General features: G+C 35.7%; 2 protein-coding genes and 1 pseudogene across 3 annotated transcripts; 2 read left to right on the forward strand and 1 right to left on the reverse strand.

The window, feature by feature from the left end:
• Positions 1 to 2,071: 2,071 nt before the first annotated feature.
• Positions 2,072 to 73,657, reverse strand: LOC149794992 (heparanase-like). The gene is made up of 10 exons (XM_089964655.1): positions 73,364 to 73,657; positions 64,970 to 65,166; positions 62,884 to 63,060; positions 49,179 to 49,329; positions 43,756 to 43,806; positions 36,688 to 36,882; positions 34,522 to 34,636; positions 30,308 to 30,423; positions 22,768 to 22,914; positions 2,072 to 12,976 (listed from the first exon to the last, which is right to left on the reverse strand). The coding sequence occupies exons 1-10, from the start codon at positions 73,534 to 73,536 to the stop codon at positions 12,823 to 12,825; spliced, it is 1,476 nt and encodes a 491-aa protein (XP_089820781.1). The 5' UTR covers positions 73,537 to 73,657; the 3' UTR covers positions 2,072 to 12,822.
• On the forward strand, positions 17,259 to 17,813 carry LOC149794993 (uncharacterized; annotated as a pseudogene).
• A 9,328-nt stretch (positions 73,658 to 82,985) lies between the features above and the next one.
• Positions 82,986 to 130,512, forward strand: LOC149794994 (uncharacterized protein C2orf42-like). Of its 2 annotated transcripts, none has more exons than XM_089964656.1 (9): positions 82,986 to 83,071; positions 92,148 to 92,870; positions 103,087 to 103,219; positions 106,400 to 106,552; positions 108,089 to 108,208; positions 111,260 to 111,361; positions 113,985 to 114,193; positions 115,019 to 115,178; positions 129,049 to 130,512. In XM_089964656.1, the coding sequence occupies exons 2-9, from the start codon at positions 92,181 to 92,183 to the stop codon at positions 129,243 to 129,245; spliced, it is 1,764 nt and encodes a 587-aa protein (XP_089820782.1). In that variant the 5' UTR covers positions 82,986 to 83,071; positions 92,148 to 92,180; the 3' UTR covers positions 129,246 to 130,512. The 2 variants fall into 2 exon arrangements, with proteins under 2 accessions (XP_089820782.1, XP_089820783.1); XM_089964657.1 differs by having other exon boundaries at positions 82,987 to 83,046.
• The last annotated feature ends 13,667 nt before the right edge of the window (positions 130,513 to 144,179 follow it).

The following is a 144,179-nucleotide window of genomic DNA, read 5'->3' on the forward strand; positions in this document are numbered from 1 at the left end:
GACAAATGTGTTGAATAACGAATGCAAATTTCACTGTTCTGACAAATGACAGGAGAATTTTTTATACATGTCCATACACAGCACCAGTTCTTTCAGCTCCAAATTTCAGTCAGTTAAGATGTCTGTTGATGCAAGTGATGTAGGGATTGGTGGAATATTGATTCAAGATGACAAAAATGGTGTGGATTATTCAATGTGCTATTTTTTTTAAAAACTAAACAAGCACCAAAGAAAGTATTCCACAACTGAGAAGGAATGTTTGGCTTTGATATTGGCTTTACAACACAAACTGAAGTGTATATTAGTTCAGCTAATTCTCTGATTATTGTATTCAGTGATCACATTCCCTTACGCACATGGACGCCTTGACTGAGACGACTGGTCTGTAATGACTAGACTGAGATAAGAAAAGTAAGGTTAGCAAAACAGCTAAATTTCTCTGTTGCATGGGTGAGAAAATACAACATTAGGCACATCAAGGGAAAAGATAAACTGGCTGCAGATGTACTATCACATTTATATTAGTACTATCGGTATATTGCATTATGTATATTTTGTGTCAATCAAATGATATCTATGTAATTTTAATTATTCTACTATCATATGTATATTTGGCTAGCATGTAAAAGAAAGCTTTACCATACAAACCTTTCTTATTTCAATGAGGGGAGGTGTTATGTATATTTATTTTGTGTATAAGGTTAAGGTAAACAAAGTTGTTTCATTGCCTCTTTCACTTCAGTCTGTGGAATCAATGTTGTTTTCAGAAGTAATTTGAGAGGAATCATTTATTTAAATTATTCATTGGAATTACAAAGTGCTCATTGACATTTTGGTCAAAAACAATACTTTGTGATTATTGTGAATTCATTGAAAGACTTTCTGGATTATATCATTGTGATACATCAAGACTGTTGGTACATCAGCTCATTCAAGATTATTGGTACAATCAGTATATTCAATATTGGAATTTGTTCAGAACACTATACTTTTGGATCTGTGACTGAACTTTAAAGATTTTTTCGGATTTAATTCACAATACTGTATGTTCCTCTTAAATGTTTACTTTGTAACTTCAAGAAATAAATTTACTGGTTTTGCTTCTTTCTGTTTCTTAGTTTAGGCCATAGAGTCATAACAAAAGAATTAAATTCTGGGTTGAATTTTACTTAAATTGTTGGTTTCACTGCTTTCTGTTGCATATTTTAAGACCATAGACTCCTAACACTGACATATGGAGGCAAGTTAACAGTCTTGAATTACCGGGTGTCCCTATACACTACCTCAATATTCTGCTATGTAAGTCTATATTTTTTTTAAATTTTGGTACATGACTATACCTACATTGTGTGTAATTTTTGTTCATGACTGTAAATTGTAGTGGTCTTCTATAAACAAATTAATATGAAGTTCAGTTTTTGTCCACGGGTATAGATTCTATTTTTATACATATTAAGCTATAAATAGATGTTGAGAATTTAAATTCAACCTATATAATGAACCTGTTTACAAGTTTGGAGTATAGTCGTAATAGATCCTTGAAGGTGTATAATAAGGAGAGAACTGAGCAATCAAATTAATTCCTATTTTGAATTCACTCCTACTTTGGATTATTATTTCATATCAGTCTGCAGATGTGTTAAATATTGTCTTTAGATAATTTCAGACTAGAACTTTGTTAGAATTATTCATTGGAATTACAAAGTGCTCATTGGACTAGAACATTATTCTAGGACTATTGTGGATTAATCAAATGAGTTCTGGACAATGCCATTGTGATACATACATTCAAGGAGCTAAAATTCATTCAGAACATTAGATTCCTTTGGACTTGAACATATTTTGTTTGGATTATTTTGGATAAATTTCACAATACTGTATGTTCCTCCTACATTTTCATTTATAACTTTGATAATAAAATTATTTGTGAAGTTTCACAAAACTTGTTGGTTTTGCTTCTTTCTGTTACTTGGTTTATGTCCATAGAGGTGTAACAATTCTAATACTAATATCTCAGAACAAAGTCAGGGATGATGGAGTGTGCCACATGAAAATAAAACTAACAATTAAGGACTTATTTCATTCTTTATTTGGAGAAAACCATAAATAAGATTAAAGTTGTAAAGGAAAGTTTAGCATACACTCTTCTAAATATACTGTAAAACATTAAACAGTTTATTTTCACTTCAGTAATTTTCTGAACCTAATAGAATCGTGAAAGCATAAAAATCAAAGTACAATTACAATTTAGTTCCTTGTATACATATAAATATTCTGTATTACCTAGCATACTGAATATCTGACAGAGAGATCACTTGTATAACTTTTAAACATCAAATCCAGTTGATGAATTACATTTCTCTCTGGCAAATTTGATAACTGCTAACAAGTAGTCTCGGAAACCATTATTGGATAGATGGATACATGGCAGATTATCAGTGAAAAGATGGTTAAACAAAAAACTATTAACATTTTTCAAATATATAAAAAATATAACATAGACATTTATTACATAAACCTTTTAGTGTAAATTAAATCCCCTTGAATTAGAGCTTCTTTTTTAAGAAACACATGATGAGCTATCAATGAACATAATAGCATGACCCACGATAAGAATGCTGTAAGCCATTGCCCCATGGGGCAACCTGGGGCATAATCTAAGGGCAGGAATGCTACAAGGCATAACCCATGACCCCAACCTGGGGCATAACCCAAAGACAGGAATGTTACATGGTATAACCCAATGACTCCAACTTCGAGTACAACCCAAAGACAAGAATGCTACATGGACTAAGGAAATTAAATGATGTTATATTACAAATATAGTGACCACTGGGTGATGACTACTGAAATATATGAAAACTAACAAACCAAAATGTATCATACTTCTTCCCCAATAAAGGACATAACCAAAGCACTGGGATGGTACCAAAAAAATGAGTGAGTAAAAGGACCTTCATTATAATATATTTCCGTTACAAGTCCGGTATGCTCATAGATCCTTTATTATTAAATGGTAGTAATATTGTGTGAATCATGTACTTCATTACAAGGCAGACTTACTAGAAGGCAAAATCTATATATCTCCTGTGGACAACTTTATGATGGAGGAGTACTAATAGTCAAAAAGGAGTACTAATAGTCAAAAATGAGTAATAATAGTAAAAAGAGTACTAACAGTCAAAAATAGTACTAATAGTCAAAAAAGAGTACTAACAGTCAAAAAGAAGTACTAGTAGTCAAAAAGAAGTTCTAATAGTCAAAAAGGAGTACTAATAGTCAAAAAGAATTACTAATAGTCACAAAGGAGTACTAATAGTCACAAAGGAGTACTATTTGTCACAAAGGAGTACTAATAGTCAAAAAGGAGTACTGATAGTCACAAATGAGTACTGATAGGCAAAAAGGACTACTAATAGTCAAAGAGGAGTACTAATAGTCAAAAAGGAGTACTAATAGACAAGAAAGAGTACTAATAGTCGAAAAGGAGTACTAATAGACAAAAAGGTGTACTGATAATCACGAAGGAGTACCAAAAGTCAAAACAGAGTATTAATAGTCAACAAGGAGTACTAATAGTCAAGAAAGAGTACTGATGGTCAAAAAGGAGTACTAATAGTCAAAAAGAAAATGTATAAGAAATCAGGGTCTGTAGGATGTAGACTTTTTATTCTAATGCTGTTGACTGCATATGTTGTGAAAACAACTGTTTCAAGGTTTCTCCTGTTTCACATCTTCGTTTAGCTTGATACAGCACCAGCATAATAGGTCCAAGATTGAAAAGTCCTTATGGCAGAATATTTTCTGACAAAGCTGGTTGGTCAAGTTCTGTTTAGCATTTTTTAAAAGATAAAATTGTATAAATATTTTTCTACTCAAGTCATTGCAGCCATATTTGATGGTGAACTGACATAGTACAAATGTGAAAAGTCTTCAAGTTAGATTTCTTTCTGTCAAATTTGATAATGATAACAATGATGACAGATTGGTATCATTTGTATAAATATCAAAGTACTTTCTGTCAAATTTAGTGTGATGTTTTTTTAGAAGTCATTTAAAGGATTTTCCTTTCGGATAATGGCAGCCATACTTGATGGTAAATTGGCATAGTTTGTATAAATCTGATAACACTTCCTTGCAAAATGTTTTCTCTCAAATATGGCAAAATTATGTTGAATGATATCTATAAAGAAGCCATTAAAAGTTGTTTTTCTTCTAATGTTGTCTGTTAAATATGGTAAAATTCTGTTTAGTAAGGGTTTTGTAATTGTCATTTATAGAGTCTTCCTTGTTTTGTAATGGCAGCCATTGTCAACTGCAGATCAACATCATCTGTGAAAAACTCAAAGCCCCTTTCACAGGATGCTTCATGTCAAATTTGGTCAAATTCAGATTACAGTTTTAGAAAATTTGTTTAAATATTTTTCTTTTATTTATGTGACCATATCTGATGGTGAAGCAACATTTGTTGGGGCAAATTTTGAGCGGTCTTTGCCAAATAATGTTCTGTCAAATTTCACCAAATCTTAATTAGCAGTTTTTTTTAAAAATGTTCCATAATTTTTCTACTTTTGCAACAGCAACCTGAACTTGTGGCAGAGATTCTCCCAGCTTCTGGTAGAGGACGAGATCAAGAAGAGAAGGTGGGGTTGGACTGGACACACCCTGCATAAGCTGCCAACCAGCATTATCAGACAGGTATTGTGGTAGAACCATCAAGGCAAGCGGAGAATGGGCTGACCAAGAAACACTTGGCGACGTGACCCTGAGGCAGACATCACTAAGCTGGGTCACACCTGGAGTCAGCTCGAGGGGATGGCACAGGATAGAAGTCTCTGGTGATCTTTTGTGGATGACCTATACCCCAACAGGGTTGATACACAAAACTGAACTGAACTATCTAGCAGTTGTTTTTTTAAATTCCAGGATTTTACTATTTTCAGTAATTGTGGTCATTTTCACTGCAGATTGGCATCTTACATTTACAAATTTCAAAGTCATCTGTGCCCAACTGCTGTTTGCCAAACTTTGTCAAATGTTGCTACACAGTTTTTGAGAAGAAGGGGTGTCAAGGTTGGTCTATTTTTTATAACGGTGACCATGATTATCTCATGTTGGCTTGGAATTTAATGAACAAATCTGATACTTGTAACATGTCCAAATTTGGTAAAGCATTTTGTAAAAGTAAATAACAATTTTGAACAGACAACATGAGAAGAACATACCCTAACCTTACCTGGCCTTACAGCAGGAACAGCTCAAGTGTTGTTAATGTACTTCATGTCAGTAACGGGCTCAAATTCTTTTCCTACTTTTTCTTTTTAGACGTGGAGAAAATATCAACTTAAAAATTAATTTTTTTATTAAACCAAATATATTTATTAATCTAAACAATATGCATGGGTCTGGGAGTAAACGGGAACTTCAATAATGTTCTATCAATGTCAAATGCAATTTTTATTACCATCCAAATTAAAAACTTTTCTTGTTTTTAACTGGAGTCAGATGCTTAATGAGAACTCGGTACATGATTCCACCTAAAATGCAATCAAGTTCAAATGAAGAAAAAAATTTCTCACACAATAAGTAAGTCATATTCATTGAAATGATCGTCTTTAGAAAATCACAACCAAACAAAATGTAGGCATCCTAAATACCAGTAAAACCTTCACAGCCATCAAAGCCAACTAATTTTAGACCTCTTGAGACATAACCTATCATGTAGCCAACAAAATGTGAGAGAATTAAATTTTAATAATTTAGATGAATCTATTTTCGAATATGACTACAGTTTTGGACCCCCACAAACCAAGTATTATTTGATTAAAGCCAGATTTGTTACATCCAATTATGATGACACATCAGAAAATTTGACCTCAATATTCAAAAAGTTGTCTCGAAAGCCTCTAAGTACTATAAACTGGGAAACAATATATTGATTAAAAGGACATCAATAGAAAGCAAAACTGCTATGGATTACTGAGCTACTAGTGCTGGAAAAACATTTAATCAAAGCTATTGATAGATACATCTCTGCAGAGACAAACACCCTGCATCCATATGGACAACTGAAACACTATATGTACCCATCTCAAGGGCATACAATAAATAAGTAATATTTACTGGGTACCCATTTTAATAGATTTAGTGGTTGCTATTAACCTAACATTACAAGAAGCAAACAATTAACTGCCTTCCATGGAAACAATTGGATGACTTGTCCAATTCATGAATTTAAGAACTGAATAAAATTACATTTTTCACAAAACTATATTTGATAACCACAACAATCAATGAATTTACTGTAATTAAAATTGTGCAGGGCTTCTATAGAAGTGGATTTAACATTTAGAACATTTAGTATTATATATTAAATAGACAAAATTAAAGTATCTATCATTAAATATTCTAAACAACATGACGTTTCAATGGATTTCAACAAATTATTAAAATGTCATCATGTTTAGCAAACTTGTATCAGAAATAAAAAAATTTCTCCGAGTATTATGTGAAATGAGTAAAGATTATTCTTTCTTTTCTATTACATGCACATACATGTTTCATCCCACTACAACAATGTATAATTTGGATGCTTTTTGTAGTAGAAATAAAACAATATTGTTGATGAAGTAACAAATATCATAACACATTTGTTTACTCCACTGTAAAAAGACTAACCTAAAAATGATCAAACTTTCCCAGCTCTTTTTGGGGATAGGTGCTGCCACCCTATACATTAAAATTTGCAGATTTTTCTCTAACTTAATTTAGAAACATTCATCATCTTGTTCCTAAATTATATTGTATAATCTTTATACAAGTATAATACAACTATATTTTTAGAGAAAAACCTATAATCAATGGGGCAAAAATTTATTTCAATCTAAAGGTACTGTTCTACAATTAGTATGTACTTTTGAGGAAGGGACCAATATAAAGTGAAATTATTTGCATTGGTAACATGCTTAGTGGAGAGAATGTTGGCATACCAGTAATGTGACCATCATTTCTTCATATGTGGTCCTTATGGAAATTATGCACTCTCTAAAGTAGACAGTTGATAAAATGGCTACTCCATGTGCTTGAAAAATGAGTCCAAAGTATACCAAATTTTGAAGTTATTAAAATAGGAAAAATGAATTTTGCAGATTAGACAATACCAGCTGCTGAGAGTGCAATGAATGAATCATTAAATATATTATAAGTTATTAAAAAAAAGGTTATAATCTCTTTTTCCCCCAATTTACCTTTCAAGTCCAGGAAGTGAAAATAATCAGACAGTATTTTGATTGGTTCACATCTTAAGTAAGGCCAAGCTGTAAACTCTATAATCCAAATTATACCCACCAATTATGCACCAAAATAAAGGGAATTAAAAGTTATTTGAATAATACCTAAGCTATACAAGGTCTATTTTAAATAACCAGGATAACCAGTGATGAAAACTTTGGAAATTCTTTTTCTTTAAAAATCAAACTCTATGCAAAGTATGAAACTGTAAAGCACAACCAAAATAAGATTGAATATTTCCTTTTACCCTTTATCTGACTGATATGTACCATAATACAGGACTTGTCCTTCTTCTGAAAGTTAAGAAAATTTCATTTATCTTTTAAAAATGCATTTTAATTTGCGTCATTTTGGAGTTAACAAATATAAGACTAAGTCCATTATGCTGGGTTAGATATTTACAATTCGTAGCCAAGGTTACATAAGTATAAAAAACTAAACAGTGGAGAAATTTCCAAATACATTATATTAAGCAGATCCATGTAAGTGTAACTTCATTCTAACCATGTAACATACGCATGGTCATGAAGAATAACATAAAATATCAAAGAGAAAATATCATATGTACTTTGCACAACTGCCTGTGATATCTCAAAGTGTATGAAGAATGTTTGACCATTAGCAGTCTCTCTCCATGAGAACAATTTTCATACCAAAAATATTTTTTGTGCTAAACCTTTCCTCTGGTGATTTTGTGAACCAAATGAACAAATGTTGCAAATATTTTCAGAATTAGTCACATGTTTGAGTAAACTTGTAGATGGAATAACACAAGACTCAGTTAGTATCATGTGCATATTTCGTACAATCTGCAACTAATTACCATAAGGGCTGTTCCAGTAAAACATATATCCCCCCCAGGGGGAAGGCACTTTCAAATTCAACCAACCCACAACAGAAGCAATTTAAAAAAAAAAATGGCAGAGTGGTATAAGATGCATGTCTTGTGATACAGATCTGAGGGACTTCCATGGCAGAGTGGTATAAGATGATTGTCTTGTGATACACATCTGAGGGGCTTCCATGGCAGAGTGGTATAAAGATGATTGTCTTGTGATACACATCTGAGGGGCTTCCATGGCAGTGGTACAAGATGCTTGTCATGTGATTACTTGCCTCCAATGTGTAAATGAGAAAGCTGCCAGTTACTTGTGGAAGGTCACTGGTGTCTCAAAAGTACTTGGAATTTCTTTAGGCTGCCAGATATAGATTCTCTTCATCTGAAAATGGTGTAAATGCCATAATGATCAACCGAAACCTGAGGTCTCATGTCTAAATGACTTCGGCTGCTGGAGATAAACATCAGCTCAACAGAGGCTCCATGTGCCAAAGTGTACTAAGATGCTTGCTTTTACAGATCACTTGCACATCTCACTGAGTGAGTTTTTGTCACAGATCAACCAGTTTGGGTTGGTGGAATTTTTTAGGTTTACCTCCACCTAATATAATGGCTGCTGTGTACAGCCTATCATGCACTAAAACATGGCATTAAACCCCCCCAAAAAACAAACCTAACCAAACTAAATCAACCAACTAATCAACTGTGGCATCAGCAGCAAAGGCAAAGGTACTAGTCCATTTTTGCCATGGCTGTATGAGTTTATAAATTTTGACTCTAGTAATTTTTGTAGACCTTCGAATATCATCAATTATGCCTTTTGAACAGTTACCAAAATGTCATCATCAGTTTGTACAAATGGATTTTTCATGGTGATCATATGAGATGGAGAAGCCTTCAGAAATCCTGCCAAAAAGTTTAGATTTTAGCTCACTTAAAGTTTCTCTAACAATGTCCATTGTTCCAACCAGAACTGTTGTAACTTATTCAGCTATGTTCACCAGTATCTGGAGAACGCATCTGTAATAAATATTTTGAACAAAGTATGAGAATGCATCAATGTTTTTCAATGATGCATTTGAATTGAGCAATTGTTTGTGAATATGCATATCAGTGTGAAATGTAATGGGAGACTAAATCCAAGATGGAAAACCTGTACATTTCTGGATGTATTCTGCTTAGATTCCATGTTTCTGCACAAAACTCAAGAGTTCAGGACTCGCTGTACTAATTCAGTTCCCATTGTAAACCTGTGCAAACACCATGATATTAAAATTCAATAGCTTAAAATTTTGAGTGCTCATGATCAAATTGATATTAGTATAGACACATGTATGACGACAGCTTTTGCGAAAAGAAAACCATAACAGCTGCACCATTTTTTGGATCAACACAAATCTGAAATGTGTGCTTTCAATACTACATAAGAGTCAGGTGCTGATTTCATTAACGAGTCTTCCAAACTCAGGTCTGTAAAGGGATGGAAATTATGTTAATAAAAAAATGTCCCTGACTTTTTCAGTTACAAGTAGGACAAGCTCTCAAAAGATTCTTTTTACTAAAATCTTACTTTCATTATCAACCAATCAGGAACAGTCAAATCCATATATACTCTATTTTATCTTCAATGATTTATAATATGGTTCTCATTCTTTCATATCCATGTAATGTGAGTCCATCAACAATGGTTGACCATGCTGAGTGGACACACTGTAAGATAATGTTCAAGTAACAGAAATACCATGGGATAACCAGAGACCAATAAAATCAAATAAAATGGTCAAGTTATCTCCCCTGCATGGATGCTGCCAGGATTTCAGGATCTAACTTTTGTGTGGGTGTGATCTCCAAATAGGAAGTGGTGGCGAGAGGAATGGCCATTATTAAATATCTCCGTAAGACTTGAATATCTGTCACTCTTTCTTACTGTTCCACTCTGTTAAGGCTCTACTGAAATGAAAATACTCAAAGAGATGTCATCTTTAGTTGTACAGCAATTATTACTGTGATGTCATTGGGCTTGGTCACATGGTTGTCGTGGACTCTTTGTTGCAATGGCAGAAAGACCATAGGCTTACTCCACATTTGACAGCTAATAACGATGTTGTCAAAAGAGTTAAAAAATTTCTAACAATTCATTTGGACTTGGATTATATACTTGATTCAAAGTCAATGAACAGGTTAATAATAATAATAACAATAAAAATAATAATGACTTTATTTAAAGAGGGTAACACAATTAGCTAAGAACTAATCTACCTTGATGCCCTCATATAAAGAAATTTATTTATTTTAGCTGCATCTCTGTATCCACTGGATATATTGGGTTTGGAAGAAGGAAAAAGAGTGGACATTTCTAATCTCAACTGGAATACTAGTTTTAAAATTGATGTGTTTATTTTGGAGCCGTGTTCCTGCATCCCATTCAAGATTTGAATAAACCAAAGATGAAATTAGCACAGCTGTATCCTAAATTACAATCATAGCTACTTCAAATGTTATTTAATGTGAGACTTTAATACCAAAACTCATAGCTTCAGTGATTTTGGGGTTTAAAAAAATGAATTTCTTCTCAAACAACTCAATTTGGTGCAGATTACATTGTTTTTAATGATACTGTGAGAATTCTTGATATGTAAAAATTGCACAAGAAACGAACAACATCAGATCAGGAAATTATTACCACTGGCTTATTATAGCTTGGAACTAAGTGCCAAAAGGTCTGCAGAAAATATCACCATGCTCCAAATATACATAGGAATAACCAAACACAAACAGGACAAATTTTATCCATCTTGCTTTGAGTTTACACAGTTCACTCAGTCTCTCATGTTTAATGTCATTTAATTTTTGCACATAGAGAGCATGTACTTCATTTGGTAATACATCTGCATGATATGAAAGTTAGTCTCATTTTTCTTTTGTTACCATAGTGGTTCTGCCAACTAGAGATCTACATACACTTAATTATCTTGTATGGGGATTTTCTGATGAATCCTGTGAGCATTAATCTGTTGTTTCTGAATTTAATATAATCCTCCTCCTCTGTGTACAAACATTATTCGGTGCTGGGAACTCCTTTCATTGTCTGCTGTCTGAAATGCATATGCATAACTAGCTTGAACAAGTTACTGTTCTTTATGGTTGTACAATTTTCAACATCTCACATGTATGGCCCATGGGTATTCTCTCTTGGATATCTCTGTTCCAAAAAGAGAAGTTTTCACTAACATGAACTCTGCAAAAGTTTCACTCCCTTGAATTAGTGCTTTGCTGTCTTTTATGCCAGCTTTTTTCTCTTCCATAATGCTGTATTAGGGTTTTAAGTCCAACATTCCCACAGTCTGCTTGTTCAGACATGGTTATCTTGAATAAATATAACTGGCATCCTGTCCATCCAACAAGTACAGCAGGCTTGCACTCAATATCAATTTTGGGCTCGAAATCACACACTGGTATTTCCAGTGACATTTTCCCAATGTCCAACAGACTGATATACGTGACATTCATTGTCATCTTAGCTATCACCAGACAGTATTTGCCAACTGAAAACGTCCTCTGACAACAAACCCTGTTGTGATTCAACCATTTTGGTTTCCTTTGTGGCCCTTATTTGAAACAAACATTTGTAAAACTTCCATGATGAAGTAAGGTTAAAACTACCATAACATGCTTGTTCCTGGGCCCAATAAACCAATCAAATTTAGTTTAACAGCTACTCATGTCGAACTGAAGTATCCAGCTTGTCTTCCTGAATCTGGATGTCGCATCAAGTGCTGCAAGACCGCTACTGGCAGCCTGAATTACATCGCGAAATGCACTTATAAAGAAGTGGAATAAAAATTGCATTCTGCACAACGCACGTTTTATATCCACGATGTTGATGTAATTTGTGGAACACACACACTGCTTTAAAGGTACACGAATTTGTACAAATTAGGCATATTCATGTATACATGTTACAGGTTAGACCCCTCCATCCCTTGATTCATGAACGGATACTCCTAATTTTCTTTGTAATGAACCCCTGATCTCACATGTACTGGCATCATTTTCTGACTCAATATTTTATTCATGTTAGACCGCTAGGAGGGAGTTAGATGCGATTTAAAATATATATTCGGTTTTTTCTTCTGAAAACCCAATCAGTGATTTCTCATTTTGTTAACACAGTCCACAACAGAAGTGATTTTCCAAACCAACCTTCCACTGTCAGAATCAAAATAGTTTGAAACACAACCTTATACAGAAGTTTCTTTGAAGTGCTGTCCACAGGGAGATACATGTTTTACTGGAACAGCCCTAAGATAAAACTGAACCCATGAGATAAACTGTTTGCCTTCAGAATGATTCACAAGGATGACCTCTGAGGTAAAAAAAAACCAAAAAAACAATCTCACTAAATTTAGTCAAATTTCACATATTTATTAAAATCTCAGTTTGGTACTCAGAAAGCATCACAGTATGTGTGCACAAAAAGTCAGAACTAGTTATAATTCAGCAACCTATATATATACATACACACACACACAATTTAAAGTATACTTTTCGTAATGAAAATAGCAAAATATAAAACTTATAAAATTTGGGAATAATAGAAAAAAGGTATTATATATTTAGATTCCTCTGAGTTAGAAAGTGTGGAATGAGATTTTCTAGGTCACTCACAGAAGATTCCAGCAAGACCTTTTAAGTTAATAACACAATGTGACATTGGCTGTGGGCAAGACAATAAATGCCATAGTCAAGGGAGGCAACGCAATATATCCAGTCTGTCTTTGTGGTTTTAGGTCTGGTAGATGTTCTTCATCCTGCATAACCAAAGTTACTCCATTTAAACTAACATCTCTGAAAAGAGTCAAAAAATATATGTACTTTAATGAATATTTAAAAAAAAGTTGTTATCTTTTGCTTGGTCAAACATTTACACACACATGAGAATGGAGTTTGAGCTCTAGTACAAAGCTAGAGCTTGGTTATTCACCCATGTTCCAGCCTGAATATGATGAGATTTTGAGCTTAGAACAAAGCTTGAGGTTCTAGTCTTCCAAAAGATCAAGCTTAACATAACAAAGCATTATTTCTTACGACTACAAACTAAAAAAGCTTCACCTGCAAAACACAGTTCAAAACCTTGTCTCAAAGAACACTATCCGTTCTGATAGTGAAGTACAGCAGGCATCACAAAACTGCACTCATCAAACTGTCCAGAGCTGACCTGATGACATGATGATGTAAAAATTAAAAGTAACGTCGTCTTATGATTCAAAAACCTGTGAAACCCTGTCTTAATGAACACTTCTATCTAAGGCAAACTACATGATGGACACTTCTATCTAAGGCACACTACATAATGGACACTTCTATTTAAGTCACACTACATAATGGACACTTCTATCTAAGGCACACTACACAATGGACACTTCTATCTAAGGCACACTACATGATGGACACTTCTATCAAGGGCACACTACATGATGGACACTTCTATCTAAGGCACACTACATCATGGACACTTCTATCTAAGGCACACTACACAATGGACACTTCTATCTAAGGCACACTACATGATGGACACTTCTATCAAAGGCACACTACATAATGGACATTTCTGTCAAAGGCACACTACATGATGGACACTTCTATCTAAGGCACACTACATGAAGGACACTTCTATCAAAGACACAATACATGATGGACACTTCTATCTAAGGCACACCACACGATGGACACTTCTATCAAAGGCATACTACATGATGGACACTTCTATCTAAGGCACACTACATGATGGACACTTCTATCAAGGGCACACTACATGATGGACACTTCTATCAAGGGCACACTACATGATGGACACTTCTATCAAAGGCACACTACATGATGGACACTTCTATCAAAGGCACACTACATGATGGACACTTCTATCAAAGGCACACTACATGATGGACACTTCTATCAAAGGCACACTACATGATGGACACTTTCTATCTAAGGCACACTACATAATGGACACTTCTATCAAAGGCACACTACATGATGGACACTTCTATCTAAGGCACACTACATGAAGGACACTTCTATCAAAGGCACACTACATGATGGACACTTCTATCTAAGGCACACTACATGATGGACACTTCTATCTAAGGCACACCACACGATGGACACTTCTATCAAAGGCACACTACATGATGGACACTTCTATCTAAGGCACACTACATGATGGACACTTCTATCAAGGGCACATTACATGATGGACACTTCTATCAAGGGCACACTACATGATGGACACTTCTATCTAAGGCACACTACATGATGGACACTTCTATCTAAGGCACACTACATGAAGGACACTTCTATCAAAGGCACACTACATGATGGACACTTCTATCTAAGGCACACCACACGATGGACACTTCTATCAAAGGCATACTACATGATGGACACTTCTATCTAAGGCACACTACATGATGGACACTTCTATCAAGGGCACACTACATGATGGACACTTCTATCAAGGGCACACTACATGATGGACACTTATATCAAAGGCACACTACATGATGGACACTTCTATCAAAGGCACACTACATGATGGACACTTCTATCTAAGGCACACTACATGATGGACACTTCTATCAAGGGCACATTACATGATGGACACTTCTATCAAGGGCACACTACATGATGGACACTTCTATCTAAGGCACACTACATGATGGACACTTCTATCAAAGGCACACTACATGATGGACACTTCTATCAAAGGCACACTACATGATGGACACTTCTATCAAAGGCACACTACATGATGGACACTTCTATCAAAGGCACACTACATGATGGACACTTCTATCAAGGGCACACTACATGATGGACACTTCTATCTAAAGCACACTACATGATGGACACTTCTATCTAAGGCACACCACACGATGGACACTTCTATCAAAGGCACACTACATGATGGAGACTTCTATCTAAGGCACACTACATGATGGACACTTCTATCAAAGGCACACTACATGATGGACAGTTCTATCAAGGGCACACTACATGATGGACACTTCTATCTAAGGCACACTACATGATGGACACTTCTATCTAAGGCACACTACACAATAGACACTTCTATCTAAGGCACACTACATGATGGACACTTCTATCTAAGGCACACTACATAATGGACACTTCTATCAAAGGCACACTACATGATAGACACTTCTATCTAAGGCACACTACATAAAGGACACTTCTATCAAAGGCACACTACATGATGGACACATCTATCTAAGGCACACTACATGATGGACACTTCTATCTAAGGCACACCACACGATGGACACTTCTATCAAAGGCACACTACATGATGGACACTTCTATCTAAGGCACACTACATGATGGACACTTCTATCAAGGGCACACTACATGATGGACACTTCTATCAAAGGCAAACTACATGATGGACACTTCTATCTAAGGCACATGACATGATGGACACTTCTATCAAAGGCACACTACATGATGGACACTTCTATCAAAGGCACACTACATGATGGACACTTCTATCTAAAGCACACTACATGAAGGACACTTCAATCTAAGGCACACTACATGATGGACACTTCTATCTAAGGCACACTATATGAAGGACACTTCTATCAAAGGCACACTACATGATGGACACTTCTATCTAAGGCACACTACATGAAGGACACTTCTATCTAAGGCACACCACACAATGGACACTTCAATCTAAGGCACACTATAATGATGGACACTTCTATCTAAGGCACACTACACAATGGACACTTCTATCTAAGGCACACTATAATGATGGACACTTCTATCTAAGGCACACTACATGATGGATACTTCTATCTAAGGCACACTACATGAAGGACACTTCTATCAAAGGCACACTACATGATGGACACTTCTATCTAAGGCACACTACATGATGGACACTTCTATCAAGGGCACACTACATGATGGACACTTCTATCTAAGGCACACTACATAATGGACACTTCTATCAAGGGCACACTACATGATGGACACTTCTATCAAAGGCACACTACATGATGGACACTTCTATGTAAGGCACACTACATGATGGACACTTCTATCAAAGGCACACTACATGATGGACACTTCTATCTAAGGCACACTACATAATGGACACTTCTATCTAAGGCACACTACATAATGGACACTTCTATCTAAGGCACACTACATGATGGACACTTCTATCTAAGGCACACTACATGAAGGACACTTCTATCAAAGGCACACTACATAATGGACACTTCTATCTAAGGCACACTACACAATGGACACTTCTATCTAGGGCACACTATAAAGATGGACACTTCTATCTAAGGCACACTACATGATGGACACTTCTAAGGCACACTACATGAAGGACACTTCTGTCAAAGGCACACTACATGATGGACACTTCTATGTAAGGCACACTACATGATGGACACTTCTATCAAAGGCACACTACATGATGGACACTTCTATCTAAGGCACACTACATGATGGATACTTCTATCTAAGGCACACTACATGAAGGACACTTCTATCAAAGGCACACTACATGATGGACACTTCTATGTAAGGCACACTACATGATGGACACTTCTATCAAAGGCACACTACATGATGGACACTTCTATCAAAGGCACACTACATAGTGGACGCTTCTATCTAAGGCACACTAGATGATGGACCCTTTTAACCAAGATATGCTTCTTCTTAATAAACAGCATTTGTAAAACGCATTTCTTAATTCTACCAGCATATTAATAACAAATCTCTGTAAAGAAAACTATTGTCATCATGCATCATGAATAAACTGCATATATGTCTCTACAAACTATACATGGAAAGAAGACTTTTAGTGAAAACACCATGAAGATATGACTATCCATTCTGAAGAAGCAGCAAAACAAGATTTTCAAGCTAGCTGCTATGGTAGCCATAATGGACATACAAACAGCACTATTTTCATCTAGGACCAACAAGACCATGGGATGAATGTGTGTGTAAAGTTTCATGGCAATCCTCCAAGTAGTCTAGGAGAAGCAGCAATAGCAAACTTATGGTAACAGATAGATGAATGATGGACAACAGACCACTGCTTAAAAGAACAGACAGATGAATGATCGACAACAGACCATTGCTTAAAAGAACAGACAGATGAATGATCGACAACAGACCATTGCTTAAAAGAACAGACAGATGAATGATCGACAACAGACCATTGCTTAAAAGAACAGACAGATGAATGATAGATGACAGACCACTGCTTAAAAGAACAGACAGATGAATGATGGACAACAGACCATTGCTTAAAAGAACAGACAGATGAATGATGGACAACAGACCATTGCTTAAAAGAATAGACAGATGAATGATGGACAACAGACCATTGCTTAAAAGAACAGACAGATGAATGATGGACAACAGACCATTGCTTAAAAGAATAGACAGATGAATGATGGACAACAGACCATTGCTTAAAAGAACAGACAGATGAATGATGGACAACAGACCATTGCTTAAAAGAATAGACAGATGAATGATAGACAACAGACCATTGCTTAAAAGAACAGAAAAGGTCAAGCTCAGTGTGAATCCCATAATAATGCTACCTAGGATAAATGAGAGAAATTAAATAAATGAGACATACCTTTGCAAATTTTGCTTAATTGTGTTCAAGACAACTTCCATTGGGACAGGCTGCATAGTTTATTCAATCAAGTTTCAAGAGATGCTATAAAATTGGTCAACAAGGTCTCAAAAATTGAATACAAGAGACAAAAGCACTAAATGTCTCAAAAATTGAATACAAGAGACAAAAACACTAAATGTCACATTTACATCTGGAAGACGGTGTTCATACCGAATACCATAAATGGTTGCTAAGCTATACTGATTACAAGAAACTACTATAGTGAAGATCCGAGTATCTCTGTGCTTTTCTCGACTTGTTGCTGAAAGGAATGGAATTTATGAAGCAGGAAACTAAAACTACCCCACTTGTTATGGCACCTTATATCACTGAGATGCTGAGCTAAGCTAACTCCACTATACTGTGCTTTGCCTCCAGTGGACACATTTGGGGGGGGGGGGTGTATAATCTTAATAATGTAACAGCTGTTGCTATTGCACAGATTATTGTCTGGCATTGATCACCCTCATACACAAGATAAGAATTCATCCTCCCAAAGAGTGGCTTCCAAAAGTCTGTGGAAGTCCACCTTGCATCACTGACCAATGTGCAGTCATCCTGATTTATTCCAAGGATGCAGACTACTAATGCAAGATCAGGGGGCAGATCTGACAATAACAACAAGTAAGTATTATATCATTAAAATTTGTTTTACCTCCCAACTCTACATTTTAATGTAAGCCATATGTCACCTGTTATTATTGCATAACTGAACTGCCTAATTTGGTGTTATGCTGATACCCCCTAAAACTGATAAAAAAAAAAAACAGGGAAATATTCACACTTATGGTATTAGGGTCTATTACTATAAGACGGTATCCACTTCTGCCACTTTTTGTGCCATGACTGTGGGACCTACAGAAAATATGCTTTCATTTTGGTGCAGTGCACCAAAGAATGAAAGGAGCTTAAAGTAGTGTGAAATAACCAAATGTGACTTTCATCACATGCTGAAAAGAGAAATGAGTTAGATGAGACAGAAATGGCTGGAACTTAATGGGATTTTAATCTCCATGAATCAAATGTCCATCTTGATAAGTGACCAATAAGCTCTCCTGATTGTGATTACAATCCACCTCAAAACAAAGGAGGCCAAACTGTCAGTGGAGCTCTTCAGAAGAAGGAAAAGATGTTTCCCACACTTTCTTCTCCATTTATAGAGTGCTAAATAGAAAATCTAAATCCCCAACTATGCAAAAAAGTCAATCTTAATCATCCCTAGCACATACTGGGAATCTGTAAAGGGAGTGGAGCTACTGATGTAAGCTGGTTTTCTGCTTAAAATCCTGGCTGGCAATGGAATGAAACCAATGCATAATTGCCACTAAACCTGAGACAGACTAGTTCTATGGATATGACAAAAAGCTTGCTACTTCACTTTGTTGACACTATGGATAGCTAGAAAACAGTCTTGAGCGTAAGATTCTTGAAAGAGGCATCACTCAAAGATTCAAAACAGTTTTCATTAAAACTCTCAAGGGACTATCTTGGCATTAGAGAGCAAGACGCTGGTTTCTGCAGCTCAAAACATCTGATGAGGCTGGGAATATGTGAATTTAAACCAATGTCTTTTGAAACTTTGAATGTGATGGATTGGGGTGCACTACTGCCCTTCAATATAGAAACTAAGCATAGTCTCTCTTCGAAAAGGAAGAGAGGAAAGTCGTTTTGCTCACTGCACTAATTGCAATTGCAGGCTAGGAGATGCTCCATGATCATGGAACATCTCCTGGCCTGAATGATGCATGAAGGTGGATAGTTCACATGAGATGAGCAAGCATGAGAGTGGAGAATCTGTCAGCCATTTTGTACAAGACAGCCCCTGTACTATGAATTAAGGCGCCTCCTCTGAAGCAATGTTCTGGGCTGGTCTACCAGCAGGTCGGGAATATCATTGAAACACAATGAGCTGAGTAGTGGAGGTCCTTATTTGAAGGATCATTCTAACAGGTGGTAAGGTGCAAGCAAATAGATGATCCCACTTGAGGTTAAAAGCATCCAGGAAAATCCAGGAGAAGAATGGTAAGGATTGGTTGCTCTACTGCATGGGGGTTCTTGTCAGAGAAGTTCTCAGAACTGAAGGAGGTATCCTACATTTATGATTCCAAAGACCCACCTGTCATTTGTTATGCTTAAGACAGACAATCTGCCACCTATGGGAATTGATGGGTCCACAAACCTCTTTCCTTGGCCTCTACTGCAACCCATTCCAGGACCCTACAGCTGTTGGGGAGATCTCATCTGGAGTTGATTTTTTAACTGGATCTGTATGGTTTTACAGACAGCCCCTGGGGACAGTCAGGGTAACCCTGCTTCTTGGTTGCTTTTGACGGACCTTAAACAAATGTGAGGGACTAGTACTGCTGGTACCTGGGTCCTGTAAAGTCATGAAGGGAATGAGATTACCAAGGAGGGTCTCTGCCTTCAGGAAACAGCCCACAGAAGGTTCTTACTATGCTCCTGTAAGAATTTGGAGGTGTCTAAAGTATGATCCCTGTGGAGGTGGAGATGCTACACTGATAATGCCATGGACATGGGCAAGGCATACTGAGATGTCTTGGTCACTGTCTGAAGCAAGTTTTTAACTGTTTCTAGTGACAGAAAGTTCTCTTCTTCACAGATGAAAGATTGTCATGTGAGGCTAAAGACTAGTAACCTAGCCTTAAGCTCAAAGACCTCCAGTGTTTTCAATTGAAGGTAGGCCATGGTCCCCATGGAAATACCCACTTGTGATGCCCTGGCATTGAAAAGTGGGGGGCTCATGGGGCTAGGCTGGAATGTGATCATTATAGCCCAATAAAAGAGACCAGAAATCTCAACATAGGGGTGGGGGACTGACCTCATGTTGCTTGGCAAAATCCTGGCTTTTACTAAATATTTTCAGCAGTAATAATACACCTGCCTAGAAAGCTCATATTAATATTAATTAAAACAACAACAACACTGAGGTTTCAATCACATTAACATCAACAATACTTAATTCTGAGAAATGGAGACAAAAAATATTAAAACAACTAGCATGGTAAAATGAAATAATAAAAAGGAATACTATTCTTTACTGACTATAATAATACAAGAGGTGTGCATACCACAAAGCAAAATGGTGTGCATACCACTAAACAAACAAAATGGTGCATACCATTAAACACGCAAAATGAATATGAATAATGGTCAACTCTACATAAAACAACAGTATAATTCAACTTCCTGATGTATACTCTATAGAATTAGTGACAGGGAGATCACAAACCAATCCAGCAATACTAAGGAAACTTAAGATACCCACCTTAAGTCCTGAATAAATGAACAAAATAATTATTCTCAATAAAATGTTACCCTAATGCCTCTGTGGATGTGCCAGGAAGGGATGGGGACCTAAAGGGTAAAGTTATGAATAAAAAGAACCTAAAAAAACTCTCTCCACACTTAGACTGCATTTGCTAAGTTTCTGGACAATGCAACAAAAGCCATGGGATTTTACACATACAAGAATTATCATATATAGTGCAGTTAACATGAAAAAAGGTCAAATCCCTGGATGAAACCACTGGTGCACAAAAAAAAATCTACATGTACATGTCCTATCCATAATGTCTGCCATGTTTCCAAGTAATTCATCACAAGGGGTGCAACTAGTTGTGCACACAAGAATAATTATATATAAAAGAAACACTCAACACAAAAAAGGTAAAATAACTCTGCAAAAAGCACATCAGAGCAATGGGCAAAACTACATGCACATGTTCTTGTCATGTCAATAATGTCTTCAAAGTTTCTACACAATCCATGCAAAGATACAGGAGTAGTTTTTCACACAAAAATAATTACATATCTACTGGGAATAATGCACAGCTGAACTGGGGTTCCAATCGGGGACATCTGTAATTCTAGACAGGTGCTCTACCACTTGTGCTATCCAAACCAATGTTTTTCACACAAAAATAATTACATATCTACTGGGAATAATGCACAGCTGAACTGGGGTTCCAATCGGGGACATCTGTAATTCTAGACAGGTGCTCTACCACTTGTGCTATCCAAACCAATGTTTTTCACACAAAAATAATTACATATCTACTGGGAATAATGCACAGCTGAACTGGGGTTCCAATTGGGGACATCTGTAATTCTAGACAGGTGCTCTACCACTTGAGCTATCCAAACCAATGCAATCTGTCCTACTAATTAAACTTTCTCTGTGACTTTGGAGGCACTTCCATGTATCTCAATGTCCAACTTCCACTAACTGCATCCTTCTTGGATGGAAGTGCTGATATAGAAACCTGCTCACAGTACCAAACATAACAGGGACAAATGCACAGCCAGACTGGAGCTCAAACCCTAAATGTCTCAAACTATATATGGGTGCTCTACCACTTCAGGTATCTGAGCCAATGTACCCAGTCCTACCTGCCAAACATTTATGTATGCTGAACACAACAAAGGGATTGTACTCTGAAGAAGAAAAAAACAATTCTGAGCAGGAGAACAAAAGCACACACACATGTTCTTGTCATGTTAATAATGACTGCCAAGCAGAGGCGTAGCTATGATATTTTGCGCCCGGGGACGAACTATAAAATTGGCGCCCCAGCCCCCTCCCTGTTTAATCACATTTTTGAATATTACCCTTGTTTACTTATTATAATGTAACATTGTAAGCCTCATTTTGGTGCCCCTGTACCTTGGCGCCCGGGGACATATATACCCCCCTGCCCCCCCCGCCAGCTATGCCTCTGCTGCCAAGTGTTAATACTGTACATGGATGGAATGCAGCCAAAGTAATTGCACACTCAAGAAATTTTAGATGTAAGTACTTACAGGATGAATAGAAAATCCTAAGGCTATGTGCCTAGCCACATTTAAATTACTTTCGTCAACATAAGACTTTGTGTACCTGGAAAAGACTGCTCCTGCTGGTACTGATTCCAGCAAGTATACATCAAACTCATCTTGGCCAGCCTGTGGAAGATACAGCTCTATCGCCTGCAGGTTGAGATTCATTATATACACTGTCACAGTGCCTGGCTTGTACTGGGGAGACCTGAAGAGATACGAATAGAAAGACTATTACCAGGTTAAAGATTTTTTTTTACATCAGTGTTATATTTAATTACTGATTAGCATCCATTAATTACATGTAATGCAGTGCTGTACTGATTAGTATCTTTTATTCATTAATTACATGTAATGCAGTGTTGTACTGATGTACTGATGTGATGTACTGATTAGCATCTATCATTCACTAATTACATGTAATGCAGTGTTGTACTGATGTGATTTACTGATTAGTATCTTTTATTCATTAATTACATGTAATGCAGTGCTGTACTGATGTGCTGTACTGATTAGTATCTTTTATTCATTAATTACATGTAATGCAGTTTTGTACTGATGTGATGTACTGATCAGTAACTTTTATTCATTAATTACATGTAATGTAGTGTCGAACTGATGTACTGATGTGATGTACTGACTAGTATCTTTTATTCATTAATTACATGTAATGCAGTGTTGTACTGATGTACTGATGTGATGTACTGATTAGCATCTATCATTCATTAATTACATGTAATGCAGTGTTGTACTGATGTGATGTACTGATTAGTATCTTTTATTCATTAATTACATGTAATGCAGTGCTGTACTGATGTGCTGTACTGATTAGTATCTTTTATTCATTAATTACATGTAATGCAGTTTTGTACTGATGTGATGTACTGATCAGTATCTTTTATTCATTAATTACATGTAATGTAGTGTCGAACTGATGTACTGATGTGATGTACTGACTAGTATCTATTATTCATTAATTACATGTGATGTAGTGTTGTACTGATGTGATGTACTGATTAGTATCTTTTATTCATTAATTACACGTAATGCAGTGTTGTACTAATGTGATGTACTGATTAGAATCTTTTATTCATTAATTACATGTAATGCAGTGTTGTACTGATGTACTGATGCGATGTACTGATTAGCATCTATTATTCATTAATTACATGTAATGCAGTGCTGATTCTTATGGATCATCTTTTTCAAATTTAAGAATGGACAAGAATTCTAAACCTTTGTAACCTCCAAAAAGCAAGGCATAATGAATACTAATATTTTCAGAGGCAATGCCCAGCTGTTTCACAAGTAACAATTTCTCTAAGAAAAGAAATAATAGAACACAGAAGATTTTCATCATTTTACTTTAGAGTCAAGCACCAAAGATTCATAGGATTATAAATATCACCTATTTTTCAAAAAAATTTAATAAATAAAACTCCCCTTCCTGAATGCACGAAATTGTTTAAGAATACCTGTATCTGCCCAAAGTCTACCCACAAACAGTTTTCTTTTCAGCATTACGTCAATACCTGGTTCAACAAATCTTCTTCTGAAAATTTAACTACTAATTCAGAACTAATATCTGTGTACATGAAAAATATTGTAATAAAATCAAAATTTAACGCTGAAAAACATAAATTAATGCCATTATTTATGATAAATATAACATCTCACACTGACACAACATCTAGCAACAATCTATATCATATAATATTATACCAGTATTTACTTGTATACAACACCTACCCAAGAGCAAACAGTATATTCTTAAACATATTAGCACATAATGCCAGCCTATTAAGATCCAAGGTCTTTGTATGCCCTACAGTAGATGATTTCTGAAATACCTAGAGCTGATTCTCCTATCCATTTCTTTTGTTAGCTCTGGTTACATTTTATATGCCATCAAATGGCATATGGTCTCTTGATTAATAATTTTAAAAATTACTTCTTTTCCAATAACATTTATAATTTTTTCTCTAGGACCATCTGCAGCTTGTAACCCTATTTAGATCTGACTAAACAATACTGCTAAAATGATGTTAATCCTATGCTATTCCAGAAAATGTTGACATGTCTTTTTGGTGATGATTCATCCAAATGAATGCAGGGGTGTTGGATGAGTCTATATTTCAGAAAATGTTTGCATACCTTTTTGGTGATGATTCATCTAAATGAATGCAGGGGTGTTGGATGAGTCTATATTTCAGAAGGAATGTATACTACAGGATAGACAGTTTTGTACATGGCATAAGCATAATTGTTGCTAATAAAATTGGCAAAAGCAAATTTGTAAGCAAATTATGTTTCTTCAAGAATAATAACCCAATTACATTAAGTTAGGACTATTTGCCTTGATAACTCACGAATATAGCCCTACTAAAACAGGAAAATCATCTTTTTCTAGTTCAACAAAGAGCAATCACTCTTGCCGATTACCTCCCCTTGGCACTGTCAGGTGTTGCTAGTTTTTAGAGAAGATACTAACGAGGACGCATCCTTGGTGGGGTGGATGGGAGGCTTTTAGAGTAATGTGATTACATAAATATTCTTGGAGAAACATAATTTACTGTAAAATTGACTTTCTCCTTTAAATACATTCCCCAATCGCATTATATTAAAGAATAATAGGAGGAGGAGATGCTGAGCATTCTACCTCTACCTTGGGTATCCTTCAAGAGAAGAAAAACTAGATTCTCCAGGTAAAAGATAACCGGTTATCCTAATTATGTAAGCAACACAGCCTGGGGTCACTTGATCTGTGACCCTACCATAAGAAGCTGAATACTGAAATCTTCATACCTAAAAAATTTCACAGGCGAATCCAGACTACCTAACAGGCCATGTTGATTGATCTAGTTAGGTCTGGTAGCCATCTGTGCTACTGCCACTAGACCTAACAAATTCAGGTTTGCCTCTCAACATTAAATCTCTGAGATAAAGGCTCAAGAAGGTTGACTCTGCATGTGAGCCAACAGCTTCTATTATATCTCAGATTGAAATGTTGCGTTCGAACGTGAGGCTTGCAGAGATGGCTTGAAGCTTCTAACCAGAAATCTTCATGAGGTGACTGATCTGGTGAGACATCAGAGTACATCGAGCATACAACACACTTCAGCCACAAAGCAAGGGCTTGAGGAGTGATAGCCTGTGTTCTGGCTTACACAGGAACTGGAGGGACAAAGGTGGGTAGCTTATGATTCCACCTTGATGCAAAGAGGTCAATCATCTGACACCCCCATAGTGTGCAAATCCATGTAATGACTGATCGAATGACCATTCCATGTGAAGGACTTTTGACCTCTTCTGGATAGAGTGTCAGCCAAGAAACTGACTCTGCCAGGAATGTGTCTGATTTGTATGTTGATATGGAGATTGTTGCACCTATGTAGAAACTGCCAAAACAGAACAAACAGGTTGGGTGATTTGGTGGCTCCCTGTTTGAGGAGATAGGTTACCACTCCAGAGTTGTCAGACCAAACAAGGATCTTCTTTTCTTCCTCAGAGCTGATCTTTTCAGAATTGAAAGGCATTGATGAAAGCCTTAATTTCTAGGATGCTGACATGTAGTGGCCATTCCCGCAGCTCCCACATGTCACTGACAGTAGGTCGGCTACAGATGGGCACCCCACCCATGTGCACTGGTGTCATTACCTATCGTTATTTCCATTTGGGGTTTCTCCAGTGGGATTCCCAGGGTCAGCCAGCCTGGGCTACACCAACGATGCAGGACTGATCGAATCTTGGGCATAATCATTACTGATCGAAGCAACCTGAAAAGGGTTGCCATTGTGCTCTTAATGTCATTAGCTCTCCCTTGCTAACGAGCAGCAAACATACATGATTCAAGCATTGCCCACTGGTTTGACCACCGAATGGTTGGCATGTGAGCTACCAGTATAAAAGATCGTCCAGCTATTGCTGGTACCGGCTGCTCCAAGGGCTTGGTTGGACAGACAGATTTCTCTATGAAATCTCCTTCATAGAAATAGCATGTTACTGATGGTACAGTTAGATGGATCTGTTGCTAAGATCCCTGTAAATCATGGTTTGCTGGACCAATTCAGTTAAATGGTCCAGCCAACTATGTGTGGGTGACTTATACCCACTGAGCTTCCTAAAATTGGGGAACACAGTCCCAAGGAGTCAGATTTGGCGGGGCCATCTTCTCAAAAGGTCTCCCATCCTGGACAGTCGGTGATGGCTCTACAGTTGGTGATGACTGATGATGGCTGGAAGGCCGGTAATGATGCAATAGTATAAGGAGGTGGATCCAACTATGAACCCATTGTGTCCTGACTTAAAGGCCTGAAAAATGAAAAACAAAGCATAAATTAGCAATGCAGCATGTTAACCCTTTAACTCATGCAAGCGCCTTTGGATGCCTCTACTCCATTCACATGGAAGCGCCTTTGGACACCTCTACCCGATTCGCATACAAACGCCTTTTGACACCTCTACACCATTCTTTTGGAAGCGCCTTTTGATGCCTGCTGCAAACATCAGCCATTTTGTGTGGGCTTTCATTGTGCCACCTTCGGGGAACCCCCTATTAGATACTACATTCATTGCTGTGAATGACCATTATGTCAGATCGCGTGGTCACTGTTTATGCTCTGGTCAAAATCTGCTATTTAAAGTAACTGGATCGTATTCTCCAGTCTCCAAAATGGAGGTTGTGGATTTCATTCAGTACTTACTCGAGTTTTCACAGTTAGAATTACAACTATGAATGCTTCAAAAACATAGGTAAAGGCTCTGTTACTGATGTAGGCAGCATTTAGTTTTTATAAATTAGCAAATTCAGATGATTTAGTGATGTAGACGTAGACAAAGAACGTGTAAATTTTGAGTATGAGAAATGGCAGTTACGGTTGGTCAAGCGGCTTCACTGACTTGACGGTGAACAAGTTCTGTCAAGATATTAAAGCACATAAAAAAAATTCCGTGAAAAATAATTATACAGTTATAACAATCGAATTTTACTCTTAAATCTTTCTATACATAATATATGTGTACCAAAAATGTAAAACGGTTAAAATTGCTGTTAAACGTAACATACATTACACTGCTTAACAGTTAACAGACAGGCCTATGCATATGGAGTCGAATAGGTAACAGGTGTTCTATTTATAGCACACTGACTAGGTAACTTTGCTACATGTATATCGAAGGTCTAAAAAGCCATACACTTTATGAGGTAAAGAGTTATAAATTCACTAAAACCAACTCTGTTACAAACAGAGCAAGCGAAAAAAAGTTAAAGCTGTACTAACTCATAGGGACCATGCAGAGGTCAAGGATAGTCTGGTGTTACATGGTCTTAAAAGGACAAATTCCCTAAAGGTGCCAATATTACTAAAATTTGACAGAAAATGGAAAAATGGAGAAAAAAATGTATACAACCTGCAGCAGAATGATTAATCCACACAATAAATCTGTAAGAAACCTTGGATGAGTTTATTAGGCTTAAATTGTTGGAGGATAAACTGGATGATATTATTCAGTAAAGCAGCTAAGCTAAAAACTAGCGACACCTAAAGGTGCCAAGGGGAGGTAATAGGCAAGAGTTATTGCCCTTTTTTCAACTGAAATCGAAAAAGATGATTTTCATCTTTAATAGGGCTGGATTCACAAGGTAACAGGTTAATATTCCTAACCTAATGTGATTGAGGAACAAATTCAAAGGAGAAAAAGCATAATCTGAGCATAAAAAATGTAATCTACAGATTACAATCCATAACTACAGTACACTGCAGAAAAAATGTACATATATTTTTATAACTAACCTGGATCTGAAATTCAAAATACTTGGCAAAACTTGGAAAATATCCAAATGGACTGGAACCAGAAAACAAACACAAAACATACAGAAAAATTATTTTATATTTAACACTCACTTCAACTAGTCTACTATCTAACCATTGCTGAGACGTCCATGATCTGAGTGCTGTACCGCATAACTCATATTTTCCTGTACAAATTTGTAACGTGGTGTTTATTTGTCCTTTTTCTGATTGGATATATTTTGAAGTTTAAAAAGACCCATCTGCTCAAAGAAATTTCATTCACAAGTCAAACAATAAAAGCCTGTTTCACTTAATATCTGGTGCCATTTTCTTTAAAAGTACAGACTGGTCTGCTAACTTTATAATGAATCTTGATCTGCCAACACCATCTGTTATGTCAGGTCTAGGTCTATGATGTTATGTCAGGTCTAGGTCTATGATGTTATGTCAGGTATAGGTCTATGATGTCATGTCAGGTCTAGGTCTATGCTGTTATGTCAGGTCTAGGTCTACGCTGTTATGTCAGGTCTAGGTCTATGATGTTATGTCAGGTCTAGGTCTACGATGTCATGTCAGGTCTAGGTCTACGATGTCATGTCAGGTCTAGGTCTACGATGTTATGTCAGGTCTAGGTCTACGCTGTTATGTCAGGTCTAGGTCTATGATGTTATGTCAGGTCTAGGTCTACGATGTCATGTCAGGTCTAGGTCTACGCTGTTATGTCAGGTCTAGGTCTATGATGTTATGTCAGGTCTAGGTCTACGCTGTTATGTCAGGTCTAGGTCTATGCTGTTATGTCAGGTCTAGGTCTATGATGTTATGTCAGGTCCAGGTCTATGATATTATGTCAGGTCTAGGTCTACGCTGTTATGTCAGGTCTAGGTCTACGCTGTTATGTCAGGTCTAGGTCTATGATGTTATGTCAGGTCTAGGTCTATGATGTTATGTCAGGTCTAGGTCTACGCTGTTATGTCAGGTCTAGGTCTACGCTGTTATGTCAGGTCTAGGTCTACGCTGTTATGTCAGGTCTAGGTCTATGATGTTATGTCAGGTCTAGGTCTATGATGTTATGTCAGGTCTAGGTCTATGCTGTTATGTCAGGTCTAGGTCTATGCTGTTATGTCAGGTCTAGGTCTACGCTGTTATGTCAGGTCTAGGTCTATGATGTTATGTCAGGTCTAGGTCTATGATGTTATGTCAGGTCTAGGTCTATGATGTCATGTCAGGTCTAGGTCTATGATGTTATGTCAGGTCAAGGTCTATGATGTCATGTCAGGTCTAGGTCTATGATGTCATGTCAGGTCTAGGTCTATGATGTCATGTCAGGTCAAGGTCTATGATGTCATGTCAGGTCTAGGTCTATGATGTCATGTCAGGTCTAGGTCTATGATGTTATGTCAGGTCTAGGTCTATGCTGTTATGTCAGGTCTAGGTATACGCTGTTATGTCAGGTCTAGGTCTATGATGTCATGTCAGGTCTAGGTCTATGATGTTATGTCAGGTCTAGGTCTACGCTGTTATGTCAGGTCTAGGTCTACGCTGTTATGTCAGGTCTAGGTCTATGATGTCATGTCAGGTCTAGGTCTACGCTGTTATGTCAGGTCTAGGTCTATGATGTCATGTCAGGTCTAGGTCTATGATGTTATGTCAGGTCTAGGTATACGATGTTCACAGCTGAGGACACATTATATGGCTAAATGCTGTTGATTTGTTAATCTGTTTCATAAATTTTACATCCAATGAACATTCATCTAAGGTTCTTTATTCATTCTCCTCAGTAAGCTGACTATCCAATCACTGTAAACTTACCTGACATGGTTTGTACAATGAGCATACACTCTCACTTTCCCTGTGGAGTCGTCTGTAGTTGCACTGAGCACCTTACCACCCACCAGGTTTTTGTACAACAGTGTCAGCCAGTAGTCCTGCAAATAGGAACTTGAGGTAGTCAAAATACTGTCAAACTATACAAGAATAATTGTAATTATGAAGTGGTGTATAAAATGCATGAAAACTTTGGATGATTAATGTATTATTAGGATTTTATACTTAACCCTTTACCTCATAGAGTTTATGTCTTTTCAGCCCTCCGATACACATGTAGCTAAGTTACTCAGTGCAGTGCGCTATAAATAGAACACCTGTTACCTATTTGACTCCATACACATAGGCCTGCCGGTTAACTGTTAAGCAATGTAGTGTATGTTATGTTTAACAGCAATTTTAACCATTTTACATTTTTGGTACACATCTATTATGTGTGGTAAAATTTAAGAGTAAAGTCCGATCGTTATAGCTGTGTAATTATTTTTCACGGAAGAATTTTTTATGTGCTTTAAAATCTTGAGAGAACTTGTTCACCGTCAAGTCAATGAAGCCACACGACCAACCGTAGCTGCCATTTCTCAAAGTCGAAATTTACAAGTTCTTTGTCTGTGTCTACATCACTAATTCATCTGAATTTGATAATTTATAAAAACTAATTGCTACCTACTTCAATATCAGAGCCTTTACCTAAGTTATTGAATCTTTCATAGTTGTGATTCTAATTGTAAGTACTGAACAAAATCTGCAACCTCCATTTTGGAGAGTGGAGAATACGACCCAATTACTTTAAATAGCAGATTTCGACCAAAGCATAAACAGCGACCACGTGATCTGACGTAAAGGTCATTCACAGCAATGAATGAGGTATCTAATAGGGAGTTTTCCCCAAAGGTGGCGATACGAAAACCTGCTAAAAATGGCCGATGTTTACAGCAGGCGTCAAAAGGTGCTTCCATGCAAATGGATTAGAGGTATCAAAAGGCGCTTCCATGCGAATGGAGTAAAGGCATCTAAAGGCGCTTCCATGTGAATGGAGTAGAGGCGTCCAAAGGCGCTTGCATGAGGTAAAGGGTTAACACACTACTCCCTTGTTATAGCTAGCCCAGACAACTTGTGAATCCACTTAAAACATGGAGGAAGGTGTAGATCCTATTTTTTCTTATGGAGAATACCAAAATAGTAGGTCCACATTTGCCGAACATTGCAATTAAAACTGGCAATTGAAACCTTGATATACTGCTCATTTTACTGTCGAAAGCAGCAGTAAATGCTCAGAAATTTGAAATCACCACTACTTTTAATATGGAGTAATATGTTTTGTTAAATTTCATTTAAAACAATTTTCAATGCACTGTAAAAATCAATATGCAATGAAATATCAGTGAATGAAAATATTGGTAATGCCTGCTGGTTGTAACACTTCAAGAAATAACTATCAATTCAATAAGTCTTGCCAAGTGAAATTCGTGATATAGCTGTATCTTTTGATTTGTTCTCATTTTCTTGTATTCAAATGTGAAAAGTGTTAAACCATCAATGCAGTACCTGTGAGTGTTACCATGTGAAAAGTGTTAAACCATCAATGCAGTGCCTGTGAGTGTTACCATGTGAAAAGTGTTAAACCATCAATACAGTACCTGTGAGTGTTACCATGTGAAAAGTGTTAAACCAACAATGCAGTACCTGTGAGTGTTACCATGTGAAAAGTGTTAAACCAACAATGCAGTACCTGTGAGTGTTACCATGTGAAAAGTGTTAAACCATCAATGCAGTACCTGTGAGTGTTACCATGTGAAAAGTGTTAAACCATCAATGCAGTACCTGTGAGTGTTACCATGTGAAAAGTGTTAAACCATCAATGCAGAACCTGTGAGTGTTGCCATGTGAAAAGTGTTAAACCATCAATGCAGCACCTGTGAGTGTTACCATGTGAAAAGTGTTAAACCATCAATGCAGTACCTGTGAGTGTCACCATGTGAAAAGTGTTAAACCATCAATGCAGAACCTGTGAGTGTTGCCATGTGAAAAGTGTTAAACCATCAATGCAGTACCTGTGAGTGTTACCATGTGAAAAGTGTTAAACCATCAATGCAGTGCCTGTGAGTGTTGCCATGTGAAAAGTGTTAAACCATCAATGCAGTACCTGTGAGTGTTACCATGTGAAAAGTGTTAAACCATCAATGCAAAGCCTGTGAGTGTTGCCATGTGAAAAGTGTTAAACCATCAATGCAGAACCTGTGAGTCTTACCATGTGAAAAGTGTTAAACCATCAATGCAGAACCTGTGAGTGTCACCATGTAAAAAGTGTTAAACCATCAATGCAGTACCTGTGAGTGTTACCATGTGAAAAGTGTTAAACCATCAATGCAGTACCTGTGAGTCTTACCATGTGAAAAGTGTTAAACCATCAATGCAGAACCTGTGAGTGTTGCCATGTGAAAAGTGTTAAACCATCAATGCAGCACCTGTGAGTGTTACCATGTGAAAAGTGTTAAACCATCAATGCAGTACCTGTGAGTGTCACCATGTGAAAAGTGTTAAACCATCAATGCAGAACCTGTGAGTGTTGCCATGTGAAAAGTGTTAAACCATCAATGCAGCACCTGTGAGTGTTACCATGTGAAAAGTGTTAAACCATCAATGCAGTACCTGTGAGTGTTACCATGTGAAAAGTGTTAAACCATCAATGCAGAGCCTGTGAGTGTTGCCATGTGAAAAGTGTTAAACCATCAATGCAGTACCTGTGAGTGTTACCATGTGAAAAGTGTTAAACCATCAATGCAGAACCTGTGAGTGTTGCCATGTGAAAAGTGTTAAACCATCAATGCAGCACCTGTGAGTGTTACCATGTGAAAAGTGTTAAACCATCAATGCAGTACCTGTGAGTGTCACCATGTAAAAAATGTTAAACCATCAATGCAGAGCCTGTGAGTGTTGCCATGTGAAAAGTGTTAAACCATCAATGCAGTACCTGTGAGTGTTACCATGTGAAAAGTGTTAAACCATCAATGCAGTGCCTGTGAGTGTTGCCATGTGAAAAGTGTTAAACCATCAATGCAGTACCTGTGAGTGTTGCCATGTGAAAAGTGTTAAACCATCAATGCAGTACCTGTGAGTGTTACCATGTGAAAAGTGTTAAACCATCAATGCAGAACCTGTGAGTGTTGCCATGTGAAAAGTGTTAAACCATCAATGCAGCACCTGTGAGTGTTACCATGTGAAAAGTGTTAAACCATCAATGCAGTACCTGTGAGTGTCACCATGTGAAAAGTGTTAAACCATCAATGCAGCACCTGTGAGTGTTACCATGTGAAAAGTGTTAAACCATCAATGCAGTACCTGTGAGTGTTGCCATGTGAAAAGTGTTAAACCATCAATGCAGTACCTGTGAGTGTTACCATGTGAAAAGTGTTAAACCATCAATGCAGTACCTGTGAGTGTTACCATGTGAAAAGTGTTAAACCATCAATGCAGTACCTGTGAGTGTTACCATGTGAAAAGTGTTAAACCATCAATGCAGTACCTGTGAGTGTTACCATGTGAAAAGTGTTAAACCATCAATGCAGTACCTGTGAGTATTACCATGTGAAAAGTGTTAAACCATCAATGCAGTACCTGTGAGTCTTACCATGTGAAAAGTGTTAAACCATCAATGCAGAACCTGTGAGTGTTGCCATGTGAATCTTATTAGTGGTGAGTGAGTTTTAATGTTACTTTTAGTTGCACTGTTATAATCAATTTAAAGTAGATGGGATTTGTACTATCACATTAATTATATTTCTTGTATCAAATCAATTTATGAACAACAAAAAATACTTAATTGTACAGGAAAGATTTAATACATGCCCTGTAAGAAAATACAGGATACATGAGTATATGCATTCATTCATTCTCTCTGTCACTCACTCACTCTTCCTTTCTCTCAAACAAGCCACTATTCATTATTACCAACATTCTACAACATCAAAATCATAACCAAAATAACATCAATACTTAATTAAAAATATTTAAAAAATATTTGGCTCTGTTAAAAAAAAGACCTAGAATGTAAAATCGAAGCAACTCATACAGCATCCACTATTCATGCATTATGAACCTGTAAAACCAGTACATCTAAAAAAAAGTATCTATAATAAAACTCCAATTATACCAATACATTTCAATGTTAGAACCAATATGAACATTGTTCAACTTACAGGATTGGGTTTTAAATCCTCATGGTTTATCAAACTAAAATGAAATCCATAAAAGCACTGTCTCAAAACCACATCCAGACCATATTTAGCTGACAGACCTAGTTTGTCCAACCATCTGAAATTTAAATGCTTTATTACATCATTTTTACAAATTTACAAAAACAGCAAACACATTCAAGACAATATATTTTCATAAATACAGACTAACATCTGTACTGAAAACCATATCAAGGATGAACATTAAATTGTTATGTAAAAAAATCTGATATTGCAATTCATTCTAAACTTAATCCAATGATCAATTTAATATGACACCATATTAAAAATATTACTGAAGGTCATGGGATGAACTTTGTAAATTGATTGAAAAGTGGGGATGGGTTTATCAAGGGAAAATTATTTTATTAAATTAAAATCAACTCCAATTTTGTAATAGTCAGGGTGGATCTAGAATCAAATACTGCTTGTCAACATGAAAATATGGAATACTGGGATGATTACTGTTCCAGTTGTAATTATGGATTCTAGTATTCGTACCAACGGAATTCAAGACCAGAATACATAGGACAAGTCTGTATGCTATGTGTACTTTCGATGAAACCACAGGACCTGACTCCATGGTCCAGGACACTGCCCAGTTCCATGTAAGCAGAGGAATGGTCCAACAGCTAAGTCTGACCTGCAAAGTTTTACTACACTGCATATGGATAAAATAACAAATTTAATGAAAACTAAAAATTCAGACAAGTACTTTATGCTTATGCAATCGTACAAATATTTTACTAACTGTAATATTTTAAAATCTTCAAATCACATGATTGTACCTTCTATTGTTGGATCCTCTTTGAATGTCAGTGTTGTAGTAAACTAAAACTAGAACTAAAAGTTATCCAAAAATATCAAACACCGAAATAAAATAAAACACATCTGCCATTCAAACTCATTCATTGAAACAGATGGGAAAAACCAGCAAAGCCAGTCAGAAGCCCTATAAGTAACTATTCACTTGGCAGATAGCCAGAGTTCCCTCTGACCTTTGCCACCCAAATTTTTTATAGATATTTTGAGATTTTTGTTGTCAAAATATTTAAAGTGGGGTGGGAAAAGTCAGAAAAAACTCAGACTATCTGACAGATCTCAACCTCAGATGAACTTTGAACTCGAAGTGTATGTATCAAATGATGTGCTTCCTCAGTACTGGTCTGATCAGGACAAAAATCAACTTGTTCTGGTCACTCTGACATAGTAAATAACTGGTTATGCACTCAGCCTTATAAATATTCAGGGAATCAGGATCTTTACGATTGAGAGGGGCATGTTTATTTACTATATAAATAATATTTCTTGTCAACATATTCAACTCATGGCCAAGCATATTTCCAATGATCCTATGAAGTCCAAATATGTTTATTTTTGTCATAATTTCCGGCCTTTGTGGACCTGGGTTTCTGATGCTCTGCAGTGCAAACATCTTGTAGCAGACAAATTCTCTGTGGTTAATTCAGGACTTCTGCCAGTAAATCCATAGTTAAACAAACCCTTAGCATTCAGAACATACAGTAATCTGATACAATTGATGCTTAGTTTTAGCTATGGTGTTTGATAAGGAACAATCTCAGCATCTTGTGCACTTAATTTGCAGATTTCCAGTGACATTTTATAATACCCGCTTCTCACTATAGCTCAACTTTTTTGATATTTTTAGGAATAAAAAGCACAGTTTCTTCAATTAGGAACAAAAAAAGAAATTTGAAAAACTCAGTCCTGGACCTCGGACTAGCATAATTTTCAGGTCCTGAACCACAATGTCCAACAAGTACAAACCCTGTAATTTCTTTTTTATAATTCCCAAATTATATAAATAATAAATTGTATTATTTTTTCAAAACAAATAATAAGAACACAACTGTTCTCAAAAGAACTTTGTTTTTATTCTGAAAATTGCAACCATTTTTAATAACTTAGTCACACACTTTCAACCATGGTTTTTAAGTACTGTTGTGTCAAAGTAAATTTTATATTACATCACATTACTTTCCAACAAATTTGCTGGATCCTGCATGTTCTTACCAGCACCCAATAAGTGTTGAGAGTGTCCATTATCAAGAAAATATTGCATAAAATCACACAATGCATTATGGGTATATAGTAATTATCTGTACATACAGAAAGCCAGCTATGTATCTATCTGTCCAGCCTGCCTGTCCACCTGTCCAATCTGTGCTGGTTTCTGCAAGCCAAACTGCTGCCTCAGATGCCAGTACATTTGCAGTTAACTTGAATTCAGCGATGCGTTCAATCAAACTGTCCATCATATCAGGGCTAATAAATTCATCAACGTTGGGTGTTCCAAAGTAATAACTGAAATTGAAAACCAAATCTTTTAAATTTTATTCTTAGATAAACGTGTGTGCACACTGTTTTTGGATAGGATGTATGAATATGGCTATCTCCATGCATCAGACTGCTATTAATGACTCAAGTTTTTTTTAAATATATTTTATAAATATATTCTTTTCCATTACAGCATCTTAATAAATCAGCGAATTCTGTATCTGGTGTGTAATGACTGACAGCATATCATCTTTCGATTCCAATAAGTCTTAAAACTCAAAATCTTAAAACAACAGAACAAAAGAAGTTATTTTTATCCTAATCCATCCCATTTACTTAAAGCACCAGAAAATGTGACACCTTCAAAAGAAAAATTTCAACTACTCCATAGCTAAACAGCTGTGCATTCCCTAATGTGTATGAATAAAAATACCATTTAGAATCTGTACAAATTTGCTAAATTACAAACAAAATATTACAAATATGCTTTAGAAACAACAAACAATATGCTAAATGACTTCTTCAAGAGGGTTATCTCTCTAATGATCAAAAAGATCAATCATAAGTGATGTTCTGGTACATCAGCATCCATTATGTTAGATCTTCTGAACATTCTTGGAACCAGCCCTCTATGAAAAAGAATAGTGTTATGTAAATCTATATTTGTGTACTTAATTTTTATCCATGACTGAGGGTTGTGAAGTTGATGTCTTGTCTACCTGACTTTTGTCATAATTCTAAGAAGTAAACAAGATGTTTCCTTGAATTTGAATTCAAGACCTGACCTTGTTGATGAGTTAGTGGGGTTTTCCATAGCATATCTATTAAGTAATATTTGTAGTAAATAAGGGATCTGGAAAACAATTGTTTTATAATCAGTCTGTGGAATCACTTATAGTTGTGTCCTGATATAATCTGACAGGAATTATTTCTTTAAATATTTCACTGGAACACAGCGTGCTCATAGACTTTTTGGACCAAAATTTTTGGACTAAAAATCTACTATGGAATTACTGAGGATTCATTCAAAGGCATTTTGGATTATATCATTGTGTTACATCAGGACATTCAAGACTAATGAAATTCATTTGGAGCATTTTATACTTTTGGACTTGTGATAGAACTCTGAGGATTGTCTGAAATTTAATTTGCAATACTGTGTCCTTTGAATTTTCACTTTGTATTCAGGAGAAATAAATTATTTGTTGAATATTACTGAAGTTGTTGGTTTCACTTCCTTTCTGTTACACAGTTTAAGACCACAGAGGCACAAAAACAGGTACCATATATACTTGTGTTTAAGTCAAGTCCAACTGCAAACAACAGACCTTACTTTGCTGTTGCTTAATGCAATGGCAGATCAGGGACCATGTTGTCTGTTCTACTAAATACCCCTAACAAATTGTACAGGTCCAGATCTACCAGCACAATATGTGTTTGCATTTGTGTTTGCAAAAAATGTATATTCCCATGCAGACCTCAAAAACAGTCCAGAAACTCAAAACTTAATAACAATTCAGAAGCACTGCTATAATGGCATTAAAATCTAATCAAACCACATCATGTAGAACCTTTTTTTAGCCAAAATATTTGAACTTGTGCTCAAATTTTAAAAAATTTCATCCAGTTTAATAATCAGGGGCCCCGAGTGGACAAGTGGTCTAAAGCGTTCACCATTTTGGATCACTGCCATCTCACCTCTGTCAACGTGGGTTTGAGTCTCGGATTAGCCAATGTGGGTATGTGAAAAAGCTTGCCAGTAGCTTCTATTGGGTCGGTGGTTCTTTCTGGTGTTTTCCTGGGTTTATCTTCCACCATTTACACTGGCCGCCATTTATAGCCTATCTTGTGCTGAAAAATGTCGTTAAACCCTACAGCAACAACAAGTTTAATAACCACTCTTGGTGAGATCAAATCAACACAAATTTCAGCATTATTTCATTTTTTTTTTAAACTATACATATGCAACATGTCACCGAGTCTAAGCTCTATATTTTAAACTACACATATGCAAAATTTCACAGAGTCTAAGCTCTATATTTTGAGTTTAAGTACAATTAGTTTGCTTAGTCAGTTCTGTGAATATATGGCAGAGTCATGCAACCATCCTTACAGTGGGTTACCTCCCTTTACAAGGATAACACAACAGCCACAATGTTGTGAATTTGGTGTTACAATACTCCATTTTCTGTGATTTTTGTCTCTACAATGGTATATGTGCCAAATGTGATGATTCTGACAAGCAAGCAAGAAGAAAAAGTCAGAATTCTTTACTTGCAATAATGGACATAGGGCTCATGACATGGGCATATGGCAGATGTCACAATGTACATATAATGCCAAAATGAGTCCATTTTTTTATTCCTCAGTTTTTATTTGATTTCAAGCAGTGATTCAAGAAATAAGGATGGTTCCAGTACATGTACTCAGTTAATAATGCACAGAGGCAACAGACTAAGGTTTAGATGGTGGCAGTGATATATTCTGAAATAGTCTGTGCTATGAGAGGCATTACATACAACATATATACCATACGTGTAATGCAAGTAGGTTTTGTGTAATTGTACTAACAAGCTTTCCATTTAAAAGTCTATCCAAAGTAAAATGTGTAAAAGAATACAAAAATTACTGCAATGACCTGAAAATCTAACTGGGTTGTCTACAAATAAATACAAATATGCTACTAAATTTCATTAGTCTACCTCAAAAGGCTTATGCTTCATCACGCTAACAAAGATTTGTCAAATAGATTTGTGTTTGTTACTGCAGAGCCCCAAAAAATCAAGAAGGTGTAAACAAATCCTAAAATGCCTAAAAAATCAAGAAGGTGTAAACAAATAAAAATGCAGCCATGTCCTGAAAATCTAATCAATTCATCCAAATATAAACGATATTAGTGAATTTGATTTGTCTACTTCATGTACGTTTTAACTGTAATTCATTTAGCTCAGCATTGCAAATTATATCCACATCTGCAGCTCAATGAATTTTCACTCAAACATCTTTAAATGTAGCTAAAATTAGAGAATCAGTTTTGCACACAAATAATTTCAACACTATTCGTACTGACATACACTGCAATACCATTAATTTGGTACACAGTGAAGAAGACTGGTATGTGTATATGTAATCTGATTGGTTCTAGAATATTGGAAGAGTCCATTTTTTAAACAGGACTGAGTGGTTATACAGGACCTGTCACATTCCACAGGTAAACAAACAGTCTGTATCATATAGTTTTCTTTAAAACTATTTCCAGTTTCTACTTAATGTCTGTTTATGATATGATTTGTCATATGAATAATAAAATTTATACTTTGATTAAAAAACAATAGAACTGACCTACAAAAGTATATTGTTTGATATGGTTAAGGACATGCATTACGATGCAACTCCCTACTAAATCTTAAAGCAGACAAACTACACTATCATACGAGCCAACTCCCCGAGAGATGTAAGTGTAATTATTGCTTTTATAAGTGGCAAAAAAGTGTAATTTGGGCCTAAAAAATGTAACCTATATTTTACATGCCAGAATTTCAGCAAGTATGAAAAAGCCACATTTTTATCACTAACCTGGTTCTGCAGCTGGTCAAAATTCTTGTCACAAAGGGCAAACTCCATATCAATTTTTAACCAGAATACAAATACAAAATATACTGAAAAATTATTTATATTCAGCACTCACTTCAACTAGTCTACATGTGTAACTTTCACTGAATGGTCATGAATGGGAATTCTGTAATGATCACGGTCAGGTGCTCAGAGTGATGTATTACATTATTCTCATATTCTTCTTTTAAAGTTTTGTAAAGTGGTATTGATTTGTCACTTTTTCTGATCTGACATGTTTAGAAATTTGAAAAGATCCATCTGCTCTAACATTTCCATCATATAACATCCAAAACTCTGACCATAAAATGTTTCACCCTAACATCTGGCACCATTTTCTTTAAAAACATAGACTGGTTCAATAACTAACTATATCATCAATAAAATGAATCTGTTAGGCAAATCACCTCTGAAGAAACCAGTCTGTTTTCTTTTAAATGGGTCATATACAGTTGTCGTAAATAGCAAATAAGCAAATAAGGGACTAGGTTGTTTGTTCTACTGGATATTCTTAACATAAACCCAGACCTGACAGAACATCGTTTATCAGATCTGGGTCTAAGAAGATTACACCTGGTTCTGACTTGTACACAAGTATAGGCTGTATGCTCCAAAGTTTTTGTCCATAAAATCTAACTCAACATATAAAAGCTCAATAAAAGTTTTTCATTTTTTTAAACAGCTTTAACGGCTTGAAAATGTAATTAGGTTATTCTATTTATGACCACAATGAGGTGTTCTAATTAGGCCATCACCTTAAGACCATAATAAAATGTAATTAGGTTATTCTATTTATGACCATAATGAGGTGTATCTAATTAGGCCATCACCTTAAGACCATAATAAAATGTAATTAGGTTATTCTGTTTATGACCACAATGAGGTGTATCTAATTAGGCCATCACCTTAAGACCATAATAAAATGTATATAGTTAGGTCATCTACTTGTGACCATAGTAAAGTGTATCTACTTAGGTCATCTAATTGCTACCATATAACCTAAATAGTTTTTTGGTCATTTTACCAATATTTTTTTGGGACAAACCTGTATGGATATTGATGTGTGGATAGATAGCAACAAACAGTGTGCATCAGTTAATCGTCATTAGACTTTTCAGAGTTTAACTAAAAGTTTACATCAAAAAGGAAAGATAAATGTCAGACTGACGGGCAGACAGAATGACATCATAAATACTGCATCTTACTCTCTACAACATAAAGTATGCTGCAGGAAAGAAAATGAGTACTAATGTGTAATTTTATCTGTGCAAAAACCTGACACATTCCAGATTCTGAGATGTGATTATAACTTTTGACAATACAAATACAGTGCAACCATGCTATAATGCGCCCAGCTATAACGTGAATTCGGATATAACGTGGTTGTGGCATGGGTCCCGAAATTTTGCATATTCATTCGCACATGAAAAAATATTTTTTCTTCTTCAAAGTACATGAAATAGTGTATAAAAATGTATTATCATTAAGGGGAAGAGATTGTGTATGAATTCAAAATTTAATATGATCGTGTCATGGTTCCTGAAATTTTCAATACATGTGTATTTTTCTCGTACCGGGAAAGAACTTTTTATTTTAAGTACAAAAAATAGTGTGCAAAACGTTTAATATCTTTTTGGGGAAGAGTTCGCATATGAATGTAAATATAATATGATGGTGGCATGTCTTCTGAAATTTAACAATATCACCAGGTTCTTGAAGTGTTACACCAAAAAAAACATTACCCGGAAAAATACTTTGTTTAAAGTACAAGAAATAATATGTAAAATGTTTATTATCATTTTGGGGAAGAGTTTGCGTACAAATTCGAATCTAATATGATTGTGGCTTCGCTTCTGAAATTTAACAATTTCACCAGGTTCTTAAGTGTTATGCCAAAATAAACATTATCGGAAATGTTACTTATTACTGATCCATTAGTAAAGCCAGTAAGTCATCTTTGTGATTGTCTTCAATTAATTCTGTATACAATCATTGCTCAAACAATAGCCAACATGTGTTTCTTCTTTAACTCCATACACAACCAAGCAGCAGACAATGCGGTGGTTTATAAAAGATTCTCATGATTTAATAAAAAAAACAAAAGCCGCCAAGATGCTTGCTGGGCTTGGCGGTGTTATTAGACATGATCAGTTGACCAGTAAATAATGTTGTCTTTATTAGCTGGAAATTGAAAGGGTATGAAATTGTACATGCATTCAGCTTAAAAAATTTATAAACGTGACTCGTGACCATTGCAGGCCTACTACACTTAGTTCTCTGGTTTTACATGGGTATGGTGTTTGTTTATGAACTCGTTATTAATTTCCTATTTTTTATAAAAATATTTTATTGTTATGGAAAAGGAAGTTCACAAATGCAAGACATTCTCTGCATTTGCGCAGTGATTAGTATAGTAGTTTTCATGTTTTTCGATATTCACAAAATCTGAAGTAAAAGTTAAATGCATGCTGAAAGCATGTGTTGACTGCTAATTATTCTTGCTGTAGTCATTCAAACGAATAGGCATACAAGTGTTAATTATTGGAAATTTGCAATGGATAAATGTACACGGAAAAACATATGAGAAATTTAAGCAATATGAAATTTGTACAGACACTGTTCATAGACCCTGGAACGTAATGAACCGTATATGTCCTTCGTCTTTCTTAACCTAATTTTGTTGTTAATTTTTCCCATTGAATTCAGAAACATAATGATGTGTGGCAAAATTATTGAACAGTTTAAATATGTAAGCAATTTTGCCAATGGAATTACATATATTATGGATTAATTGCAAGCCCTGATGGTACGATATTGGACGGCAAGTAAACGGTGTTGATACTCTGTTCATGCTGTATATTAGACGTTGAATTCAGACACAATGATCAGGGAATTTTTTATATTAAATCTTGTAAATATGTGTGTAATTTTTCAATGGAATTACATGCATTATAGATGAACTACGTGCCACGACGGCACGATAGTAAACGGTGTTGATACCCTATTCACCATACACATTAGACATGAATACATGTATATGTGCCAATGAGTTGTAATCTTAAAAAAGTAAAATACTGTAAAACCCTGCATTAACGCGACCCCGATCTTAACGCGATCCAATTTTTTGGACACCAATTATCGCGTTATAATGGGGTTCCACTGTATATGGGTAACAGAAATACACTTATTTAAAGCAGACATTTAAAAAATATTGTGTCCTGGTAACCAAACAATAGCAATATAAACATGAAATACACAAACAATCCAGAAAACTGTCCAGAGACGTACTGATGAAATGAAGCTGTAGTTACAACCTTTCCAGCTCCTGCCTCAAAAAATCTGTAAGAAAAAAAAGTGAGGCTATGCTTAAAAGTATGCATATAATATATAAATCAAAAGAAATCAATCTAAATATAACCCATAATAGTCAACCTTGATTTTAAGAAAAAGGGTTTAGAAATCTTCAAATACAACTAAGTGCTTTCATTTCCAATATGTATGCTCCAACAAAACAGTCTTAAAAAATTGCAAATAAAAGTCCTATTTTAATGAAACTGCTTTTCTCACAATGGTATAGTATAATCTAGCCAATTAAGAGTAAAAACATACCCTCATATGTCGACACTAACATATATGTTGCAAGCATAATGCATCCCTAATTTTACTAACAATGTAAAATGCTAATTATACAGAATCCACTTCTATAAATGTTTTGATCATACTGACCAACAAAGATTATCTGTCCGAATTATAGTCATTGAGTTAAACACTCATGATATCAATGGATTATAGTCAACTGAGTGTTTAAAAACTGAACAAATATCAAGACATATCAGTGTTCAAAATGATATATGCCCACTAACCAAAAGCCAGTGACTTTTCTATTGGGCTGGCTACTTTTTCAAGTCTATATCCCAGTGGTGGGGAGAGAGAGGAAGGGAACTCTGGCAAAAGTTTCACCATATTTTCCATCCAGTCTGTATACATTACAATTTTGTGCTTATTTGTTACACAGCAATGAAAGCAGCAGCATAATGAATCTAATAATGAGGTACCAAATAATGTTTTCTGAAGTTATGTTCAACTGAACTTCCTGCATGGTTATATGCAAGATGGTTAACACAAAAATAAATACTAGCATTTTTAAAGTTCAGTTCAACATGATCCGTTCAATCTGCCTCATATTGGCTCATTCATACTGAATAAAAATGTATCCTTCATAAAATTACAACAACATAACAAAATCATAATTCTTTATTAAAAATGTGTTTCTTTCTGAGCATATTTTAGTAAATGTATCACATGGAAGATGGCATAGAGAATTTTGAGATGGATCAGTAACTTTTGTGAGTACCTGGGCCACCTGGATAGCAGAATTTCAACAAATAGTTTTTAACATTTAAATTATAATTAAGCAAACTTTCATAATCTCAGCATGAAAATATTTTAATGGCATTTAAATCAGTCACTATTTTTTTTTTAATTCTGCAAAACAAACCTACATAAGCAGGTAATAATAATGGCAATAATAATAATAATAATAGCAATAATTTTAATAATAATAATAATAGCAATAATAATAATAATAATGGCAATAATAATAATAATAATAAACATAGGCTGGCATAATAAAGTTGCAAAGAGTATTTGCTTGCTTAATGATAGTTCTTAAGAAGCCAATGAAAATACATTAACCTTTTTTCCATAACAAAGTTAAGATTGCTATTAAAAAATTCTGAGCTTTTGGAACGCTTTATGAATGCTCAGTACTGTGGCATCTACTTGCAATATAAAATGCATCATCATCATCATCAGTCTCATGACCTAGTGTGGTTGTTGAGGCACTGTGCTGCTGAACATCTGACCAGTTCCCTCCACTTGTCTCGATCATGTGCCAATGCCTGTGTCCCCACAAAACTTTTCCTTGTCCATTCTGTGATGTTGTCAGTCCAATTTTTTCTCTGTCTACCTCTCCTTCTGCCACCATGGATGCTGCCCTGCAGGACTGTTGTGGATAGACTGTTGGCTCTAGTGACATGGCCATACCATCTCAGCTTTCTCTTTTTGACGGTGGTGAGGAGGTCCTCATATTGGCCTACTTCGTGCCTGATGGTGTTACGCACTTCTTCGTTTGTGATGTGGTCTATGTAAGAGATGTCAAGGATGGTTCTGTAGCATCTCATTTCAAGTGACTGGATTCTTCATTGTAATTCTGCTGTCAGGGTCCATGCCTCACATGAGTACAAAAAGACTGAGATGACTAGAGCTCGCAATAGTCTGATTTTAGTTTTCAGACAGATATTCTTGTCTCTCCAGATGGGTCTTAGCTTTGACATAGCTGTTATTGTTTGTGCTGCTCTTAACAAAATTTCTGCTCTTGATCCCTCTTCAGTGATTATGGAACCAAGATATTTGAACTGGCTCACTGTTTCCAGTTCATGTCCTCTGACTTTAATCTTGGCTGAGATTTGTTTGCCACTATTTGTCATCAGTTTTGTCTTCTCAGCGCTTATCTCCATGTCAAATCTGGAAGATGTTTCATCTAGGTTCTTCACTAAGGTGGCTAGCTCATCTTCACTGCCTGCCAGCCCATCAATGTCGTCTGCAAAGCGGAGGTTGGTGATGTTACGCCCTCCAATGCTGACTGTCCCACAGTGGTTTTCCAGGGCTTCGCTCACGATGTGCTCTAAGTAGATGTTGAAAAGCGTGGGTGACAGGAGACAGCCTTGACGCACTCCCACTGTTGTCTGGAACCAGTCCCCCACAGCACCTTGGGCAATTACTGCACTAGTAGCCTTGGCGTACAGCTGCTTGATGGTATTGGTTAACTTTTGACCCATGTTATACTTCTTCATTGTGGCCCACAATGCCTCATGCCACACTCGGTCAAAGGCCTTTTTGAAATCTATGAACACATGATAGATGTCTTGTTGGTGTTGTGAGTACTTTTCGCACAGAACCCTGAGATTGAATATTTGTTCTGTTGTGCTTCTTCCACTCCGGAACCCGGCCTGTTCTTCAGCGATTATTTCTTCTGCTTGTGGTTTCAGTCTGTTCAAGATGATCTTCAGCATTACATTACCAGCATGGCTGATCAAACTTGTAGTTCTGTAATTTTGGCACAGCTGGAGATTGCCTTTTTTGGGAAGTGTTATAATCAGTGACTGGGTCCATGGTGTTGGCCATTCACCTGTCTGCCAGATCTTGTTGCAGATCTTTGTTAGTAGCTCTTTCACCAATTCTCTCCCATTCTTGATAAGTTCAGCTGGGATGTTGTCTACTCCAGCTGCCTTCCCATTCTTCAGTGCTCTTATTGCTGACTCCACCTCTTCTTTGAGAATGGGGAAGTCATCATCATTTGCGGAGTTTGGAACTTCAAGCACCTCTGGGTTTTCTGAGGACTGATGGTTATAAAATGCACCTTTTAGTAAACAATCTGAAATTCACTGATACATGCTCTGCCGGACATTGTGAGAAAAACAGAAGAATTTTCGAAAGTAATACCTGTCATGAGCGACCTCTGCTATGAGCGACCACCTGTCATTTCCGACCACAATCGTAATGCACGGATCGATTTTACTATATAAACGCTCTGTTATGAACGACCACCTGCTGAACGCGACCAGCGACCGCGATTTCTTGGCAAAATATGCATTTTGACACTGCTATGAACGACCGCATCGCCAAAAAATCAAAACAGATTGACACCACTGACTTTAACTTAATCCTTTGTAAACACTAGAGCTCGGGATAAATGTAGTAAGCAAACAAAGTGCACATTAAATAACACTGTAGTTGAACAACCATATATCGGGATAAACACCTCTAACCATCATTTAATCCTTTGTAACAAAGACTGCATAAATAGCAAAGATTGCTCTAATAAAGTATTTAAAAATAATTTGTCTTGCTACAGTACCAGTTTTGTGAAATTTACAACTCCAGCGTACGGTGTCATTTGTAAACTGCAGTAAACCAGACTAAAGTACATGTCACTAACCGCCATTGTAGTGCCGCAGTCATGTGAATAGCCAGTAAGAGTAACATCAAAGGGAGTAATGATGGATATACGCAGTCAATTTAGAGGTTTGTATTTTTCTTTATCTTTATGAAAACTCACAAAACGCCGGTAGTCCTTATGTCCAAGTGAGAAATCGTTTGAAAGGGCTTCAGTGTTGGTTTGAGTACGTCGTTTGCTTTCCAGTTAATCCATAATGCCTGGAGGGTGAATGAGCTCATTGTCTTTAATACTAGTAAGTGAGAATCATTTCCAGATTTTTTTAAATTTATTTTTTATTTCTTTTGTTAGTGTTTCACCAAGCCACAATCTGTTTACGTGGGTGCAGATGGTCGGAACATTTGTTTATCGAGCTATAATGCTGTTGATTTAAACTTCGTCTCAGAATAAATGTATTGTTTCTTGATGAGTTAATAATGTCTTTTGGTTTCATTCATTGGTACATAATATATATTTATTCCACAATTCCCCAAAACCTGATCAAAACCGATAGTCTTTGTAACGTCAACACTAATAACAACGGCAGAATCTCCGCTGAAAAAAAGAAACATTTTAACGCTGGAAGAAAGGATTAATGTCATTGAACGAAATGAAAAAGGTGAGACCACTCGCAAAATAGCAGTCAGCTTAAGCGTCGGTAAAACGCAAGTTCAGAATGTAATCAAAGACAAGAAGTCCATTAGAAATGAATGGCAGAAAGGTGCACAAGCACAGAGGAAATATGCCACGGCACGACGGACAGTTTACGGAGATCTGAACGAGCGAGTATGGGAGTGGTTTTGTGTTGCAAGGAGTAAAAACATACCAGTAAGTGGAAAGTTGATTCCGGAAAAGGCAATAATTGAGATACATGTTCAGACCAAATAGCTGAGTAAAACATGTCAACAAAAAAGTATAATGGATTTCTTTTAAAAAAACAAGTGAATAAGTGTATAAAATAAGATATATACATCATATCTAACTGTTCATTTTTTGTACATATTAATGTGATGTTGAAATATAAATTTTATTCTCGTTGTTTGATAGATGTATATCTTTATTATATAAAGATATTTTGAGAGGAATGCATGCAATATTTAACAAGATTCATGAATAAAGGATATGATGCATGTACAGTGAGTATGGGTATTATTTATTTTTCAACAATGCTAACTATTGACCCTGAAAACCAGTCCATTTTCACACACCTCTTATGAGAGACCACCTGTCTTGAGAGACCACTTTTGGTTGGCAGAAGGGGCGGTCTCTCATAACAGGTTTTACTGTACCATCTTATGGTGAGGCTGTATTATAATAATGAAGTACATTATACAGTACTCCCTCATTATAATATTGCTAACAGAAGTCATAAAGTATACTGTCTTACTGTCAGACTGACTTTTAATGAAGAATATTATAATTTTACTACATCATAATATAATGCGTTCCCTGACTATGCCTGTCATGCAACACAAAGCATGTTATAATGAAGAGCCCTTGAGTGTGGAAATGCTGTACCAACCCCGTTTACATTTTGTCAACTGATACAAACTACAAATAAAATTTAATTAAAATTTTCCACCTTTGAAGAAACTACTGGACCTTCCCTGCAACAGCAAAATATCCATAAATTTACATGTAGGCATTAATGAACACAACATTTTTACAAAACCACACAAACTAAAACCAAATAATATGAGTGAATACACTGTACCTTTTGAAATAGCTGATTCCCCCGGCAACAGAGGGTCCCATGATGATGCAGTTTTGAAACTGGGGGTAATTTGAAAGAATCTGCACCAGGTGACGAAAGTCTGCCGCCATTTGCTCAGGTGACACTTTTATTCCACCATAAAGGTCTGGTTCTACAACAGACAACTATTTCCTCAAAATTTTGTCAACAAACCATTTTAATTTTAATAAAATACGAAACTAATATTGTAATATTTTCATGATGACTTTTATTTCAATCAAACACTAAAATGCATGTCAAGTCAAGAGTTTTATCTAACCAAAATTGTGTATCCTGTTTTTAGTGAGACCTCCAGTTTTATCTCTCTTTACTCAGTTGCAAGATGCAGCTAAATTAAAGCAAGTAACCTTGCTGGCTCTTCTATGCAAATGTATGATGCATATCAATGCCCATGAAAATAGCTTTATGTAGGAATGATGCATAACAATGCCCATGAAAACAGCTTTATGTAGGTATGATGCATATCAATGCCCATGAAAATTGCTTTATGTAGGAATGATGCATAACAATGCCCATGAAAACAGCTTTATGTAGAAATGATGCATAACAATGCCCATGAAAACAGCTTTATGTATGTATCATGCATATCAACGCCCATGAAAATACCTTTATGTAGGTATGATGCATATCGACCCCCATGAAAAAAGCTTTATGTAGGTATGATGCATATCAACACCCATGAAAATAGCTTTATGCATGTATGATGCATATCAACACCCATGAAAATAGCTTTATGAAGGTACTGATGCATTTCAAACCCCCATGAAAACATCTTTATGTAGGTATGATGCATATCAATGCCCATGAAAATAGCTTCATGTAGGTATGATGCATATCAACGCCAATGAAAATACCTTTATGTAGGTATGATGCATATCAACGCCTATGAAAACAGCTTTATGCATGTATGATGCATATCAATGCCCATGAAAACAGCTTTATGTATGTATGATGCATATCAACGCCCATGAAAATAGCTTTGTGTAGCTATGAAGCATATCAACACCCATGAAAACAGCTTTATGTATGTATGATGCATATCAACGCCCATGAAAATAGCTTCATGTAGGTATGATGCATATCAACGCCCATGAAAATACCTTTATATAGGTATGATGCATATCAACCCCCATGAAAATAGCTTTATGTAGGTATGATGCATATCAACACCCATGAAAATAGCTTTATGCATGTATGATGCATATCAATGCCCATGAAAACAGCTTTATGTATGTATGATGCATATCAACCCCCATGAAAATAGCTTTATGTAGGTATGATGCATATCAACACCCATGAAAATAGCTTTATGCATGTATGATGCATATCAATGCCCATGAAAACAGCTTTATGCATGTATGATGCATATCAACCCCCATGAAAATACCTTTATGTAGGTATGATGCATATCAACGCCCATGAAAACAGCTTTATGCATGTATGATGCATATCAATGCCTATGAAAACAGCTTTATGTATGTATGATGCATATCAACGCCCATGAAAACAGCTTTATGTATGTATGATGCATATCAACGCCCATGAAAATAGCTTTATGTAGGTATGAAGCATATCAACACCCATGAAAACAGCTTTATGCATGTATGATGCATATCACCGCCCATGAAAACAGCTTTATGTATGTATGATGCATATCAACGCCCATGAAAACAGCTTTATGTACGTATGATGCATATCAACGCCCATGAAAACAGCTTTATGCATGTATGATGCATATCAATGCCCATGAAAACAGCTTTATGTATGTATGATGCATATCAATGCCCATGAAAACAGCTTTATGTATGTATGATGCATATCAACGCCCATGAAAATAGCTTTATGTAGGTATGAAGCATATCAACACCCATGAAAACAGCTTTATGTATGTATGATGCATATCAACGCCCATGAAAATACCTTTATGTAGGTATGATGCATATCAACGCCCATGAAAACAGCTTTATGCATGTATGATGCATATCAATGCCCATGAAAACAGCTTTATGTATGTATGATGCATATCAACGCCCATGAAAACAGCTTTATGTAGGTATGAAGCATATCAACACCCATGAAAACAGCTTTATGCATGTATCATGCATATCAACACCCATGAAAATAGCTTCATGTAGGTATGATGCATATCAACGCCCATGAAAATAGCTTTATGTATCTATGATGCATATCAACACCCATGAAAATAGCTTTATGAATGTATGATGCATATCAACATCCATGAAAATAGCTTTATGAAGGTACGGATGCATTTCAAACCCCCATGAAAACATCTTTATGTAGGTTTTGATGCATATCAATCCCCATGAAAATAGCTCTATGTAGGTATGATGCATATCAATACCCATGAAAATAGCTTTATGCATGTTGTATGATGCATATCAACACCCATGAAAATAGCTTTACGTAGGTATGATGCATATCAACGCCCATGAAAATAGCTTTCCGTAGGTATGATGCATATCAACGCCCATCAAAATATCTATGTAGGTATGATGCATATCAACGCCCATGAAAACAGCTTTATGCATGTTGTATGATGCATATCAACACCCATGAAAATAGCCTTACGTAGGTATGATGCATATCAATGCCCATGAAAATATCTTTATGTATGTATGATGCATATCAACCCCCATGAAAATATCTTTATGTAGGTATGATGCATAACAATGCCCATGAAAACAGCTTTACGTATGTATGATCCATAACAATGCCCATGAAAACAGCTTTATGTATGTATGATGCATATCAACGCCCATGAAAATATCTTTATGTAGGTATGATGCATATCAACACACATGAAAATAGCTTTATGTATGTTGTATGATGCATATCAATGCCCATGAAAATAGCTTTATGTAGGTATGAAGCACATCAACACCCATGAAAATATCTTTATGTAGGTATGATACATATCAACCCCCATGAAAACAGCTTTACGTATGTATGATGCATATCAACCCCCATGAAAATAGCTTTATGTATGTATGATGCATATCAACGCCCATGAAAACAGCTTTATGTAGGTATGATGCATATCAATGCCCATGAAAATAGCTTTATGTATGTATGATGCATATCAACCCCCATGAAAATATCTTTATGTAGGTATGATGCATAACAATGCCCATGAAAACAGCTTTACGTATGTATGATGCATAAGAATGCCCATGAAAACAGCTTTATGTATGTATGATGCATAACAATGCCCATGAAAACAGCTTTGTGTATGTATGATGCATATCAGTGCCCATGAAAACAGCTTTATATATGTATGATGCATATCAACCCATGAAAATAGCTTTATGTACGTATGATGCATATCAATGTCCATGAAAATAGCTTTATGTAGGTATGATGCATATCAACCCCCATGAAAATAGCTTCATGCATGTATGATGCATATCAACACCCATGAAAATATCTTTATGTAGGTATGATGCATATCAATGCCCATGAAAATAGCTTTATGTAGGTATGATGCATATCAACACCTATGAAAATAGCTTTATGTAGGTATGATGCATATCAGCGCCTATGAAAATAGCTCTATGCATGTATGATGCATATCAACGCCCATGAAAATAGCTTTATGTAGGTATGATGCATATCAATGCCCATGAAAACAGCTTTATGTATGTATGATGCATATCAAAACCGATGAAAATAGCTTTATATATGTATCATGCATATCAATGCAGATGAAAACAGGTTATGTAGGTATGATGCATATCAACACCCATGAAAATAGCTTTATGTATCTATGATGCATATCAACACCCATGAAAATATCTTTATGTAGGTATGATGCATATCAATGCCCATGAAAACAACCTTATGTATGTATGATGCATACCAATGCCCCTGAAAATATCTTTATGTATGTATGATGCATAACAATGCCCATGAAAATATCTTTATGTAGGTATGATGCATATCAATGCCCACGAAAACAGCTTTATGTAGGTATGATGCATATCAACACACAAGAAAATAGCTTTATGCATGTATGATGCATAACAATGCCCATGAAAACAGCTTTATGTATGTATGATGCATATCAATGCCCATGAAAACATCTTTATGTAGGTATGTTGCAAAATAATGCTTATGAAAACAGCTTTATGTATGTAGCATGATGCATATCAATGCCCATGAAAATAGCTTTATGTAGGTATGATGCATATCAACACCCATGAAAATAGCTTTATGTATGTATGATGCATATCAACACCCATGAAAATATCTTTATGTAGGTATGATGCATATCAACCCCCATGAAAATATCTTTATGTATGTATGATGCATATCAACACCCATGAAAATAGCTTTATGTATGTTGTATGATGCATATGAATGCCCATGAAAATAGCTTTATGTAGGTATGATGCATATCAACACCCATGAAAACAGTTTTATGTATGTATGATGCATATCAACGCCCATGAAAATAGCTTCATGTAGGTATGATGCATATCAACGCCCATGAAAATACCTTTATGTAGGCATGATGCATATCAACCCCCATGAAAATAGCTTTATGTAGGTATGATGCATATCAACACCCATGAAAATAGCTTTATGCATGTATGATGCATATCAATGCCCATGAAAACAGCGTTATGTATGTATGATGCATATCAACCCCCATGAAAATAGCTTTATGTAGGTATGATGCATATCAACACCCATGAAAATATCTTTATGTAGGTATGATGCATATCAATGCCCATGAAAACAACCTTATGTATGTATGATGCATATCAATGCCCATGAAAATATCTTTATGTATGTATGATGCATAACAATGCCCATGAAAATATCTTTATGTAGGTATGATGCATATCTATGCCCATGAAAATATCTTTATGTAGGTATGATGCATATCTATGCCCATGAAAATAGCTTTATATATGTATCATGCATATCAATGCCCATGAAAATAGGTTATGTAGGTATGATGCATATCAACACCCATGAAAATAGCTTTATGTATCTATGATGCATATCAACACCCATGAAAATATCTTTATGTAGGTATGATGCATATCAATGCCCATGAAAACAACCTTATGTATGTATGATGCATACCAATGCCCCTGAAAATATCTTTATGTATGTATGATGCATAACAATGCCCATGAAAATATCTTTATGTAGGTATGATGCATATCAATGCCCACGAAAACAGCTTTATGTAGGTATGATGCATATCAACACACAAGAAAATAGCTTTATGCATGTATGATGCATAACAATGCCCATGAAAACAGCTTTATGTATGTATGATGCATATCAATGCCCATGAAAATACCTTTATGTAGGTATGATGCATATCAACGCCCATGAAAACAGCTTTATGTATGTATGATGCATATCAATACCGATGAAAACAGCTTTATGTATGTATGATGCATATCAACCCCCATGAAAATACCTTTATGTAGGTATGATGCATATCAACGCCCATGAAAACAGCTTTATGCATGTACGATGCATATCAATGCCCATGAAAACAGCTTTATGTATGTATGATGCATATCAACACCCATGAAAACAGCTTTATGTAGGTATGAAGCATATCAACACCCATGAAAACAGCTTTATGCATGTATGATGCATAACAATGCCCATGAAAATAGCTTCATGTAGGTATGATGCATATCAACGCCCATGAAAATACCTTTATGTAGGTATGATGCATATCAACCCCCATGAAAATAGCTTTATGTAGGCATGATGCATATCAACACCCATGAAAATAGCTTTATGCATGTATGATGCATATCAACACCCATGAAAATAGCTTTATGAAGGTACTGATGCATTTCAAACCCCCATGAAAACATCTTTATGTAGTTATGATGCATATCAATGCCCATGAAAATAGCTTTATGTATGTATCATGCATATCAACACCCATGAAAATAGTTTCATGTAGGTATGATGCATATCAACGCTAAGAGAAAATAGCTTTATGTATGTATGATGCATATCAACACCCATGATAATAGCTTTATGCATGTATGATGCATATCAACATCCATGAAAATAGCTTTATGAAGGTACTGATGCATTTCAAACCCCCATGAAAACATCTTTATGTAGGTTTTGATGCATATCAATCCCCATGAAAATAGCTTTATGTAGGTATGATGCATATCAACGCCCATGAAAATAGCTTTATGTAGGTATGATGCATATCAATGCCCATGAAAACAGCTTTATGTATGTATGATGCATATCAATACCCATGAAAATAGCTTTATGCATGTTGTATGATGCATATCAACACCCATGAAAATAGCTTTACGTAGGTATGATGCATATCAACGCCCATGAAAATAGCTTTACGTAGGTATGATGCATATCAACGCCCATGAAAATATCTATGTAGGTATGATGCATATCAACACCCATGAAAACAGCTTTATACATGTTGTATGATGCATATCAACACCCATGAAAATAGCTTTACGTAGGTATGATGCATATCAATGCCCATGAAAATATCTTTATGTATGTATGATGCATATCAACCCCCATGAAAATATCTTTATGTAGGTATGATGCATAACAATGCCCATGAAAACAGCTTTACGTATGTATGATGCATAACAATGCCCATGAAAACAGCTTTATGTATGTATGATGCATATCAACGCCCATGAAAATATCTTTATGTAGGTATGATGCATATCAACACACATGAAAATAGCTTTATGTATGTTGTATGATGCATATCAATGCCCATGAAAATAGCTTTATGTAGGTATGAAGCATATCAACACCCATGAAAATATCTTTATGTAGGTATGATGCATATCAACCCCCATGAAAACAGCTTTACGTATGTATGATGCATAACAATGCCCATGAAAACAGCTTTATGTATGTATGATGCATATCAATGCCCATGAAAACAGCTTTATGTAGGTATGATGCATATCAATGCCCATGAAAATAGCTTTATGTATGTATGATGCATATCAACCCCCATGAAAATATCTTTATGTAGGTATGATGCATAACAATGCCCATGAAAACAGCTTTACGTATGTATGATGCATAAGAATGCCCATGAAAACAGCTTTATGTATGTATGATGCATAACAATACCCATGAAAACAGCTTTGTGTATGTATGATGCATATCAGTGCCCATGAAAACAGCTTTATATATGTATGATGCATATCAACCCATGAAAATAGCTTTATGTACGTATGATGCATATCAATGCCCATGAAAATAGCTTTATGTAGGTATGATGCATATCAACCCCCATGAAAATAGCTTCATGCATGTATGATGCATATCAACACCCATGAAAATATCTTTATGTAGGTATGATGCATATCAATGCCCATGAAAATAGCTTTATGTAGGTATGATGCATATCAACACCTATGAAAATAGCTTTCTGTAGGTATGATGCATATCAGCGCCTATGAAAATAGCTCTATGCATGTATGATGCATATCAACGCCCATGAAAATAGCTTTATGTAGGTATGATGCATATCAATGCCCATGAAAACAGCTTGATGTATGTATGATGCATATCAACACCGATGAAAATAGCTTTATGCATGTATGATGCATAACAATGCCCATGAAAACAGCTTTATGTATGTATGATGCATATCAATGCCCATGAAAACAGCTTTATGTAGGTATGATGCATATCAATGCCCATGAAAACAGCTTTATGTATGTATGATGCATATCAACACCGATGAAAATAGCTTTATGCATGTATGATGCATAACAATGCCCATGAAAACAGCTTTATGCATGTATGATGCATATCAATGCCCAGGAAAACAGCTTTATGTAGGTATGATTTATATCAACACCCATAAAAATAGCTCTATGCATGTATGATGCATAACAATGCCCATGAAAACAGCTTTATGCATGTATGATGCATATCAATGCCCATGAAAACAGCTTTATGTAGGTATGATGCATATCAACACCCATGAAAATATCTTTATGTAGGTATGATGCATATCAATGTCCATGAAAATAGCTTTATGTAGGTATGATGCATATCAGTGCCCATGAAAATAGGTTATGTAGGTATGATGTATATCAACACCCATGAAAATAGCTTTATGTATGTATGATGCATATCAGTGCCCATGAAAATATCTTTATGTAGGTATGATGCATATCAACACCCATGAAAATATCTTTATGTAGGTATGATGCATATCAATGCCCATGAAAACAACCTTATGTATGTATGATGCATATCAATGCCCATGAAAATATCTTTATGTATGTATGATGCATAACAATGCCCATGAAAATATCTTTATGTAGGTATGATGCATATCAATGCCCATGAAAATAGCTTTATATATGTATCATGCATATCAATGCCCATGAAAATAGGTTATGTAAGTATGATGCATATCAACACCCATGAAAATAGCTTTATGTATGTATGATGCATATCAGTGCCCATGAAAATATCTTTATGTAGGTATGATGCATATCAACACCCATGAAAATATCTTTATGTAGGTATGATGCATATCAATGCCCATGAAAACAACCTTATGTATGTATGATGCATATCAATGCCCATGAAAATATCTTTATGTATGTATGATGCATAACAATGCCCATGAAAATATCTTTATGTAGGTATGATGCATATCAATGCCCACGAAAACAGCTTTATGTAGGTATGATGCATATCAACACCCATGAAAATAGCTTTATGTAGGTATGAAGCATATCAATGCCAATGAAAACAGCTTTATGTAGGCATGATGCATATCAACACACATGAAAATAGCTTTATGTATGTTGTATGATGCATATCAATGCCCATGAAAATAGCTTTATGTAGGTATGATGCATATCAACACCCATGAAAATATCTTTATGTATGTATGATGCATATCAACACCCATGAAAATATCTTTATGTAGGTATGATGCATATCAACACCCATGAAAATAGCTTTATGTATGTTGTATGATGCATATCAATGCCCATGAAAATAGCTTTATGTAGGTATGATGCATATCAACACCCATGAAAATAGCTTTATGTAGGTATGAAGCATATCAATGCCCATGAAAACAGCTTTATATGTGCATCATGCATATCAACCCCCATGAAAATAGCTTTATGTATGTATGATGCATATCAACACCCATGAAAACAGCTTTATGTATGTATGAAGCATATCAACACCCATGAAAATAGCTTTATGTATGTATGATGCATATCAACACCCATGAAAATAGCTTTATGTATGTTGTATGATGCGTATCAATGCCCATGAAAACAGCTTTATGTAGGTATGATGCATATCAACACCCATGAAAACAGCTTTATGTAGGTATGAAGCATATCAATGCCCATGAAAACAGCTTTATATATGTATCATGCATATCAACCCCCATGAAAATAGCTTTATGTATGTATGATGCATATCAATGCCCATGAAAATAGCTTTATGTAGGTATGAAGCATATCAACACCCATGAAAATAGCTTTATGTATGTTGTATGATGCATATCAACACACATGAAAATAGCTTTATGTATGTTGTATGATGCATATCAATGCACATGAAAATAGCTTTATGTAGGTATGATGCATATCAATGCCCATGAAAATATCTATGTAGGTATGAAGCATATCAACCCCCATGAAAATAGCTTTATGTATGTATGATGCATATCAACACCCATGAAAATAGCTTTATGTCGGTATGATGCATATCAATGCCCATGAAAATATCTATGTAGGTATGAAGCATATCAACCCCCATGAAAATAGCTTTATGTAGGTATGAAGCATATCAATGCCCATGAAAACAGCTTTATGTAGGTATGATGCATATCAATGCCCATGAAAATATCTATGTAGGTATGAAGCATATCAACCCCCATGAAAATAGCTTTATGTAGGTATGAAGCATATCAATGCCCATGAAAATAGCTTTATGTAGGTATGAAGCATATCAACGCCCATGAAAACAGCTTTATGTAGGTATGATGCATATCAATGCCCATGAAAACAGCTTTATATATGTATCATGCATATCAACCCCCATGAAAATAGCTTTATGTAGGTATGAAGCATATCAACCCCCATGAAAATAGCTTTATGTAGGTATGAAGCATATCAACGCCCATGAAAACAGCTTTATGTAGGTATGATGCATATCAATGGCCATGAAAATAGCTTTAGGCAGGTATGAAGCATATCAACCCCCATGAAAATAGCTTTATGTAGGTATGATGCATATCAACACCCATGAAAATAGCTTTATGTATGTTGTATGATGCATATCAATGCACATGAAAATAGCTTTATGTAGGTATGAAGCATATCAACACCCATGAAAATAGCTTTATGTAGGTATGAAGCATATCAATGCCCATGAAAACAGCTTTATATATGTATCATGCATATCAACCCCCATGAAAATAGCTTTATGTATGTATGATGCATATCAACCCCCATGAAAATAGCTTTATATATGTATCATGCATATCAACCCCCATGAAAATAGCTTTATGTATGTATGATGCATATCAACACCCATGAAAATAGCTTTATGTATGTATGAAGCATATCAATGCCCATGAAAACAGCTTTATGTAGGTATGATGCATATCAATGCCCATGAAAACAGCTTTATGTAGGTATGAAGCATATCAACGCCCATGAAAACAGCTTTAGGCAGGTATGAAGCATATCAACCCCCATGAAAATAGCTTTATGTATGTTGTATGATGCATATCAATGCACATGAAAATAGCTTTATGTAGGTATGATGCATATCAACCCCCATGAAAATAGCTTTATGTATGTTGTATGATGCATATCAATGCACATGAAAATAGCTTTATGTAGGTATGATGCATATCAACACCCATGAAAATAGCTTTATGTATGTATGAAGCATATCAATGCCCATGAAAACAGCTTTATATATGTATCATGCATATCACCCCCCATGAAAATAGCTTTATGTATGTATGATGCATATCAACCCCCATGAAAATAGCTTTATATATGTATCATGCATATCAACCCCCATGAAAATAGCTTTATATATGTATGATGCATATCAATGCCCATGAAAATAGCTTTAGGTAGGTATGAAGCATATCAACCCCCATGAAAATAGCTTTATGTAGGTATGAAGCATATCAATGCCCATGAAAACAGCTTTATGTAGGTATGATGCATATGAATGCCCATGAAAATAGCTTTATGTAGGTATGATGCATATGAATGCCCATGAAAACAGCTTTATGTAGGTAGGAAGCATATCAACCCCCATGAAAACAGCTTTATGCATGTATGATGCATATCAATGCCCATGAAAATAGCTTTATGTAGGTATGATGCATATGAATGCCCATGAAAATAGCTTTATGTAGGTATGAAGCATATCAACCCCCATGAAAATAGCTTTATGTAGGTAGGAAGCATATCAAGCCCCATGAAAACAGCTTTATGTATGTATGATGCATATCAATGCCCATGAAAATAGCTTTATGTAGGTATGAAGCATATGAATGCCCATGAAAACAGCTTTATGTAGGTATGATGCATATGAATGCCCATGAAAATAGCTTTATGTAGGTATGAAGCATATCAACCCCCATGAAAATAGCTTTATGTAGGTATGAAGCATATCAATGCCCATGAAAACAGCTTTATATATGTATCATGCATATCAACCCCCATGAAAACAGCTTTATGTATGTATGATGCATATCAATGCCCATGAAAATAGCTTTATGTAGGTATGAAGCATATCAACCCCCATGAAAATGTAAAACCCAGCATTAACATAACCCTGCTATTAATGTGATCCAATTTTTTTTAACCCAATTATCACGTTATAGCAGGGTTCTAATGTATATATATACACTCACAATTTTCTACAAGTCAAGCATGTTGTTCCTTGAATATTTCTGTCAATGTATCAGACTTTCTGCAAGGCATAAACCACAGTAAATAACATCATGCCAGGTTTTTTTGTATCACTGCTTTTGGTGCTATGTTCAGTTAGCAGCAAATCATCAGACATTTCATCCTCCCTAGTTTTGTTCTTAACAGATTATCATTCTGTCTCTCTGCCTTTCTGAAAGAAATCAGTTATCTTTTGTTTCAACATGACACAATGCTGTTAGGCATTTCCCTAACAGCTGATCGATGGATCAATTTAGTATACCCCTTCATGAATCAATTTAATCAGAATACCTCCATAGTTTCTGCAATAATCCAACATATCTCCATCATAAAGGTGCTTGTATTCAAATAATGTTCTCCATAGATTACTGATTAACTGAGATCATGGAGAAAAGGCATAAAAGATAATCTGATTAATCACACATTGAGTATGGGAAATTGCAGGAACCACAGGTAACTCGTGTGATCTTTTCCCCACTGAGTTTTAAAACTTGCGTGATCTTTTCCCCACTGAGCTTTAGAACTTGCACGATCTTTTCTCCACTGAGTTTTAAAACTTGTGCAATCTTTTCCCTACAGAGTTTTAAAACTTGCACGATCTTTTCCCCACTGAGTTTTAAAACTTGTGTGATCTTTTCCCACTGAGTTTTAAAAGTTGGGTGACTCTAGACCATTTTTGCAAGATATCAAAATCCTAGCATGTATATGCAAACTTATCTTTTTCATTGTTGACCAACTAGACATCACATGTCTTTGGGTGCAAACCTCATGTCAGTATTACCATCCAACTCGGAAAAGTAGCATTCCCGAAATTTTCAAGATAGCCACTGTGGCAGTCATATTGGAGATCAGATCAGCACCATTTTTATTTGGGACAAACTAGATATAATAAGAAACTTCTAGTGAAAACCAGACATTGATATGACTTATGTTCCAAAGGAGACAGAATAACAAGATTTTCGATATGTCTGTCTTGGTGGCCATATTGGATGTCAGATCTGCACCATTTTTATTTTGGACCAAGTAGACTTCATACAAAATCTATAAGTAAAACCTCATATTGATATAACTTTCTGTTCAGGAGAAGTAGCAATAATTTTTTTTTAATATAACCATTGTAGAAAAAAATTTGTATGTCCAATCGGCTCCATTTTCATTTAAGACCAACAAGTTATCATAAGAAGTCTTTTTGGTGAAAATCATGTTAATATGACTTTCTGATAAGCAATAAGATTTTCATGATGGCTGCCATGGTGACACTACTGGACATCAGATCAGCACTATTTTTTATTTAAAACCAACTAGACATCATAAGAAGACTTTTAGTGAAAACCGTGTGTCAATATAACAATCCATCCTGGAGTAGCAATAACAATGTTTTCAAGATGGTTACTGTAGGGGCCACACCAGATGTCAAAGCAACACCATTTTCATTTAGGACCAACTAGACCATGAAATAAATGTCCAGTTTCATCGCAATCTTCCAATTAGTTTAGGAGGAGTAGCAATAACCAGTGCTATCAGACACATGGATGATGGACAATTGACCATCCCATGAGCACTTCTGACCAGTATAGCTAACAATGAACTGACAATATTTATTGCATCCTGCAGTTTGTGCAAATCAAGCTGAATACAGCAAGTGACCATAGTGTGCATTTAGTGAGCAGTTTATTTTCAGATTTTACCATTTCCAAGCTCCCATCCTCTGATTTTGTAATTCTTCTTGGTGACATAATTAAACAATTTCAAGGCATTGGAAGGATCCCAGCTTCCATCTTTCTGTCGCAACAGGGCATTTAAATTATATATCATGTCCCATCCAACTGCTGAAGTGAAATTGTACAGCTGATCAAACATTTGAGCTGAAATTGAAATCAGAAGCAAAAATTAAAATTAAACTTCCTGTATGCTAGTCTCATACAAATACATATAGTGATCATCTACAGAGACCAAACATATTTCAGTCTCCTCAAAACTTCTTATATAACCTGCCTACATATAGCAACAACCTGCTCAATTTCACCATGGTCCACTATTTTTAATTGGACAATCATGAACTGCACTTAGCCAGTGTTCTCCCCAGCTTTGAAAGCTTCTGATGCACAATACATGAACACTGACATGCAATGATATTTCCTGCTATTCTTTAAAAACTATTCAGTTAAATAATCATTATGTGATCCTGTTCTATGCTATAATCTCTCATATAACACCTTTTCTTACTGTTTATGGGTCAAGATGTTTGGATAATCTAGGATTAGCCCTCATTTATTGTACCTCACTTGGCCCAACAGTTGATGCATGCCTAAAACCTCTGATGCCGGGTTTTTTCAAAGAACATCATGTAACTGGTACGAGATGAAGGAATCAGTTGTTAGCGTGTTAGGTATCAGCCATTTTCACCATCAGCTCAAAAGATTTAATATTTAACATATATTAGTTTTCAAATTTGTTAAATCATTATGTATGGTCATGTATACAAAACTTTTAATTAACCAGCATCAAGAATGTCCCAATACTGAAATCAGCTGCATGGTTTGCAGACTTAATGATATTTCTCTTAAAGTAACACAAGGATTCAAAGAAACATCCAATGGAAGATTTCATGTCCTTGAGTGAAAATTCTTGGATTGGATGGCAAGTCCTCTGTACTGTTATCTACTGATTTAATTATAATGGGTGTGGCATGGGTGGAGATTGGGGGAATGATAGAATTCCATACATTTGAAAACTGCATGGAATTGAACAAATTTCTGTAATTTTCAAATTTGTTACTTTTGTTGTTATTACCATTCATGTGGGTTTTTTTAGGAACATATAAATGGCAAAGAAAACTTAGATGTATGAAAACTGCACCTCCTACATTAGTTGCAATACCACTACAGATTCTCATCAAAATAAAGACTTTCACTTTCATCAACAGACCTTAACTTCAAGTGGATGCTTCCCAAGGAATTTCTATCGAAAGTAAGAACAGTATTTTACCAGTTTAAAAATATTATTCAGAGAAAATTATGTTGAACTGAAAAATGTATACGGTTACTTTTAAGTAAGCAACTAGTTTACAAGTAAATAATTAATATCCTCACAATCTACAAGTAAGTTGTTTGTAATAAGCCTTAAATAATTAATTAGGAACATGGTTGTTTTGTGTCTTTTTTACATTTATAATAAATTTAGACTGCAAAAGAACCTTTGCAACAATGAAGATAAAGTTTTTAAGATAAGATTTTCAATATCTTAATTACATTTGAAGACTAAATAATTTTAGTTTGTAAATACACTGTAAACTGGAGAAATAAAGAACACCTTGTAAAATGTATTTATTTTCTGTTATACATTTTCTCCTTTTTTTTCTCTCTGTTATGAACACAACTTTTAGAGGAAAAAAATTTGACACTGTTGCTCGCTTACCCTGGTACTTTTTGAAAGTCCTCAGGAAAACACCAACAGTGGAAAATATTTGTTAGGGATAAAATTAATCTAAAGTAATCACATATGTTTTAATTTAAAAGAATTCCTTTCATTCTTTTTGCCTGTCAATAACTTTATCTATCTATCATGTTTTATTACTTCCTCTGATTCCACTTCCATGACTCTTACCTGTATCTAAAACCACTTATTCAAAAAGATAACTTTTGTGCAGTTTCCCAAGCAACTGTTATACAGTGTTGACTGTATATAGATACAAACTCAATAATCTGAACTCCCAATTATCCAGACAATTCTCATGACCCTTTACAAGTTTAGAAAATCAAAATAATACAATACCTGTTAAATTAAATGTATCATAATTAAATTTTCCATACGGCCGCTGACCAAAGTTCTGCATTTTGTTCAGATGAACTTCCATCGGTTTTGATGGCACTGTATCCCCATCTTGAAAGACCATAAAATCTGCTGTTGTGCCACCAATCCTAAAATAACTTGGGGACAGAGCTCTGCCAAGTGTTTGTACACTGCGAGAACTACAAAACGAAACAAAAATAGATAATGCAACTTTAACAATATACTGGTGGCAGAAATACATTTAAAAAATACATACCTATGATTTGATAAAGGTTTTGAATATTTTGTCTTGTCCACATTGACTACAAGAGGAAGATGAAAGGCCGAATGTCTACAGCTTTATTAATGTATATATGTGAATGCAATAACATACATAATCCTGTCTATCAGATGAAGTCTGGACAATTATGATTCATCAGATTTAAATGTCTTTCATGTGAATAAATATTACCTTTAAAACCATGTAATGTGGACTTATGTTTATAATGTGAGCAGATGTATTACTGAACATTCAAGTGGATTAGAAAGACTTCTGACTTTAATCAATAGGTCTTTGAATAACAGCAACATTCCTTTAAAATTGTGAAGAATACACATCCAGTTAGGTGTTGTGATTACAGTGCATAACACCACCACATAAAGCTGGATCAAAAGAAGATGTAAACAATTACAGACCACTATCAATTCTTCCATCCAGAAAAGCATGTACATAGTTCTTTTATGAATCACAATCCACTTTTTGAAAATCAATCTAGCTTTCAAGAAGATCATTCTTGTGAAACTGCACATACATCTCAATGAATGACAAGTGGCTGAAAACCTAAGATTATGGAGAGTCAGCTGGTACTGTAATGATTGATTTTCTAAAGGCTTTCAGCCTAGTAGATCATAAAATTCTTGAAAAGTTAAAAGTGTATCAATTTAGTCAAGGTACTCTTAATTGGTTCACATCCTACCTGAGCAATAGGTCTCAACAGGTAACATTAAAAGGACACCTGTCTGAAACTAAAATGACAAGTTGCTACAAGGTTCTATCTTGGGGCCCTTGTTATTTCTTCAGTTCATAAATAACCTGCCCCTAAAAACAGGAGCAGCATCTCATCAACTAACATGTATGCAGATGATACTATTTTGCTGGAGACTGCTTCAGTGGTCTAAGTGGTTATAGTGTCCACCCTGGATGCTGAAGGTCATATGTTCAAACCCCAGCCACGTCTTACCAAAGACATAAAAACGGTACAAGCAGCTGTCATGCTTAGCACTCAGCATTAAGAGGTTAATGTTAGAACTGGTCAGCCTGGTGTCAGTATAATATAACTGAGTGGGACATGATGCTACATGACTGCATCATGATGTCCCAGTTCTAGATATCACTATAAACTGCAGACATCGCAGTGATGTGACTACAACTGTTAAAGCTACATTAAAAATAAAAAACCACACAAACACTATTTTGTTTAATAGCAAAGCAACCAAGAAGAACACAAACACTATTTTGTTTAATAGCAAAGCAACCAAGATGAACTTGAAAAACCCTTCAAAATGCTCTCAACTGACTTCAAATATGGTGCCAGCGAAATGGCATCATCCCCAATATGGACAAAATGAAAGTCCTCTTGATATATACATGCAGAACAGATCAAAATTGCAAACTCATATGCTTTATGTTCTCTATGATAACACTGATAGGAAAATTATGTTTTTAGATAGAATTCTTGGAATATTTATAGACAATAACTTACAATCGACTCATCATATAAATTATATTTCAAAGAAAATAAACTCTTATCTTTGGCTCCTAAAGAATATCAAGACCTTCATTCCATTACATCCCAGAGTTACTTTTTACAAAAGTTACATTCAACTGCATCTTGACAACTGTAATGTAATTTGTGGGAACACAACTGTTACAAAAATATGAGAATAACTCCAGACTCCTGGAAACGGCATGTAAAATAATTCTTGATCAGCAAACATAAAATTTTCAAAATGACATGCTTTCATTCAAAGTATTACCAATGCATGAAAGAATATTTTCAAACCCAAAATAATGTACAAGATGTTAACAAAATCTCCCACCACTGTCCTAAATGCCATTTTCCATGAGAGAAAATCTACTGGTAACCCTAATCTAAGATCATTACAAGGACAAAATTTCAAAGTGCCCAAGCAAAAATAGGAGCTATTCAAAAATAGCTTTCATTTTTCTAATGCAAATTTTTCAAAATAACATTCCACATGATACTAAATTGGCTCCAAGCATCGCTTCCTTCCACAATAGGTGTATTAGATGGATGAAATCGTAAAAAAAAATTAAAAAATGCTCTACTTATTAAAGTACATGTCACACTAATCACCTCTTGTGCTGCATTTTCATTCTGCAGCAATGTAGCATTTATGTGAACAGATGTTTATCTGCTGTGTATTTGCTCATGTGTGTGTGTGTGTGTGTAAACATATTATTAGCTTGTATTTATATGTACATAAGAGGACCTCAAGGTAGATTAGTTCTCAATTTTAACTAATTGTGTCACCCTTAGAAAACTGAGTCTTATTATTTTTATAATAATTTTTAATTTTTATTAGATGCAAGATAACCTTAAAAATATGCACTGGTCTTGGTCATAATAAAATTCATTTTGACAGTACCAATACACCATTGCATCCTATTTACCAGCTCTGATTAAATTACGTCTGAAATACAGTCTCTCAAGTTGTAAGAAGCTCAGCCAATCAAAAGTAATATTGCATTAATATGCACTGATGTTGCCCATAATAAAACTCATTATATATTTTAATAATATCATCTTAATAATATCAACATATTTGCCAAGTTTGATAAAATAGGATCAGAAATACAGTTGCCACAGTGCATCTTGTTATAACTGAACTCTTAACGATTTAGGCCTATTTACCAAATTTTATCAAAACGAGATCAGAAATACAGTCTTTAGAGTGGTAATGAGCCCAACCAATCACATGCAATATCACCTCAATGACTGGCGTAACTCCTGCAAATGATCAAATTCATGCATGCTCTTCATCATATAAGCCTATTTTCAAAGTTTTATCAAAACCAAGTGTGGTATCAAACTGAATCAAATGCAAGATTGCTTCATTAACGTGCACAACTCTTGCTCATTACTGAAATCCTAAAGTCAGTGTGATCAAAATTTGGTCTGATTAATGACTTCCAGACTGATAACAAGCTTCACCAATCAGATCTGAGATCACCCCATTAATATTTGTGGATCTAACTCATTACTGAAATTATCCAAGATCCTGATGATATAAGGATATATTCCAAGCTGGATCAGAAATACATGTACTGCTTTCAAAGTGATGAAAAATCCACATTCCAAGTTTGATAACAAATTAATGGGCCATACCTGGAAATACAAAACTGAATATACAATTTATATTAGTGGCTTTAACTTTGCCATATACATTTTGGAATAAAAGCAAAATAAACTAATTTGTATGTTGATTTCCAATTGTCAGAAGATATTTAAACAGCTGAGGATGATGAATTTTTGAAATTTTAATTCTTTCGAATCCCAATTTTTTTTTTATGTAGCCTCACAATTAACCAGACCAGAAGCATCAATGTCTGTCTCATCATGGCCCTCTGTGCCATCTTCCATAGACAAATCAAACTCTTTTCTGTAAAGTTTCTCAAGACTGACAAAGTTTTACTCCAGTTTATTGTACCAGTACCTTGATATAATCAGCATGGTCTCATTAAAAGGAAAAACCAAACCATGTGTCATATTCCCACTGTCACAGTACCTCCATGGGTCAAGAAAAACTACATTACATTAACATGTACAAACGCAAGTTATCATTGCATCCAAAATAAAGTTCCAAATAAATTTAAAGCTATGCAAACCATGTTTCAATTTGCAGTAGGTAAATTTTTAAGAAAAAAAACTTGTTTTAATCTCATGTTTCCTCAGTATAAAAGCAAACAGACTTATTTTTCAGCATTGCATTCTTCAAATATGTACCAAATTATCAAATTATTTATTAATGCATAACAAAATTTGTTATATCTAGGATGCTTAACTATCAAGACGATCACCGTGAATTTTCCTGAATATACAATTTATATTAGTGGCTTTCATGTTCAGAAGCCCAAGATTATCATACTCTTGTAAGGCAATAACCTTGATGCAATGTATTTGAACGAACCTAACAAAATATTAATGATTTCCTTAGGGACTTTCAGTAAGAAGCCATAACAGATGATTTGTCCAATTACTTTGTGTGTGTGTGTATATATATATATATTCACACACAAACACACATATATATCAGGACTCTAAAATCAATCATATATGCACAATCAGGGATTACCTTAGGCCGATTGGACCAATTGGGCCCTGCACATTAGTAATTTTTACAAATATATCTATAAAGAAAGAGTAATTTTAAAGCGATGGAAGAAAATTTTAAGTTCAATACCATAAAAGAACTTGTTTAAAAGTTTATTTCCAAATGCTCTGCTCAAAGGGGGGCCCCATGCATAAATCTAGGAGACCCTGCCAAAATAATCCAAATCGAGCACCAAGTTTGCTAAGGCTGTGACTGTGTACAATTTTTATCTTGGCCAGGAAATTGCACAGTTACCTGCCTCAACTAACTGACTGGGAGTAGACAACATAACTGCATCAGTGATCCCCAACAAAAAGGAAAGCAATTTTTTTTTTAAATTATAAAGGAAAGAAAAGGTGAAATAATCACTATTCAAATACATACCTGATGAAAGGAATGGCTTTGTACTTAATGTACAGCAAAATGATTGAGCAACAAATTGAGTTGTAAAAGAAAATCATTCATTCCTACAAATTCAATGTTTCTGTTCTTAAGATTGTGGTTCTTCATCCAATGCATTTTCTATCATAACATTACAATGTACATCTTAGTGACTGAAAATGATTTCTACGATTGTGGCCACATCTTTTGGAGAAAAAAAATTGTATGGAAGCATTAAGATGTCATTATGATAACTAATTATTTCTATGGACCAAGACCACTCTGGTGGCCTAGTGGTTAGAGCATCTGCCTTGGATGCGGGAGGTCATGGGTTCGATCCCTGGCCGAGTCATACCAAAGACTTAACAAAAATGGTACTAACAGCTGCCTCGCTTGGTGCTCAGCATTAAGAGGTTAGTGTTAGGACTGGTCGGCCTGGTGTCAGGGTAATGTGACTGGGTGGGACATCATGCTACATATCTGCGGCATGATACCCCAGTGCTAGACATCACTATAAACTGCCACACTGCAGACATCATAGCGATATGACTGGGCATTTCTAATCTCAACTGGAATGCTATTCCAGAGCAGAGTTCCAGAGTATTGGAAACATTTTTTAAATAACTCCTTATTTGGTTAGGGAATTTTATACTGTTTGGTAGACATGGTTCGCATGTGGGAAGTATTGCCAGGTAGCCTATATTGGAATAGCGATTGTAAATATTCAGGAGCACTATTATTGGATATCCTGTACATTAATTTGGCTTTTCTAAAACAGATTCGGTCTTTAATAGGTAGTATTTTTAACCTACCAGCTAAATTTTCCTTGCTTTCTTTCTGGATTGATATTAGCTCCAAATGCTCTTTTTGAAGATGTTCCAGCTATTGGAATACAGTATGGGGTAATTAAAATGATAAAAACACAGCAAAGCTAGCACATCTTCAAAAAAGAGCATTTGAGCTAATATCAATCCAGAAAAAAAACAAGGAAAATATCCAATAATAGTACTCCTAAATATTTATAGTCACTATTCCAGTATAGGCTACCTGGCAAATAGGAATAAAGCACTTGTCCTGGAAAAGCAACTTGGCAAATTTAACTTGACAAAAAAATTACTAGTCTGGGACATCAGGATATGGAATTTGTTCAGCCCTGCTATGATAGTAAGTAAACCCCACCCAAAAAAAAAAAGGCAAACTGCATAACAATGCTAGAAACCTCCTGGAGACAATCAGGTTACAAACTATAAATTAATGAATGAAATGTCTAACTTTTGTACATTTTTTATTTCACTGATGATATTCATTTTTACAGTTGATACAGGGGTACAAACTGCCAGGGCAGTGGTCAGCCTAGAAATCCTTATCAGTAGCTGACATGACAATACTTTGAAGGAGGGAGACTGTATTACAGCTGTTGTATCTAAAGGGTTAAAGAGGCATATTCACCCTAATAGCCATGCATTAAATTAAAAACTGAATATATGTCATTGGTGGAATATTTACATCTACTGGCATGCTCCTTTTAGCATCTGCACAGTCGGAACATGAAGAATTGCTACCAAATAATACAAAATGCCATGTCCATTCAATTGGAAGGAAAAGGCATTACATTTTGAACAGTTCCAAATAAACATGTATGTATAACAGGGTAAAATGTACAGCCAGACTGGGGCTCAAATCCAGAACCTCCCTAACTCTAGATGGGCTACAACTTGAGCCATCCAAGCCAACATGCCCAGTCCTACCCATTACACTCTCCCTGTACTTTTGAGACATGTCCCTGTGTCTCAAGGTCTAACTTCCACTTAACTGCACCCTCCATAGTCGATTGGAAGTGCACAATGTGGAATCCTGTCAATGTTGCCAATTGTACAAAATGCATGGCTGGACTGGGGCTCAAACTTGGAAGCTCCCTAACTCTAGACAGTCTTTCTACCATTTGAGCCATCCAACCCGGCACGCCCAGTCCTACCCGTTACACCTGCAAACTTGCTGTCCTGCATACAAAACTTTTCTTCCTTTGTCATCCAGTTTCTCACAAGTGAAAACTGACTTGGAATTTGTGGACATTCTCCAAATTGAGATTACCACACACACACACACACTGCATAACTGGTGTAGATACAGGACTGTCAGGGGGCATAACTGTTTCTGGCTTCCCATCTTCTGTGGCCACTTAGGTTCCAGAACAGTGGTCTGCTTTTATGGCATTTTTTTAAAAGTAAAAATGTTCAACCCCAACAGAATAAACATCCTGATACATGTTTATGGCACTAAACAGGGCATGGCTAGAAAAATGTGTTTTTTCAAAGCAAGGAAAGTTTTAATTTTTTTAATTTCCATACATTAAGAGGAGGTAATAATCATAAACACAGTAGGTCTTAAGCTGCCAACCCTTTTGACTGTATCCATGTATATTTCTTATTTCTGAGTAACCTCTATTTACCATACGAAGACTCAATTCAGGAGTCCTATCTGGTCGTTTCAGCCATATCTGCAATGACTGGTGCGTAGGCCAAGTTATCCCTCAAATATATAGCGCATTGACCCCATTGTTGGTCAACGGCATTATTGTGTGAAACTCGATTTAATAAGATAACTTCTTGAGGTTATTTCATATATATATATATATATATATATATATATATATATATATATATATATATATACATATATTCATTCAGATAAACAATGTATGTATTCAATTTATTTAAATGAATGGTGTCATGGCAAGATTATACCTGTATGAATTTAGTCTCGAAAGCTTTATTCAAAATAACACAGATAAAAGACAAAGAATGATGCAAATGATGATTTTGTTTACATCTTTCCGATTCTTATCTACTAGAAACATTCAGTACAAAAAGTTTAATATGCCCCTTGCCAAGAAGGATTTTTTTCAATATGCTTCCAATAGCTTTCTTTATTGCATTGTTGGTAATAGGAAATGGCCCACTGAGTTATCTCCCCCTTATGATGGCCCCTGTACAAATACTTTCTCATTTCTGAAGTTTAGTAATTATTAAGCATGGCTATATTCTGTTGAAATAATTTATACAAACATATGAAACAGTTGTAATAAAGGTCCAACACCTGTGTTAGATTTCATGAAAATAAATATGGGGTCGGGAAAAGGGTACATGCATTCCTCAGCAGGCTGACGACAAATGTGACTTGCTATAGCTTTCATTGTTTGTCCATATTAAAACTGAAGCTATAAACATGTTGGGTTTTTGGGGGGCATTATCAAGAGTTATAGAGTCTGTTCATTTTCATGAAATTAAGTGGAACCGTGTTTTTCTGTATTCATGTTCCGAAATCACGCAGAGCTGCATCACAGAGAGAGTTGAGATTTCATTTTTGGCATTCTTGGATGCATCTCCATTGAAAAATAGCTTGGTTTACTTGCAAGAACTGGGACTTCAATTTTCATGTTCTATACCTACCTGGTGACATTCACAGGGGCTCGTATCTTTGCTTAAAATTGACCCGTCATACATGTAGTTAGTATATAGTGCATGTATGACAGGTCAATTGTAAGCAACGATACGAGCCCCTGTAGAGATATTCTCCAAATCGAGATTACCATACACACACAGTCACACACAAAACTCGTACCTGGTGTTGAAGTTTTCCCAGTGATTTTTTAACAGCAGGGTATCAAATGCAGTCCCAAGAAACATCTGATCGTCCAACTTTTGGAGTACCTTGTCGGCGTCTATTTGAATAGTTACATAAGACACGGTGTATCTAAAACATGCTACTGCAAGCAAAATATGGATTATTCCCATTTTTGTATGAATGTTTGAGCTTTTTACTCCGTTAAAAATGAAGCATGCAAACTTATGTAACGGTGCCTATTTGATTTCCTGCAACATGTGCGCTGACGAAGTCTCGTGACACGTTAGTCATGTGAAGTTAGATATTTACAACCCGGCAGAATAACTATATCAAGCTGCTACCGATACGTGAGAGCTTTCAAACATGAATACAAATTTACTGGTGCATTCATACGTACTGGTTACCTGTATTTACATACTGCATTTTATTATTTTAGCAGCCGACACATTGAAGATGGGGCCTCCTATAACCCTGAAGCAAGGTATCCTTGCTGACTTTGTAAATAGTTCCAAAAGCTAACCTGTTAAGTGAAAGAGATCACACTAGGTTCAATGTTTGTCTAATGTCGTCGCAAAATGGAGAAACGGTCTGATAAGGACAGAGGCTGGCTGGTGTGTGCTCTTTAGGGACTTATATTGTTATATGCTTAAGAAGTAGGGTAAATGACATTGTGATGTCTAAAAGATTGTAACATGTCACTGTAAGGAAAAGCTATAGGGACATTAGAAAAATCTGATAAAATCTAGACTTACGTCAGTATCAGGCAGTCGATGGTAAGATCAAGTCCGATAAAACAACCCACCAAAGCTGTGTTGATACTGATGGACAATATCATCACGGGTGAAGAGCTGATTAATCGGCCTAGGTAAGATCTAGACCAGGTTGCTTGCTCCACAATTTGGTGGCTGCGGTCATAAAAAAAAATTTCATAAAGTAGCAGAAAACCCTGAAAAAAATCAAAAGAATAAATTAAAATGGTGCAACCACAGACAGTCTCGTCAATGACGGATGCACAAGACAGAATTAATCATGAAATTCGGCAACTGGAACGTGAAAGTACACGCAGGAACATGAAATGACGCCATCGAGACCCCGGGAAAGAAATCAAGCTCCCCAAAGAAGATTAGAATGTTCGAAACAAAATAAACTGAAACGACCACTTGTAACGACACAAAGGTTCGGCGGTACCTCACCACGGATGGACTTTCAAGCGCATTTTAGTACGTGTGCCGCAATAAACACACGGACTCGAGAAAAGAAAGGGCTTTGTTTAGCAGTGAGTCTCAAGGGTTAGGTTCAACACCTACTGAGATCTGGAACTCCAGATTATGACAGCTCATGGATTCACTAAAACGGAGGTTCGCGCCAAAAAAAAAAAAAAAGAAAAGAAGGAAATTTACAGAGTACAACTAAAAAGCCTGAGAAGGGAACATGTTGTTGTTGTTGTTGTTGTTGTAGAGTTTAACGTCATTTTTCAGCACACGATTGGCTATACATGGCGGCCAGTATTAGTGGTGTAGGAAGAACCCGGGAAACCCCCGGAAAGAACCACCGACCCACTAGAAGGGAACATAAAACACTCCCAGAACTGAGACAAGCGATACACCAACTCGCCTCCCAAGCATATCCCAATGCGCCAGAAGAATTACTCGAAACACTGTCGAAGGAGCAATTTATCGATTCTTTAGCTGACAGCGAACTTAGGTTAAGAATACAAAAGGCATTCACTAAAACCCTTGTTGAAGCAATTCAGATTGGGGTAGAACTCGAAGCCTTTGTAAGAGCCGAACGTCAGCGAAAGTTTTTGGGAAGATATGCATGAGCCCTGACAATGTCTGATGCAAGGGTAAGTGATATCCAGGAACTTAAGAGAGAAGTTGCGGAACGCAAGGTGTTACTAAAGGATTTGAAGGCACAATATGCAGGGAAAGACGGAACGAAGGGGAGTTAATGCTACAAGTGCGGAAAAAAAAGGGCATTTCAAACGAGACTGTCCAAAAAGTATGCCCGAACTTTCGGAAGACTAGCGTGGGCCCATCCTAAGGGCCAGGGGTGGGACCGTTATTCCAGGCCTAGAAATATAACTGGTCGGGCAACGATGGAAGATGCTGGGCTGTACCTTCCAGCATCTGTACACGGAATGAGTGTAAACTTATTAATAAATACAGGTGCTACGGTTACCACCATGATAGCAAAGGACGTCGATGAGAGGATGGCGTCGGAATATCGACCTCGTTTACATGAGGTTAATGGGAATGTATTGTGTGCAGATGGGAAACGGCAAAAAGTAGTCGGAAAAGGAATGTTTACCTTGTCGTTTGGAGGGAAACGTCACGAGCATTGTATTATCGTTGCAACGATGGACTTGACAACAGAAAGAGTGTTAGGATTGGATTTCCTAGAAAAAGTAGGAAGCAAAATTGATTTTGTGAATCACAGTTTGACGATTGTGGAGACTTTTTTGTCATATGATGTGATCAAATCAAATTCTATGGAATGCGCTAGAGTTGTGTTAGCAGAGACACTATCGATCCCTGCAAGGCACGAAATGAACGTTCCGTGCAAATTGTAAACAATAGGGAATAACCACTCATACGGTTCGACCGGGATTGTGGGACCAGAAGAATGATTTATTGAAAATAAGCAACTTCTGGTGGGAAATGTACTTACGAGGGCTACATCTGACGATGTCATTCCTCTAATTGTAATGAACGTTACCGACGAAACAAACGTTGTCCATACTGAAACTAGTATGGGTCTTTATATAGCGGTGGATGACGATGATGTTGTTGATTTTTCTGGAGATTTATTGGCTCAAGTGGAAACGATCAAAATGCCTGAACACCTGAAAAAAGTTACCTCAAGAAACGAAAAAGGGTCTTACATCGGCCCAATGAAAGAAAGTTGACAAACTTCTATGTACGTTCTCCAATTTATTTGCTCATTCAAAAGATGACCTTGGCAGAACCAACCAAATACGTCACAAGATAAATACAGGGAACGCAAGACCAGTAAAACAACCGCTACGTAGAATCCCGATTCACGCAGGAGATGAAATTGAAGACCATGTTGAGAGTATGTTAACTCAAGGCATTAGAGAGCCGTCATTAAGCCCCTGGGCTTCCCCCATAGTGCTGGTACGTAAGAAGGATGGAACTACTCGTTTTTGTGTAGACTATAGAGCAGTCAATCAACTGACTGTGAAGGACTCTTATTCTCTACGACGTACAGGCGACTCATTGGATCGACTTTCCGGTGTATCTTGGTTTCCTAACCTTGATTTCATGAGTGGATATTGGCAAGTAGAAACGGAAGAGCAAGATAAACCCCAAACAGCTTTTGTAACACCAAATGGATTATATCAGTTTCTTGTAATGCCTTTTGGATTATGCAATTCAGGTTCCACCTTTGAAAGGCTGATGGAGACTATTTTAGCAGGTTTGCAATGGAAAACGTGTCTGATATATCTGGATGACATAATTATTTTCGGTAAAACTTTCGACCAGGAACTAAGCTGCTGCAGGAAGTTTTCACTCGATAGCAATAGGCAGGCCTTACAATTAAACCCTCCAAGTGTCACTTGTTTGCACACGAAGTGGCATTCTTCGGGCACATCGTGTTTGAAGAGGGAATTAAAACTGACCCTGAAAGAATCAGTGCAGTGAAATTTTGAACTACACCAACGAATGTGAAGGAGCTTCTCAGATTCTTTTAACATGTTAATTGCTGGACTGATCGGTTCATCCAAAACTGAATTTGTCAAACGTTTGATCAAACATGAAAATCGTTTGATCGTTCGTCCACCTCACCGTATCCTGTGGTGTTACAAAGATTGGCATTCGGCGTACAGTCACCTGCGAGAATGTCAAGGCGATTCCATCGTGTTTGTGGAAGGCATTCCCGGCGAAGATGACGGGAACGTGTCTGACCCCAGTCAGTCCCATCTAGTCAACTTCGACGAAGTTAGAAGACGAAGACGAAATTAAACTGTGGTTTACGCGCCAAGGGGTATTATCGTAATGACAGTGTCATTTACATTACCAAAAATTTGTTTCAACAAAGTAAAGCTCTTATCACCATTAGGCTCAATGCTCATGAAGGGGTCTTGTTTAAAAGCCCTAGAGATAAATCGCAAGTGCTAGTCTTAGCCAAACAGTTAGGAACGCCTTGGCTGACTCCTGCGCACCATGATGCCACTCAAACCCTTGCGTGCTGACCTTGAGTGTCTTTATTAGTGGAACTTTTCTCAGACTAGAAGATGACATGAGTCTGTGCGCTCTGACGAGCATTTAGCATATTTTGCAGTGAGTTGCTGCTGGCCATGAACTACTCAAATATTTGTATCTTCTCTTAAGCATTCGACATTTGATGGTTAGCATATTATGCCTGGATTATTCGTCCTATTAGAAAATAGTTTGACCTTGACTGTTAGTTTATAAACACCAGGTGTTGATCTAAATCCTGATTTTAAAATGATTGGTTGTTTCCAAGGCCATGATGGGACCTTGTCGTTAAGATATAAACAATTTTTTTAATATTATTTCTTAGAGTAAAAATGATTGGTTTTCGTCAAGGTCACACTGGGTAAACGTGATCTGTAACAAGTAGATGCTTCTATAAACTACCAGAAGATGATCACGTGACCCATGTTTACTTTTTATAAAGCCTATATAACCCAAGTTTTGGAGAATTAGTCTCAGTAGAAGTTGGGCCGTTAAACTGTTCGTTGTATGTTGTGCTGTTTGGAGTTATTTCAAATTACTTGGTTTGGAGTTATTTAAAATTACTTGAATTCAAAAGGATTAATTCTGTTATTTTTCTGGAAAATACGTGTGCTCGTGTAATATTGTGGAACAATGACAGATTTTTTAATAAAAAATGTATTCAGCTGTCAGAAACCGGAGTGATAATTCTTATTTCTACAAGAAACTGTAGACTTCAACACTACATATTGTAACATACGTCATCGTCTTCCATATTGGATTCTTCGTCGGGATTCGAACGTGAAATCAGTAGAACATTTTGTTATTAGGACTACTAAAATTTTATTCTCGGATTATTTGTTGATCATTTTTGGATTTGATTCTATGAAACCGTAAGTTCGTATTTTTTTCTCCTCATTTTTACAGATTTTTTCCAAGGAAATAAATTATTGTATTTTAAAAGCTTGTTGTTTTCATTCTTTCTTGTGTTACTGTTTATTCGAGCCTAAACAAGTGACATAAGACTCTCAATGGGTCTGTAGGTAGTGGTAAAACAACTAGTGTGATTAAATTATTCTTGAACAGTTGTTCAGAAATAGTTGTATTACCAGAGACTCGCTAGAGAAATGAAAGATAGAAATATTAAATCATGCACTTATCACAAAATAAATTTCGATGGAAGGGAGATAACTGGACTTCTGAACAAATGGGAGAGAGATATATTCCAAGGATTATTGTTTGGGATGAAATACGCACTGTGTCATTAGAAACGTTAACAATATTTCTTGATTGGTTATTGACAAAAAATACTGCTGCAATAATGTGTGGTGATCATAGTCAACCATCACATTTTGTTGGATTGTCTCCACATAAATGGCTGAGGAATTTTGTAGATTATTATGAAGAGATAACTGATGACCATAGAGCACTTGATCCAGAATTAGGAGAGTTTAAGAAATTAATCAGACTACAACCGAATAAAATTCAATGTGAAATAATGCGTGAAATAGTTTCAGAAACTCCTATTAACAATTTTTGGAATTTACGGAGACCAAATGATTTGATAGTTACAAGTAGAAAGATACACTTCAACAACAGTTATTTATGTTACGTAAAGAATTTTTTAAAAAATCTACCCGTACCATTGTGTTATCGACCAGCAGATACGCGAAGACAAAATATCGATGTTGATCTACCAGGGTCGTCAGTAAAACAAAATCTTGTATTAAATGATATTGTTTTAGTTCCTGTCAGTGTTGTTGAGAGCGCGTTAACGATGGACAAAACTCCATGTCCTCTAGGATACGCAATGACGATTCATTCATCATAAGGATTAACCTTCTCTGATACAAATGTTTGGATCGTTGATGATCGCATCAAATGGTCAAATTTAGTTTATCTCGCAGTGTCTCGAGTCGGAGGAATATCTCAGCTGCGGAGTGTTATTATAGGCTTTACAGGAAATAATAATCAAATTCAGGAAACTAACGATGATACAGTAAGAAATAAGTTAGATAGTTATAAACAGTGTGACAACAACAACAACAAAAAATAAATAACCGCGACTTTGATCTCGATGCTGAATTTATCATGACATTAAAACAACACCAGAATAATTATATGGCGAGCCATAACACATTAATGTTGTGGCAGTATTCAAATAATAATCCAAGACAATGTACCGAAGACAGAATTAACAGTAGTCTTGGTCATTCAGGCGAAAATGTGATGCTGACCTGTCTTGAATGTAATCGACGTCGAGGTACTAGTTTACAAAAGTGAATGCGGTGTTAATTGTGTGTCTTCAGGAATTGTAGTTGTTCGCATACAAATCCACTTTGAGGAGCAGTTGAATCTAATCTGTAGATTACAGGTCTACCCGTAGCTCTTACCACGGTAGAAATTTTATGTGTCGTAATACTCCAAAAAAAATCAGTCGCTCTTTTTTACCGCCTTCTAGTTCACCGGGTTCGTATAAATATCCTACAGTCACATTACCTAAAAATGTTTGGTTTTAAAATTCACGTCGTTGTATTGGTGTGTGTGTGTGTGTGTGTTTTATAAATTTTATTATTATTTTTATTAATCGCATTGATAGGTTTTATGGCAATTGTTTGAGTAATTTCATTATTTAAATCAGCTATCACACTTGGTAATCTTACAACCCATTCGCGAGATCTTATATCTTTCTGAATTATTTCCCTTGCATATTGTTATCCAAATATCAGCTCAACAAGTGTTGATTAAATCGTTCAACAATTTCCTGATCACGATGAATTGCAATATGTCCTCGTCTGATTTTGATATTATGTTTTTTCATCAGATATGATACTGTACCAATATATTCTTTGCCAGGATCAACCTGTAATAACTGTGGTCATCGCAAGGGTAATCGTTTATAAATTCGTTACAAAGCAGATACAACTTCAGCTGCTGTTTTAGTTGATAGCGGCTCTGCTTTTTTATATCTACTTGCAACGTCAACGACGGTCAATACGTATTTGTATGTACGTGATTGACGTCTCAATTTTAATAGTATCATGTGGTAAAAATACAATATCTGCTTGATGAACATCATTAGGAGTGCTGGCATCAAAACGTGCATGCTGATTTTTTTGTAGGTTGTGGTTAATAAATTTGCTATATTGCCCGTCGTGCTAACCATTTTACAGCAACAGAACGTGTAACATTTGCTGCATCAGCGAGTTTACTAATCGCTGCTCTACCGCTCCAATATCCTCTTGGGCTATAATAATTGATTCCATTATTTTAATAATCGGATGATTAATTACCAGCCCCTAGCACTATTTTACCTTTCATCGCAGATCTTATCAACGAATTAGCTAATGATTCTCTAAAAGACTTATTTTTATGGAATTTAACGAGTGAATCTACTTCATATCTGCAATATGTCGTTCTTGTAAATCTGGATTTTTATACTCGACATCATTAATTTGACATGCTTGTTCAATTGCATTTATTGGATACTCTCCAGTTCTTGGTTGATCTCGTTCGTCAAGTCGGATATCAAGTCAAGTTCCAGGACCACAATAATTATATCCAGAAAGATGTTTTTTACTCCTGGATATTTAGCCCATGGAGTTCATGGTAATTTTCCTAATGAAGTATCGATATCACCACCTATTTTATTATTATAAATAAATATATATTTTTGTACCACATTTTACACATTTACCTGTAAGTTCACGCTTTTTATTTTTTGTTATTATTGTTGTTAATCCACTTGTGGGGGTGGGGTGGGGTGGATGCTGTACGTCGAACACAATATAAATCCATATTATTTATTACATTTGTGTAACATGGATGTCGTTGATTTTTCAGCGATACGAAAACAAGAGCCAGTCAAGCATCATCCAGCGCTACCAAATTCTATCACAGCAATTATCATGGGTCCATGTGGGTCTGGTAAGACGCAATTATTACTTAATCTGATAATGAGATGACTCAAATGGGATAAGTTTTATTTAGTGGCTCCGTCAGTTGATGATCAGAGATGTTACGATGTACTTAAAGATTTTAATGAAAATGCAAGATTGTTTGAAGAAGATGGTAATGATATTATTGATTTATCACCGATATTGATGATGCCCTATCTGCAGATGACCTCGATGGATTTATTAATAATCTCGTGGTATACGATGATGTAATGCTGGACAAATAATCAAATCCAGCTAGAATATTTTCTCGAGGCCGACATAAAAACACAGACGTGATTTATGTTACTCAGCTATATACACAAATACCTAAAGTGATCGGAGATAACTGTAATATTTTAGTTGTGTTTAATGGAGTCGATACACATACTCTGCGACCTATTCATCAGATTTGGTGTAGTGGGGATATGGACATGATTAAGTTCAAAAACTTCTTTTCAAAAGCACAATCTACTCCATATGGATTTATAACAATAATTTACATGATCCTCGATCACGATGTCCTATAGGTCTTGATAAAGTATTTGGTTGAGAGATTGATATAAAAATGATTTAATTACTCACACATTTATAGCAGCAGATAGGGTGCGTCCTCAATGAAACGTTTGGCGGGTAAACAAACACACATACAAATTTTAAAAATACAAACAACAAAAGATAAAGCAACAAAATAAACAAACCCAGTTAGAGAAACTCCATGTTTTAGTTAGAGGCTTCGGTTTGGCGTTATTGACCTTATATTTTTTATTTTCGTAGGAAGCTTTATTTTTCAAAAATAACTTTTTCAGCAAAAACTCTGTTCACGCACAGGTGCTCGGCGCGAGCTTGATGTTGAGAAAAATAACCGATAATCTAAAGGAAAAAATCATACAGAGTGACAAAAATACTTTAGATTACCCCCATGACCCGTTCTGACATAGGACCCTCTCTATAATAATATATAAGAGAGTGGAACGAAGTATTTGGAAGTTCAGTGCCTTCTCTTGTATATTATGATAGAGAGGGTCCTATGTCAGAAGGGTCATGGGGGTAATCTAAGGTATTTTTGTCACTCTGTATGTTTTTTTTCCTTTAGATTATTGTTTTTTTCCAACGTCAAGCTCGCGTCGAGCACCTGTGTGTTCACCTTCTCTGCTGCTCTCTTAAAACATTTGTGGGTGACAACTTTTATTAATACAAGTTTCTGCAAACTTAATAATTTTAACTGTTTAAAAGCACAAAAGCCACTGCAATAATCTCCCTCCACCCCACCTTTCCAGCGCAACACAACAACAATAAATAAGTCATAATTAAGTTATGAATGAATCTGAATTTAATTCGTGTGCGTCGTTTGTCCATAGACTAGACAAAATCCTTTATTTTGAAAGTTTACGAATAATAAAATCTCCCTGTCTAGTCTTAGCCAATGAAAACAAGTCATATACCATGTGGTCAATATTATCCAATTGAATCACTCGTTCTGGAGCGTTTTCAAGGAGGAAGACATCATGGCTGACTGGGAAAAATTGCTGCAAAATTAGCGGTATAACTATAATTCAACATATATGGTAATTATCACGAGACAAAATAAGCCTTCATTTTAATTTAGTAATATACTTTAATCCGCAGCTATATTTCAAAGAAAAGTTGTTCCAGACGAGAAAGTGTTTAAAAAATGGATTATTGGCGATATGACCCCACTTAATCTTGATATCTACATAATAATTTGAAGTATTATCTATCTGTAAATGTGTTGACACATTCACACTTGGCTTTTAAACAACGGGTTGTGCATCGTCGTGAATAGAGTAAGGAAGGTAGCGATAGGACGGACAGAAAAGTAATGATGAGAAAGGCAGAAGTATATTCCAACGCTGTATTATCGTGGGCTCTATATTATCAAACGTGATTTTCCGAACAAGCGCCGTATTGCAGTTGTTTACAGCTGTAAAGATGCAGATAGTAAAGAAGCAAACATCTTATAGCACAATTTCCTCAAAAATGTCAACGTTTTTGAAAGTTTACAATGAAAAAGAATGAACATCACTTTTTTGTAAAGTGCATGCAATTACGTTTATCATCATATACAAAACTCCAGTCGAACTTGCTATACCTGCATTGGCTTTGATTACGAAATATATTCAGTTTTTCGTCTGATATTTGATGATTATAGGTCATATGATGGTGACATACATGTTCTTATACAAGGTTAAGCTTGGAATTTCATTGCATGGTAGCCAATATGGACCACAACTGACAAAATTTTGTTTATGATATACTTCTGGTATGTAAATAAGAATACAACAGCTAAACTTTATTGAAATCAGTAATATTTAAATAATAATAATACATTTATAATATTTACATATTTATATTTTATTTGCCCATATTGCATTTAAAATTTATTATATAAAGTTAAATAATAATTGTTTTTAGTTTATACATGGACATTCCTTCTCATAAGCAAGTTGGGGGGCCCCGAGTGGTCTAAAGCACACTCCATTACAGATCACTGCCATCTCACCTCTGTCTGTGTAGGTTTGAGTCTCGGATTCGGCCAATGTGGATATGTGAGAAAGCTTGCCAGTAGCATCTCGAGGGTCAGTGGTTCTTTCCGGGGTTCTTCCTCCACCATTAATACTGGCCGCCATGTATAGTCTATCGTGTGCTGAAAAATGGCATTAAACCCTACAACAATAATAAGCAAGTTGCAATTTGTTTATTATAATACCTGCATGCTATAATACACAGTTAGGCAAATACTGTGACCAGGGTTCGAAACTAACTTTTTTTAGTAACTAGTCAAGCGGACTAACAGGACAAAAGACATACTAGTCCACAGCAAAATCCATTAGTCCTCAAAATACACGTACATAACACAACAATAAAGATTTATACACATAAGTTATATTGATTTGCCATCAGTTTGTCCCAAATCATAATCTTCTCCATCTGATTCTGAATAGCCCTCCATGTACAGTGGTCTTCTTTGACTCGGTTCACAAGAGTTCCATAAATATATAGCTGGCACTGGATCATAATCAGCAATGTCTTCACTTAAAAAGTGAAACCCTAACAAGTCATTCAATACACTGCTGCGCAGTCTGCATCTCCAATCAGATTTCGTCATTTTCAATTCACTGAATCCCCGCTCTGTTTCTGCAGACGAGGCTGGAAGGGTCAGCACAATATCCACCAGTGCAAGAATGTTAGTCTGACCTTATTGAAATCGCTTGTTAACATCACACCATTGTAAGTTCTCTACCTGACATCCACACGCTTAAATTAAACTTTTCAAGAATTGCCACTCCTCTTCAACCTTGTCTGGATAGAAGCCTGCCATTGTCATTACTGGGGGAAAATGTTCCAGCAGAGTAGTAACATCCTCATCACCAAATCCACTATTATTTGAGTCTATTGGCCAAGAATGAAAGTCTGCAAAATGTGTGGCTTTCAATACATCATATTGCTGTTTGTCAAATTGGGCATCCAAGTGTTCAGCTAAACTGTTGACCATGTCCACTCGAGCATGAAGTGATAACTGCACTGATGTTAGAGAATTTTGTTCATTTAGTACAAAACCATGAATTTCAACTGTTCCAAGACACCAATAGTTGCAAGAACTCTTAGATACACTTCAGACACCAAAATAAGACTCATTTTGAAGAAACAATGACAACTTGGACAGTAAATTTATGACATCTGTCAAGAAATGGGCATAATTAACAAGATGCAGATATAGCAACATTTTCAGATAGCCATCTGCTTTCCCAGTAGCTTCAGGTCTTCTAGGTGAAGGCTGATCAGTTTTAGTCAACGTTCTGGAAGTGGCTGACTATTGCTGGATATGATTTCCACAAATTGTCCAAAGCCCTCTGCCAATGTGCCAACCATCTAGTTCCACCAACACGAGTATGGACTATCTTGGTGATTCCCAGCACCTCACATACACCTAACAAATCACTTCTATTTAAAGGGCTATTCCGATAAAAATGGTTAAGTCCCCTTAACAGCTCCTCAACTTTACCATGGATAGGCTTTTTTGCAATGTCAGCTTTGTAAGCCAATTCCAAACGATGAGCATGGCAATGTATTCCTACAAGACATTTCTGTGATTCTCTAAATCTAGCAATAACACCGTTGTTTTTTCCAGTATTGACAGCAGCTCCATCAGAACCAAATCCAACAAGTTTACTCTTGTAGTTGGGCATTACAATTGATGCAAATGCATCATCAATAGTTCCTAAAATCCCATCAGCATTAGCTCGTGAAACTTCTGTCATACCCAAAAATGAAGTACATATTTGCCCACCCATGGCAGTTCTCACATAAACAACTTCTTGTTCACAGAACCCTTCATCAGTGGAACCATCAGTGATAATACTAATAAGTGGTGCTGATTTAATCTTTTTTTCAAGTTTATTTCTTGCACACTGTGCAGTCAATTCTGAAAATACTTGTGCCTCTTTGTCATTAATATGTTTCACCAACATCAGTTCCCTTTTTGGCATCCAACTGGACCATCCACATATAAATGCTAAATGGCCTTCTCATTTTTACTAGGGCTTGTACATTCCAAAACAAAATTGACATTCTTCCAACAACTTTTTCATTTAGTGTCATGACAATTTTACTCGCAGATGACTGTCCTTTGGGTTTCGATAATTCTCTACTCGTGATCATACATTTTTGATGGATTTGTGATTTGGTTTCATGATATACTACTGTTTCCAACCATAAATTGGAACAACCAACTACAAATGAGCTTTTTTTTTATCCTGTTTTTGAATGCTCTCTGCAGATGCTGCAAAACATGGTATTTACTTTGGGGTTAAAGTTAAGCCACAGCCGACTACATTTCCACTTCTCTAGAAAAGTTCGGTTCATACTTTCTTTATCATACTGTTTGTCACGTTCCCTTTTGTCCTCGTTGTCAGTCTTCAGTTGTTTGGCCAGATTTTCCACACCTTGTACAAATCGCCACATTGTTCTCTTCGTTTTCTTTGTTTAACTATGATCCTGGTCAGTGTTACAATAACGCTTTGCACACCATTTGTAATGCTTAATATAAAGCACCTAGGTGATCTGGATTTACATACGGGAGTTACAGCAAGTTCAGTAACAAAAAATAGAAAGTTATTTGTCCGCATTTCTGTTATGGAATTCATTAAAAAATACCAGAAAAGCGAACTTTAAAATCATTATATGCATCATTTTTTATTAGTCAGGCGGACTTGTATTAGGACATATTTATTAGTCCGCGAGGAAAAATATTAGTCACAGACTAACAGAGACCCATTAGTTTCGAACCCTGGTGATAATATAGAGTTGTACTCCCATGGTACGTTGATCTGGGTCAGCCACCATATGCTGTTTTATTTACATTTACTCGCTTCATTGACAAAGATTTTTTATTGGAATAGAATGAGGTAAGCAGTAAGCAGTTATAGCAAAACAGTTTTAATATATACCAATAAGAACATTTAAGTACCTCAATAATACAGCGTTCCGGGCTAAGTAAAAGGGTGTCGTACATTTTCATCTATTCATACTCAGACCAATCCGGCTACCATGGTGGTGAGACAATGAGCCTCAACCTGCATAGCCCTGCCAATCAGTAGGTCTTACTTGTAGCTGACTAGTTCATTAGAATGTAATTTTGAAAAGCTCCTGCTTGTGAGATACCAAAGCAGGAGCTTCTGCATTTAATTATGGTAATTGTTCCAAGTTTCTATTGTATGTTGAAAGAAACTGAACTTGAAACAATTTCTTGATGCTGACTTTAACTAGGATTAATCCTATCATGTGCCCTAGTTTGGCTATATGCTAGGGTTAGGTATCTGTCCACTAGATTGTACACTGTTTTGTACAACATGGTCAGCTGGGCCTTGGTTCGCCTGGATTTGAGTGATTCCCCATGGAGAAAATTCAACATTGTACTGATGCTGCTTGTATTACATAATCTGTTTGCGGTGAATCAAACAGCTCTCCTTTGAACCATCTTTATCTTACTTATTAGGTCTTTATAATGTGCAACATCTGTAGACATTACTGCAGCATTTTTTAAGATTTCTTTTGTGATGCAAGTATTTTATTCACCTAGAAAGTTTGGATAAGAAAATGATTTTGATAGCAAAATGGTCTTTAATGAAGGAAGGCCTACACTGTAAAGCATCTACACAGTTGTAGAGTCTAAGAAGACATCAACCCTGATATTTATGTTTTGGGGTAGAGGTCTTACTGCCTAAATAATGGTGCTGTGTTCCGAGGTTGACTAACTTAAGAATGAGAAGTCGGATTCTCAGGAATATCACACAATTGGCAGCCCATATTAACGCTTTTCTAAAGTCATATTGCCTGACTTAGCTTGCTCTGACGAATTTTCTCATCTGAATTCAAATTTTCACACAAGCTAATGAACATGTTTTCAAGTTCTGTTAACCTACATTTCATTTGGCTGGAATGTGATGGAAGTCGTGATTGCCAAAATTGGTTAAAAAGTAGATATGTCACTGAAATGAAGCTACATGTATCTAGCACTTTCTTCAGTATTGGTATATTTTTATTCATTTTGCTGAAGAAATGTACATCAACTTATTCTGATTCCTGCATTCCTGGCTTTCGTCGCATTCCAGCCAGTTGAATTTCTTTTCAGTCAATAGAGCATCCTACAAGTGACTCTTATTTAGTAAGAGTATTAGTAGTATTGTATGTACAAGTACTGTGTTGAGTAATATGATGACAGAAACAAGTATCTGATACAGTACACTCTACTGTAAGGATACATGCCTGAAAAAAAATTCCCTGAGCTAAGCAGTGGAATCATGACTTGCATCTTTGTGAAGTAATGGATGGATGAAAACATTAAATCACTGTACATTTAAGGCAAAAAATGTTGTCTTGTGCTTTTTTAAGTCGCTTATTCCCATCCTAAACTTAATTATTAAATGGTTGGTTGTGTACTGGTTGAAATGTTGAATCATTCGTGTATTGCAATGTAAGTATAAGCATGGGACATTAAACACACAAGTTAATAGCTTTTATACAAGGATAAGGATGAGGGACTTGAGAATGATCCACAGTCCCACCCAACATCAAAACTGGTAGCTGAATATTTAATCATTTAGAAAGTGCACAATAAACATGTGACCTGATCTTTCTTCACTCAAGTCTTGATGGCGGAAATTAGATCAACATGTTTTGTTTTGGACAAGAAAGATATGCAACTGATCTAGAATGCTATAGGGGTCCAATCAGGATCTTGAGAGGCCTTGAATGTTGGGCTGTTCAGGTTTATTAATTCTGACAAAATATGTCAGATTGAAAACTGACAACTGTACATGTATTTTCTTGATTTCAGACAGCAATGCTTATGAAGATTAGTTGTGTTTCTGGGTTGTGCTTTCTTTTAAACAAATTATGTGCCAATTTAATATTCTTTCATTATTCATTGATAGGACTGCACAAGAAAATATGAGCACTTTACTTTTTCATTTTATTCACATGATAGATTTAGAAAATTTACTGTTTTTTTCTCTTATATTGAAGCCTAGGTCCTTTTGTTTGGAGACCAAAGATGATGTCTGACTTTACACATTGGTATTGTGCTTCATTATACCCATTTGTAAAATACCAGCTAAAATAAAGTATGACCTGGTTGTATGGTACTAGATATCATAATGTTGGTTGTAGTCTGCTCAATTGCTTCGTCAAGTTACTGATGGTACTAGTGTAAAAAAAATTAGGTCGATTTAACGAAAAAGAGCAGAATTTCAGGGTAAAAATCTTGCAGAAATACAGTTTTGGTATTTATTCAATAAATTATTAGTTTGAAAAGATATAATTCAGACAGCAGAATTGTTAACACAAAGGATGGTAGATAATGAGTGAGCACAAGCTAGATGAGTGCAGGATCTGCATTGGGACAATACAGCTCTTTTCAGGTGAACCAGATATTCAAATATGTAAATCTTTTTATGGGTTACTTGAAGATTTAGTCAGATGTTTATGACAATAATATGAGTAAAGATAGTACTTGAGTGCAGATGATGAAACTGTCAAAGCAAATAAAACCTCATTTTTTTCTACTACTAGTGCCTTAAGTACTGTAGAGTGTTTTAGGGTTCTCAGGGACACCAAAATCCACCCACACTTGCATGTACTTTCAAATTTGGGCACACAAAATTTCCATCAGCCAATTCTTCAGTACACAAGGTTTTTTGTCAGTGAAATTCTCTTTTGATCCATTTCTACTAAGCAAGTATCATTCATGTAGTGTGCAGTTTATCCAACAAAGAGCAGATAATTTTAAAGGGACGTAATGAAACCACATAGGATAATCTCAGCAGACAAGGAGATTACAACAGGTTATTTAATTGCAGGTGCCTAATGATCATTTTCATCAAACTCTTATTACATGCGCTTTTGTGTTTTGGCACCTCTCTTTGATAAACATCACTCAGCACACTTTTAATTTAACATATTTTGAATCCTTCTGCAAGGTTTGGAACATGCTTTGGTGAAAGCTTAGCATGAGGATGAAAGCTTCATGTTAGCTTTCTCTATATTGTTTGTGTAAGTGGTTGAAAAGCTAAAAATATTGTCAGATATGAAGATTTGGAAAACTTGTATAGATATACTTGTGTTTTCAAGTGATTATCATTTGTACTTTTCCAAAGTCAACTTTAGATAATTTCTGTGGTGCCAAATGCAAGGCTTCAGATGAGTTTGATTTTTGCTTGATTGGCTGATGGAAAACAGTTAATGCAAACGGTTTTGATAAAGGACACATAACCTGTATGAGGCTGAGAGATTCATGTAATGAATCATGGTAGGACATAACCATGTGCTTCGCATGAGAAAACAATGGAACATTATTGGCTTTACGCAGTCAGATTCATTTCCAGACTTTTTCCTGGTGTCACCTATAATGTCGTTGGTTTGTGAGGAAGGTTTCTCATGACATTGACGTTTAGAAAACAAGAAACTAATGAAATTTATGAAAGTCCAGAATCTAAGCTTAAAATTTGTTTACATAAAAAAATGAATGTAGTAGGCTCTGCTGTGTTGATGAAATGGAAAAAAAAATTAATGGAATATGCTCATTTGTTTCCTTGTCTAGTGTCTCGGCAAGTTTTGAAATGGAATTAGGTTAATCTGTAAAATCAATGCAGACAAGTATATGCATTCTCTTCCTTGATTCCTTCGACATATACCTTTACACGTAAAGAAAAACAACAGCAAGATGAAGTCATTGAGAAGTGTTATAGTTGTTACATCATGAACAAGAACAATCATCATTGATCTCGCTTGCCTTAGCTTTTCGTTATTTTGTTATATACTAAATATGTCACAATGCATAATTAATACCAGTTTGATGACATGTATAACAGTGCATAATGTTCCCAATTATTTTAAAGAAAAATAAAATATCATTATTGGGACCCTAATGTTTTAGGGCTTGAAATTCAACTTTTTTCGAGGCAAGCATTCTGGACTGCAACTTAAAAAATTATTTTGTGATCCCTGTATTTTCTTATGTTCTTTTGAACTTTTGTGTGTCCCTCCAATTTCAGAAGATCGGAAAGCCTGCATCCCCAGCTGTTGCAGTCCTAGATTCACACCTAAACGAACAAAAGTTGACAAATTAGAATATTGAAGGCAATTAAAAACTTCCTTTTTTTGAAGAAAAAAAAACTAGAATGTCATTAGAAAAAGTATTTGGTTCATTGGAAGTAGCTGTTAGAAAAATCATGTAACATTACTAGAACACATATGATATCACGTAACACAGGCATAACGTAGCATATGAATCTCAGACCCAATGCTCAGTTTAAACAATTCAAAGCATTAAAAGTGTTTATCAATCATTACCAGTATGTAATTTGACAACTATCCTAACATCTATTGGAGGAAAGGAAAAAGATGATATAATTAAGTAAAAAATACATACCTTCACCATGACAATGGAGATGCTGCCTACTTATTTGTAAGCCTTTTAATGATGCAATAAAGCAGGGATTCTGAACACACTACTTACTAGGTATATATGCACTTAAATGGAATGCCAAACTTTTGTATGATCAAGCTGACTTTCGGTAAGCACTAGCTGGCAATATTTACTAACTTTTAATTTTGATATTCAAGTTTTGGTGGGATGCCAATAAAATGTATGGCCACAAGGCAGACCTAATTAAGATAGAAGAGTCTTTCCTCCATCCTAAATATTGTCTCCTTTCGCCTTTTGATATAGAAAGGTTTAGGTTACCGGTTGACTTATTGCTTATTAAAACGTTACTTTGACACAAACCACTTCAGCCAAGTTTATTTATAATTTGCCACAATGGACTTATCACAATTAGTGGCATGAGCTATTAATATGATTCCAAAATCCACTAATTAATGAGTGGAAGCTGAGAAAAAGCTCTTTAAAGATGCACATCTATTTAAATTAGAGGTATTTTAAACAGATTCATTATTATGTACAGTGTTGGATTGATCAGATTTAAGCAGAAGTAGTAAAGGTTCCAAGTCACTTTCCCTACACAACAAATAACAAACTGAACTTTTTTAAGCCCATATTAGGTGAAAATTTGATTCCTTTGAAATAAAATGTTATCTAATGTGAAATTTACTTTTTTCCAGTTTGGTTAGGCACAACTTCAAAGGTAGATCATTATGGCAACGCCAGAAAAACTCAAAGCATTGTTCGAGGACCTAGGCAAGCCAACACTAAGAGGAGTCCGTAAGTGTCCAAAGTGTGGGACTTACAATGGAACGAGAGGAATCAGTTGCAAAAACAAAGCCTGTGATGTTATTTTCAAAGAAAAAGAGAAGAAGAAAGGACATAGTGCTGATGCAGTGAAGATCATCACAGGATCAACAGTGCAAGTGTTCTCTGTCCGGCTTAGGGATCGGGGACCTGATTATCGAGGATTTGTCCAGCTTCCTCTTGTACAAGATCTTGATGGAAACCCTGCCCAAGTTGTGGACCCAGCAGTATTATGTCATGCAGCCAGATGCTATGTTGAAAGTTGCAGTCGAAGCAGCCAAATTGGACTATCAGACCAAGTGTGCCCCCATATCAAGTCGGCAATAGAGTGCACTGAGGAGGCACAGCCATTGACTTTGAAGAACTCCATCTTGAATTCTCTTCAAGTATCAAATGAAACAAAACAAGCTATATGGTTATTGGCAACCGAAACTACAGGTCCGTTAGTACAACGGGTTACGAAAAACATTATGGTTGTAAAATGCAAGCCAAATCCCAAACAGCAACTAGGATTCCTACATCTCGCATTTTTTGAGACTGCACGCAATCGCTCTCAGCCAGAGCACAAGTTTCAGTGCTCTTGTAAAAGTTTTAGGGTAAGTGTAAAGGACTGGTGAGGTATATCAAAGTGGATGTCATGAATGTATGTGTGTATGTATGACTGGATGTATGCATGCATGTATTGAAGAATAATTCCTTATCCCAGCTAGCCAGGACAAGAAAACAAATTTTGGGGTGAAATAAATTTTGTTTGAGTAATCTGATTTTTGCTAAACCCATAAGACATTCAGTCACATTTTCATTGGCAGTAACATGGGTCATGTTAGACTTGTATTTTAATGAGAAGTAACTTTGACTGATTGGCAGAATTCTTCAAAATACCAATGGCATCAATTTCTTCAGCTGATAAGTCGTGTATTAAATTGAGAAGAGATTTTGTATTTTTAAAATGGGATGTCTTCTACATTCAGCCAATGTACACGCTTAAGTAGCACTTTCACTGCTATGTCTTGTTTGGAAGAATGTTTTTGTAAAGCTGCATTCAAATCTGCCTGATGTTGTGGACCTTCAGTCAGCAGTTTGTGTTCTGGCAACCCAGCAAGCCTTGCCAGTGTACTGTTCTGAAAGTTGTTTTTTTGCACATTTGGTCATGGAGGTCTTTTTTAGCCTCTTTACATATATGGCAAAACATAAAGGCATATTCTCTGTCACATTCTTCATGCTACTTCTTGAAAACATAGCCAGCTCTGTTTTCAATCTTTGCTGCACAAATTACATTTTATCTTACGAGTAACCGTTCCATCATTTCTGGATGATGAAGGCTCCACTGATTCAATAACAATACTATTATCATCAGTCAGTCATAAATGCAGTCCAAAAGATAATTTCATTTGTTTGGGATCAATTTTAATTTTTTGCCTTGGATGCCATATTTAGTCGAATGCTGACAGTATCTTGGAACAACGCAAGGCATACAATTGAGCGAATGGAAATTGTTGCTTCATTGCCTGACAAAAGTGTGCATAAAATAAGTCTCTTCTGAGAATCACTTTTAGATCGTGTGTTTATTTTCCACCTCTTTCTTGGGTGGAGTGATTATACGGTTCTAACATCCTGTTGCTACAAATGATATGACAGTTACAGGTCACATAAGGTCAGATCCAGGCTCCACACTTTGTTGTAACCCCATGTATTGCTAACATTAGCGTAAGAAACTGATGTGCACGTGTTTTCCCTGGTTGGTAGAATTTTAATCTAGCCATTAAAGTAGTTAGAACAAACCTTAATTTTGTGTTAATCAGCAAAACATAATATTGGGGTGCAGAGGTCTCGCTAGGATTTTAAAACTAGGAGTCCAGGACTCCCATTTTGGTAAAAATAGGAGTCCAGGTCTCCCATTTTGGTAAAAATAGGAGTCCCACCATCAAAAGTTGCAGTCCCTTCTTTCCTACAGAATCAACACAGACGTGAGTGCATCTATGTTTAGATGGAGAGGTTTCCGTAATGTAATCACTCACTTTAATATAGCTTCATTATAACAGTCAGTTGACAGGATTGCAAATTTATGGTTTATTTATTTGTCTACGCGTTTGTAGTAATTTTAGGCAATGGTTAAATAGTATCTGATTTTCTGGGTTTTTTCCCGTATTTTCGCAAATACGTGTCAAGTCGGAAAATAGCTTAGACCTTAAAGCGCATCTCGCAAATTCCACAACATAGCATTGTTCTATACATTTCTGACCTACATAATTTGCAGTTTAAAGTTATATCTTCAATAAAACAATTCCTTGTCTTTGCTTTCAATGATTTGTATATTTTTCTGAAAATATTTGCCTGATGATTTACAAAAACGGACAATCTAATATCTAATAAACTGGTACATACCAGACTTAATGAAGTCCGCCATTATTTCCCATAAGGCCTGCTGGTTCACTTACAGTTTCAAACTATTTTTTATAACAAAATAGTGTACAAGAGGCAGTTAATATATATCCAGATCACTGATTCTGATTTTAAAACACATGTTTGTATGTTTTATCATCAAATGATAACATGCAGGAAATTGATAGTTGCTACCTTACTCGGAAAAGGGTTAATGGTCAGTCAGCTATCAAAACATATGCTTGCGAATGGGCAAGAGCTTGTTTGTCAACGAAAATTGATATCAAAACTAGGCCTAGCTACTGATGTATTGATGAATACATTTTGCTACAATACTAAAACTAAGCAGGCTAAGGTGAGGGGCATTTTTAAAAAAAGTATGGTCAGTCAATGTACCTCTTAAATAGCTCTTGTTCATCCATCAGAGTGATATGGAATTTTGCCAATCCAAGTAAGGACTTATTCCAAACACTAAGCTAGGCATCACACACTTTCTTACACGTAGCTAGTGTCCTATCCGAACTATCAATTCTAGCAGCTTTAGCGCTCTTCTGAATCTCGTTACAATCTTCATAAGTTTGCTGTTTAACCCCAAAATACTTATCCAAATTTATGAATGGCATTTTGTCTAAGTCTCAACATGTCTTGATTCTCGTGTGCTACTTATTCTGATACATTGGGAAATGAAAACAATAATGAAAGCTAAAGTTGTTTATTTGATGTACTTTTATAAATGACCACATGTACATCTCTGGGTCTTTCTGACTCTGAATTCAATCACTGTAAATATCAGTATATTTTCCCACCCGGGCACCAGTCAAAGCCTTTGAAATTGCCACCCAGCTATTGCATCATGTTCTTTTTTATGTACTCTTATAATGGCAACATGTATGTACATCAAGGGGTCTTTCAGTCACTGAATTATTGTAAATATCAGCACAGCTAATTGATCCACACATTTTCCCACAAAGCAGGTGGCAAGTCTTTGAATTTTGGACTGGCAAGTCTTTGAATTTTGCTGCACACCTATTACATGCGTACGGAGGACTCCGCCTCAGTGATTTTCTGCGTCCCAGATCAAAAATTGGCGTCCAGATTCACATATTTAAGCGTTTCCGAGATCTCTGGGTGTGCATCAATTTGAGTACCATCAACGATTTGTAGACCGAACCTTTGTATTTTGTTAATCGGCAACACATAACATTGGGGTGAATCAGTTTACATACCAGCAAAGATTTTTGTGCGTCAAATTGGAAAAGTCTGCATATTTAATGCATGAAGCATGGGTAGATAAATCACTGGTCTTTCAGATCCTACTGTTAATCCTAATTTCTTTGTTGCTGATAAAACTTTACTGTAACTGTTCATAGACAACACACTGAAAAATTGAAGTCAGTATTTGAATGAACTAAACCCTTTTTTCAACTGAATCAACTCAGCCAACATGCAAGTGCACCTGTTTTTTTTGGGGGGGGGGGGCAGCTTTGTGTAACCAATCACTGTATAACATTGTTACAACAGTCCATTGATAGGATTGCAAATGTAAGGTTTTGTTATTTCTCTATGTAATTGGTGTAACATGAGGCATTGGTTAAATAGTATTTGCTTTGCTGTTTTTTGTGGGGGTTTTCTTCATATTTTTTCAGAATGCAACCTTGACCTTACATCATCTTGAGAATTCCACAACATAACATTGTCCCATATGTTTCTGACCTAGATAATATCATTTAAAGCTAATCTTCAATAATGTAACATTTAGATGAATTTTCTATGAATTGTATATTTTCCTGAAAATATTTGCTCAGTGGTTTAGAAAAAGAGACAGCCTAATAAAGCGGTACTTCCCAGACTCAGCGATGTCCGCCATTAATATTATTTTCCTCTGAAACTGTCACTTACAGTTCCAAACTGATTTTTATGAATAAAATAATGTACTGGTGGCAGTAAAAATATTCATGTAATTCTATTCTTAAAAACACAAATTGCTAGTTATGTATGTTTAAGTTTCGAAACACAAATTTGTATGTTTTTATCATCAAAGGATAGCTTGCAGAAATCAGCAGTAATAGTTGCTAACTTAATCGGGAAAGGATTAATGGTCAATCAGCTATCAATATACATGCCTGTGAATGTGCAAGAGTTTGTCGGCACAACTGAAATCAAAACCAACTAGTCGATGGCTTGAATCCTACATTTCACCTTGAGCAAAAACATAACACTGGAACTAACTTGGACATGGCAAGGGAGCATCTGAAAAAGGATGGCCATTCATTGTTCCCCTTAAAATAATCACAAGACCAAGTCATTTTCGCTTTCCTAACAGAAGGCAAAGTTTACATTTTTTAGGCGACTTAGTTTCCCACTTTGCTTGGTAGCATTACCCCTGATCTACATTGTCAACAGTCTTTCATCAGAGCTTTGATCATGAGTTTGACATTTACGCCCAGGACCATTTTCCGCATCGCATATTTGTCACGCTAGTAGGTCTAAATTGGAATTATTACAGTGATAATGTATATACGGATGTCTCAGATTCAGATATAACTACTGTACATACTTGCTTATAAGTTGAGTCAGAACGTGAACAACAAAGATTCTGATCTGTCATAACATAACGTACCTGCAAACCAGGGTCTGTGTTGTTTGTTCTAGTGATTACTCCTAACAAACTGCACAGATCCAGATCTGCCTATGCATTTGTATTGGCATATACGGGTCTTTGCAGTTCGCACTTGTTCTCAACTTACAAGTATGTATGGTAATATATTGACAGATTATTTAGTTGAGAGTTTAAACACATTGAGTTATACTAATGGTTTAGTTTTATCTCCATAATTCATTTGCAGCTTTGATGCCACCCATGTTAATGCCCCCAGGGCATTAACTTATTTTTGACTTGCTGAATGATTACTTGCTGAACTTTTTTGCTTTGCTGAGTCTTCACTTGTTGACCAGTGGCAGTATGCTTTTTAAGTAATGCATCATTGTGTTAGCAAACTAGCACTGCCCTTCAACAAAGTACCAGTGCTTAAATAAAAGAGAACAACTTTAAAAAATGTTAACTAAGTAAATCTCCTGAAGACAGTTACAGGTAAATATAATCCTTATTGTGTAATTGTTGTATAACCCTAAAACATCATGCAGTTATGTGTCTTATTCACAGTGTTTACAAAATGATGATCTCAGGATATTTTTAATTACTGTTACATCTAGTGGCTTAAACTTGAGCAACCAGACAAAGTCATCCCAAGAAGCAATCAATTTTCCAAAATATAAATTTATTATTTAAATATATATAAAAATCAAACAAAGTGAAAGAGTCTAAAATAACTTGCACTTAATGCACTGCTCGAATATCATAAATTGTGCTGTAAATTAGACAATCATCCAAAAATTGTCCAGACATATTGTGAATGAAGGTTCGAATGTGTTTATGTGCTACCATATGATAAGGACCAAAATCTATGTAAATTAGTGAACTAAATGACCAAAATCTAGGTAAATTAATGAACAAATCTTATATTTCATTGGATGAGCTTCTTACTTCTCTAGACACCAAATTTCAAGTGGACTGTCATATCCTTAAGTGCAATACATACATGCAGAGAAATTTAAAATCTTGTACCAGTCTTGTTCTGTTGTTATGCCTATATTCTTATTGTTGTAGACAGGTTCTGTAATAAGTGAGAGCACATATTTATGACATAACTTGCATCTGATTTGGTGAGTTTGGTACCCATCCTACATCAAGAGACACAATTTCTCATCCAGTTTTTAGAGATGTCAGCAAATTTATATCATCAAGATCTTCGATTAGTTCCATTATGAGCAAGAGACCATTCATTTATGCCTTTATCTTTATCGATTTTTTTTTATCAAATCATAGTAAAATAGATAAAAGCAAAATGTTATCAAGATTCTTAGATAGTTTACATAAGTTGTATTCTTAAAATGCTATATAAGCCTGCTTTGTGTAATGGTCAACTGTTAAATAATATAAGCCAGGGTTATCAGTGTCATGTCAGCTTTGGTTTAAATTGTCTATACTGCAGTATATTCCAAATTGACCTTTATTTATGGAGGTCCAGTTTTGGGGGATTTTGTGGCTGCTACACATGAATTTAAATACCTTACGAACAATGGTCATTCTGTGAAAGCACTATTTAAGGTAGCAATGAAGATTTTATATCCAAAAATAAATTCACAGTTGTTCAAAACTTTATAATGTTATCAATTACCGTATATACTCGTGTATAAGCCCTTTTTTTGTATAAGCCGACCCCCAAACTGAACGGTATAAACAGTAAAAAGTGCTTGATCCACGTATAAGCCGACCTACAACTCCGAGACATCTCAAGATGCATGAGGTAAGTTCTAAATGCATTTATTTAGGCAAACTTGTATTTATATATTAAAAAAAACGCTTCAGTGGCCTAGTGGTTAGAGTGTCCGCTTTGGATGCGGGAGGTCGTGGGTTCAATCCCCAGCAGAGTCAAAGCAAAGACTTACAAAAATGGTACTAACAGCTGCCTCACTTGGCACTCAGCATTAAGAGGTTAGTGTTAGGACTGGTTGGCCTGGTGTCAGAATAATGTGACTGGGTGTGACATCATGCTACATGTCTGCGGCATGATGCCCCAGTGCTAGACTATAAACTGACACATTGCAGACATTGTAGCGATATGAATGAATTGTTAAAGCTACATTAAAAATCCAAATCACATCACATTTTTTTATAAAAAGTACATGTATACTTATCTCAAGGTTGGCTTGCATGATTATTAAAAAGAAATGGTATAAACTTGTTTAAAAAGTAATTTATTTAATATTCTATTTTCTTATTGTTTCTGCCTAATTTGGATTGCCTATAATTTGATTGAACAATGACAAGAATTTAGCAATCGCAAGTTGCTGTAACACTACCTCTTCCTTTTTACTTGATTATTGTTTGTTTATGCATTATTGCATTGGACATTTTATATCAGTGCACTGGTAATTACATTTTTACTTTGCTTTGAAATTGCAAATACCTAACTCATTAAAATGTAATCCCAGTATGACAACACAACAAACAAACAATACGGTTCAATTAATTGCTCACCATTAGGCTACTGAACATATTTACATAATGGCGCCAACGCGTGTACATTGTAGGTTTGATTACGTGCTGAATTAAGAACATCCCTTGGAGTTGAATGATGGGCTTCATTGCACTAAACTTTAATGGTATCTCCAAAATACAATAATAAAGGTTCGGGAATAATGCTACGAAAATTATGCTAATACCATAAAAGCTGAGTTGTGGTTTGCTTTGATGTAAGTGACCTTACACCATGACTGTCAACATTCACGCCAGGAGGAAGAAAAAACTCCCGATTTTTAGGATCGCGCCATGCCTACCTCTTGATTTTATAATATCTTCAGATTTTTGCAGAGAACTCCCAATTATTACATTGTGTCTTAGGTTTTCATTTCTTCTAAACAAGACAAGTCCAACATGTTCTCTTGTATCACCTGTGAGTTACTGTTGTGACGAAATAAGTACTTTACTATAAAAAAAATTTCTTCTCTAAATAGAATGTTAAGCTTAAACATTATTCACGTAAATTAATTATTTTTTATCTCTACAATGATAAAAAAAATATAAAAAAATCCAGAACACAAAAATAAACCACAAAAATAAAATCGTCCACAATTAATTTCAGGCCCAAGAATGATCAGTTTGAATGCTGTTAACTCCATATGCTATAGCGCCATTCCCACGAAAGAAACATGAGTGAACACCTGGCATTTTTATACCGTATATACCAATGTTAATTACCATTGTTAAATTAAAAGAAGGATTGAAAATACATACCACGCAGCAAATATGTCCTCAAAAAACTAATTCAGAATACACAATTTATTATAAACAGTACTAAATGCTTTTCGAGTCGACAATAAGGGAATAAGGACAGATATACAAAGAGGGGAAAATAGTTGCCACATGTATGGTACCATGAGGCTGGCTATTTTGGGAATCCTTTATTTGCCAATCAATTGCTGGTGGTTTCTTTGAATTATGACAGAGGGCCAGTCATTCTCACAAAATACACCTCTCCCTCGATAACTCATGCACAATGGGGTCCACAAACATAGACTGCACTATAAGCGAGGCGTGAGTTACAGAGGGACGTCCAAAAATTGAAAAAAAAATCGCTTTGACATCGAGAAAACCAGTGGGGTGGTGGCATTAGGGAACTGTGCATTTTATTTACTTAACCCTCATTTTACAATCACATCATAATAATTTTTAAAAATGCGCTTTTTCTAATGAAGTTGTGCGTTATTCTGTTTAAATAACATTCATTTTCAAAATAAATAACAAAAATCTGTATTATGTTACTGCTTTTTGTTTTCTTGATGTGTCTGTTTCCCGTAATGGTGTTTAATATTTACCTGCAAAATTGGTAGTCCACAGAGCAGGGAACTAGGCTAACTGTTGATACACCACCAAACAAGATTTCTTTTTTTTTTTCAAAAATGCAGGACATTTATTTCATGAGACAATCGTGTATGTTGAAATTCAGGCTCAGTTAGTACAGTATTGATGTCATGAATTAATTATTTCTTATTAATAATGAAACTTCTTATCATCCTTGAGGATATCTCTAAGTGCCAGTTAAAGAATTCTCTGAACTCAGTTGCCCACAATGGTCCATATCTGTGAAATTCTCGACAGTAAAATGAGCAATAAATCAAAGTTTACGTTACCAATTTTGATTACAATTTTCTTCAAGTTCGACAAATAGAGATCAGTTTTGGGGGTTTAAAAAATGGGATCCACACCTGACCCCACATTATAAGTGGGTTTGCGAGTTATCAAGGGAGTGGTGTAGTTGCATGCATATGGATTAACTTTTAATTAGTCGTGCTGGCTTTCTTGCTTGTTTATTTAAGACTAATCTTCAGCTATTGTGTAGTTTTGACCACAGCTGACCAGAATATGAAAATAGGGCATGTCCTGGGGGGAGAAATGGCGAGTCTTTTTGCAAATTTCACACTTATTGGACCAGAAAGATCGATCGATATTTGGTGAAAACAAGGCTTTAAAAATGCCTAAAAAAAACCCTGATTTTAGGTCCCAATCTTTTTTTTTATTATTCAGTCTCCCTACTTGGCTTTTGAAAAGTTCATATGTATGCCTATACCCTGTTTTACAAAACTACTGTAATCATGTTAATGTTATGGAATAAAAGTCAATTACACAACAATGTACTGGTAAAGTTACCAGTCAAAATTCCCTCTTATCACTAGCCAGTTTCAGGGTTTTAATGATTAACTGGCCTGTACTGCTGTTGCAAAACGAAAGACACATTCGCCAACTATCAACATAGATGCCAACATATCAAGTTTTCCATTGTGTGGAAAGTTATGATGTTTGTTCAGCTAAAACACAAAACTAAAATTGGTTGATGTTCATCTTAGTTGATCTATATGAGAATTTTAGCCTTTATTATTACCACTCTTCATGAGCATGTAAATTATGATGGTTATGTGTCTTGTACAATTAAACGTGCGTACCTTTTTAAAAATATTCCCACAATTTGTAGGATTGCTTATATTATTGAAAATGAGTAACTCGTGAGCACATGATTCAACGTAAATGAAACAGGTACTAAGGACTAGCTGAAATGTTATCTGGAAGAATGCAATTTGGTCGAAACAATGAATAAAGTAAGATCTGCATCTGATATGTTTGGGAATAAATAAGGATTTAAGTGACGCTATGCATGCTTTGCACTGTGTAAGTACTGTACATAATAGTTCAGCATGGTCTCCTGGTAAACTCAACCGACCCGCAAATTATGAAAGTCTGTATTTACCTTTATTTAACTTCGTGTTGGAGAAATCAGAAAATATGCACATGCAAAATAATTACAAGATCAATCATAGTACTTGATAACAGTTTAATAATTGTCAGGTCACCAGAAGTTACTTTCTTTTTACATGCCTATGTCTTAGGACATGGAAAAAGATTTACAGCCATTACAGTAGTCGACAAAAAGACCTAAAAACTGTCAAGTTTAGACATTGGCCCGCGGATAAACCGTGCCCCCTCGCCCCCTTCTTCCAGCCCTTTATTTTTTTCTAAATTATTTGGCTTATATGTGAGTATATATGGTAAATGCTAATGATTGATTTTGAACGTGATCTGTATTTATTAATGAGTTAATCTTGTCTCGATTTAACTGAGCTTGTTACCATTCTGGAGACCAAATTTCAATCAGAGTTCACTCCACCTTAGGTTTATATTACCATTGTCATAGGCATGTGTAATAAGTGAGGTCAGCACATATAAACAGGATACTATGCAACTGATTGGAAGAGTTTTGTTCTGTTTTGTATGTAGATACTGCATTTTCATCCTTTTTTAATTTATTTTTTCAGGCTGCCAAAAGTGCAAGTGCCAAAGAGGACCTGTTTAAACGTTGTGTTCACTTCTTTGCTTGTATTTGTGCTTTTGCTAGTGATGAAAAACTTGCAGAGGAATTTTCTTATTACATCAATTTGGATATGAATGGTAAGTTGTTTGGGAAAAAAAAAATATTGCATCCTTTCATGACAGCAGCAAGGGTTCAAAATAAGTAGTGACAAGTAGCAAATTTTCCCCACATATTCATTTTCTCACCTCTTGTCAGAATTGTTTTGCACAGAAAAGAATTTGTGGAGCTGTGGTGAAATTATATTAGTTCACAGTAGAGAAAGGAAGAAGGCTAAATACTTAACATTTGGGACAAAGACAAGTATTATGACTCTGTGGTCTTAAAATAAGTAATAGAAAACAGTGAGAAGCAAGAGCTTTATAAAAATTCAACAAATAATATATTTCCCAAGACTACTAAGTAAAAATATAACGCATAACTTTTGCTGTTGCAATTTAAGCCCCAAATAATACTGGAATTCAATACAAGTCTAATGAATAAAGTTCTATAAAATTAAAGGACAATAATGTCCTTAGTTTGTACAATAAGAGAGTAGATTGCCAAAGTCTGGACACATTGAGCTGTTCTTGCTTGATGATGCCTTACTGGCCTGCGATCAGTCAGTTCAGCTGACAGGCAGACTGACTCATTAATCACTGTTGACACATTATCCCCTGGAGGTTTTTGTCATTTTCATCTGAAATTCGAGTAGGAAACACATTTTGAAAGCTATTTCTGAATACATCCAAAATCACCAGCTTCCAGATGACCTTCCAATAACATACTGCCTAGTTGTGTTAGAAACGTCGTTTTTCATTGGCTATTTGGCTCGCGCATGAGCAGAAGGGCAAAAGTTGGAGTTTTTTCTTCAATTTTTCTTTCTTAATGGACCCATTATTTTTTTATCAAGACCACTCTTTATTCCAAATGCCCATCTTATCCTACTTTTTGCAAAGGTTCATCTGTCTGTTTGTGGTTCATTCTGGTCTACCCTAGATCTGAGACCAAAAAGTCTAAAATCCAAACACAAAATCGGATTCCAACCACGGGCGAATTTTGGGTAGAAAAAAATTGGGTCCAAAAAATGAGGTTTTTCCCTGTGTTTTGTAGTGCAACTAGAAATTCCAGATTATTTGGTATCAGTGTAGAGCTACATCTGTCTACCTTTCTATAATACCACCCAGTTTGTATCATACATGACCTTGACGCTACAGAGCTCTGCAGTAGACTACTACCTCCTGCCGCATAAACTCGTCACCAGGGGTTAATGTGTTAATTACAAAAGGTTGGCTGTTCAATGAGCTGAGCTGCACACTGGTTGATTATTCTGTCCTTTACAGCATGGTAGTGGGGTTCCCTATAACCAGTCTGTTTGCATTGGCATCCAGCAGGCTGTCCCATTTGATAGATCTAATATTCATGGAGTATCCTGTGGATAGATATTCTAATGAACGGGTAGATGATTCTACTGCTTCTTCCATCCCATTTGGTATACTATACAAGAATATGGAAGGTCTCCTGTTGAACAATGACTGCTTCAGGGATGGTCCTGGCTTTTAAAAAGTTTTTGCCCAAAAAGCACCAGCCTCAATATTTTGTCGACAATTTTCAGAAAATGTCGCCAGAACAAGTAGTGAATATTTTTCCAAGGCTATTAATGTAATATGTAACGAAAATTGAAATATATGGGATCGTTATTACTTTATTGACAACAAGCAATACAGCCATAATATTACCAAAAAAATCATTACATGACTTTTGCACTACTTCCATGGTCTTTGCATCCCACATCACCATTAGTGCATAGGTATTGTCACCTGAAATAAATGCATTATCAAATGTAAAATATCTACTTTCCTGACATCTAGTCTCTCTCTCTCTCTCTCTTTAATAGAAACACCAGGTACATGTATTAAGCAAATCTATATTGTGTGTATTATTTTCCAAATAAAAGTTTTGTAAGGAACTTTAGTTAATGACATTTTAATACTAAAACCCTATGATTGTACTTTGCAATGTAAGATAAGTGACTCATAATGCCACCATCGATTTTATGCATTCAGGAATTAAATTGTCTCCGCCCCCTTTTTTTATGGCTAGCTTCACAAAGTACATTCTGGCGATCAGGAATTCAGAAATTTATTTTTGCCACACTTTACATGCTTTGCTTGTAGTGAACTGCTTCCTAAATCCCAAGAATTATCACTGAATGATTTAGAATTTTTCTTGACAAGCAAACTACGATCTCCATTCCCACCATTGAAACTTATACGAGTCAACACCTGGCATTAATGTACCATATATATAAGCATTAACTACCATCATCAAATTAACAGAAAGAATAAAGAAACATATCACACAGCATATGTACCCCTGATAAACTAGTTCGGAATAAATGTTATTTAGTAAGCAGTGTTTTATGCATATGTGAGTTAACAATAAGGAAATATGATTGGATGTAAAATGTGGGAAATAGTTATCACATGTATGGTAGCTTGAGACCACATTTGAACTGTTAACTTAAATTCACACCCATTTTAGGCATTGTTAGTTACAACAAAAAAAGGGCATTGTTTATTTGCTAGTGCTTTCACTCACTGTAGAACAGGCAGTTTTTTTTTAAAGTATGTCGAAGAGGCTCGAGTCTAACCTTAAGCTATTGTGCACTTTGGGTACAGCTGACCAGAATATGAAATTGGGGCGATAATGCACTCCACAGGGAGAAATGGCGTGTCCTTTGAGAATTTTTTATGTATTGGACCCGAAAAATCAGTGAATATTTAATGAAAATGATGCTTAAATATGCTGCAAAAGGTGTTTTCAGACTCAAACTCCCAACTTGGTTTTTGAAAAGATTTATTTTTTGCATGACACTCTAGAATAACTGATCGTTATTAACTAAATTTATTCAACGACTATTTGAATTCTTTAGAAATCTTTCTGTACATTTGAAACTTCAACACAGAAGGGGCATTTTTCATTGGAACATGTTCGGATTTCTTGGAACTATTAGAATTGAAAGGACTTTTAGGAAATAGGAATTCGTTCACCATGCTGTACGTTAATTTAATTCTTTTACTCCGGTATTTTGAGAAATAAATTATGCTAAGGAAGAATTCAGTATTGGGGTCAAAGGTCAAGGTTAATGTGACTGATAGAAGAAAAATGCTTGCTGCACATAGAGAACTATTAAACACAGGCTGGCATATAATGTAGCATTCATGGTACTCTTGATTGCTGCTACAGATTTTTTAAGAATAGTGTATTGTCATTTTTAGTGGCCTCTCCTCCCTCACCTGAAACACAGCTTGTGACAATTTACCAACCAGCAGAAGAGTCAGGGGAAGTCACAGATCCCACCACACTTGAGGTGGTTGTCACTGAAGATATGTTGGAGCCAGCTATCAAAAAGAAAAGGAAAGATGAAATAGGTATTTTTAGGAATTTCTTAAGACACTTGGAAATGGGTCTTGAGTCTGTTAATCTGAAACAAAGAAAAAAAAATGTCATATTAGAACAAAATTTTTACTAAGTCAGTTGCTACAATTGGGAATCGGGGTCACATTTAAATATTTCTTGTTGCAACTCTAAGCCATCCATTTGTTCTGTGCTGACAGAATTTCTTTTAAAAAAATGATTGGATATTTGATTCATTATTTGACTCCTTTGGAAGTTCCCAATGACAGAAATCTGCCTTAACTTGTATAGATAAACAGTCACTCTAATAGAACCAGAAATGTTCATCTTGAATATAATGATGATATATTTTTAAAGTCATTTCTAAGTGTTCGATTGTACAATGTAGTTATTTTTATAAGGATACCTATAATCACTGACTTTAGCTGTTAAACTTCTTCCTTTGTCAGACTGGTATCTTCAGAAAGAGTCAGAAATTGATTAAAGCTCAAATTCAGGGAACTTTATGGGGACACTCTACAGATATGATGAACTTCCGAAAGAGTGACAAGTGTAAGGTGAAGTTGTTTACATTTGCAACATGCACAATGGAGAGCATGAAAGCATATTTTTATGTTAATTTCATGTACTGTGGCAGAATTTTCATTGGATGATGTACTTGTGGAAATTATACATCATCTAAGCACACTGCTCATCAGTTTCAGTCCTCATATGTGCTTAAAAAAATAAGCCTGAATTATTCTCAAGTACACTAGCTTTAGCAGTTAAAGAGTGGGCAAACCAACTTTGCTAGGCTAGACAATAACAGTTTCTGAAATAACAAGTATATAAACTGTAAAAAAAAGATTTGAGCTTTATTTTTCTAATTTACCTCTCAAGTCCAGGAAGTAAAAATGACCAAGCAGAGTTTTAATTTTTTTCATAGGTACACATCTGAAGTAAGGCCAAACTGTCTGCTTTACAACCCATACTGCACCCATCAGTCATACACCAAAATAAAGGGAATTCAAAGTTCTTTTATAAATACTTTAGATATACGAGGTATTTTTTAAATATTATTACCAGTGAGGAAAATCAGTGAAATGATTTTTTTTAAATATCTAACCCTATGCAAAATATGAAATTGTAGAGTGCAACCATAGTAACATCAAGAAATAACAACAGTGACATGTTTGTATGCTGACAGGTTCTTTCTCCTTTGACAGGTTCTTCTAGAGGAGGAACTGACTAAATCTAGTAAACAATGACCTTGTAAAATAGAAATGGTGACGGCTTCTTCATTGGTTTTAAATCTGCTAAATTTTTAAATCAAAACTGATCTTTGGAAAATTATTCAACAGGTTTATTTTGAGTAGGTGGTGATTATTTTTCTATCATTTCTTAGAACTTGCAGGAAAGTCTGAGTCCAGGACTGATACTTTAGTTCTCTCATTTCTCTAACTAGCTGTATCAAGGATCAAAGATGTAAGATTTGATCATGGCATATTTAGAAAAATTTAAGTATTATTGATGACCTTGACTTAACTAGTACATACATTTCTTTTTTTTAGTGCAAGCAAGTAATGCTTTGTTGACCTTACAAGATGCCAATTTGAATGTTATCAGCAAGAGAATCCCCAGTCCTACAAAACCCCAGCTTCCTAAACAACCACAGCCACCCAAAAAAATAGGTGAGATTTGCATGGATCTTTTAGTAGTCATTGGAGGCCAAAAATAGGCCCCATTTGGAATTTAATTAGTCCAATACAAAAAAGGTATGGTAAGAAAGGAGCCTTGAAGGGCACCTGAATCAGCTTTAACCAAGTCAGCAGGGTAGTTGCATTGATCCTTTTATATCAATTAACCCATTTTATCCTGAATACGACTGCGGTTGTAATACCTCATTCTATCCTGACTATGACTATGGTCGTACTCTAATACATATGTGTGTAGCGTCTCTAAAAACACGTGTTATACATCACAGATATTTGTGTACTTCCTCACCTACACAGGAAATGGTTAAAGCACGCATGCGCAGTGTAATTTTATAAATGAAAAAACGTGGTTGAAAAAAAAATTGTTGACTTGAAAATCGGTCGATAAAATGATGGATGACAACTCTGATGTAAACATGGATGTTGATAGCGAGGGTAGCAACATTGACGTTGATGATTTGGATAATTCCGATGATAATATTGACTTAAATGATGGGTTAGAATTGAATATAGTTGATGAAAGAGATGATGCGTGGCTTCGTGTTCTTTTCGACAGCGATTCGGAGAATGAAGCTGACTTTGAAGGCTTTCAAGAGGAATGTGTCTGGGATGATTTTTCACTTTGGTTGCAGCCATGATTTAAATTGATAGGAGGAGCAACACCCAGAAGCCGCCGATGCACAACATTATTTTGAGTTACTTTGGGATGATTTAATCTGGAAAAAACTTGATGAAACAAATTGTTATGCTGAAAGATTTCTAGGATTAATTTGTGACAAGTTTTCATGAGAAACTGCACACTGAAGTACATGTTCCAGAATGTGAAGTAAACAAATTGTTCTATGTGTCATGTTGTCCAATTTTAGTAAAATTATTATAACTTTTGAACTAACAGTGCTAGAAACTTCAAATTTGGACCAAAATACTAGAAATAGAATTATCTTTATTTTATTCGCATACTATTAGGAGCATTTCATTCATCTTCATGGACAAAAGATTCACTGAACATCATGGTAAGTTTTTTAATTTGTTTTTTTCTTCTTTCAAGTAATATTTCAAAATACAGTTGTGAGCATGTACACTGGTAAATGATAACAAAACATATATCACTGTGTTGCAAATTTTATTGCCTTTTCAGAGATATTTAGTTTTATATACTTTATAAAAGAAATAACATTGTTACATTTTTAGTAAACATGGTGAACGTAGTCATAATTTCTGCAGCTGCTGCGTATGATACTCCATTTTACCAGTGTAGAATTGCTTCTCAGGAATCAGGCACTGCAGTTGAAATTGGTAAACAGGATAAAATGGGTTAAGAGACGTTGCAAATAAAAAAATAGCTTGGCATCTCCTTTTATAATGAGAAAAAGCATAGTTTCAGCTGAGGTACACCATAATGGGTTTGCACAAACTAAAAACCCAATACCTTCAAACAGTGAGATTGAATGCACCAAACACTGCTATTACAATGAGCATGACTTTTTACCTTTAATCTGACACAGATGTGCCACCCAGTAATCAAATGTCCAGATTAGTCTAAGTTGTTATAAAATGAGCAAAACACATAAATCAGTCCTTTTCAGTGGCACTGTTTGCTGTGCTTGGTCGGTCTGTTTTTCGCTTCATTCTCATTATTTCATTTATGGTGAAACTTGGGCTTGTCTGGAAATATTTGATTAATTAGTACATCCCATAGAAATTCTTGTTGAGAATAGGTTAAGCATGTTACCAAATTGTAATAGCATCAATGAAAATATGAAACATTAAAATAAAAGTATTGAGATTGCTTTCTGTTTTATTTACATTTTTTTTCCTTGAAAGAAAAATGAGTACTGGTAAAACAAAGGCTAAGATGATTATAATACAGAAAGGGAAACATCCAATGAAAAATTGGATTCCAAAATTACAGAACCAAAGAAGAAGATACTCTTAAGAAATTGCTTGAAATTTAAAACTATGCAAAGACTGTTGTGTTGGAAGGGCTTACAATTTAGGCTTTGATGTCACCAGCACTGTTAGATAATAGTTGAGGGCATCAAACAGGAAAATCTTAAAGAAGCAAGTTTATTTAGTTTTTCATGTGAATAACAGGTCAAATAGACTAGATAAATGCTATCACCTTTTGTTGTGAGGTTGCCCCATTCTGATCACACAACTGGCCCACTTTTTCAAGTGAAGCTTTCTCAGACCTGGCTAAAACACTGAGAAAGGCATAAAATACATTGACTGGAGACAAACAATTAATTGATGGATCAAAAGACAGTAGATTATTGCAGTTAACTTTGATAGAGTGAATCAACATTGTTGTTGAGTGAAGTTAAATGTAAATAAAATAAAACTATCATTAGATCATGTCTTGAATAATGTGTGTGCGATTCCGATCAATGCCAGCTTTGTTCTTTTTTTACGGAAGATTCTTATAAAAATAAATTTTTCCTCTTTTTCAAAGTGTTAAAAACAGGTTTCTAAATCACACTTTGTTTCTTTTAAAATCTACATGAACGGGTCTTTTTTATATCTTTGAATGAAGTCATAACTTTCAATCCATTTGTATAGTTTCATGATGTGTTTTTCCATCCTCATCCTTGTCTTCAAAATGTTTTATTATGGCAGTGAAAGCAACATGTATTAATTGATGATGTAAGTCAGGGGTCTCAAACTCAAACCACCCTGAGGGCTGCATGAGGGCATTTTCATTGGCCCGTGGGCTGCACCAACTTTGTTATCTTTCATGACACCTTATGACACCAATCATTTTGTGGGCCACATGATACGGATTGGCGAGCCACATGTTTGAGACCCCCGATGTAAGGAAAATGAACCCTTTCGTGGTGGTGACTGAATGTTGTGAGTTTTACATCTTGCATTATTTCTAAATCTCAAATGTTATGCATGGTACAGTCAAGAACTAGGGATCCTAATGCTTCTTCCAATCCATATGTTTCAGCCCACTGTGATGGCATTACTTGTTTAAAACCTTCCTTAGATTTACATGGATTTTTTTTCTTTCTTCTGGTCTTTCAGCCAACACTCCAGTGGATGAGGCTGAGGTGGCAACTTCATTCCATCAGTGGTTGGCCAGTGTTACAGAGAGAATTAATCAGACCATGCACTATCAATTTGATGGTAGGTACATGGGTTGTACAATCCAAAAATAACTAATACCTTGTCAAGCTAATTTTAGATAGAAGTAATGTCACTAGTGTCACTTGATAATTCTGAAAACAATATATTTTTTTTAGAAAACCCATGTGTATTGCCCAAGAGCATAAGTTTTGCACTTAAGAACTGGCCTGGATTTTTAAAAATAATTAAATAAATTACTCTAGACAATGTTTAATTAGGGAGCTGTTAAAATAATGAAACAAAGCTATCTTTAGTCTCAGATAAGAGAAAGAAAAAGAAAAGACCATCAGTTCTCACAAATTAAAGTCTCTTTTAAATCGATAGCTGTTAGGTTGTTTGCATTTTTCACAGGTACATGAAAATATAGTCCTGATTTTTAGCCATGCTATCATACTGTCTCATCATGGGCTTCTACAAAAATTAATAACTTTGTTGTCATCTGTACTGGTCAGCTTCATCAACAGCAGTGGTGACAATTGTACATGACATCCTCCAAAATCAGATGTTAAGTTCTTGTCTAGTGAAAGGCAATCTTCTGGTCCACTTGGGTTTTGTGGTAAACTGGTAACAGTCAGATCTGGAATCTTCCCAGTGTTTTGTCCAGTTGGGCTTTATTGAGTTTATTAACAATTTCAACTCACAAAGGAGTGTAACAGATTATTAAGCTTGCAAAATCGCTTGCAAATTGTGGATTACAGCAAGAAAGAGTTTTTCATTTTCATGTGGACCATTCAAATTGTCATGCAAGCAGAGTGGTGCAGTGAAGGTTGGCTCACACCAAGAATATTGGTGGCGGAAAAACCCAGGGAAAAACCACTTACCAAAAACGTCACATGAAGCTATTGGCAAGCTTTCTCAATTACACACATTGACTAAGCTAGGACTCAGCCCCACTCTGACAAAGGTGAGATGTGTGCGTGATCTGTGAAGATAGATGAGTGCCTTAGACAGCTAAGCCCCCAGTAATGTTTGAATGAGACATACATGAGGACAATTAAACAGTTGGTGAATGCATCACCTACCATTCATGGTACTCTTGTTTACAATGTAGTGGTAATTGATTAACTTTTTAAGGTACAATGGCAAAGGAAAAATGCCAGTTGGAGTTTCTTACCTAGAGACACACCAGAATAATTAACCTGGCTTGGTTTTGGCAGGATTTGAACTTTCTATTAATGAGGTCAGAATAGTTGTTATCAATTGTTTATTATGAATGGTTGTATTATTCTTAAACAGTCATTATTTTAATTGAGCAAAGGCAGAGTAATGATGTCACTTACGGTTAGGGTTGGAAAAGTATGTATTATTTTGCCAAGATCATAATACTGTATTATCATAATGTAAAATAGTATTGTATGTTGGTTTAAAAGGTATATACAAACATTAATATAAGTATCTGTAATATGTAGAGTTCAAGTGTAGGAGCAGACTGAGTCAGTATTAAAGCTTATAGTTTACATGTTTTTTATAAGTGAGGAAGACCATGAGTATGCCACTGGCAAGAAGTTATAATAGATTCATAAAATACATTCTTGATAAAATTTCAAATTACAGAAAGTAAAGAACCAACAGTACCTTTTATTCTATAAACTGTAAACTACAACTCCAACAGATAAAGACTGCATAATAAGTTTGGAATTCTGGTTCATTATTTGGCTGTTACCAGTGACACCAAAGTTACATATAAATAAATTTTTAAAAATTACAAAAATGAGGACAGAATAATTGTACAGGAGGGGACACATTTATGACAGAACTGTTAAGTGTCAACTCCCCTCACCATTAGCATGCATATAAAAATATCTATAATGGAAACACAGAATCAAACACTAGTCACTTCTTAAAATAGGAGAGTAAATTGAGATTGTTATCTGATAACTAAAATTATAGCACAGGAAGCATATGAGGAAGAAAGAATTAAAACATGGGTTATTTTGAGTTGACAGAGATGTGACTTTTGAAACTTTTAATTCTCAGCCTTAAATCTATTCCAACCCAGGAAGCACTATTGAGTTCAAGGAAACCAATCCTTTCTGTGTCGGGAATACCATTGTCTATTCATTTTTTAAATATTATTTCTCCTTATAAATGTTTTCAACATTACTTTTAATTATAGGACTAATTCAAAGCTACAACTTTTCATTGCAGTGAAAATATCAGCATCTTTGTGATTTGGAGTAAAAATGATAGTTCTTGTGTGGGTTCTACTCATATCACTAATAGATCCAATAGACAAAAGTAACATGTTACCAAAATGCATATGTTCATCTAAATAAATATGCAGAGTATTCATAAATGTCCAGTGCTAAACATACCAGAGTAAACTCTGTACCTTGCATTGATATTTCACCAAAATATCTATGCCACAGCTCTCACATAGATATACATATTGGTAAACGGAAGATTGTGATTCATAAAATTATCAATGAAGTCATACTATGGTTATGAGTAGATAAGGTCAGTATTATAAAAAGTAGGGCTGACATGAAGCTTATTATTCAGGGGAGAACACTGATATTATTACAAGTTGCTCTTGGAATTCACATTAGTTTATGCCTAAATGTGAATTTATCTTATAATTACTGATTAAAATAAGGGGCATTTGTCTTTCTACTGTTTCCAGGTAACCCAGATCCTTTAGTATTCCATGCTCCCCAGTGTTTCTTTGACTGTCTTCAGCAGAGAATTTCATCAGGCAACAGGAAAAAACGACTGCCAAACTTCACCACAGCATTTGTTAGGAAAGATGCCTTGCCTCTTGGAACATTTACAAAATACACTTGGCATATCACCAATATTATTCATGTGAAACAAATATTTGATACGCCAGAGGTAAGAGGAAGAAGAATATGATGAATAAATACTTGAATTTTTGATAACATTTTCATTATGAGACAGGTCCTTTATTTGTTGTTTAAACAGAGTGATGTGACTCTTAACAATTTATAGAGGATTGGTGTTGATTTATTAGTCTTTCCAGTGACTGGTTGTATAGAAGACCATGCTGAATTTTGTTTCTTGTGTACAAGTGACACATGATTTATGCCAATTCAGTGTTCATACTTTTATTTTAATGCCATTTATAATGAAGAAATAATATTAAATTTGGGCCACCGTGCCCATTTTTATGCCATTACTGAAGCCATTTGCTGTGACTTGATTGCAGCTCACGTACATGCATTCACTTTACTTTTGATTTATGCCATAACTTTGGGAAAGCATCTGTGGCATAAATTAAGCGTCACCTGTATTCTTTTTCAGTATGATGGGTTAATGATTTTCTTATTATCTGGTCTGAATTCTTCCTACTAGACCACATATACATATGCTGCCGGTTTGATGGCATCTTGTGTTACAATCAAGATTTTAACATCAAGGTCAAGATCACTGGTAATTTTTTGTCTATTCTGCACTTTTCCTTGGATGTGCTTTGAGATAAGGCTTGGTTCCTTTCCATCAGCCCAGTAACTTTACACACGTGTCTTAAAGTTCACAGTTTGCATTATTATAAACTTATCTGATTTCCCCATGGTAGGAAGAGGACAAAATTCTGTTAAGTTTTATTGGTTTCATTAAGATACCTATAATGAAGAAATGAAAAAGAAAAATAATGTATGCCATTAAAAATGTGTTTTGAATGTTTCATTTTGTTTTCAGATGAGTCTAGACATAACAAGAAACTTTGTGGAAAACCGAGATGGGACTTACGACCTATATGAGATTCCCAAAGTGCGGGTGGAAAATGTAGATGATCAGTATAAAGGGAAGAACCCTGTCTTAATTCGTCCATTTGAGCTAAAAACTTACCTCAAAGTTGGTAAGTAATATCATGTGTTAATACATTGAACTGTGCTTGAAAACTCATGTTCATGCATACTCTAACATAAGATCTTGTGATTCCTATTTCTGCAAATGTCCCAGATTTTTTTAATTAAAAAAAAATATCTTTTTATGCCACTTTGAGAGAAGTAAAGTATATTTAGGATATTTTTTCCCAGGATCAGTGCACCAGTTTATTTTTTCATTGATCTATTTAGTTAGTTGATGTTGTTGCATAATATGTATTGCCACAATACTGTATATGAGATATAAAAAAAAATGGTCACTGTTGCCTAATTTCACCTTCAAATATGTTCCCCAATTACAATATGTTAGGAATATTAGCCATCTATTTCCAGTAGAAAAAGGGCAATAACTCTTGCCCACTACCTTCTTTTGGCACCACCAGGTGTCACTAGTTTTTAGCTTTGCTGCTGTACTGATCATATTGTATAGTATGCAGAACATTCATAATCTCAGCTGGTACAAAGTGTTTTGAAATGTAGTATGAGTGTCTGTTGCTTTTTAAAGCTCAAAGCATTATATACGAAAACTTGAAGAAGTAATTGATGTTAAAAGTCCAGAGGGATAAATAAATCATTTTGTACATATGATCATTTAATTTTTATCATGTTATATGCGGATTACTCTTTTTCTGCTGCATTGCTCTTTTTGTCCATTTGGATTGCACTTTTTCCTTGCCAGGGGTTGGCATGTATGCCAGTGGGTGTAAGGGCCCACCCCACTTATGTCTGAGCATGACCTTCTAGCCTGTAAGTCAGGCTACATGGGGTTCATATCAGATTAGTCGGATCCACCTTTTTACTTCACTGTTTCATTACTGGCCATCACAAGCCGTCCAGCCTTCACCAACCATACATCAGTCACTGATTATCCAGCATGGGAGACCTTTTGAGAAGACAGCCAAACATTTCAGATTCATTGGGGAAATGTTTCCAAATTTTAGGCAGCCAAGTGGGCATAAGTACCCCCTCCCCCCCACCCCCCGCATGTCCATGCTTTGTCTCCAGGCTTAGAAGTCAGGACTCATGTGGTTTGTACCAGATTCATTGGATCCAATGCATAATAAAACTGCACCATCACTGACTAGATGTTCCAACTTGGAAGCCTTTTTGTTGAATTGGTCCAGCCAACTATGATTTACATGAATCTTAGGGACAGATCTGTATGTCTAACCATACCTTCGGTAACATGCCCTTTCTATGATGGAGATCTCTGTCCAGCCAAGACCTTGGAGCAGCTGGTACCAGTGATAGCCGGACTGTCTTCTATACCGCTGGCTTCCAGGCCAGTCATTTGCTGGGCAAAATCAACCGGCAGTGCCTGACTTCCATTATGTTCACTGCTTGCCCACAAAGGAGAGCTAGTGATGTTTTCAAAGGGATAGAATTGAGTTTTCATAGCACTTGGATTGTCTTTTCCAATGCTGCAAGTAGATCCAGATTGGACCTCAGTGCAGGGTGAGTGCAATAAACTCCTTCAGATCCACCATCCTTGACATTATACTCAGATCCAACCATTATAGGGTGTTGGCTACTTCAGAAGGCCTTCCATCCCCTACCGCATCTCTAAAGAATCTGTAGATTTTGACATGGAAAAAGTGCCATCCTTCTGGTTCCTTCCCCAGTCAGGTAAACTTAAGGCAACAGATGCCTTCAGTACTAATCTCCCGGCACTTGACACGAATATAAAAGCTGTTCATATGTCCACTTGTCTGTTTTGTGCCCCATGCCATGCTGGTTCAGGATGTCATGGCACATTCTTTACTTTTGGATTTGGCCTCATTGGTACCTTTCAGACTCAATGGAGAGACCTGGCAATAGCCACGCTTGAAAGGCAATGACCAGGATTGCTAGGGTCATTGACCAGGGCTGGTCACCATACCATGGCCATTACTTTGAGGGGTTCAGCCAGTTTACACATGATATGACATGACACATGTCTATAATCACATTGCTCAAACTTTGTCATACACTTCCTTTCTGGCTGACCCTGTTTGGGTAACCATTGCTTTGGAGGAAGAATAGAGGAAGTTCAGATGCAGGCAGTTCAGGAACTGTCCCTCCACCTCACTGCTCAATCCACACGGGAGTTTGGGACCACTCCGCCCCCTTCTCTCTCTCTCTTTCTCTGAAATTTGCACTCACAGGGTCTCCCTTGTCCCTCAGAACAAGGTGGCGGGGGGGTGATCCAGGTATTTTGGAAGGGCTTCGGGTTTCATTCATCAACAACTCCCTCCTCTCTCCACTCTTCACTGATGCACCATCAAATCAGGAGAAGGATGCCTTTCTACAACAAGAGAGAGGATTGGTGTCACACCAAAAAAAAATGTAAAGCTTGTGCAATGGCCACAATCCCCAGGGATTTTGTTCAAGGCTGTTTGGAAAGCAAACAGCAAGTTGAGATCCATGATTGACTTGAGTCACCTCAACTAGTTCATTGCGCCTCCAAAATTCAAGATGGGGACAGCTAGTTCAGTCCATCTCTCCATTCGATGAGATGAGTATGCCATAAGTCTCTATCTGACCAATGCATATTTTTACATCCTTATCCACACCATGTCAAACATTTTCTCCGTTTTGCTTACAGCGACACAGATATCAGTTCAAAGTTCTACCTTTGGCCTCAACATCAGCCCTTCAGCTTTTACAGAGACTATGAATTATGTCCTTGCCCTGTTCCAATTGATGTCATCTACAACAATGGCATCATACCTGGATGACATCCTTCAGAAACATATGGTGAGTTCTATTCTACCCCAAGGCAGGAACTATCTCTTCTCTCTTTTATATCATCCAGGCTTTCTGGTGAACTGGGACAAGTCAGACCTCCATCCATCCCAGAATTTTATCCATTTGGATATGGAATTTTTTTACCGAAACAGAATTTGGTGCAACTTCCACATGTTTGCACAAGCAGAATCATCAAACTTGTCAAGTCCATTTCCAACAGGACTTTGATTTCAGTGAGAGAGTTTTTGCAACTCCTTGGTTTATTCATTGTGGAAGCAGACTTGAGCCCACTCAGCTGTCTTTTTAAATGGACTTCTTAAGCACAGTGGCGCCCCTTTTCAAGTCTCCTCGATCAAACAGTCATGATCACGCCCAAGATTCAATCATTCCTTCATCAGTGGTGCAGCCCAGGTAGGCTGACTATGGGAATCTCCCTAGAGAAGCCCCAAGTGGAAAATAATGGCATGTAATAATGGCCAGTGCACACGATCTTGGTGCCCAGCTGTTGCCGGACTTAACTACCATTAGCAGCACATGGGAGCCAGGGAAATAGCCTCTAAACATCAGCATACTAGAAATGAAGGCTGTCATCAGTGTCTTTCGCTTCTGAAAAGATTGACTCTCTGGTAAAATAGTCTTCATTAGGCCCAACTGCTCTGTGGTGATGAGCTATCTCCACAAACAGGGAGGCACCAAATCACACAACCTGTGTGTTGTGCAACAATCTCCATATCAACGCACAAATGAGACACATTCCCTGGCGACTCATTATCTAGGCAAACATTATCCGGGAGAGGTCCAGTCTTCCACACATTAATGTCCTCAATCAGATTTGAACACTTTGGGGATGTCTGATGATTGAACTTTTTGCAAAGAGGTGGAATCATAACTTAACCACCTTTTTTCTGTCCAGTTCCAGACCCAAAAGCTTGTGCTGTGGTTGCAGTGTCCATCATTTGGGAGGGGTTGTGTGCATTTGCCTACCCTCCCACAGTGCTGATAACAAAAATAATCCAGATGTTACAGGGTCAGGATGGCAAGATGATTCTGATAGCCCCTCTCAGACGGAACAAGTTCTTGATCACCGATCTACTCATTCTATTGGTAGATCTGCCCATGAAGATTCCTGCTAATCCATATCTACAATCACTGGTGGTCTTTTCCTGCCTGGAATTTTATCTGTCCTCTTCTAACAGCTCGGCTCTGATTAGGACAGCCTTGTGAGACAAGCAATTCAAGCCTTCAGTTGTGGAGAGAATCTTGAGAGCAAGAAGGCCTCTCCACTCAGAAGGAAAGTGGCATATTTTCAGGGAGTCGTGCCATGCCAACATTATCTTCCCTCTGTGTCTGACTTTTTTATATGGCTCTTTGAGGAGAAACAGTTGGCTCCAATCTCTATCACTGGCTACTGCAAACCTGCCAACCATTAGGATTTTGCCTTAAATCTCAAGAAAATGTCCCTTAAAATACATACTTATTGAATAAAAGAAATATTGTTGACGTAAAATCCAGATAATTGGCTCATCCGTGTTTGATTTGGATCTGGATTTCATATTAGAATTCATGGAGTTAATCAGGGAACCAGACCAACTTTACTGCAGTATCTCAGACACTATAAACTGCACATATTTTTTCATGCAAAGTGTCTGCATGATCAGCAGTTCATTATGGAATTTTTATTAATGGCAGCAGGAGATATGATTCTCATTGTTGTGTGAAATGGGAAAAAAGTTACAAGAATTAGGTCAAGTTAAGAGATAGCAACAACTCATTGAGCTTATGATTTGGAACTGAAGTCTGTGCAAATGTACTAGTGGTAAATAATGTCTATATACTTCACAAACTTTTCAGTTGAACATAACATTTACCATCGCTACATGATTTGAATCCTTTTAAACATGTTTTTCAGCTTTACAATTGCATTTTATGATGTTTTGTTACACCTTACTGAAAACAAAAAATCAACTGCCTTACTAAGACGATCTTTTTAGGGTTGGGGGCCCTGTGTGGTTAAAGCGCTTTCCGTTTCGGATCACTGTCATCTCACTTCTGTCTGCGTGGGTTCGAGTCTCGGGTTCGGCCACTGTGGGTATGTGAGAAAGCTTGCCAGTAGCTTTTCGTGGGTCAGTGGTTCTTTCCGAGGTTTTCCCAGGTTCTTCCTCCACCATTAATACTGACCGCCATGTATAGCCTATCGTGTGCTGAAAAATGGCATTAAACCCAACAACAACAACTTATTAGGGTTGGTAGGTCTGCTACTGTCTCATGATATTGGACACGTTCCAGCTGACATGATATTGGCCTTTCTGATCTTTTAGCTCATTTTGGTCTCAATCGAACAAAATCCCTCGATCTGTTTCCAAGTGGAATCAACCCTGGGTTTTAACATGTCTCAGTTTGAATCCATTTGAACCTCTTGCCCACGCCTCACTAAAGCCACTATCATACAAGTAATATTTCTGCATGCAGGGTCAGTGAACCACATGCCCTTTAGGTCAACCTGTACTCTCATCAGTTCAAATCAGAGGGATGTTCTCTTGATACAACCAAGCTTTGTAGCCCAAAACCAGTTAAAATCTGTCAGTAACCAAAGAGTCATAACTTGCTAGCTCCCTTCCATAGTCAGGTTGAGAACAGCAGCCATGCACGATTCTGTTTGGGCTCTCAAACACTACTTGAATCACACAGAGACAAGTCTTGGCATGTGCAAGCCCTTGCTTTGTGGCTGAAGTGGGTTGTACACTTGGCATTCTCCAACATCTCACCAAATCAGAGTTGCCTTATGAAGGATACTGCTCAGATGCTTTGAGCCATCTCTTCGAGCCTCGTGTTCGAAAGCAACATTTTGATTCAAGATATAATAGATTTTGGCTGGCATGCAGAGTCAACCTTCTCAAGTCTTCATCTTAAAGATTTATTATCGCAGAGACAAACCTTGATTCCGGCAGGTCTTGTGGTGGCAGCACAGACAGTCATCAGACCCATCTCAATCAATCAACACAGCTATGCTGGATTCACTGGTGAAACTTTGTAGGTAAGAAGATTTCAATCTTCATCTTCTTAACCATAGATACGGGTCACAGATCAAATGCCGACAGGCTGTGTTACTTGTATAATTAGGAGAGCAGGCAATCATTCACATGGGTATCCAACTATTCTTCCCTAGAAGGATTCCCAGTGTAGAGGTTGGATGCTCAGCATCCTGTCTGTCTATTACTTGTTCTCCTAAGGTAGTGTGAATGTGGAATATATTTGAAGGAGAAAGCCAATTTTTTTAAAAATTTTCTCCAAGAATACTTACCCAGTCACTTTACTTAAAAGCCCATCCAACCACCCTGCGATGTGAGCATCCTTGTTAGCATCTTGCTGAGGTAAAAACTAATGACAACTTTGCGGTACCAAGAGGTGATAATGTGCAAGAGTTATTGCCTTTTGTCTATTCAAAATCAGCTGGAAAAGACTATTTTTCATCTTTTAAGTAGGGCTGGATTTGTCAGGTAGCATGCTAATATTCCAAATGAATGTGATTGAGTAAGTATTCTATAAAAAAAAACAATTTACATAAAAAGTTGCTTTTCATAGTTTCTATCAAACTGCTAAACTATAAATGTAACATCATTTGTTCCAGATTCAGCTGTATATATATTTTTTTCCTGTAGCCAATCTGTTTCTTTTTCTGCCACCAGAGATGCAGCTTGTAAATTTAGATTCTACCAGTATTTTCCAGGGTATTGAAAACTCTGTTACTGGTAATTTATGTTTGAACTATGTCTTTGAATCAGTTAATTTTTGCATCAGATGGTGGGCATGCAAATTCATATTGGATTATAAACTGAAGTACACTACTCCCTCGATGACTCAAACCCTGATAACTCGCGATCCTAATTATAACATGGGGTCAGGCATGAATCCCATTTTTTGTACCAGCAAATACCCCCTAAATTTGTCCGTATTTGTTGCACTTTAAGAAAATCGCAATTAAAAGTGGTATTTGAAACTTTAATATACTGCTTCTTTTATTGTCAAAACTGTTAGATAAGCCCTGAAATTTTAATGAACCTCATGAAATTCTCAGCTTTTAGTAAGAAGTCGTATAATTTGTTACATTTTCTTGCCTACTGGTAACTAGATTCTATGTACACCATAAATAATATTCAATGAAATTTTGATCAATGAAAATGTCACATCTAGCGGTGTCAGTACTTTCATAAATATATACCAATGGAATAATTTCTTATCAAGTGAAATTTGTGTTTTAGTTCTATCTTTTAGTTCCTTTTAGGTGTAATCATTGTAAAGGCGAGGAGTCCTTTTGTATTCAGAGTGTGTCAATATGTTGTAACAACTATGTCCGTGAGAATTTCTCTGAGAACCTAATTAACTGCTGACCATGTTTTGATATCTGACTTGTGGAAGTATTTGTTGTATTGTGCTGAGTTAAAAACTGACCTTGTATTATCATGTTCATTACCGTATATACTCGCGTATAAGCTGAACAATTTAGGAAAAAAATAAGGCCTGGAAGAAGGGGGGGTCGGCTTATCTGCGGGCCAAGGTCCAAGTCTGAAATTTTTAACGCTTTTTTCCCTCGATTTCCAGTTTTGTTTCTGTCGATCGCCGAAGATGAGATCACGTGCTTAATGATGCCACGTGGCTTATAAGATTTGTGCTGTCGTGAAGTGAAACAAATATTTTTTTTTTAATTAAGTGGTAGGATAATGAATGGAAAACATGTTTTAACGTACTTGACATCTATTTGACAGATGTCCATCCACCAGAAAATGCAGCCATATGTGTTATTTGAGCCACGGTGGTACGTGTATTTTCCAAAAGAACCACAATATTAGTAATCTCCAGTCAAGTATTTTACCCTCAGCTAATCAGTAATCATTAAACTCTACGGTATCGTACAAATGCACGCTAGCTTATTTCAGTGTAAATATGAAAAGAATCTACGTAAAAAAAATAAAAGAATTACAATACTGAAGGTATATACAACAAACATTTTGATCGAGAGTAGAAATACATGTACGATAGTCTTAAAGGAACAATAGCGAGAGGCTTCATAGGGGTTTGTTGCGCGCACACTTAGGAAGGGTAAAAATAACAGGGCAATATACGAGTCAGCATGAATAATTGTTAAACAATATAATTTGTGGGATTTCTTTGACAGGTGTTTTAGAAGTAATTGGCAGCCACAGTTTATATACTACTGTTGTTTAGTTGTTTGTAAAGCAAAGTGGTTTGTTAGTGGTAGAGTGTTGTACAGTAGCTACCATATGCTTAATCTGTGGTAAATGCCTCGGGGATAATAGGTTTGTTTTGTTGCACAATGCCAATGACTTTACTAATACATGCCGACTTTCAGATGTATTGTTTAATGAGATATGGTAGTGGACATGGTTTCTGCTCAAAGTTATAAACTGTCACAATACTTGAATAATGTCCACGCTGAAACCAATCATATTTTGATCAATTGAATCACACTACCGGTAGTTAAAAAAAAAAAACACAAATAAACAACAATGATAAATAATTATCAAATGCAAATTGATAACCAACCACACATGGAAATAATTACAGGATAAGGTATATAAATAGTATACCACCACTATAAGAAATTATTTCAGTTTAATCTCTCTAGAAGTTTATATTCAATTCAATCAGATAAAATTAATAGTGTTGGAAGTAAAAGAAAGCATTCTGCTTATGATGCAGCATTCAAACTTAAAGTTATTGAATATGCAAAAGCAAAGCAGCATTAGAAGAAATGCCAAAATCCAAGAAGGCTCATTGGACTGGGATTGCCTCTTTCCCTGAATTGGAGAAAGAACTCAGTGATTTTGTAAGTGAACGTCGACAAAATGGATACATTGTCACACGAACTGCAATTCGTCTACGTGCTATGCAGATGGCAAAAATTGATAAATGTAAGTTGGCAGATTCAAAATTTGTTGCATCAGCCAGCTGGTGTTCTCGTTTTATGAACCAGAATGGTTTTTGCCTCAGGCAGCGAACGAAGATAACACAAAAGCTACCAAAAGACTTGGAAGAAAAAATTGAATCATTTCAGCAGTTCATCATTAAGCACAGAAAGGAGTGCTCATTTGAACTATCACAAATTGGAAATATGGATGAGACGCCTATGACCTCTGACTTACCAAGCAATAAAACAGTCAATGCTGTTGGTGAGAAAACTATTCTGATAAAAACGACCGGCCATGAAAAAACGCATTTCACGGTTGTAATGGCCTGTTTAGCTGATGGATCAAAGCTGCCTCCTGTCATAATTTTTAAAAGGAAGATGCTGCCGAAAGCATGAAATTTTCTGCTGGTGTCATCGTTCGTACACAGCAAAAGGGATGGATGGACGAAAGTCGAACAATTGAATGGTTGGAGAAAGTATGGAACAAGAGACCAGGTGCAATTATTCGGAAACCTTCAATGCTTGTATGGGATATGTTTCATGCACACAAAACCAATGAAGTAAAGAGGGCCACAAAGAAAATGAAAACAACACTGCTGTGATACCAGGAGGTTTAACGTCAGTGTTACAACCTCTTGATGTCTGCCTTAACAAACCTTTTAAGGACAAGTTACAAAAGATGTGGGCAGAATGGGTTTGTTCAGGGGCTGTGAAAATGACAAAAGGCGGGAATTTAATGAGGCCGGACATCGATTTGGTCGCCAAGTGGGTAAAAGAATTGTGGGACTCAATTCCATCACAAATGATTGCAAAATCATTCAGGAAGTGCTGTATCAAAAATGCCATTGATGGAACAGAGGATGATGCTATATTTCAATCCGACAATGACAAGGAGAGCGAGAAGGAGAACGACACACTATCGGATGACCATGATGACAATGACGACGTATATGATGCAAGCATGCCCGTAACAGAAGCCGAGTTTCATGAACTGTTTGGTGAGTCTGATACAGAGCCAAATTTTGAAGGATTCTAAAAGTGATAGAACTTTTATAATTCATGATTTTGGAATGAGGATTAATTAAATTTCCATTAAGACTTAACACTTTAGAATTGTTTTTATTTCAACATATAAATTAGCTTTCTTACTTTCATTTCTTTTAATAACGTGATTTGCCTAAATAAACGTATTCAGAACTCACTTTGTGCATCTTGTGACGTACCGGTAGTCTAGAAATTATGGGTCGGCTTATACGCGGGTCATGCACTTTATAAGTTTTACCAATTCAGTTTGGGGGAGTCAGCTTATACGCGAACGGGCTTATACGCGAGTTTATATGGTACATCTTTTGTATCAAATAAAAGAGGTTGAATACAAGATAAGTTCAGTCATCAGACCCCAGTTCCTACCCTCCCTCAGCAGTTTTCTCGATATCTAGTGCAAATGGCATAGCTTTTTTTTAAAGCCGTCTATTTTTTTTAGTGGTCCCATGGTAGCTTGTACCCTCGTGTATTGTGCTGTGTTTTTGGATGCCATTATGTGTAAGTTATTGAGGGAGAGGTTTATGTTATGCCCAAAACTGCACAAAGACATCTACTTAACTTGCCACTGAATTCAGAGATGATGCTGGGGCATGCAAGTGTGCAAAGCATGCCAAATTTGTACAAGTTTGTAAAAGTAGTGATGTGTGAGAGCTACACATTAGTTTAGTCATTCATATAATAATGTATTCTGTGCAGTTTACAATTTTTTATCTGTTTAATTTTATAGTGCTTGCTGATACATAAGTTTTGTCTGAATTAGTCTAGTGGTGCTTGTTGCAGCATGTATTTTAGAGTGGCAATTGTTTACATCTATCTCTGTGTACTTCATCTTGGTTGTTAAACTAAATCTGATTGGTACAGTTGTGCTCTGGAACAAGCATTATCATTTTAACCTTACATTCATCAAGGAAATTTTAGAAATGTTTGTTAAAATATGGGCTACCTAAATGTCCAGATGATGATTTCATTAAGCAAATACTGGCTGATAATGGCGATGATGATTTCATTAAGCTGGCTGATAATGGTGATGATGATTTAATTAAGTAAATACTGGCTGATAATGGCGATGATTTCATTAAGCAGATACTGGCTGATAATGGCGATGATGAATTCATTAAGCTGGCTGATAATGGTGATGATGATTTAGTTAAGCAAATACTGGCTGATAATGGCGATGATTTCGTTAAGCAAATACTGGCTGATAATGGCTATGATGATTTCATTAAGCTGGCTGATAACGGCAATGATGATTTCACTAAGCAAATACTGGCTGATAATGGCAATGATGATTTCATTAAGCAAATGCTGGCTGATAATGGTATTGATGACAACGATTTTGAGTTTTGAAGTACACCTCTCCCTCGATAACTCGTGCACAACGGGGTCCACAAACATAGACTGCACTATAAGCGAGGTGCGAGTTACCGAGGGACCTCCAAAAATTGAAAAAAATCACTTTGACATCGAGAAAACCGGGGGGGGAGGGGCATTAGGGAACTGGGCTGTTTAATGACTGAATCCTCATTTTACAATCACGTTGATAATAATTTTTAATAATGCGCTTTTTCTAATGAAGTTGTTCATTATTCTGTTTAAATACCATATTTTTTTTCTCAAAATATCCAACATATGAAAGATCGTTCCAACTGGTTTGAACAAATTTCACGTGTATGCAAAAAATCTGTGTATTACATCACTGCTTTTTGTTTTATTGATGAGTCTGGTTCCCGTAGTGGTATATAATAGTATCTTGCCAAATCGGTAGTCCACAATTTGGGAACTAGACTAACTGTTCATACACCACCTTTTTTTCAAAAACACGTGACATTTATTTCGTGACACGTCGAAATTAAATTTTTTATTGTTCAATTAGTACAATGTTAATGTCTTGATTTCATTGGAAGTAATAATAAAATTTCTTATCATCCCAGAGGATATCTCTAAATGCCAGTTAAAGAATTCTCTGAAACTCGCTTGCCCACAATGGTCCGTATCTGTGTAATCAAGCTCTTTATTTTACGAAGTATTCTTTTTGCTTTTGCTGGCTTGTTAGCTTTGATCACAGTTATGAGAGTCAATTACTTTAAGGTAGTTTCTGTTACATACACAATAACGTTTAATACAGTGTTCGATTGATCAAATGAAGCGAGTTCACCCGACATATGACTGAGGCCGCTAGATTTTAAGTTAGTCCGATTTTTGTGCCTTTTAACTTTTCTTTTATTCCACCTCCTTTTTTTATTCAAAAGACATAATTAACGTGATAATATAAAGGAGGCCAGCTTTTAATTCAGTGCAACAATACAACAAATGCTTCCACAAGTCAGTTATCAAAACACGGTGGGCACTTAATTTGGTTCTCAGAGAAACGCTTGCGGACATAGCTGTTACGGTAGATTGACGCATTTTACGTTTAATTACAAATGGACACATTGCACTTGTGACGATTACACTTAAAAGGAACTAAAAGATGGAACTAGAACACAAATTTCAATTGATAAAAAATTTATTTAATTTGTATTTATTTATTAAAGTACTGCCTCCACTTGGCGTAAGTGACATTTTCATTGATCGAAATTTCCTTGCATATCGTTAATTGCGGTGTACTAGGAATGTCATTTGGAAAGACAATGTAAAAAATTGAATGAGTTATTTTTAAATTTGATATTTCATAGTGTTGATTAAAATTTCCAGGTCCTATCTACAGTTTTCAATGATAAAACGGGCGATACAACAAAGTTTCTGTTACCAATTTTGATCGTGATTTTCTTCAAGTTCAACAAATAGGGATACATTTTTGGGGTATTTTCAGGTTTTAAAAAATGGGATCCATACCTGACACCGCGTTATAAGCGGGTTCGCGAGTTATCAGGGCTCAAGTTATCGAGGGAGTGGTGTATATCAGCTGAAAAAATGTTACTGGAAATACCAGTGAATGATTTTAAGCCTTAAAATGATGTTGAATACAAGTCCAGTGTATGTGTGGGGTACCAGAATGTCGTTATGATGTAGCACGAAACTAATTAAGAACTGATCAAAGATGGTTTGTGGTTTTGTGGGGTTAATGCCATTTTTCATTACATTAAGTAGCATTTCAAATCAAATGTAAAAATAGAAAAATTCTAAAACAAACTAAAATACAAGCAATTTAAACATAGAGTGCAATTTTCAGTTCTTTTCTCAAGCAAGTCAGCATTGAGGGATTTTGTGCTGCAAAACTATATAGCACTTTAAGCTGGATAAGCCAGCTATGCATATGTCCCCTGCAGACTGTTAAAGGGGGTTCTTGACATAGAACAATATTTATACATGGATAAGGACCAGGTTAAGCTCAGAAACAATCTACAGATTATTGCTTATACAACCAGAGGGGACATCTTTTGGTGATTTTGGTTAAAATAGAGCCCTAACTCAGCTGAACGAGAGAGAGGTATTTAGGTGTTTTCTAATTGGTGATATATCCTCCCTGTTCTTTTGCCTACTCTCCTCTTCTAAGGTGACATGGGGGGAGAATCCCCCTTTAGATAAAATCCTGGCAGCATCTCAGGTTGATTGAAATAACAGTATCAGTTATGTGCTTTCACATACATCATGAGCAGTACCAGTCAACTGTTGTGAAATATCTTGTCACTTGCATCTGATGAATAAATTTAGATTATTCTGAAATGTTGCTGATGTGCTTTTTTATACCAGTGAATAAAGGCGAGTTTCAACAAAAATATTACAATGCAAAAATGGACCGCTCTGGTGGCCTAGTGGTTAGAGCATCCACCTCGGATGCGGGAGGTTGTGGGTTCGATCCCCGGCCGAGTCATACCAAAGACTTTCAAAAATGGTACTAACAGCTGCCTCACTAGGTGCTCAGCTTTAAAAGGTTAGTGTTAGGACTGGTCGGCCTCTTGTCAGGATAATGTGACTGGGTGGGACATCATGCTGCATGTCTGTGGCATGATGCCCCAGTGCTAGACATCACTATAAACTGCCACACTGCAGACATCGTAGCGATATGACTGAAAAATTGTTAAAGCTACATTAAAAATCCAGATCACACACACACAATGCAAAAATGCAGAATTTACAGAATTTGTTTTTATCAGATGCTAAAATATGATGGTTTGCAAATGATATTTTCTTTTTCATTTTAGGAAATACAAGTTCTGACCAGAAAGAACCTACCCCATTTATCATTGAATGGATTCCTGACATTTTGCCAAAGTCCCACATTGGGGAACTTAGGATCAAGTTCGAATATGGTCACCAGCGAAATGGCCATATAGAACACAGAATTCCTACTTCAGAAGTTCCACTTCAGACAATTCATGTACAGGAACTGCCTACATGACCTTGCTGCTGACACCCATAGCTATTCGACAGAAAAAAGAAATAAGTGCTTACTAAGGAATGCAGTGTGAAAGAAAGCAACTTTTAGAAAATGCACAAATTATTGGAACATTGGTATGGGCATAACAACTAAATTGCCAGCATGCCTAAATGGTCATTTTCTTTGTTGCACTAAAGGAACAGTAATGGAAAAACAAAAATCTCGTCAGTAATGCATGCTATCAAAACTTAGTGGATGTAGGTAAAGAAGAAAACAGAACATTTTAACTGGTCAAATCATTAATAGGTACCAAAAAAAGCCTGGCAGTTGAAGATGAAACAGCCTTGCATCAGTAGTAGGTGTTAAATTTGTATTTATATATAATGAATGAAAATACAGTCATTGTCAAAACAGCAGTCCAAGTTTTATTTGCTAAAATTTTTGACAGTTCTCTGTTTTCAAAAAGGATAATGTGACTGTTTTGAAAGGAGAGTTTTCAGTGGAGATGAACATTCATGGGATTTATAACATGATGATGAACAATTTGTCATTAAAGCAGTAATGGTCTTTCTACCATGCAAGAATGAAATTGTTGTTGGTTCTTTTTAGTGGCATTTTTGACATATAATTGACTATATTGTGCCAAGGAAATGGGAGCAATGTGCCTTCCAAAGAACACACAAGGCAGCTGACACAGGCTGGCCTGGGTAAATATTGAACTCGCATTTACGATTACGAGTCTGACACTCGACAAGCTGAGCTACTGTGGCTCCCAGTAAAAATGAGAATATGGTTAGCCATTGTTAACAATGGACGAATGTATTTTCAAGATGATGCAAATTCGTTGCTGATATTCTGTACATCCATGCTCGCAGTAAGAAATTTAATTACATGTGCACCAAACATGCACATGATATTTTTTGTTTGTTTTTACATTTACAAGTCAAAAGTATCACATGTCTACTGTGTTATTTATGTTAATATAGCCATATCATAATTTTAATGTATTGAACACAAATGCTAATAGCATCTTGCAAAGTAATAGCATAGCAGCTGAGACATCTGAATGTATTTTGAAGTCATTTCTCTGTACCATTCTTCAGTTTGTTTAAATCAGTATTTTTTGTTATGAGCAGTGTTGGCAGTCATTCATGGTCATTGAAAGTCAATGAGAAATGAACACCTCAATTCCAGGCCTTGAAAGTCATTTATATTTCACCTAGGTCATTGAAAGTCATTGAATTTTAGCGATTTTGTTTTAAAAAATAAAAAGTGATTGAAAATGTTACTTTCGAGTCATTTATTTTACATTGTGTCATGATTGGCTGTAGGGTTTGATTTTCTCTCCTTATGCTAGCAATTCCACTATTAGCCTATCGTAATCCACATTTAGTAATCGGATATCATGCATAGCGCCCCTTTCACATAATGTCATTAACACTCTTTGACATCACAAAGTTTAATTATCACATTGGGTCCAGGACAAGACATTCTGTCATAGTTTGAATCATGCATCGAGGAAGTTTTACAAATGCATGTTTAAATATGGGCTACCTAGACATTCCAAAAGGGCTTAGTCAGTTTGGCATATAGGTCTACTGGCTGACAATAGTGATGTCAGTTTATTTTAAAGGTATGAATTACATCAGATTATTGAAACTAGAAAAGTGTTAAAAGTGAGAATTTTTGCTGAAGCGCCTCGACTAAAATGGAGCTTTGAATTTTGAGTGGGTCACACATGTAATCAAAACCAGAAATGATGTCATTTTAAAAGCTCGACAATATGCTACACTGCCATTGTATGTCAACTTTTGACCAAAATCATACCATGTGACAATTTCATAACTTTTCAAACACTAGATATGTAATTTCAATAGGTGTGATCACCAGTTAAGATGTCTAAACTTCTGGACTATTAATTTGGTGATTGTTAGCACCAATCTATGGACTTATAAACACAAATTAACTCCATATTCTTGAGGAGCGTTTTAAAATTTTGTCTGGATATTTTATTTACTAAGTTTACAGGTACAGGAATGAGTGCAATTGAAACAATGAATAATAACACAAATTTGTATTCTTTGATTCACCTGGTTTATTTTTCTTGTCAGAGTAAATCGGTGCAAGGTGAATTCTAATGTACAATGGGGAAGATTTACCGCTGAAGTATCCTAGATAGGAAAAAATGGGGACATTAATAAATAAACTAAAAACAAAAGTAGGAAGTAAATATATTTGTTTGATCAAAATACCACTGTCTGAATAAGCAGACTATGTCATTAATGGACTCATTCTAGCAGAGCATTATTGAACAGATAGGAAATCTGGCATAGTAGTCAGTAAAGCACTGATTCAAGAAAATGAAATTTAAGCAGATCTTGTGTTGGTGAAAATCTTATTTTGGAGCCAAAGTATCCAAAAGACATTACCCATGAGCAGTGAAAAGATGTACATAATAAATATAAGGAACAGTTTCCTAACTTGTTCCAGCTGGCTAAGCTAGCTATGTATATGCCCCACCGGCAGTGTCTCAGCACAGAACAAAATTCATACACCAGTTAAGAACAGAAAAATTAACAGATTATTGTGTATACAACTAGATGCAACATCTTTTAAAGATTGAGTGTTAGGTATATAGTGAAATAAGACCATTTCCTCCTCCCTCCTTTTCTTCTCCCCACTGAGTTTTGTAACAAGTGGGTCCCCACCATTTGATAAAATCCTGGCAGCATCTCTAAAGTGAAATTAGCACAGGAGTAGCAGGTGGAGAAGTAAGTATAAAAGCAGGTTAACATCTGGGTTACAATGACTTTATTTTTAAATATTTCCCTTTCATATTACATTTATTTATATCTCTATTGTTTTTATATTTTTCTTGTATTTAAATCAGTAACTGAAGCAGAACACTTGAAACCGTGAGTAGTCATTGAAAACTGGTCATTGAAAAGTCATTGAAATGTCATAGAATTTCAGCTGTCCTGATCTGTATGAGATAAGTAGAATGTGATATCTGCTCGTTTCAACAGAAATTTATGAAACTGGTTGAATAATCTTTTGTGAACTTTGTCTTTTGAGAGGCTCATCAAATCTCAATCTTTTGCTTGCTAAGCTCGCAAAGAAAGAAATCATTCACCTTAAATAAATTGAATTTGAAATGAATGTTTGTGTAGGATCCTCTTTTTATCAGAATGGAAAATGTGCAAAATTTAGATGCAAAAACTGAATGTATTGGATGATATTATTTATATCACATGCACCCATTTGAGATTATTGATGTCTACTTGGTATATTACTTGATGACACCACACAAAATGTATATTATCTGTGGCATTGAACTTGAAGTTGTTAAATTTGTTACTGACATTTGAAGCTGAATTTATTTCAGGTGATGGATTTTTTTCATTGACTTTACAATTTTGAGAAACTAGTTACGTTATTGTCAAATCCTGTAAAACAAGGGAGTCGTGAACTCAATGACAAGAGTACGTGTGTAAGATTATTCTGCAAGAAATTGCATACTGCACTGATTAGTGAGAGATTGTTATTGATGTGTACTGAATTTTGTAATCCATGTTTGCATGATAGATATGTTATGTATATTGATTTTGGATCATCTGTGTATCTTGTTATACGTATTTGTGAAATACCGAGTTAAATCTGTAAATTTCAAACTTGCGTAGTATTAATGCTTATCACTGTTATAACACCTTTAATTTAAGTTTGGTAAGATGTTCAATCAATGGCTATAAAAGCTAAAACATTTCACCGATTGTTCTATTGATGTAGGTCATTATCATACTTAATTGACTAAAAGTACTAAGGCTTCATATTAGCTGACTGTCAATCAGTCTTGTCAAGTGGTTGATGCATCATTCTTTTGCCCACTGCATCTGTTTTAAAGCCAGTGAATGAAACACTAACGTTGACTAACCTTCATGCTTCACAACCAAGTGGTCCCAAGTTTGATACAGTGCTGATGCAATCAGTGGGGTTGGTTATTTTTAGGCCGTGTATAAATGTCCTATGTTAGACTTGGCATATCTTAGTTCTTTTATTAATGAATATAGCTACCACTGTACAAAGTGCTTACAAAATTCATTGTTGAACAGTAGTTATTAACTGCAATGCTGATTGACAGAGTAGGCCAATATAAATATATTCATTGGAAATTTAAGTGTATATATTTTGCCATACATTGATATTATCATCAGTGGAATGTTCAGGCTATTCTGGCAATGTGTCTGTTATCACAGTAAATTCTGAAATAACTAGTATGTAGTTAATTTGGTATTCAGTTTGGAATTTTTTCTCTTTAAAACCATTTTCTTGTGCATGGCAAAACATAGCAGTATTTATTAAAAACATGTTTTAATCATCAAAGGCTTCTTGCTCTTTTTAATATTATCTCTCTTTTTCTCTCTCACTTTTCTGTTCTTTTGTATGCCTCACTGTGTCAGTCTGGTCTTATAATAATGCTGTCTCTACTTGGTCTCAAAGTTTTCACTGGATTGCTGTGAAACTCGATAAGTGTCAGTTTTCATCTAAATATGCACATTAACAGATCACTTTGCTCCAGTAAATTTTACTAGATTTATTGTCCATGTTTGGCAGCTGAGTGTAATGCATGAGAGAATATCATGAATGAAACAGTCTCAAGGTTTTGAGGGATTGCCATTCATATGAACATCATGTGAAGATGGTTGTATTGACACATCACCATTTCATTTTTAGCTCTGCAGGTCACAGACCAGAAGAGCTTATGCAATGTCTGTTGTCTGTCATCCGTTTGCACAAGTTTGTTATTGCTACACCTCCTAAACAACTTGGGGAAATTGCCATAAAACTTCACCCACCCAGTTGCCATCTAGAAATCCCATTATCACTACTCATTCTGCATGGGCGTTCTTATCAAAATGGGGTTTTGTCTAAAAGACATAAAAATGTGCCAATCGGAAATGGGTGCAATTGCTGAAGAATATTAAAAATGGTTTCAACACTTGGCAGTTATAAGAAATGGTCTTGTCGTGAATTCCTGAAAGAAGTCTTTTTGCCCAGTAAAGCATCAGTCCTTGCTCATTTTTAAACTTTACATACTTTAATAATGTACTTACATACATTACTGAAAAATCAATATGCTAATCATAGTTTTTGAGTCCTTGCCCTTGTCCTTCTGCTGAAAGCAAAACAGAATCTTTCAAATGAACAGTTTTGCAATTTTTGTATGGACCACTTAAATCTGGTACATATGGTCATCCTTAAAAGATACACATATTGAGTTACTGACATTTTATTTTGTAGCTAAAGCATTATATTAAATATCTTTCAGTTCAACTACTCGAGGGTTTGAATAGATTGCTTTGAAACTTAGTACATATGATCATCAGAAGAGATTGACAAATCATTATGCTTGCACTATTTTCAGAAGAATTATGCACTTTCTTAATAAATGTGACACGGAATGGAGTGCTGGAGAGGTAGTCTGATAAATCTGCCACCAGAGCTGTACGATGCTGATGGACAGTTTAAAGGTTTGATCTCGCCCATTATTTCAGTCATGCAGTTGGTGCAAATAGATGTGTCCATGACACATCGGTGTACATTTTACAAATGTATTTCTCACAACTCTTGAGTTATGGTGCGTTGAAGGGTCCTTTTAGCAGTATGTGCAGAATATTTCAGAATCAAACCCTATCTCTGACAACTTATAAATTCACGTTGTATAGCACAACCCTACTTTCTATTGGTATTTTGAATTTCAAGGGTACATATGGCTGTTCCAACAAATATGACAACCAACCAGATGCAGCTTCCACTCATTTTCTCATTGAAAGATTCAGTTGCTTTGGCCATGTGACTCAACTTCAGCATCTGTGGATTGTGTCCTTTTTTACTCATGACACAAGAAAGGTGCCAAAATTCCATAATTTATCAAATGATTTAGAATATTCTGAGCAGTGTGTGCAACAATGTGAAATTAACATGAATCATTATTTTAATTTGTCGAGTGACACAGCAAAATCCATTGACACTCAAGTTGAGTCACAGGTTTACGGGTTGATTTATCAGACTACTGGAGATGCAGAAGTATATTCACAGGAGCAAATCTATGCGGTTAGAGCATCTGCCTCAGATGAGGGAGGTCATAGGTTCGAACTCAGGCCGAATCATACCAAAGACTTGTAACAATGATCGAACAGCTGGCTCACTAGGTGCTCAGCATTAATAGGTTAGTGTTAGGACTGGTTGGCTTGATGTCAGGATAATGTGATTGGGTGGAACATAATGCCTCATTGCTAGAGTGCTCTCAAAACTCACGTATTTCGACTGCAAGAACAAACTTAAAGACCTAATAATGTTTCCTACCTTAAATATTCTCAGCATGTTTTTTTTGTTTTCTGATTTCATGGTGTTTGTAATCATATCATTATGTTTTTTATCTTATAGGTGTTGTCTAATGTGAAGCGCTAAGAGCTTCTAAAGATTAGGTGCTATACAAAGTCCTCATTATTATTATTAGACATTACTGTACTGCCATGCTGCAGACATCAAAGCGATATGACTGAAATTTTTGTAAAGCCATGTTACAAATTCAGTCACATGTACACACACACAGAGAGGAGCAAATTGCTATACCTCGTCTTTCACAAACAGTTGCATATACAGTCATGACTTAACAGTTGCAGAGATTGTACTCATCCTTGAAAACCTTGAAAGTAACAGATTTTGATCTATTAATTCAAGTCTTAATTTTAATGTCCCAGAAAATTATTTTTGTTCCCATTAAACTTATTTTGGACCATTTTTCGGGTATATGGTTCCTAGAAAATCAGTGTATCAGTGTATGCCTGTTCCAACAAATGTAACAACCAACCAGATGCAGCTTCCACACATTTTCTCATTGAAAGTTTCAGTTGCTTTGACCATTGACGGTCTTTTTTGTTGCCAACCTCCAGTATTTCATACTTTTGGGTTTGTATCACTTGTCAGTCCATGTATTGTTTTCGCTTTCACTGTACAGAGTAACACAGCACATCTGGCTGTTGCTGTATAATAGTGCAATTGGCTGTTGTCGTTGGTTAGGTCAATGTTTTAAATAATCTCTTTTCTATTAATTGGTTATAAATAGGTGAAGAAATTTAGTGTTCATGGATGTTTAGAATATGAATGTTTGCAAAGTCTTGCTTGTTCGGATTTCACCACTGAAATACAAGGTATGGTGATGACTTTGTCAGAAACCATTTCATGGCACTAGTATCGGAGAGTCTGCAGCAGCCGACTTATACAATATTCCTTACTCTGGCATATTTGAGGTACTGGGAAATTATTTTGAGGCCCTGGAATTTCATCCGAGTCAAATCATACTTACTCCATAGCTAGCAAAACTAGCTTAGTGCCCTACATTTGACACCAGCATTTTTTAATAATAATAGGTCTGTTTCTTTTTCCATATTGCTTGGTGACAAAGGGAAAAAAATGCACACAATTTGAAAATTTGAATTGATTCTTTTGTTAAAAAATGGGTTACAGTTACCTACTCTGGTGTTGTAGTTATTGTGCAAAGTTTTTGGGATTCAGTTGTAAAATAGTAGTGTTTCACAGAATCCATGTTCTTTGAAATTTGTTTTGCAAGAATTAGACTTTTGGTAGTCGATGAAAGATATTAAGATGAAAGTCGACCCAACGATGAAAGATATTAAGAAAGCAGTTATGTGTAGGCAATGCTCAAGTCAGTCATCCAACTTTTACTTATTGTGCCAAATTTTCATTCTACATGCATTATAAGTGCACAATACATTGATCATTATGAGCATTTGTCTTGGCACAGGAAGTATTGTCCATAAGTCTCTAATTTTTTTTAATCATTTCACATGTTTTTGGTAACAAAAATACTTGAGCAAAAGGTTTGTTTTAAGAATATATAATTTTCTGTAAAATTGTTTTAATAAATGGACAATGAAATATATCCTGCTGTCATTTCAAGCAGCATGTACAAGTCTGTAAAGTATCTCAGATATACACATTTACTTCACTCATAATATGTATGTAATTTGTCTCTTTTGAATAGTTAAATTCAAAGAATTTTAAAAATAACATTCTTCACTCAGAATTCTGTGTTTGCTCTTTTCAAAAATACAGCCTTTTCATGCTGGTAATTTCTTTAAAAGGTATTCAGGTTCTTCATCAAATAAAAAAAAAGGAATCATACCAGGATTTGTTGGTCACTGCAGTAATTTTTTTGTATATTTCATTAATTGTGAAAGACTGCCTTTGTGAAAAAGCAAGAAATGGTGATGGTGTCAGTATAAGTCTTTTTTCTTTGAATGAGGGATTGAACTACAGCTCCCAATGTGGGCATGTGAGAAAGCTTGCCAGTAGCTTCTCGTGGGTCGGTGGTTCTTTCCGGGGTTTTCCAGGTTCTTCCTCCACCATTAATACTGGCCGCCATGTATAGCCTATCGTGCTGAAAATTGGCGTTAAACCCCACAACAACAACAACAACAACAACAAGAACTACAGCTCACATTCTTCTAATCCCAACCTTAGATATCTGTACATGGGAGCTGAAGTATGAGGCATCTTTCTTTTTAAATTGTATCTAATCGTATAAAATTATCTTGGTAACAAGCTTATTATTGCTTGATTTAATCAAAATAACTTAAGGTGCATTCCTTTCCTTTACAGGTATGGACAACATCATGCATTTTTTCAGCACAGGATGTTTGATTTTTTGACAGTTCTCTGAAATGATATTCAAAATGACATTTCAGCAATTACTTTTTGAATTCCCAAACTACCAGGAAAATGGAAAAAGTCAGCTATAGAAAAGGTCTGTTCACAACATGGAAAAGTTGTGTATTTTTTTCCAAAATTGGTAATAACCTGCAATTAGTCTTATATTTTCAGAAGGCACATTTAGATGGATCAATTTTTTAAAAAAATATCAAATTACATTAAAGATATTAACTTAAAAAGAAGTAACATAGAGGTTATCAAAGAAAACTTTAATATTTCAGAACAAATGTTACTGAGTCATTGAAGATTCTACAAATAAAGCAATATCAAATATCAGCATTAAAAGGCAACTGGGAAAGATCTTTCTGTTCCAAACTATTAAAACTTTGAAAATACTCACTAATTTAAAACTCTTTAAGTCAATTAGACTTGGGTTAAGTCACTTTTGTCAATTACAACTACACTTATAATTACAATGTGCTTGTGGATGTCAATTACAATATCAGTTATTTGACGTTATGACTCTTCAATTACAATTACAATGATTTGTATCAGTTACAAATAGAATTACTTTTTTCCAGTAATGAGACACAAAAAAGACAATTTTGGCTTGAGAATTTTATGCATCTGTTATATAAAAAATATATAAGGAAACATAAATTGACATGAAAATGATTATATTTATAATTTATAAGAAATATTTATATTCTATATTAAATCCTATTTTTTTTAGCCTACTAACACCTGGCAGTTAAGATAAATATGTATGTTTTCTCAATTTTGATAGTTTGTTTGGAATTTTGATAGTTTGTTTGGAATTACATTTATCTTTGCCTTTTGCAATCGACTTGTAATTGAGCAATTACATAAACCTCAGCCTTAAGCTACAGACGAAATTACATCATATCAATTATGTTCAATCACAATTACAAATACAGTGTAATTGTAATTACTTACTCAATTACACCAACCACATTATAATTGAACCCAAGTCTGCTGAATTACTGGTCCAATAAACAAACTCCTAAACTACAACCATGACCAGAACATTTTCCCAACCAGACTTAGTGAAGGCCAGGTAGTCCTGATGGATAAGAGAAATGATCCACTTGATAAACAAAACTATTGTCCTGTCTGTGTTCTTCCAACTATAGCAAACCTCAAAAAGTGCTATATGCAACCTAATCACTAAGTTGGCAATGTCTTACACATATCTTTCTGCTTTATAAAAGGATTTCAGCTGTAAAATTACCTAATTTGACCATAAGACCTGCCCTTAGCCCTAGACCAAAACGAGTATGCAGCAGCTGTTTATCAAAAGCATTTATTGGACTGGTTACCCCACAAGTTCCATCTCCAGAAATGGCAGTATTTATACTTTCCAATTTGGCAGATTAGCTATCAAACAGAAGACATTGTGTCGAAATAGGAAAGTTGACTACCTGATGGGCAAATATCTATAAAGTGTTACCTTAAACTTAATGTTCAAATATCTGTAGAGTGTTACCTTAACTTAATGGGCAAATATCTATAAAGTGTTACCTTAAACTTAATGGGCAGATATCTATAGAGTGTTACCTTAAACTTAATTGGAAAATATCTATAGAGTGTTACCTTAAACTTAATGGGCAGATATCTATAGAGTGTTACCTTAAACCGAATGGGCAAATATCTATAAAGTGTTACCTTAAACTTAATGGGCAGATATCTATAGAGTGTTACCTTAAACTTAATGGGCAAATATCTATAAAGTGTTACCTTAAACTTAATGGGCAAATATCTATAAACTGTTACCTTAAACTTAATGGGCAAATATCTATAGAGTGTTACCTTAAACTTAATGGGCATATATCTATAGAGTGTTACCTTAAATTTGATGGGCAAATATCTATAAAGTGTTACCTTAAACGTAATGGGCAGATATCTAAAAAGTGTTACCTTAAACTTAATGGGCAGATATCTATAGAGTGTTACCTTAAATTTAATGGGCAAATATCTATAAAGTGTTACCTTAAACTTAATGGGCAAATATCTATAAAGCGTTACCTTAAACTTAATGGGCAGATAAAAGTGTTACCCTCCAAATCAGTTCTCTGACCAATACTTTTTGATATACAGTAAAATCTGTCTACAGCAGCCACCCATGAGAAAAGGCAAAAGTGGCCTTTGTAGAGAGATGACCATTGAAGGCAGGTTCAGCTTTCAAACTTGGTTCATGACAAATGCATGTACTGAATAGCATTAGCATTAGTAGTAGTAGTAGTATCATTATTGTTATTTCATATGTATTATTATTAGCAGTAGTATGCTATCAAGGTACATGTATTTAGCAATAGCTATTTAGCAAAGACAAAAATAACTAAATAATAAAATTAAAAGTTCACACAAAGTTATTGTACCTTCACTCTAATTCCTCGTCTACATTACATTACTAATTCTCCTATTGTTGTCACATGTGTAGAAGTTCTGATAAATTTGTAGCAGTTCCTTTAATTTAAATCCAAACTTCACATATAATTGGGAAAAACTAGACTGACTTTTTGTTAGGACAAAAGGTGTTCACTTGAAACAGTTGACGGATTAAGCTCATGGCATGGATGACAGGTGACTGCTGATTACATGCCATTTATGTAGGAAATTTGCCATAGGGAAATTAGATTAGCCACTGTGACCAGGTATACAGCAGGACAGTTTTGACTATTTATTAATGACATTTTCTATTTCATAAATGATTCAGATGTAAATAAGTATGCCACAACTCGGATATTATAAATGGAATGTACAATAAAATCAAAGCAAACACAGATAAGTTCCATACTACTGAACTTGGAATGAAAACAAATAAACATCTTTATACGTCTCCTCCGTCGACGGGTTCTTCCTCCATCATTAATACTGGCCGCCATGTATAGCCTATTGTGTGCTGAAAAATGGCGTTAAACCCCATAACAACAACAACAACTCTTCCATCGAGACTAATGTATCGTGTGAATATTTCGTTAATTATGTTTTAAAAATACCTCACAACTGAAGGATGACTGGCTGTTTACCACTCTTTCTTCATGACAATCTTCCTAATCTGGCATTTAAGCAGCCTTACTAATGTGAATAGACTTGAAAAATTCCATGAAAAATATATCCCTAATGATTTTAAAAAATTATATTTGGAACTCGTGGATTTGGCAAAACATATCAACTCCAAACACTTGAAGGATGAAGACAACGGAACTTGAAGTTTTAACAAAATTTAAACAATACATATGCAGCATACTTAAATGATCTGGTAGTCTATAAAAATTCTTCTTATCTTCTTGGTGTGTAAACACTGTGGAGATCCCCAAAGTAAGAATATCCATGTATAGGCTAGAACCTTTATGGTGTGTAAAAACTGGAGATCCCCAAAGTAAGAACATCCAGGTATAGGCTAGAACCTTTCTGGTGTGTAAACACTGGAGATCCCCAAAGTAAGAACATCCAGGTATAGGCTAGAACCTTTCTGGTGTGTAAACACTGTGGAGATCCCCAAAGTAAGAACATCCAGGTATATGCTAGAACCTTTCTGGTGTGTAAACACTGGAGATCCCCAAAGTAAGAACATCCAGGTATATGCTAGAACCATTCTTGTGTGTAAACACTGGAGATCCCCAAAGTAAGAACATCCAGGTATAGGCTACAATCTTGTAGGTATGTAAACACTGTTGAGATCCCCAAAGTAAGAACATCCAGGTATAGGCTAGAACCTTTTTGGTGTGTAAACACTGTGGAGATCCCCAAAGTAAGAACATCCAGGTATAGGCTAGAACCTTTCTGGTGTGTAAACACTGGAGATCCCCAAAGTAAGAACATCCAGGTATATGCTAGAACCTTTCTTGTGTGTAAACACTGGAGATCCCCAAAGTAAGAACATCCAGGTATAGGCTAGAACCTTTCTGGTGTGTAAACACTGGAGATCCCCAAAGTAAGAACATCCAGGTATATGCTAGAACCTTTCTTGTGTGTAAACACTGGAGATCCCCAAAGTAAGAACATCCAGGTATAGGCTACGATCTTGTAGGTATGTAAACACTGTGGAGATCCCCAAAGTAAGAACATCCAGGTATAGGCTACAATCTTATAGGTATGTAAACACTGTGGAGATACCAAAAGTAAGAACATCCAGGTATATGCTACAATCTTTTAGGTAAGTAAACACCTCAAGAGATTCCAGTACAATGAACATCCAAGTATGGGCTACAACCATTTAGGTATTCAGCAGCTAAAACTGAAATTCTCTCCCTAATTATCTTTGAACAACCACAGATTTCAGCAATCTTAAACCCCTCCTAAAAACCTTGTAAGGGAGCCTGTTGTGTAAATGCCCCATATGTAAACACAATGAAAGATGTTGCTGTGAATATGTTTGCTAGATGTTTTTGTTTTAGTCTTGAATATTTGCTCTTTTAGTTACCCTAGGTGTTGGCTTTTGTTGCTTATAGTTTTAGATGGATTTTCTTACCCATTTTAAAATGTTACATTTAGTGGGGGAGGTAAATTTCTGCTGCATCTGTAATGTTTTGTTTTTATTTCTTTTATCTTGCTTGTGCCAATTTGTAACTTTCAGTCCTGTAGTTTGCATATAATTTTCAGTTTCTTTTGTTTCTGCAAATTTTATTTTATTTTTCCATTTTAGTTGCTCGTAATTTATTCATCTTGTTATATATATGCTTCCAATGCATGAGTATTCTTGTATGTGAATTATCAAACTCCTTGTCTTTGTACATTTAAAAATTTGTATAATGTAGTGTTCAGCCTTCATGCATATTTTAATATTAAAAATACAGTTGAATCTGTTCATATGAAATTATTGCTCTGCATTTAATTTTAAAAGACTTGTTGCATTAAGAAATAATAATGAAAGTTAACAAAACTATGATTTATGTTTATACAACTTTTCAATTGTATTGTTATATTAGTGTTTACAGTCAGTAAAATAGTACCAACTCACTAATGCGTCTTACTATGCTAATGCAATTCCAGCACTAAATAAAATTTGAATGTCAGCAAATGACCACGAATTTAGTGGATAGAGTTAAATCAAGGACTTGTACAGACAAGTATGTTCAAGTCCCTTGTTAAATGAACAGGATTTTCAAAAGCTGTGTAACTCTGTATTTATTCACTATATAAAGTTATCTTAGCAAGTCTATATACACCATGTCCAATCACATACATATTTGAACTGCACAAATGACCTCCAAGACACATTTCTAGACAATTCTCTCATAGCACTAGTAATAAGAAGAAAAAAATTTGTTTGATGTCAATAATATCAAAATAAAGTTGCAGAAAAGTGTTTTACATAAACAAGAAAATAATGACAAAGGTACTAAGAACATCTGCCTATATGAAGAAAGGCAATTTCCAAGCATTAAAATCACTATTTCCAAGCATGTTTCTGTTGATGAAAATACATTTTTTACACTTTCTTTTGATAGGCATTGTGGGTACTGTTTTTGGTGGAGGCTGTGTTCATTTCTTGCTGCATGTACATTGTTACAAGGGACATTCAAGATTGGATTTATCAGGCAGAAGAACATTAAACTAAGAGTAAAAAGGCAACTTTTCGGGGGCAACTAAACTATTCCAAGTTGATGTGGGTGGATAGAGCTAACCTTATTTAAATTTTTTGATAACAAATAGTAACCTTTGAGTAGAATTGAATAAATCAGCACTAACCTGTTCTCGTGGCTTGCATTGTTGAATTGTCCTCTTTCATCTAGCCATCTCCAGCCTCTTACAACATGGTCATACAATCAGATTCATTTGATTCTGTATTCATTTTAAAGTTAAATTTATATCAGTATGAATTAAAAATTATCATTGAAAAAATAAAATAATGGTTATGAATTCAACTGAGTCTTGCCAGGTATGTTACCTGGTCACAGCTATTGATTCTTACAAAATCTTTTTGTTACATTTTTATGAGACAATAATACCAACCTTTGAATGTTATTGTTTGTGGGGGGGGGTTTGGGGGGGGGGATACTTGTGTAAACATTGACATTTTTTTAAAAAATGTGACCATCTTATTATTCTCCCCATCCACCAAGGGATGAAGTCATGTGTCTGACCATATATCACACTTTTCTGTTAGCAAGATAAATGAAAAATTATTGAGAAAAACCAGAAAAACAACTATTAGATGGGGGGGTCAAATGCCTGATTATTCTCTAGTGACTGTAT

Source organism: Sinohyriopsis cumingii, chromosome 7 (assembly GCF_028554795.1).
Source record: "Sinohyriopsis cumingii isolate HCF-2022 chromosome 7, ASM2855479v2, whole genome shotgun sequence".
Lineage (NCBI taxonomy): Eukaryota > Metazoa > Mollusca > Bivalvia > Unionida > Unionidae > Sinohyriopsis > Sinohyriopsis cumingii.

Bases quoted from the DNA above. Each gene is read 5' to 3' on its own strand.
- LOC149794992 (XM_089964655.1), bottom strand. From the start codon at position 73,536: ATGGGAATAATCCATATTTTGCTTGCAGTAGCATGTTTTAGATACACC. The intron at 34,637-36,687 runs GTATGTACAGAT...TTTAAATTTCAG, and splicing joins AGATACATAGCTGGCTTTCT to ATGGTTGGACAAACTAGGTC. The intron at 12,977-22,767 runs GTACACAAAGTC...GACTCTTTTCAG, and splicing joins GCAGGAGCAGTCTTTTCCAG to AGATGTTAGTTTAAATGGAG.
- LOC149794994 (XM_089964656.1), top strand. From the start codon at position 92,181: ATGGCAACGCCAGAAAAACTCAAAGCATTGTTCGAGGACCTAGGCAAG. The intron at 103,220-106,399 runs GTAAGTTGTTTG...TGTCATTTTTAG, and splicing joins CATCAATTTGGATATGAATG to TGGCCTCTCCTCCCTCACCT. The intron at 111,362-113,984 runs GTAGGTACATGG...TACTGTTTCCAG, and splicing joins CATGCACTATCAATTTGATG to GTAACCCAGATCCTTTAGTA.